We start from the raw sequence: 144,179 nt of genomic DNA, 5'->3' as shown, positions 1-144,179 counted from the left end.
TAAAGCCGAGAACTAGACTTTTCATTTTCATAAATACATAACTACTACATTTTTTTTTTATCAAATGCAACGACTGAAATTGAGCTAATGCAACGGTCTTCTTATAGCTAATTAGCTATAGGTCTAATGCAACTGCGTCATGGACCTCATGGTAAATTTATCTTTTGTACATGTAATACTACATACGTACTAAATAAGTAAATATAACTAAAGTACTAGTATTGATCTATTATATGTGTACGTATCACTTTCAATTAATATCGTTTTTTCTGAAAGTTTTATGAATTGATATGGTTTTTGAACTTGAATGTGATATGTATGCTAAATTACATAGATTGAAGGACAAGGCAATGAAGGTGGAAGAGGAGAAGGTACTTGGGACTCCATGATCGAAGCCAACAAAGGGAGGAAAGCTGTTGATTCCTACAACCTTTATAAGGAAAGGGTATGACATATATTGTACATGCATGTAAAAGTCATTGAGTCATACTTTTTGAAATAGGAGGAGTATGTAAGTCAGGGGTGTTAATGAGCCGAGCCTGCTCATAAACTGTTCGAAACTTGGCTCAAGTTAGCTAGACTCGAGTTGGTTAGGTTTCGACTCAAGATCTTAACGAGCCAAGTCTGAGCTCTCCTTAGCTCGTATCAAAAAGCTCGTGAGCAAGCTTGAGCGTTTTGTATAATATTTTTTGTAATAAATTAATTATGAGCATAAACTTTATTCTTCATTTTAAGGCTTAGGGACTAAAATTAATCTTCAAAACTCTAGTGTTCTCGCTAAGTGTTGGAGTTTTTGTTATTGATTATTGTTTTTTTTTTAATTATTATTTATTTATAAAAGAGCAAATAAACTTAGTCCCACATTGAAAAATCGGAGCAAGTGATTTGAATATAAGAGTTATAAAAATAAACTCTGATTGTCTTAGACATAATGGCTATGGGCACTATTTGGGCTTTGATTAAATGGACTAAATATTGAAGTCTAGTTGTATTATTATAAATAAGTTAAATTTACTTTATTTAGATTTTGTTGGGCTTGACAATCCTTGGTTGAGCTTTGCCTCAAACCAGACCGAGCCAAGTTTCCTTTAGGAGTTTCGAGCTCAAGCCGAGCGCGCCTTACATAGTCGAGCTTGATTATTAAAATCTCTTGATGTGCTTTGAGCTCATAGGCTCGATCTAAGCTTGGCTTGTTAACACCCTTAATGTAAATAATGTAACTGCACTAGTTGCATTGTCGGTCCTGATAATCCAGATTTAACTAATTTATTATATATTTTCTCTGTTTTTGTAATATTGCACTACTTACCTTTTAAGGAAGTATTATAAATATTGTACCATTTCTATTTTAGGAAAAGAAATATTTGTGTTTACACTACAAATACCAAAAATACCCTTAATTTTCAACACCTGATTTTTTTAGTATATGTATACCATCAATGGACAATCTTGTATATTTACCTTTCTTTTTCATCCTTTTTCCACTACTAAAAATCTTGAGCCCAACTCCTATGGTGCAATAATAGAGCGGAGGAAGTATATATATACTACGTTTATAATTTATAAGAGGATATGGACTATCTTAAGTAAAATGTTTAAGAAACAATTTTTTGACATTATTTAAGATGTAGCTTTCTTCAATAATGTTTTCTTAAACAATGATTAATATTAAGTATAAAATAGACCTACGTTACAAAAATTATCGAGTACCATGTCAACAATTGAAATAGATATATACTTCCTTTGTTTTTTTTAGTTGACACCTCTCTATTATCACGCTTGCCAACGTTTATTTTTAACGATTAATATTTTTAATTATCAACATTGTAAAATTATAAAAAGTGGATATTAATAAAATATACATTGAAACGATTCAAATAAGATCCCACATAAATATATTTTATTGTATCTATAAACCACAAAAGCGAGTCAAAGCGAGTTGTGTAAATAGTGTAAAAATCTGTCAACAAAAAAAAAAAAGGAAGAAGTACAATTTTGAATTGCAAATTACACTGCTGATTCAAACTATCCATAATATTTTTAGTTTTTAACCACGAAACAAAATTATGTATTAATAATAAAATTACTAGTTCTTTGCCCGAGCAATGTTCGGATATTCATTAGAAAACATTTATTTTTATAATATAAGAGATATTGTGGGAAAATTTTCTTTTTTGATAATTGAAAAAAGATTAACATAACCACATTATCTCTTATATTGTAACAAACTTTTGTTGAAGACAATAAAAAAAAAAACAAAAAAGAAAAAATTTAAAGAAAATTTTAAAAAAAAAGAAAAAAAAATTAGGCGGGAAAATTGTTACTAAGAGGGTGATATGTGTATCAAGGGATAATGTTGGGGATTACTGTAGTTTATAGGTATTGATTACAATAATTAAATTATTTTTACTGAGCATTTTTACTAATTATAGATGATTTTTTTTAGTGAATTACACTTATTTTACAAACTTGCTACGTACTTTGTATTTGCTACTTTTGATTTTTATTATAGGTGTCACATAACTCTTTTTATCAATGCCTTTATTCTTGAGTAAAGGTAAAATACAGTCCCTAAACTTTCGTATTTGTGCACTTTTAGTCCCTGTCAACTTTTTTGTGCACTTTTGGTCCCTCCTCCACCACTTTAGGTGTTTTCTAGGCAAAAGTTTAGGGACTATGCTGACTAAGTATTAGTTTAGGGATTATGAGTCAGCAAAATAGTTTAGGGATGTTGAGTCATCAATAGTTTAGGGACCATAACTTATATTCTTTTTTGTTTTTTTTTTCTTCAGAATTTATTAAAAAAAGAATCTTTTAATTACTTGTCATTTTTAGTTTTTTTTACAGCATTATTTTTAAAATCAGCTTTAATTATAAATAAAAAGTAATTAAAAATAATACTTTTCTTTATAAAAAAAAAATTGACAGGAAAAAATAAAATTAAGCTTTATCTTTTCATGACTTCTACTCTCTCCCCTTCTTCCCTAACACCCCCTTCCCAATTTTCTCTCTCCTCCCTTCACCCATGGCTTCCAACTCCCTCTCCTCCTTCGAAAATGGCTCCCACCCCTTAAAAAACCCAACCTCAACCACCAACAAAACAATGAACAAACCCTAATTTCCCCCCTCGAAATCTCCGTTGAATCCTCCCTAATCTTCCCACCATGACCCCACAAAAGCTTGCATCAACAATTGCTCGCACTTAAGGGTGTTTAAGAATGGATTGAATTTGGCCGGATTTAAGGATTTATCTAGGTTAATGCAGATGTAATTGTTCTCTAATGGTGGAATTAATGGTGATTCGGGTGGTACGATTACAAGGCTTAAAATTACTTCGGTTGATGAAACATTTTAGGGTTTGGTTTGGATTGCAATGGCGGGCTGGTGTTGGATATGCGGCTGCGTGAATTAGGTTGTTATGGTGGAGATGCGCGAAGGGGGAGATGCGGTTACGGTGACATGAGAGGAGGAGTAGCAGAAGTGGTGGTGTTGTGAATTAATGCAAGTTGCAAGGTTGGTAATGGTGCGGTACGGGAGGTTAGGGGAGGCAGGGGCTGTGTTTGGTGGTAGTTGCGGTGGGGATTGAGTAGCAGCAATGGTGATAGGGGAATTACATGGTTTTTTATTTTTATAATTTTTAAATAAGAATAGAGGTTTTTTTTAATTAAAGAAAAAATAAAGGAATTTTTCTTTTTGTTTTTATTTATTTATTGTTGTTAAATGGGGGTGTTAAATAAAATTTTGACATAAAAAAATTTTAAAAACAAAATAATATAATGAGTCATGGTCCCTAAACTATTGGTGACTAGGCTTAGTCCCTAAACTTTTGCTTAGTCAACATCCCTAAACTTTTTTGCTTAGTCATCAAAGTCCCTCAACTTTTGACAGACAAACACCAACAAAGGTGGTTGAGGGACTAAAAGGGCACAAATAGTTTAAAAGGGACTAAAACGGCACAAATACGATAGTTTAGGGACCGTATTTAGTCTTTACTCCTTTATTCTTACTTTCTAGAAAAAAAAGTACCGGTATTTATTAAAATAAACTAAGCTAACACTTTCAATTTTAAATTGTAATAATATAAATATGGCTTCTTTTCTACATATGTGTTGCATGCTCAACACCGATACTTGAGGTGATACTTGGGAACGCACATGTTAGTAAACTAGATTAGTGTCGAAGTATATCCTACCATATAACACATGTAAGTGTCCCATATTGAGGAAAAAAAGAAAGAATTACACTTTATAAGGCTATGCAGCTACTCCTCCTATTGTCATATGATTTTGGAATGAATTTGCATTTGGACTTGTGAAGTGGACTCTCTCACTTGATTTGCTGGTGCGGCCTAAACTCGTATTTAACATCGTATCAGAGCCAGACCCACGGTATAATACCTCAAATGGCTTGAGTATATTAACATGCCCAAGGTTTGAGACCTTTAATGGCATGAATTATTCTAGGTCAAAATGAATTGTATCAAGTGATCCATGAGTTAAAGGTCCCTTACATGGGAGGGGAAGTGTTGAAGTATATCCTACCAAATAACACATGTAAGTGTCCGACATTGAGAAAAAAAAAAAAAAAGTAAACACTTTATAAGGCTAAGGGTTATGGTTTTAGGATGGAACCTCCTTTGAACTTGTGAAATGGACTCTCTCTCTTAGTTTGCGGGTACAGTCTAGACCCGTATTTAACAATAATTAGTTTCGTGCGATGCACGCTTTTGACAAATTAAATTTGTTATATTGTCACAATTGCGAAATTATTGGATTAAGGTTGAATATTAATTAACATAATAACATTTCAAATTATAAAGGAAAAAAAATGAAAATTACAAATGTATATTTTTTTTTCGGAAAATTGGAGTATTAGTAAAATAGCTAACCAAAATTTTATCAATAATAAACAATAAAAAAAAATTGCTGACATAACATATGTTTTAGGCGAGAAAATTTTCTACCACTACTACATGTATACATTTAGAGGAAGGGATAATGTCAACGCTTGTTATTTTAGTAATAGGTATAAATGTAAAAATTCATCTTCTATAGTCATGATTATTTTAGTTTATTTCTTTCGATACTAGCTCTGTTTTACCATAAGTGCAACATTTTGATTGACTTTTTCGCTTTGTTTAACCACAACCTTGACCAATAGTTTTTGTATATATCAATTAATAAATAATTATATTTTAAAGATATAAATTGAAACTAATTTAACAATATTTTTTTAGTAATAAATTTTTATAAATATGTGAAAAATATAGTCAAAGTTAGTTTATAAATAACGTAAAAGGTCAAAACAATACATGTATTGAGTCTTTTTTATTTTTTTATTTTTTTATTTTTATTTATTTATTTATTTATTTATAATATGGGCTTCTGCTTGGCCCAATGAAAAAAAACTCTTAAAAACATTTTTCCATATATACCCAAAAAGAATGAAAAAAATAAAATAAATCTTAAAAATTACTTCATATTCGATATTTTCCTTGAAATTTCTAAATACTACGAGTATATAAGAGTAACCTCAATCATGCATAAATATGTGAAAAATATAGTCAAAGTTAGTTTATAAATAATGTAAAAGGTCAAAACAATACATGTATTGTGAAACAGATGTAATGTTGATTTCAACTAGTTTCTCGGATGTTCAAAGGCCTTTATGGTACAAGCTTGTAAATAAATCTAAGTAAATCAAGTACGAGCACTAATCTCTTTTGATTTATGTTTCACAAATAATACCTAATGTGAAATAGAGGTAGTAGTAATTTTTCCTTCGTAACATATTTACATGTAGAGGTGTCAAAATCACAACCAACTCGACCCGATCCAAAATTGATAAAAAATCATATTCAGATTTCAACTCGTGTGGACACTATAATTTAACACGACTCAATTTTAAAAATTGACCTGACCTAACCGAACTCACCGTGTCCAATCCAAATACTTAAATTGACACTTCTAATTGCATGTCTTGCTGTTAACTTGGACTAAAGTCCTAAAGACATTTTGAACTTTGAGTTTTTCTATAGAAACTAAAACATTTGGAATTGAAGTTAGTTTATTTTGCATGATAAACATGACTTCAATCTAACGGCTTTGAATTTTGATAGTTATACCAATAAACTTAGTATCCAAGATTAATAAAAACAATATTGTACCCATGAAAAATGCAGGAAGATGTGAAGCTGCTGAAAGAAATGGGCATGAATACGTACAGATTCTCCATTTCTTGGTCAAGGATATTGCCATGTGAGTTCCTTGGCTTGACGCAAATTTAATTAAATCCATATCCCATCTTCTTATATGTAATTAGAACCAATTATATTGTGATCTTCACAAAACACAATTGTTAATTTGTTAATCCCATCTTTTATATGCAGATGGGGTCCGAATCCTCTATCCCACTATTGTGTCCTATTTCATGTCCCATTCAATCTGATTGGGTCATGTCATTTTAAATATCAGTATTCTTTATTTAATTTTTAATAGCAAATTGAATTAAATAACTTTTTACATAATTTATATTCTAGTGCTTATTATTTTTTATTTTTTCTTTTTTACAATTACGTTTAATTCAACCTCATTATTTTTTTTTCTTTATACTACCACCATAACTCTACGAAGAACCCTTGATAGACATGGTAAAACAATCAGAGCATATCAATCATTATTATAAAATTTCATAATAAAGATACAACTTGACTGTAAATTCAAAACTTTTAGGAAAATTGAAAATGCAGAAAACATACACACATAAATTAAAGCAAGCTGGGAACATACACACGAAATTGCTCGTCAATACTTCTCGTGGAGTATCCATTAAAGTGAATTGTAGTGCTTTAATATTTATGAATGCATTTAGAGAAAGAATAAATTGAGGTCACTAAAAAAAAAATTTGGATTCCTAGTAGAGTTATGGAGGTAGTATAAAGAAAAAATAATAATGAGATTGAATTAAACGTAGTTGTATAAAGGAGAAAAAAAAGAGAGATATGGACTAGAATATAAAATATGTAAAAATTTATTTAATTTAGTTTGCTATTAAAAATAAAATATAGAATATTAATGTTTGAAATGACGTAGACAATCAAATTGAATGAGATATGGAATGGAACACATTAGTGGAATAGAGGATTTAGACCCATGCAGATGGTACCATTCCTTGTGGCGTAAATAAAGAGGGCATAAATTTCTACAACAATTTAATTAATGAATTAATTGAAAATGGTAGCTCTTTTTTTTTTTTTTTTAATTTTAATTTTTATTTTTAATGCTTAACTAGTTTGTGGCTCGGGCAATATCGCGGATTTTATTTAAATACAAAATGAAAAAATTACCTTAAATTAGAATAATGATATATAATAAACATTACTTTAAATTAAATAATAAAAAAAAATGAAATTTTTTTGGATGACTATTGAGTGACCACAATAAAATTGTGGCCATTGTATTAAATCAAATCACAACCGTTCATTTGAATTGACTAACATAAACTGTTGATCTGGATTACTTTTTTTATTTTTGAAGATTTTAACCAAAAAAAAAAAAAAAAGGATTACTATGTAAAAAAATGCCACATTTTGCATCATAACAATCAGTTGAATTATTAAAGATCATTCAAAAAGCAATTGAACCGTATTATATACAAGCTTATCAGGTTCAAATTGATCAAATTATGTTTATTAAGGTTCGATTAGATTATTATCCACTCGAGTAAGAAATAAGTATCTATATGATCCAAACCAAGTGGCTACCATTAAATTCTTTGAATAAGACTAGCAACAAATCGACCTCGACGGGGCTTGGCCTATTCTTCGACAATAATCAGAATTTTCCAATTCTCCAGCATTTTCCTTATGTACGGAGTAAATCTTAATCCTCCCGCAACCCAAAAAATAATTATGAGCGCAGTCACAAATGAATATTGAGTAAACAATGATGAAACTGAAAGAGAAATGGGGAACAAAGATCGAAAAAGAAGTAAAGGGAAAAAATATTGAGTAAACAAGGAATTGAAGAAACCGATCGAAAGAAGAACATAAGAACATTTATTTTATTTTATTTTTTTGTCAAATTTTTTTTAATTTAAATGTAAGGCAAATATATACGGTTATGATTTGATGTTATACAATGGCCACAATATTATTGTAGCCATTTGAAAACTGACCCAACCGAAAAACCCAACCTGAAAATAGCGGGTTTGGGTTGAGGTTTTTTACTTGAAAACTTAAATGGGTTGACATGAACCCGACCTGAAAATTAAATGGGTTAGGTTAAGGTCGAAAATTTCAACCCGAAACTGACCCATATAACTCGAAAATATTTTCGGGTCAAAATCAGGTCGGGTCAAACCCGAACCAGACCTGATAACCGGAACATTATAAGTTAAAAAAAAAAAAAAAAACGAAAAAAAATAAGCTGAACAAACCTGATTAAAATTCAGCCCAAGCCCAAATAGGTAACTACTCCGTAGTATCTAAAACCCTAAAATCCTAAACGCCTTCTCCTCACACACACTCAGTCGTTTATGCGCTCTCTCTCTCTATCTCTCTCTCTCTCTTTTCAACTCTCAACTCATCAAACATCCGATCCAAATCAATCATTCTCGGTTTTTCCATCCTTAGATCTTCCTCTCCTTCATAGTTTAAGTGTTTAAAGATTCACCACTTCAACCTTCAAGGTAATTTCTATTTCGAATTTTTCTTTATACTTTTTTTTTGTTGTTCTAATACAAATTTTTATTTTTTATTTTTTTATTTTTTTTAGATTTTTAACATGCTAAAAAATTGATGTTGTTAAATTCAATTGTTGTTTAATTGTTTTGTTGATATAGATTATACGGTTTTGCTAAATTGATGTTGCTAAATTCTATTGTTGTTCTTTTTGTTTTTCTATGCTATTCAAAGCCTAATTTTGATGTTGTTTGCTGTTTTAATTATTATTAAAACCATAATTTATACAATATTGTATTTTTTGTTTTAATTGTTGTTTCTGTTTGTTATATTATTATATTGTAGGGATTGAGTCCTTTATTATTGATGTTTACTTTAATGGTTTTTAGCAGATTTGGATCCTCACACGCTACAAACATCCTCTTGCTTCAACTTGCTTCAAGTCTCTTAACTTTGTACATTATTTGAGAACTATGTTGTATAAAGTCTGTATAAAAAATTAAAAACATTGATTGCTTCTGAATATTGGTTTGTAATTTATTTAGTGTACTATATTTTTGTATCTAATCTTTAATTAGACTTGCTAAATAACTTAATTTAAAAATCAAGTCAAATCCGATTACATTCGGGTTGACCTAAACCCGGCTACTATCAGGTCATTTTCAGGTCAAAATGACCTGATTTAAACCTAGGTAAAAAAATCAGGTCAATTCAGGTTACTTTCAGGTTCACCCGAACCCGAAAATATCAGGTTTAGGTTGGGGTTCTTAACTCGAAAACTTAAATGGATCAAGTTCGGGTTAAGGGGTAGCTGACCTGAAATCAGCTGACCCAAACACGAACCCGACCCAATCTGATCCATTTGCCAGCCCTACCCAAAACCACTCATCTCGTTTCTCCAGCCCCCGAAACCACTCTAGATCCCCATAATCATGTCCGTATAATTGATTTTGTGGATGAGAAAAGGAAATTTAGGGTGGTTTGGAAGGTGGGAAAAAAGAATGTGGGTGGTTTCGGGTGTACGAGAATGTATTTAGGGTGGTTTCGATTCATAATTAACTCTAAGGATTGATAAAATTAACAATCATTAGTTATCAAGGTATATGGTGTATTTTTGTGAAAACTCGGGGGTATATAATGAATTTCAAAAAGTTCAAGGGTATATGGTGAATAAACAAAAAACTCATGGGCATATGGTGAAAAACACATAGAATATATGTATGTTTGACAATTAAGTTGGGATTTGCATAAAATGCTTAGTAACGGTTGGAATTCAAGTTAACGAATAATAATTCATTAATTTTAATTAAGTAACAACTGACATTCATTGTGAAATAAAAAACAACAAATACAATATAGTAAAAAGGAATTTTATTTATGGTGAATCTATGTAAAATAATTGTCCACTTGATAGGACAATAATCAATAGTAATAAAAGTTTGGAAATTTTAAGGGGGTGTAAAGGTTCCAATATGGTTTAAGTTTTTATATGTGCTATCATATCATTATCCATGTGGCACTGTTTATACTAATTTTCGTCAGGTGGGATTGAATAAAAAAATCTAGGCTACGGATCAACTAAATAAAGCCGTGAATGAAAGTAATGCAAAAATAAAGAAATGACACAAAATATTGGTGATGCGGAAAACCCAATGAAGGTAAAAATCGCGGGTAGAATGAGGATCTACCAAACTTTCACTATGGAAAAATATCAAAGGAATTGAGTTACAATGTATACTTAGAGTATATTGGTAGCTAAGTTGTGGTGTGTTCTTCGTTTGATGATGCCCTTCCTTTATATAGATGATGCCTAGGGTTAATCCCTAGCCGTTGCAAGGTGATAAACTTCCTTCCTTGATTCTTGGAGTCAGCTCCTCAATATCTTCACTCTAGTTCAACCCACTAACGGCTGTATCTAGCTGGGTAGAGACTTAGTCTTCCACGCTTATCACTTCCTAGAAAATAGGAGAACAGTTGGTGAGTCCTTCGTCCGTCGAAACTGGCTTCTGTTCGTCAAGGCTTCAGTCTTTGTCGAAGCTTGATCCTGTCATTGACATTGGTCGACTTTCGTTGACTTTGAATTATAGAATTTTACCCATAAAATTTGCCCCTAATTGCTAAATATGGATAACTATATACATTTTTGGCAATCACAGAAAATAAATAAAAACAAAAAGAAAAAATTGTAAATTCAAAAAAGAAGTTACTTAGGGGAAGATTCGTCATTACGCTTAATGAACTATCTCAAGGAGTTATTTCAACTTCCCATTCTCTTTAACCGTCACTTTTCTTCTTTTATTACTGCCACACGCTTCCCGCTTCCCGAAATAACCACACTCTTCTCTTTCTTGATTTCTCTCTCTTCTTTCTCTCTCTTGTGTAGAAAAATTCCGGCGATTCTAAGGCGGTGCTCATTGGTGATCTCGAGCTTCTTTTAGCTTCATTCGACGGGTAATTACTTCAATTTTTACTTTATTAGTTAATTTGGGAGAATATTGAGCAAAACACCCAAAATTAGGTCTAGGTTTTCTCTTCGCGGTGTTGAAAAAAAAGGGACGGTTGTTTCATAGAGGAAAACGATGACCAAGGAGAAATCGTCGATGGCGCCATATATGATGGCTAGCTTCGTTAAAATGGCAGGGTTTCCTGAAACTACCTTTGCTCATATCCCGGGTCCAGAAAAGAAGGTGGAGGATTGCCCCAAGGGCTTTGTTGTGTTCTTTAGATACCCATTCTTGGAGACGGGGGTTAAATTCCCTTTTTTGCCTTTAATTCGATCTTTCTCTGAGGTGTTGGGACTGAGTCCTGAACAGCTAATGCCTTCTAGTTGGAGATTTTTGTCTGTTTTGAAGGGAGTTACTAAAAATTAGGATGATCCTTTCACTTTGGAGGATTTGGTAGTAGCATATGAAATTAAGATGAAGGAGGATGGGTTTGTTAGTTTACATAAGAGGGGGGATCGGTTAGTTTTGAACACTAATGTCAACGATAGGGGTTGGTCAAAGTGGTTCGTTTATGTCAAGAAGTCATCTCTGGGTGTTGAAGGAGACTGATTAACAGAGGGGTGACCGACGGAGGGTAAGTATCTTTTCCCAATGTTTATTTTCTAGGGCTAAAGTTGGCTAAATTGTTTCATCTTGGTTTCAATTGCACAGATTTGAATTTGGAATTTCTTGAATCGTCAGAGGCATCATCGTTGAAGGTGAAGAGAGTTCTTGAGATAAGGCCTTCGGAGAGGACGTTTGCGAGGGTAAGGCAGACAATTGGTGAATCGTCGGGACAGAGACAGAGGGAGGCGACGAATACACCTTAGAGGATCGAAGATTCTGAAGAAACAATGTCGACTCTTAAGTCTTGCGTTAGCATATGTCGATCTTTTCGTCGTTATCATTGTATCTCATGCTTAGTCGTTTATTTAATATACCTGTTTCTTTCAGCAGAATCTTCTGCGCAAGGTATTCATAGGGGACGGAGCGTTTCTCAGGCCGAGTAAGACGCACGGATGAGGAGGAAATGAGGACTTCCTGCGGAGGCTTCGTCCCCGCTGTCGATGGTCGACAGGATGGAGCAGCTTCATGCTTTATCGCTGCAGAAAACAAGTAACATTCCTAAAACCATATTATTGTCGCCTGAGTTGCAGGAGTTGGAAAACGCAGGAGTTGGAAGATGCTTTGGACGAGGTTGCAGAGTTGGATATAAAGCTCAGGCTAAGCCGATGAAGGAATACCTTGAAGGAAAAGCTGCAGAGCAGCGACCTCAAGGGGCGATCAATCGTTTTCTGGCTAATGGCGGGACACTTGCTAAGCTATGAGAGGATGTTGCAATAGCTTCAACTACGGATTCTGAACCATCTCCGTCAGTCATTGTTCCCTCGTCCATTGTCGCTGTTGGGGTGTCGTCTACTGTCGACGAAGGCTCTCTTAAGCCTACCGAGGGTGTTGAGGTGCCGCCTCTGACAAACGAAGGTATCGACAATAATGCTCGAGCTGATGAGGCTGATAAGGATGTTGTCGACAATCTGAATGTCGACGAGGTTGATGCTGATGCTTGAAGGCCATCGCTTGTGATGGTTTATGTTTCCGCTTATGTATTGCTTGAAGGCCATCGCTTGTTTTTTTTCTTTGTTTCTTGTGCTTTTTTCCACTTGAATGTAAGTGGTTCTTTTGAACATCTTTGCGGCTTTGTCGATTATTTCTATTATGGAACTTTGCTTTCTGCTTTTGTTTGCTCGTCACATGTACTTGTTGCATGTTTTGTGTGTAATGTGAACCAAAAGCTTTTTGCAAAAAACGACTAAGTATAAAATTATCATAAAACGACTAAGTTAAAACTATAATAAAATGACTAAGTTAAAATTACAGTTAAGGTAGGCGTAACAAAAAAAATAGACTTTATTAATTTCGAAATACACTTAGACATAGAAAAAGATAGGAAACTTGAACAAAGATTTTTTTTTCTGGCTGTTCACTTTAATTACACAATGCGTTCGTCGAGGACTTTGTGCTTTTGTGTTTTAGGCCTTTCGTTGTTTGCCGATGCCCCTTGCATCCCAGCGTCGACGCTGAACACTGAAGACTAGGTTCATAGTTCAGGTATTGGGTGTTTGGCGTCAGACGCTAAGGTTAGATTTTCCTTGGGGTTCGTTTCGCTCCGATGTTCTCGTTTAAACGGCGACTTTCCTCACCCTTTCAAAGGATGTCAGTGTAGCCGACGTCGATTGTTCTCTTTTGTCGTTTACTTGGATTGTAGGTCATGACCAAAGCTTCTTGTGTTCGTCGCTGTGCGTTTCGTCGATCAGTGTTTTGCAAGACCAACACGGTTAGAGCACCGTTGATCTCTAAATCTCTAAATCTCTAACAAGATAAACTTAACATAAATACAATATTAACATAAATATACCAAACCGACTCTAATACTTCCCCTCAAGTTGGAGCATGAAAATCGCAAATGCCCAACTTGCATAACAGAAAACCAAACTGCTGATGGCCAAGAGCCTTGGTGAGAATATCTGCCAACTGATGACCTGTCGAAACATATGAGGTAGAAACTCATCATGAACAAAATGACAATCTAACTCAATATGCTTCGTACGTTCATGAAACACCGGATTCTTAGCTATATGCAGGGCTGCCTGACTATCACAAAACAACTGCATAGGCTGTGAATGATTAACACCAAGAATAAGCAACAACTTCATCAACCATTTCAACTCATGAGTAGTGAAAGCCATAGACCGGTATTCGGCTTCACCCGATGATGTGGAAGCTGTAGGATGTTTCTTAGTCTTCTGAGAAACAGGGGAACGACCTAAGAAAACAAAATACCCTGATAAGGAACACCGAGCCAACGGACACGCCGCCCAATCACTGTCAATAACCGCCGTCAATAGTTTATCCTTCATAGGTCACAACAAAATGCCTTGTCCCGGACTACCCTTGAGATAGCACAAGAAACGAATGACCGCATCCCAATGAGAAACTCGTGGAACACTTAAAAACTATGCCAACACGTGCATTGAATACCTCAACTCTGGTATGGTGACTGATAAATACACCGTACCAACCAACCAACCAACCGACGATACTGTTCCGGTTGAGCAAACGACTCATCGGAAGTATGTGTAAGACGATGGTTTTGCTCCATCGGAGTGTCAATGGGTTTACAACCCAACATCCCTGCCTCAGTCAAAATATCCAAAGCATACTTTCGTTGAGAAAATAAAGATGCCCTCCAGACTTTGAGCAACCTCATTGCCTAAGAAATACTTAAGCAAACCAAAATCCTTCGTAGAGAAGCATTTGCACAAATAGGCTTTAAACCGAACAACGGCATCATGAAAGGAGCCTTCAATAATAAAGTCATCGACGTATACAAGAACATGTAAAGAAACACTGCCTTGTACATAGCTAAACAAAGAGTAATCAGCATATGAGTTTTTAAACCCAAAACCTCGCAGAGCAGTAGACAACTTCAAAAGCCACTGTTTCGGGGCTTGTTTCAAGCCATATAAAGACTTCTGCAACTTGCAAACTTTGCCAGGTGTCAAAGTACCGTACCCTAGAGGAAACTACATATACACCTCTTCATCCAAATCACCATGAAGAATTACATTATGAACATCCATCTGATGTAACTCCCAATTCAAAGACACAGCAACAACTAATAAATTACGTACCGTACCCATTTTTGCAACGGGAGAGAATGTCTCATTATAATCAACACTTCCAACCTGTCGGTTGCCATGAACAACCAAACGAGCTTTGAGACGTTCCACCTTCAACTTGTCAGTGCACTTGATTTTGTACACCTAACCACTACCAATTGCTCGTTTTCGGGGGGAAGATCCTCAATGGTCCATGTGCCATTACGCTCTAAAGTATCAATCTCATCTTACATCGCCTTACGCCAATCGACGTCTTTAACTGCCTCTTTCAAAGAAGACGGTTCCTTTCCTTTAGTGATTGTCGCAAGAAAACACCTGTGTCTCATAGAAAAACGATTATATTCAACATGACAAGCTATAGGGAAAGGTTTACTTGACGAACGTGATTGAGGAGGCACAATAATTGATGGAGTGGGGTCTATATTTTCAGTGATAATGGTTTGCGTGACATAATTATGATGCCACGACGGAGGACGTTTCTCACATTGACCTTTACCCAAATTGTCCGACGAACTCCCCCTTAAATACAACGGTGATATCACAACATTCTCGTCGTCTAATTCTTGCTTAAGAATAGTACTAGGTTACGCGTCATCACAAAAATCACCATAACAAGGCGAACCACCAAGAACTTCCACCATCGGCTGCCGGGGAATCGTCGACCGTGGCTCGGACTGCCCATAGCGGCGGCTGAACCAGACTAGCTAGCCAGACCAGGCTGGGGTGGGGACTACCCAGAACTGGCCTGGTGCGGCACGCAGCCATGCTGCTATTGCGGGGGGCTGCTGCTGTCCTAGCCTGCGGGCATGAAACCTAGTGGGTTAGGCAGTAGTAGTAGGGGTGCTCCCTGCCAAACCATGCGGGCGCAGGTCATCCCTGCGAGCTTGCAGGAGCTGGGATGGTGGGGAGGCAGCCGCGGGGTCCTGTTGCTGGTGGGGCTGCGGCTGGGCAGTTTTTGCCGTATCTCCTCCCCCTCGTACACCTTGGAACATCAAATCGTCCCCATTGTCGTCCTTCCACACCGGAGTTTGAGAAAAATATTTTTCCCACAACACTCTTCAATCATCCGGAAGAGTGTCAACATACGGAAATTTATCCTCAAAAAATTGTACATCCCGACTAACAAGAAACTCATTAGTATCTAATTCAAATAAATGTCAACCTTTCTTTCCATGAGGATACCCAAAAAAAATACACTTACGGGAACGGGAATCAAACTTATCTTTAATCCGAGGACGATTCGCAGCATAAGCAAAGCAACCAAAGATCTACAGACTATCATACGACGACATCTGACCAAACAAACACTTATGAGGTGTCTTACCCTTGAGAACAGGAGTCGGAGTTCTGTTAATAAAATTAACGACACTCATAACACACTTACCCCAAAAATACTTTGGCAATTTTGCCTAAAATCGAAGAGCACAAGCCACATTCAAAATATGACGATGTATCCGTTCAACTTGACCATTCTGCTTAGCCGTGTCAACACACGACGTCTGATGTAAAATACCTTTCTTAGCAAAGAAAGACCCTAAACAAAGAAACTCTTGGCCGTTGTCGCTACACACCACCTTCACTTTATGGCCAAATTGAGTATTAGCCATAGCACAGAACTCACGAACCAACTTTCGTATCTACCAACCATAAAAAACACCCAAGTAGCACGAGAAAAATCATCAACAATGGTTAGAAAATAACGAGCACCACTACTAGAAACAATCTTATTTGGACCCTAAATATCACAATGGATTGAATCAAAAATATCAGATGCGTTATTCATACTTAATGGAAAAGAGTTTCAGGGTTGCTTCCCCATAAAACAAATGTCACAATTAAAGGAACAAACATAATTACTACTATGAGTACTACGGCTACTCGAAACTCTCGAAAGAGAGCTCACAACTTGCATTGACGGATGCCCGAGACGCCTATACCATAACAAACTTGCATCTAAAATAACCATTTTGTTCGCCTGAAGATTCCGAGCACAAACCAGGCGAAAAATATTGACCCCATCATATTGAACCCCCGCTTCAATCAGGTTCCTCAAACTGCGGTCCTGAATAATGTATAGCTTGTTAGTGAACATAATAAAATAGCATTGTTTTTCTAACAATTGAGACACAGATAAAAAGTTGCATTTTAGAGCAGGAACATATCAAACATTATCAAAAGTTAAATTATCAGACAAAATAACTCTTCCTTCTTTTATTGCTGTCATGCTCTTCCCATTAGGCAAACCAACAGGAGAAGAAATGTCATGTAAATCAGTGAAAAGATCAACATTACCAGACATATGATTTGAAGCTCCAGTGTCAATGAGCCAATCAGTGGAATTATACGTACCAAGTTTATTGCCATCTGACGAAGAGCCAGATTTGGCGCCCTTTACAACAGACACGATACTACTACATTTTTGACCTATTGCAACTCCTAATTCCGTTGCATTAGGCGTCAAAATCTGTGGCATTAGGCCTACTGCAACGGCCATGTACCGTGACATCTGTTGGCGTTACAGTAGGTCTAATGCAACGGTATATGACACCTAATGCCACGGCATCTATGATTCGTTACGTTAGCTCAATACCTGATACAACGGCATAAATTATCCGTGGCAATAGATTACTGACTAATAATTATGATGAAATTGGCACCTAATGCAACGGATGAAGCTAATACAGCGATATATAGAGTACGTATCTACTGCAACGGTATTATTATTATTTATTTTTTTTGGAATGGAACGGTAATATAATATTATTTGAGTTAGTTATATTAGTTGTAAATCACTAATTAGTAACTAAAAATTTAAATATACTAACAATAGATTCAAAAAATCATTAAATTTATATATAATAATTATAATGCTAATAAATACGTACATTACAAAATATTACTGGCTTGTTTTGGTATGACACCCTACTAATAAACTAAAGTTATATAATTAATTTAATCGTCCAAAATACAAATTCCAACGTATATATATATATATATATATATATGCCGAATTTTCCAAATCTTCACAAACTTGAACTTAATAGAATAGGAGTCGCCAACATATTTGCATCATTTGTTAGATGACTAGTCGTCTAGGCACTATACTTCATCTCCATTTTGCTCGCCATCCACCTACACGTAAAATAAAATAAAATAATAGAACTAAATAATAGAAAATAATTTAACTAATAGTACTGAATTAAGGAAACTCATAAAGCACAACAATTGTAGTACGGAGTATTCAATAACTGACCATTGCTTTTGATAGATTATAAGAAAGTGATGTGTGATGAATCAAGACTAGACCGTATAACCACCACTGAAGGTGTACACTATGAAGGAGAAGAATCATGACATGGAAACAGGGGACCCTCAACAAGCAAACAACAGTCATTAATACTCCACTAAGGGGGTGAGCAACATGGTAAGAGGAGGGACTGCTCTGTTGTGACTATGGTAAGCTATTCATAAGTTTTACATAAGTTTCCATCTTCTTCTTTCCTTACAGTAATAAAAAGTAATTTAAAACCATTCCACAAACCTTATTTTCCCACCCAAATTAATCATGAACAACTTTTTAAATAAACAAACAGCAAGCTACTCCTTCCAGAACTATTTATTTTGTACAATTTCTTTTGACAGTTTATATTTCTTCCATGAAACAATTTCACTCGATTTTCCAGGATACCAACAACAATATTATTTTTAAATATCAAGGCTAATAGTAGTAAAATAAATGTGACTATTGATAAAAATTGTACCATACTACCAAAAAGAGGAAAAATAGAATGGAACCACAGATTAGAGAAAAACCATGAGGCGTACAATGATACAAAAAGACAAACAAAGCATACAAGAGAGGAGAAAATCAGTAAAATATATATGGCCATATATTAAGGTCCTCGACTACAGATAAGTTTGTTCAGTGAATAACAAGAAAGCCTAATAGATGTCCATGCTCAGCAATTGAGCACAATCTCCATCTCTAATTATACTTCTTTTAGTAACAAAACAAAATCCCTTCTTTGTTTCTGACTAGTTTCCAAAACATAGACATCATGAAGAGTAAAATTACTTATAATCGATATTGAACATCAGTTTTAACCATTCCACAATTTCCAAGATGACAACTAACTACACTAGTTTAAGACTATGTTTTCTTCACCTAAAATGCTTTCTTAAAGTTTCAATAAATATAGAGATTAAGTATTATCCAAAACAAACCCACATTGATGAATTATTCTATGAAAACCAGACTACGCAACAGACAAATAGACAATCACCAACCATTTGAAAATAACTAGCAAGGAAAAGACTCAGCTAAAACTGAGCAGCATCAGTTGAGAATTATGTATGACTAAAACCAGACAATACTTACAAATACCCTAGTAATAATGACAGAAAAAGCATTGAAGATCCAATTAGCTAAGATAATACCCAGCAAGTAAGCTACTGAAACCTAATATGTACCCACCTTTTTTTAGGGAATGATATATACCTAATGTAGGGAAATGTTGAATTCCAAATAATTTATACCCTTGCTACGATAAACCAAAGACTAGAGATAGTTTCCCACAATTACAACCATTAGCTAAATCGATTCCGCATTCAAGAGCAACAATCCAACCAATTACAATCCAATGATACCACAACACAAACTCCTCCCTAGCATCATATATACTTGAGTAACATACGAGTCAGAAGAAGATCAATATCTGTGTTATTCCAAATCACCCTTACTAATATCAACTAAACCATAGCTCAGCTGAAACAAATGCAGGTCCAAAGGTGTCAGACCATACAACAATACCAAAATCGTAATCGAAAAGGCCAAAGTATGGGGTCAGTTGCACGAACCAAGTCTTTTATCTTGGTTGTCTAAAAATATCCTTTTCCTCCATTCGCATTTATCTAATAATTGCAACCCTTAATCACACTCATAAAAACCATAATCACCAATCAAAAAGTTGATGAAATTTCCAACAAACCCCATTAATTTCTAAGCTTGAATTCTAAGTTCAAATTATCAAATCCATAAAATTATACTAGAGTACAATCACATTAAATTCAACACAAAATATTAAACCTCGTAGCAAATCATTCCAAAAATTGCTTGAAAAAAAAACTATTACACCTCACTGGTATTACTGGCTTAGAGAGTATTTTTTTTTAAAAAAAAAATCATAGGTCATTTGCTTAAAAGGACACACGGTTTACAAAGGCTATGTAAAATCACAACAGCACTAAAAAAACAAGATTCAGAAAAATAATTCGTAAATACAAGGAACTAAAATCATTATACTCTAATATAATATTCAGTACTAGGTTTCAATAATTAAAAAAAAAACTAAAAAAAAAATCAATACTGCTAAAAGAAACCCATTAAATTCGAGCAAAAACACCCTAAATTTCGAGCACAATATACACCAGAAAATTACAACATTTTTTCTCATATAATTCGAGAAAAACAACTAGAAATTAGACCCAACATAAACCAACAATGTTTAGCATTTTCCCAATAAAATTCGAGGAATAAAAACCCTGAAATTCGAACTTAAAGAATCATGTAATTCCATCTTCCATGGCCTCAAATACAAATTCCTAAAGACAGCAGTAAAAAATTCAAATTTAATTTATCAAAATGGAACAACAAAAATTTCAATTAATAAATCTCAGAAACGAAAGTTCATTGTCTACCTTGAACTGAAATTTGAGATATCAGCCACAAGGAAGGGACATGCAAGATGAAAATGGGACTTCTCCACTAAAATTACGCCGCCTGAAGTTCGACCAACCAGCCGTCGCCTGAAGTTCGACCAACTAGCCACCGTTTGAGTGCCGCGCTACTAGAAAACAACTGATTTGCGATGGATCGGTTCCGACGGACGCGTAATTCCGTCGGAAAATTCGATATTTTCGACAGATTTTTATTCCGTCGGATATTTCCGACGGATTTAAAAAATCCGGAAATTTACGATGGAATGTAAATTCGTCGAAATATATATATTTTACGACGAAATATTTCATCGTAAATTAAAATTTTCGATGGATTTTTCATCGGAAAATATATTAAAAAAAACAAAAAAAAAGGAAAATAGCCTTGTAACCCCTAATTACCTAATTCGCCACACCAGCCTTCATTTCACTTTCTCTCTCTTCACTTCTCCTTTTTCTCTCTCCTCTATCCTCTCATCTTCTCTGAATCTCGCCTACTCCCCTCCCTTCTCTGAATTTCGCCTCCCCTCACTTCCCTCTATTCTACTCTTATTTCCTTTTCTCCTCACTTCCCATTAAATTCGAGAAAAAATTCAAATGAAGTATGGTTTTTTTGGTCAAATTCGTCCATGAAAATACTAGATCTAGTGTTTTTAGGGACGAACATGACCTTGTAAACCCAAAGTACATGATGGAAGGAAAGGTATGTTTTTTTTTTCGTTTTTCTAGGTTTATATTGATAAATTTATGTGGCTTTCGCCTTTTTTTTAGGTTTTATTTTCAATTTTTAAGGGTTTTATTTTCGATTTTTGGGGGTTATGTGTTCGATTTTTTGGGGGATTAATTGTTTTCGATTTTCTGGGTTTTTATGAATGATTTTTAAGGGTTTTACTTTTGATTTTTGGGGGTTATGTGTTCGATTTTTTGGGGGTTTAATTGTTTTCAATTTTCTGGGTTTTTATGAATAATTTTTAAGGGTTTTATTTTTGATGTTTTACGAGGTTTTTTTTTTCTATTTTCTGGGTTGTGTAGGTGCTAGATCTAGCTCGTTTGTGTGGGTTTAGGTTGGGTGGGTAGGGGTTCTGGTGGTTTCGGTGGTGATACGGGTTAAGGGGGCTGGTGGTGGGGGTGAGGGGGGCTGGTGGTGGGAGTTAGGGGGGCTTGTAGCTAGGTGTCTGGGCTGATGGTGGGGGGGGGGTGGGGGTGGTAGCTGGTGGTCTGTGTGGTGGTAGGGGGTGGTGGGAGGTTTTTTTTTTGTTTCTTTTTTTATAATTTTCCGACGGAGGTTCCCTCGCAAATTTCCAACGGAATTGGGTCCGTCGGAGATTTCTATGCAGGTGTTTATAGGTACTATAAAGCGGAAAAACATGAATCATATTCATAAAGCACCTAATCCCAAGATCGCATGCATAACACACAAGACACATAATCATACCTTTGAAGCGTGAATTCGACGTAGCTATTCAACATGCAAATCAGGGAGAGAATAGAGCCCCAAGCGTTGCTCCTTTACTTAGTCCATGAGCTTTGAACGAGCCGTCCACTAATATTAGATTGGTCGAGTGAAAGAGGAAAACCGTGATCACCACCTTTTATGGACTAACCGACCACCACGAACCACCACCACCGGCGCTGAGGGGAGGAGAGAGCCGTGTGAGAGAGAAAGTTTGAGAGAAGCTGGTTTCGTGTTTGCTAATTAGGGTTTCAACTTAACAGTAAAACTGTTCAGTAGAATTACCTAGGCACCTAGTCTACTTATAATCATATTATAATTAGACTAGGTTAGGAAACCCGAAACCTCTCTAAACCCTCTACATGGCCGGCTATAATAGGGGATGAGGCCCATCATGGGCCTCGTCCTCTCGTGTTCGATCTGGGCCTTTTGTGTGACCTTATAGGATCTGTCCAAGTGGGCTTTGGCCTATTTTACTAGCCCAAAGATCGTTAGTACCTTTAGCTATGATATAACGACGACCCAAATGTACGAACTTAATTATCTCCATAATTTGATCCATTTATATATCTAGTAATTGCACATGACGAAGACATAAATCCTTCAATATCCCACTTGTTTGAGACAAGTGTGCAATATTCAAATTCCTTAAGTTAATGTGTGTCGATTTGATAATATGATTGCATCACATGTCGAGGTCATATTAATTTACAAATCATTTCTTAAAATCTGAGTTTGAATTACAAAACCAAATGATTACTGAGTAATGTATTTGAACGCGACAACGTATTTTCTAAATTCTCCCTCTTCAAGCGGCCATGAAATATTCCTTAATTTAATAGGTAGACTCAATTCAATCTTGTAGCAACAGAGCTCCCACTCAACTTTTGAAGTTACAAGGAAACATCCTTTATAATCTCTAGTTACGGGTAGAAGTTTGAATGTACCACAGTTAAATCAATCATTGAATAGAATCAATGTTCCACTCATGTCAAAGGAATTAACTAATATATCCGGAAGCTCTATACTTGAACTTCAAAGTAGGTCAGTAGTTCGATCATGCATCATTCATGCATATCCAAGTGATTGACCGAGCATCACTAAGCCCCTATAGCCCATGAAACTACGCTATCCTATCGATATTACATGCTAGTCCATTTATTGAAATCATTTATGCCCACTTTAATGATTTCGAACTAGGAACTTAAATTATATATGAATTTTGTTCACCTGTGGGGTTTCATTCACCAGGTCATCAACTTGATGAGCCCATCATTTCATAACTATTTTGGACAATTTATTTAATTTCCAAAACCATAATTAAATAAGAGAAATGAAATTTCTATTTTAAACATAATTCTGCAAATATATGCATTCCTTATGTAATATGTTTTCTCAAAACATACACAACTTGAATTTTATCATTTGTTACAATCCAAGACTTTAGTATGACTCTCATACTTTAGTCTGTGGAAGGGGTTTAATTAATGATATTCTCACTCATAATAAAACTCTGCAGATCACGATATCCCGCTTGTCATTGATCTCATAAACGAGGAGATATCCCATATCTATTTGTTTGGATTTGTGATGTGACCCTGGCCCCTTTGTTTTGGCAAAGTGTCCTTTTAGTCACAGGACAATTAGATCCAAACTTCTTCCTTAACTACTCTTACTGTAGCTGAAACACATATTCTGACATTGAGTATGCGACAACATTCTGCTTTGAACTCTTCAAGCTTACTGTCCTTCTCCATACAGACATAAAATGCATTTAGATCATCATCTAAAGTCATCTTGCCTATTTGGAAACTTGCATCCGTATAACCTTTTGACAACTTGTTCACTTTTGCCATCATAAACTAGAAATATTCCTTTAGTGCTACTCAAGTACTCAAGGATTCGTTCTTGGTAACTTTCAATATGCTTATCCTGAATTTACTTGAAACCTGCTACACATGCACAAGTCATATGTAACATCTTGCTTTGTACATATCATGGCACATATAATGGACCCTTTTGCAGAAGCATAAGGTACACTATCCATACGATTCAACTCTACTAGCTTTTGAAGGCATTGAGTTTTACTGAGCGTAATACCATGAAACATGGGAAGACATCCTCCCTAGAGTCTTGCTTCATGAACTTGTCAAGAACCTTATCAACATAAGTCTCTCTATGTTGTCCAATCATTCTTCAAGATTCATTTCATGGATCTTGATTCCTAATATGTACTTAACATCTCCTAAGTCTTTTCATATTGAAACAACTCCTTAACCACTTTCACTTATTCAAGCATTCATATGTCATTTCATATGAATTGTATGTCATCTACATACAAGACTAAGAAGACCAATTACTCCCAATAAACTTCTTGTCTCTACAAGATTTCCTTTTCGTTCTTTGAGGAAATCAAACTATTTGATTGCCTAATTGAAACGAATGTTCCAACTGCCTGATGCTTACTTCAATCCATTAAATGAATTTCTGAAGTGTGCAAAACTTTTTATGAATTCTGGATTTCAAAACCCTTAGGTTGTATCATATACATTTCCTCCATTAAGAACATTTCAAGAAGGTGATTTTGATATCCAATGTTAAACTCCGCAATCGAAAATCAGCAACCACTAGAAGAATCCGAATAGGCTTACGCATCTAATAGGTTTGACCCCATTTGTAAGACTATTATGCACTTAACATATCTTTACAGACATGGAGTCCATTCTGGATTTGATGGCCTTAAGCCACTTCCTAAGTTGGCACTTACCCAAAGCTTGCTTGTAAGGTGTGGGTTCCAACTTATTCCATTTTGGAAAATTTTAGAATCCATGTTTTCTCGGAATTTCAACAAAACTATTTGTTTTGATCCTAAGTAACGTAAAATAGGTATAAGAAACAATAGAATTAGTCTCCTGAACACTTTGAAGCCTTTCATTCAAGTGGGACGATAGAAGTCTCGCTACTTGAATTAGCTTGCTTCGACATATGATTTATCAAATTAGCTGATTTCATACGCCCTCGTCTCAGATGTGGTGTTATTCACGTATATCCATTTGTTGCTCGTCTCGAATATCATCGAGATCTAACTTTACTCCCACTTGGCTTTGTAGGAAGAGATTTCTTTCTATAAAGGCACTATCGCGAGCAATAGACACTTTGTTATCTACGTGATTGTAGGAATGATACCTCTTAGTTTCCATGGGAAAACCCATGAAGAACTATTTACTTGATTTAGGGTTTATTATGTCATCTTTGTAAACATTTTACAATGATTTCATAACCCTTAATCCTGTTTAGAAAAGATGATTTTTGGAACATTTCCAATTCATAACTCTTATGACGTCTTTTCAATTGCTTTGGTTGAGTTTATGTTTAGTTTATTTGCAATTGTTGTTCTAATATATATTCTCAAAATGATATTTGTAAATCATTAATGTTAATCTAGGATCGAACCATGGCAAGAAAAGTTTGATTCCTTCTTTTAACACACATTTAAATTGTAGTGTTTCTGGATTGTGAATTAATTTAACAATTCCCTTTAGATGATCATTTATTTTGAGTTAAATATTTATCACAACAATCGTATTGTGGTGTTAATTTTTTTATCTCAAATTGATTTTACATTTCATTTTAGAATTCTTGAACATTTCAATGATTCCAAACTTTACTTTATTATGTAATTATCGACATATTTACTTAAATCATTAGTAAAAGCAATGAAATAGTTAAATCTCTTGCTAATTATTGAACTTATTGGTCCACACACATCATATGTATGAGTTCCAAAAGTTCATTTAGCTACTTCACCCTTTCAACTAAAAGGTGACTTAGTCATTTTACCTTATCAAGCATGACTTCTAATTCTCAAATGATTCATAATCAAATAAGAAAAAGAGTCCATCCATTTGTGATTTTTTGGATGTGCAAATGGTTTATGTGACCTAACCTTACTTTGTTATAAGTAAGTTTATTTTAAATCATCTAATATTGCTTTTGTGATTTACTTATATCAATGTCGTAAAACAAAATTAACTCGTATCTAGCAAAAATGAAAACAATTTATTACCTTGACCATGGATCAACACGTGTCCATGCCAAGTAAACCAAATCCGTATTCAAATAAGAAAACCGAAATATTGTTTCATCAAAAACCGAAATAAGTCTAAAATCATCATAAAATAATCAGAAATTAAAACTATGAAGCTTTCTTGGTCACTTGAACACTTTTAGTGCACCCTTTAGCTCCATTTCCTTGCTAGCCTTACTTCTTTGCAGCTTTTGCACAACATACCTAAGTGAAAGTTAAGATGTTTATAACATAATACCTGAGGTGGATGCTCCATTTTTCTTGAGCAACTCAAGATACTTGTGGAAAATGCGCTTCCAATGCCCCTTCTTCTTGTTAGTAAAAGCATTCACTTTCATCTGCAACATTAGTCTTTGGAGTTGCTTTAGGCTTTTCAAGAGCCTTGACAACTTTCTTACCCTTGCCCTTAGCCTTTTGCCTCTTCTTCTTGAACTCCTTTCCCTTCTGAACCATTAGAACGTCTTTCTTAGGTTCCATAGGGATTTGCTCCTCGACACTAAAAAACATAGCATGCAACTCATTCATAGTCTTTGTAGCATCAGATATGTTAAAGTTCATGATAAATTGGTTAAAAGTTTCTGGAAGTGGGTGGAGAATGATGTTTGTTGCCATCTCATCACTGTATGGGTGACCTAGTTTTTCCATATTTTTAATAAGGCCGATCATTTTGAAAACATAATCATGAACTATGGTACCCTTCTCTATCTTACAATCCAGAATCTCTCGATGGAGCTCGTACCTCTCAACTCTAGCTTGTTTCTTAAACAAAGCTTTGAGTTCTTGCATGATAGTATATGCATCCTGGTCCTCAAAACACTTTTGAAGACTAGGTTCCATAACAGAAATCATCAATCAAGTGATAGGCACAGCCCTATCTAGTGCTTCCTTTCGCTTACGGACCTCTGTCACAGTAGCATCTTTTGCCAAAGGTCCTGGTAATGGGGTGTCTATAACATCCTCTCTTCCTTCAAATTTAAGAACAAGCCTTAGCATCCTTTCCCAAGTGGAAAAGTTTTCTCCTGTCAACCTATCCTTCTGAAGGAATGGTCGTAAATTGTAAATGTTGTTGTCATTGTTACGGCTACCCTTCTATGTAAAAATAAGGCAAAGTTTAATAATTATGTTTAATTTAAAAAATTAAAGCACCATAAACGAATTAAATTGGTAACTTTAACACACTTTATTCAATATTGATTAATCCCAATTGAATTTTAAGTGATTCCAAGACCCTTTATTTATGTAATAGTTGACCGGACTGAGGCCCTACCATCAAGCATTACATTTTCAAGGTGAGTAAACTCTTTAGTGATTACAACTCTTGTAACTCTTGGTTGAATAATTAACCTTCACATGTTTAATTATTATCCTCTGCTTCAAGGTTCTAAACTCTTTAGGTAACCTTGTTGAGCACAACCAATTAAATATGTTGAACGTGATCTACCCCAAATTACCCAAGATAACAAGTGAAACTCTACCGAGGCCGACCCATCACTCACGATCGAAGGATTGTTGGGTATCTAATTGGAAAAACAATCTCAATATTAATGGGACCTAGATTTATTATGTTGTGATTATTTAGTGAACTCTAGCGCATCATCAATTAACATAAATAAAATGTAACATGCATAATCTAGTAATGTAATAAAACATGACATAGTATGGCCCCTTAGTCCTAAGAAAACTAGAAATGAAAAGCTCCCACTTGAATCATCATGGATCTTCATCCACATTACTCCTTTGGGCCTTCACTTCATGGGCTTCTTTCGACTAAAATAACTAATCTATTTACTTAAAAAAAATTACAAAAATATTTAACGGTTCGTAGACCGTATTTAGATTACAAAAATACATCACGATGCGCAGATCGTATTTAGAATCTATAGGCCATACTAGTCTATAAATAGCAACATAATATCATATATTATAAAATGTCATATAATAAATCACTCAACATGCTTGTCTAAACTACAACATCGAATGTTCATAATTAAGTCAATGCATATCCTAAAATATCTCATATTTTAAATCATAATTAGATAATATCGTATATTATTCATGACCAATAATAAAATATCATATATTTTAATTTAGACAAGATATAGAATCAAATCATATTTTAATCTAGAAAGATAAATCATATTTAATCTTCCATGATTACCCTAAAAACTTTAGGAGATTCTATCCTAATTACTAGCCAATCAAATAATTATAGAATCAATTATATCCTAATATAATTATGGGATAATCACATTATTTAAATCAATTATTATCCCTTTGGAATATGCTCAGAATGTCCTAGCAAATATTATCCAATATTAACCACTTTAATTATGGATAATCACCAAAATTAACAAACTAAATATGGATAATATCAAATATAACAACTTTTGAAAGATTTTATTTTATCCCAAATAAAATATTTTATTTCAAAACAATTCTATTTTATCCCAAAATAAATCATATTTATCTTGAAATATTTTTAAAATAAAAGTAAAATAATTAATTTTATTTTTTAAAAACCGAGCCACAACCGTCGGCCACCGTGGTTGGCTAGCCGAAGCTAGCCATGGTGGCTGGCTGCCTGTTTCCAGCAGCCACTGCCACAAAGGCAGCAGCTACTTTTGGGCTGCAGGCCACTGTGAGCGGCCAGCCTTGGCTAGCCACGGTGGCTGGCTACTTTGCAGCAGCCACTACCACGCAAGGCAGCAGCAGCAGGCTTGCTGCAGCCGTTGTAGCAGCTGTGTAACTCTTCCACGCTGTTGTCACGGCCACCCATACCTTAACCCTTCCCTTCCCCTCCCTCTTGGACTACCACCTAGTCGGCAGTTGCGGTGGCTGCGCCACCCAGCCGCGGCTGTCGGCCACTTTAATTTTTTATTTTTATTTTTTTTTTTGTTTTTAATTTAGTTAAATAACACTTATCACAATTAAATTAAATCGGTCCAAAAATTAAAATTAAATCCCATTCAACTTTAAAATTAGGGTTATCATAAAATTAATCTCAATTTAATTAGAACTCTTAAAATTAAATAGATGATCATACACAAATTATTTTTATGCATAAATCAATCCGATTAAAATTATGATACATAATACAAATCGAATTAAATCAAAATCATGCACAAAAATTATATTTTAGGGCTATGAATTTTCGAAAACTTTGAAAATTAAGGTTTAAGGTTTGAAATTTTCGAATGAACTAGGGCATAAATCTGTCCTCTTCATGGCTATTTTGAGCATAATAAAATCATATTCAATCAATTCCAAAAGTTTAATCACATGAAAAATAATAATTGAACCATAATTAAATTAATTCTCCCTCTTAATTGATTATAAAATTAAGAACATGGACTTCAAATAATTGAATTATTACCATCAAGCATGTTCATGCAAGAGGCTAACTGATTCCACTATAGGAGTTTATAGGTATTATAAAGCGCAAAAACATGAATCATATTTGTAAAGCACCTAATCCCAAAATCGCAAGCATAACACACAAGACGAAGACATAAATCCTTCATTCCGACAGATTTTCCCGGTGCCGGAAAATCTCTTCCGACGAATGAATTCCGTTGGAATAGTGTTTCCGACGGAATTTTCCGTCGGAAGGGACCTTTTTCGTAAGAAATCTTTTTCGACAACTCGTTCCGTCGAAAACGGGTTTTCCAACAGATTTCAGGGTGTTTCCAACGGAATTTTTCCGTTGGAAATGGGCTGTTTTTTAGTACATTAGTGGTTCCTCAGATTTCTTTACTTAGTTTTCCTCTCAGAATTTTCAAGAAATTATTAGTAATTTTCCTCTCAGACTTTTTGTGTAATTTATGGCCTCAAAAATGGAGAATTGGGGAAAATTGAGAATTTGAAGTTTTTGAAATTGCTTAGTTGATGTAACAGAAATTGGTAGTAAGAGAATTGGGGAAAATGGAAAATTGGGTAAAATGGTAGTACAAAATGTGAGAAAATGATAGTACAGCTTATAGAGTTCTTTTGCTTTTCTATTTTTTTTCCTTCTTTTTTCCCCTTAGATTAGTAACACGTGTAAGGGTTCAAATTATTTGGGCAAAAAAAGTAAAGGGAAGCTAAAATTTTCCTCACGCTTCCTACTCATAATCACATACCGTTGCATTAGTTTCCCTTTTTGTTGAAATATGTAGGCTAATGCCACGGTTCGTTAGAGCCGTTGTAATAGCTTTACCTCTTAGAACATTAGTGCTGAATCCGTTGCATTAGCCTACTCTATTGCAACGGCAATTAAAATACCGTTGTATTAGCCTTTATTAGACCGTTGCATTTGATAAAAAATGTAGCAGTGCGAGTTCCTTCCATTGAGCATCAGACTTCGTCGGAACACTTCCACGACTAGAATTAGAAACCGGCTCATTATTATCACGAGAGTTACCTGTAGCACCAGCAAACTCACCCTTGCCTTTACTAGACGACTGACCACCCCGACCTCCACGACCTCCATGACCCCCACCCGGAAAGCCGTGAAGCTCAAAACAATGGTCCTTAGCATGAACAAACTTTATACAATAAGTACAGTCCTTCCGTTCGGAAGTTCGACTGGAAGCCGTACCTGTTGCATTAAAACCAATAGTCGCAGAAGAAGAAGAGGTCTTATGTGCCTCAGACACAAACTTTTTACGCTCATCAGCAATAACTTTAGCATAAGCCGCATTCATAGAAGGCAAAGGATCACTCATCAACAAAGTAGAAACAAAAGAACCAAACTTCTTAGGTTCCAAACTAAGACAAAACTAATGCAACAACTCATTCTTATGAAACTTAGCATATTCTTTCGCAGCGGAACAAGTACAAGCAGGCAATTTCACATAACTAGACAACAAATTCTGCAATTTATTCAATTCACCATAATAAACTGCAACAGAACGACCTCTATGCTTACAATCAACAATATCATGTTTAAGTTAAAAAATACGAGGACCGTTACCAAGAGAATAACGATCACGTAAATCATCCTACAATGTTTTAGCATCATCAGGAATAATAACAGTAGAACAGATACTAGCATCAAGAGTATTATAAATCCAAGTAACAATAGTAGAATTAACAATACCCCACTAACGATAATCTGCGTACTTGGGATTGGGTTAAATAATAGAATCATCAACAAACCCGAGCTTGCTTTTGGACCAAAGATTTTTGCTATTCGATCTCGACCACTGTTCTTAGTTGTCGAGGGTTAGCAACACGGGACATATCACCAATTGAGAACCTTCACTCAGATGAAGGTAATAATCGGTAAAAGGCTCATATTTTGGAGGAGGAGGAGGAGAAGTGTTATCGTCGCTAGCCATCACACCAAATTAAGAGCACATTACTACACCACACAAGCAAGGCACGCACAATGCAGCATGCACACGACAAACCAAACCGAGGCTGCCACACACTAGTCAACAACCTCACGCAACAAGCACAATGCAGCACACTGAAGAACACCACACTCGCAGCACACACCACAACACGCACCACACCACACGTGCAGCACACACTCGCAGCACCAGCACCATGCACACACCAACCAAACACAATAGCACACACAGCACAGATGCGCACTACCCGGACTACAACCACACGCACCGCAGAAGCAACACGAACCACAGACCGAATTAGGGTTCGGGAAAACCCAAATTAACAAAATAATTGTGTAAAAATAGTCAAAACTTGAAGCCCTCATCTCACTTGAAACTTGCAAAATTTTAAAAATTTAATGAACAAACCAAGATCGAAAATTTTCTCTAGAAATTAGAGAGGCTGTGATACCATACACGTTAAACTCAAGAATATTGTAGAGAAAACGGCTTAACCTTTGTAGTGCTATTAATCACATATATATACACAATACAAAAACATAACCTAACTTGCCTAAAACTCCTAACAAGATAAACTTAACATAAATACACCAAACCGACTCTAATATTACTGGTAACATTACACCATCACTGTGACAATAAATTCCGGCTCAAAAAAGTATCTTATCTTAAATTTTATAAATGTCACATGCTATGGACAATATATGAGTAACGTTTGTTTTTACATACTGAGAGATGTTTAAAGAGTATGCATATCTATGGTTTAAGAAGTTTGGTGATCGAGTGAAGTATTAGGGGACAATTAACAAGACTCTAATTTATGTTTACCTTGGAAAAAAGATGGGATTTCCTCCTCAACTTCAGATTGATTTTGAAGCTCCTTATATTCCATACCATATAATATTAACTTTGCTCATTCCGAGGCTGCAAAACTCTACAAGCACAAATATCAGGTATGTACCACTTGTTTCGACAATTGGAATCCTATATGTTTCTTCAAACTAAGTCAATTTCGAATATAATTAGTTTCTCATATGATGTTTTGTAGAAAAAACAAGGCGGGAAAATGGGAATTTCATTGCCAATTTAATGGTCTATGCCATTTAATCAACATGACTCTATGGATTTAGCTGCAACGGAAGCGTGTTTGGATCTCTCCGTTGGTTGGTATGTTATAAAAAAAACCTAATATTAATCCCGTGCATTTCAATAATATTATGAGGGTTTAATATGGATAATTAGCTTCAATAGGATTTTTTTACATACAAATCTTTATTTTCTTGTCCTCTGAAATACATACCCTCCAAAGAAGAGTCTAACTATATACAAGTGTAACAAAGTTCTATCGTAAAACCATTTTGTAGTATGTAGCATTGCTTAGTTAGCCAAACAAACCTATACGGCTACACTTATATGCATCCTCTCCATGTTTTTCAATACAATTCAACATAATTAGTTAATATCACTAGTGGCTTGGTTTTTCCAAAGCTAGGGAAGAGAAATATATACGAGTATTGGCTTACATACGCACATTAAAAATTTTGTATAAGTCGTTTGAAATATGACCGCAATAATGTTGAAGATGGTGACTAACATATCATTGTTTTATAAGATACTCCACCAATATATTTTCAATGTGGGTTGTCCCATGTCAGAGATGATCAATAACTGACAGTTATCACGTACCATCACTTACAAGTTGTTTGAGCTGTTGACCACCGTAATTACTCCAGTCCAACCATACTCAATTGAATATTTGGGATGATGAAACTACCATTCTATTGTGCTTCACTCTAACTGTTCCTGTTAAGATCCGATAACCCACATCCGAGATCCAAGAACTTGTACTCGAGATCTATGAAGCTAACCCCAAAGTGAATCCAGGGAAAACCACTACGATGACAAAGTTAGTAAGTGATTAAGAATAAAGAGATGATATGAAGAGAGAGAAGAAGAGAAAGAGAGAGAGAGATTAATAAATGCTGCCCTAAATTAAGGGACATACCTCATATTTATAGCAACTCCAATAGCAAGGTAGCTGCATGGCATGCAAACCACTTTAAGCCAAGTGTCAAGTAGTTGTTGCCACGTGCTGAGTAGTGACAAGCCAACATGTGTACCTTTACATGTAATAGCCGATATCTTCGCTAGGTCTAAAGACCCATACCCGTTTTAACTGTAGTACTTTAGATGTCGGCATTGCATACCATACTGGTATCTCCCCATACAACTAGCCCCCCAAGTGAGGATGTTAGAGTAGCTAATGTGCTCACTTAATTGTCCGACCAAATTACTATCATTCATAGGTTTGCGCAGTAGTTATTCTTGATGATGTGAAATATTTGTTGCGTGTCCGTTTTGTATGTTTCTTGCATTCCGTCTAGCACTGTTGTTTGTTTGTTTTGATGAGTTGGATTGGTTTTATCCATGTAAATACTTAGGATGTTGTTTTTGGAAGAAATTTAGAAAATTGGTGAAGAAGATTTGTGATGATTAAACATCTAGGCAAATCAGTAGTGTATGATATTTGGTGGTAAGCAGTTGGATGATGGCAGGACATTGTCCTGTGCAATTTTCCTATTTGTTTTGTTGTTAGTAGACCATGTTCGTCAATGTTCCGTTGTTTCCGTAATATAACTAGGGCCGAAAAATTGTCGTTGTATTCTGAAAAGTTGTCACTGGGAGCGAAAAAGCTCCATTTCCCCCCCAAGTGACCTTGTTTGCCGACAGCATACAAGGTCATCTTTAAAAGTTATCATTGGGAGCGAAAAAACTCCGTTTTCCCCCCCAAGTGACCTTCTTTGTCGACAGCATAGAAGGTCATCTTTAAGAGTTATCATTTGGAGCGAAAAAACTCCATTTTCTCCCCCAAGTGACCTTGTTTGCCGATAGCATACAAGGTCATCTTTAAAAGTATATTGGAATTTGGCTGGTTCCGATAGCTGGTAGTTGTATAGTTTTTTTTTTTTTTTATTTTTTTATTTTGTTGTTGATTTGATTTTTTTTAAAGGGTTTTAGGCGGGAACTTTATTAGGCTGAAGACACACGTCGTTCATCCATCCAAGATATTTTTAAATTATGTTACACTTTCATCCGTCGGATTTCTGAACCACTCGTCACATCAACCGTCTTTTCAACTGGCCTATTTAAACTAAGCATCGCCTATTCTTTTCTCACTTTCAATCTTCCATAGCTCTTGCTCTCGATTTTATCGGTTCTTCCTACTCTCTTTACAAGTGACTTACAACCCTTCGCGGTTCTTCGGAGATTAAGTAGACCTCAACCCTTCGTGCTGCACCGTGTTATAGGAAGAGCGTCAGCGTTAATCGCGTTTCTTGGGACTTTATCTAAAGGTATTTACAAACCTTAGCTCTAATTTTTCATGCTTTATATTTTTGCAATTTTTAGATTGTTTGCCTTTGTAAACATCTTACAATAGCGTTGAAGAGGAACAACCTAGCCTAAGTACTGCTAGACGTCGCCTTATTAGACAATCTTTGGGTAAAGATATCGGTAAATCTCAGGGGAATTCGTCTTCTTTATCTGATAACATTGACGGCCCATTTTAGCCCCTGACAGTTGAAGAGCAAAGGCGTGCGTATATACGCCACAAGGTAATTGGTGACTGTGAAGAAGCTTTTCGACTTAATAATCCCGACGTACCAGACGATGCTGAGATCCTTGATATCGAGCCTGTTAGTGTTCGTTATCATTTACGTAACTTTGTCGAAAAGCGTCATATTGACGAATACGGTTCTAACGTTGGTAATATAAGTGTTAACACTACTTTGATGTTGAGAACCAAACAAACCAGTTACCAGCCTGAGGTTGCCGCTTTTAAGAAGGCTGAATCTAGCAAGAGACCTGGACAGGGCCAGGTGGTGAGTTCTGATATTTCTAAGTCCCATGGTGCGGAGGCTGCTCTAAATCAAGGGGAACAACATGCTTCTCCTGTCTATAAATAGGCCATTAATTCTGTTCTTGGTGACGAGGATGAAGTTGATCAAGAAAAGAGTGTAAATGTTGAGAGTAGGGATAACATTATTGACCTGATGGCGGAGGTCACTCAGGAGGAAAGCCTGGATGAGGGGTATAATTCTAAAACTGATGATGCTGATCCTTGACAACCTCTTGTATTACCAGTTGACAGCAATGTTACCAAAGCAAAGATTAGCAAAATTTTTCGTAGGACTGCTCTAGAAAAAGACTATTGTTGTCGTGCTAAACGCTTCTATAAGCTGCCTGATGGGTATGAACTAACCCTTCCCCCCTCCAATTCTTCGGTGCTAGATTGCCCTGCTGGTCATTTTGCTATTTATGCCAAACATTTTGATTTCGGCGTATGGTTTCCTCTCCATCCCTTTGTTACAAAGATTCTTAAAGCTTGGAATGTATGTTTAGTGTAATTAACCCCTCCCACTATTCGTGCCGTTATTGCCCTTGTATGGGTCATGTTGTACAGGAATTTTCCATTTACTTTTAATGCTTTTTGGAGGCCAACTATCTTTAAAGAGAGACGGTCGGTCTGAGGGGTGGTGGTCTCTGTATACCGCTGCTCGTAAATATACTGTTCATCCTAAACTATCTAGCTGTAAAGGCTGGCAAGATAAGGTTTTCTTAATGCGCTTCCTTGATGATTTTCCAATCAGGAGAACATTTTTTTGCCCTCACCCCCGATTTGGGACTATTGCTGAGAGAGATCTCGGCAAGTAGGAACATAAGGCTGTTAATTACTTTGATATTGTGGAGTGTGACAATGGTAATGGTAAAGTTCGTCTTGCTCCTAAGGTGTGGGCGCCGAATGTGGGTTACATTCTCGGCAACGCTCCCTTATCTCATGTCGGACTTTGATGGACCAATAGTTATTATATTAATTCATCATTTTCAACAATTTTTGTTTGCATCTCCGTACTAGCATATTTTATATAAAAAATTTTACTTCAAATGATTCATATTTTCTTACTTTTTACTTATTTTTTTTTATTTTTATACATCTATATCAAGCGTCGACAAGTTGGACAACAAGCAACTTGGGTTGTCAGCTGACGGAAAGAGAGTTCTAAGGCGCTACCCAAAGCTCCTAAGCGCAGTTACGACACTCCTGCCACTTACTGCAGCCGTTCTTCACCTCCCAACCCTAAAAGAAAAGCCAAGGAAATTGCCGACGAGAATACCAGAAAGAAAAGACTGGTATCCCTTGCCAATTGGCGTGGAGGTGCTACTAGGGTCAGCAACTTGAGGCAAGCTGACAATAGACCTCCGAAAAAACCTCGGGAAGCCGAGAAGCAGCAAAAGCCACCCTCTCCAAAGCAAACTGAAGCCCAAGACAAGGCAGTTGACCCTTCTACTGTGTCAACGAAGAGGATATTGCCAGCCAATGTCATAGTTGAAGATATCATAGATTCTCCTTCTCCACCTCATCTTGACGTCGCCATTCAGCCTGAAGTTCAAGTCAGGGCTGCTGGCGATTCTGACACAAGTGCTCCCAGTTTCATATACCGGTCTAACAAATGGATTGAGCATCCAGACGGCAAACTTCCCAATGAGGTTATCAAAAAAATTTCTGTTTCTTAAGGCACTTAGGGGATCGATGGCAGCCTGAGTTAGATGTATGTCGAAATGAATCAATGTTCGCCGATGACCCATTGAGAGGAGAAAACCTTGGGTATCGGCTCTTGCATAACTTAGATCCTCATGTGGACAGGCCAGCTGGTCTTGTCGGCCCCATTGCATCTCAGCACATGCATGATCTAATGAAGGTATCCCTCTCTATATTATATGCTTATATACATATTTATTTATTATTTTATATTTATTATTATATTTTTTACCATATTAATATTTTATTGTTATTTTTTTTTGTAAAAAATCTCCAAGTCACATTTTACTCTTCTGTAGGCCGTAATGTCCTGTATTGAGCTCGTTGAAATGTACCGGTATTACCAAGAGCAACATCATCAGGCCTCTGCAACTCAAGGAGCTTTACAAACGGCCCTAGAGAATGCTGAAAAAGCCCTTGATGGAATCAAGGAGGCAAAGAAGAAAGATAATCTGGAATTATCGGCCCTCAAGGAAAAGGCTGGCAAGCTCGAAGCGACTGAAAATGAAATTAAGCTTCTCCAAACTCAGTTAGCCGAGAAGAGCAAGGCTATAGAGCACTTACCCGTCCTTGAGAAAGAGCTTGCCGATGCTAAATCCTCCATCAACCACCTTGAGGAGAAGATCCAAAAGATGGAGGTTAACAAGCCTGGCATTCGACAAAGAGCTGTCAGCCGGTACTTAACTTCTACAGAGCTCATCAACAACCTTCAGAACCACTTTGATGGAGGGTGGACTGCCGCTCATAGGTGCGTTATCCAAGTTGCCGGTTGGAAAAAGGGTGACTGGGCTAAGGTTGAGAAAGCTTTTATGGATGAAGCCCATAAAATTCCCACCGGTTTTGAGCAGCAAGAGTTTGCTTATGAGGATCTCCTCAATGCTGTGCCTATCGGAGATGACGGCCCTTCAGATCCTAACATTTTGAACTCTCTTGAACCTGAAAACCCGTAAGCTTGAAAGGGCGGGCATTCATCACCGACATCATCATGCGGCTCTTGTGTGATAGGGCCTTATCTGCCATGATATTTAATTTAGAACTTTTATTAAAAATTCATATTGAAACAAACACAAAATATCTTAAGTATCCCGTAGTGATTTCTATATTATTGCTTGTAAGTGAAAATGTTCAATTATTTATCTTGTGAACCTCCAACTTATTAAAGATATCTTCTCGGCGGTGTGCTTACTTCCATCTATACGTTTTTAGATGATGATGTCGCTTCCGTTATTTACACGAACCTTAATAGTTTGTTTACACCAGCCTTATTAATAATAGTTCCCCAATCTCTGGCCCCCGTAGTGCATGTATTTCTATTGCTGATATATGCACTAGGGATTTCAGCTGTAATGTTGTGTAAGTGGACGAATTTACTATCTTCAAGTAAAATAGTGTGCAGTTGTTGTTTCAAAGTATAACACTGGTCACTCACTACACCACTTTTTGTAGTCAGTTAAGCACCCTTTTCGGCGATCATTGTCATGGTTGTGCCTCTAGTCGACATATACCACGACTTGATTTTGCCGGCATTATATTTGAACCAGCAACCTCATGAGTTAATGAGCACAATTAATCAGGTTGTAAGTGCATTAACTTCGTGGAAGCGGTTTTTAGCTGTCCGTCCCATTTAACGACGGTTTTCTAAATGGAGGACGCCTTATATACAAGTGCAGCAAGAGTTGTCTTCTTTTTACTATTTATCAACGATGTCCGATTACATAGAAAAAGAAAATACATACTTCATTCATTCATACATAATACTTTTTAAGCACTGCTGCATTCCAGACAATTTTCAGTGGCTTTCCATCCATTGTCTCTAGGTAATATGACCCCTACATAACTGTGTCTCTGATCCGATATGGACCTTCCAAGTTTGCCGATAACTTTCCATCCACATTTCCTTTTTCCTTTTGATGTCGTCCTACGCAATAACAAGTTTCCTGTACTCAGTGGTCGATGGCTTACTCTTTTGTTTTATGCCTGGACATTCTGTCTTTGTAAGCTGCCGATTTAATTGCAGCTTTTTCCCGCAGCTCTGGTAAGAAATCAAGCTGTTGCCTTAGTAGTAGATCATTTTGGTCTTCGCAGTAGTGCTGAAATTTGAATGTTGGCAACCCAACTTCAGTTGGCACCACAGCTTCTATTCCAAACACTAGGTTGAAGGGGGATTCACCTGTTGCTTCTCTGATTGTTGTTCTATTTGCCCATAGTATTTCCGGTATGAGATCTGCCTATAACCCCATTGCATCCTCTATTTTCTTTTTGATTGCCGTTATGATCTGCTTATTTGCTGCTTCTGCCTGGCCGTTCGATTGTGGATGACATACTGCGGCGTATGCAAATTTAACCATGTACAGGGCTAAAAGGTCTTTTACCAATTTGCAATCAAACTGAGATCCATGATAAAAAAAAAACCATTGCCATTGGCAACCCAAACCTTGAGAAGATATTTTTCCAAATGAACTTATTCACCTCAGATGCATATATCTTTGTTATCGGTTCAGCCTCTATCCACTTTGTGAAGTAATCAATGCCGACTAAAGGGAATTTCCTTCTACCTATTGCTGATGGAAACGACCCTACTATATCCATTACCCATTGTGCAAATGGAACTGGATTAAGTATTGGCATCAAGTCATTCGGAGGGAGATTGATTGCCGGGGCAAACTTTTGGCATTTATCGCACCTTTTTACATACTGTGTGGCATCCTCATTCATTGTCGGCCAGTAATACCCCCTTCTCATTGCTTCTTGGGATAGAGCTCGGACACCGAGATGGTTGCCACAAGTTCCTTCATGTATTTCCTTGATAAGTCTTGCAGATTCGTAATCTGTTATACATCTCTGTAGAAGTAGTGAGAATCGTCTTTTGTATAACTGCCCCTGGTGCATAATGAACCATACACTATCTTTTCTCAACTTTCGCGATTCACCTTTATCAAGCGACAATACCCCATAAAGGATGTACCCCAATATCTTATCATACCACTGACTGCCGTTATCAACACAAAGAACCTGTTCTGAAGTTTCATCTATACTTCTTTGCTTCAAGATTTCCACCATTATTGTTCTTTCCAGGTTATTGAAGCTTGAACTTGCCAATCTTGCCAAGGCATCTGGTTGTGAATTCTGCGCTCTCGGGACCAATTGCACCTCAAAATGTTGTAACTGTGCCGTTAACTCATTGATCTTTTCAAGATATTTTATCATTGTTGGCTCTCGTGCTTCATAATCTCCACTAAATTGGTTCGATACTAATTGGGAATCAGTTTTTAGGACCAAACACTTACCTTCTGCTGCTATGGATAACTGAATACCAGCTACGGCTCCTTCATATTCCGCTTCATTATTGGTAGCCTTGAACTTGAACTTCAGGGCATACTAAAAAATACAACCATCTGGCGCTGTTATCACAATACCGACCCCAGAGCCAGTTGACGTTGCCGAACCATCTACTGATACCTGCCATGTTCCCAACGACTCTTTTTCATCGTTGTAGGAGGTTTCCACAATGAAGTCTGATAAAGCCTGCGCCTTAATTGACACCCTGGGCTTGTAATGTAACTCATATTTTGACAACTCAACTACCCATTTTAGCAATCGGCCAGATGTATCCATCTTTTGCAATGATTTTTCAAGTGGGTGGTTGGTAAGTATCTCTATCGGATGAGCATCAAAATAAGGTCGTAGTTTTCTCGCTGCAATTACCACAACAAGTGCCATTTTCTCTATCACCGGATATCTGCGCTCAGCTGCGTTTAAAACATGGCTGACAAAGTATATAAGCAGCTGTTGTTTTTTCCTTTCCACCAGCAGCACTACAGCCACTGTTTTCGGCGAGGCTGATATGTATAACTATAACTGCTCACCGCGTTCTGGCCTCGTAACTGTTGGGAGAGTTCTTAGGTGTTTTCTCACTACTTACAGAGCTTTAATTTGGTCTTTTCCCTATTTAAAAGTTTTATTTTGCCATAGGACTACAAAGAATGGGAGCGCCTTATCCGTGGATTTGCTACTAAACCGAGTCAGTCCTACCATTCTGCCTATAAGCCTCTGTATATCATGGATTTTTTTCGGCTGCTTCATCTCGAGGATTGCATTCACCATGTCAGGATTTGCATCAATACCTCGCTCACTCACCATGAACCCCAAAAACTTTCCTGACCAAACCCCAAATACACACTTTTTTGGGTTCAACTTCATCTGATACTGCCGTAAAGTATCAAATGTTTCCTTCAGGTCAGCTATGTGATCTTCTCTCACCTTGCTCTTCACAATCGTATCATCAACATACACCTCTACATTCCGCCCTTTCTGCTTTTCATAGATCTTATCAACCAACTTCTGATAAGTCACCCCTACATTTTTTAACCCAAACGACATAGCTTTGTAACAATAGACTCCGGTATCCGTTATGAATGTTGTTTTTTCCTTGTCTGACTCATGAAGGCTCACTTAATGATACCCTGAAAATGCATCTAAAAATCTAAGCATTGCATGGCCAGACGTGGAGTCTACCAGCCTATCTATTCTAGGCAAAGGATAACAATCCTTGGGACAGGCCTTGTTCAAATCCGTTAAGTCTACACACATCTTAAACTCAGAGTTATTCAAGCCCTTCATCAACGCCATAACGACTATTTTCTGCTGCAACTTGGAATTGTATTTCCTTCATTATTAAACCTCCTAATGTAGTCCTTTAGAGACTAATTCGCCCTCTGCTCCACTGCCATCAACTCCCCCGAAAGATCTCTGTCGTACACTATTGCTGATATACTGCCCTACAAACATCTCTGTTAGCTTCTCAAAGCTATCTATTATGCCATTTCCCAGATTGTTAAACCAATCTGCCGCAGCCCCACACAAGGTGGTCGGAAAGACCTTGCACCAAACGTCACCCGAGTTGGTTTATAAAAGCATATGCCCCTCATAAGACGTTATGTATCTGTCTGGATCCCTCTTTCCGTCATACCTACATGTTGGCATTTTAATTTTCTCCATGGGCTGATCCAAGATACTCTACAGAACGGTGATGCCCTTAATTGGACCACTGTTCTCACCCCTTCTTGCCCGGCACTTTGTGAACTTCTCTATCGCTAATTTCGGGTATTAACAGCATGACTAGAAGACTGCGCCTCAGTCTCCCGGCTAGTTGTGTGTGTCCTTGGCGGCAACACTTCTCGATGTGGATGCCTCGGTGAAGCTGTTGCCTAATTAAACTAACCTTCCAGATTTACAAACGGCATCCCTTCTCCATCTTGAGCTGTCCCAGCCTCCTTCCTTTTCTTACTCATTGCTCTCATTACCCTGGCTGCTGTCTCCCAAATCTTCCGGTGTAAACTCGACCATTGGGTCTGATGTTATGCCAGCTTGCCCTTCTGGTGTTAACGGCATACCAAACGGATTTTTACCCAAGGTATGAGTTTCATCTACCACTTCAACCTCCGGGCCTGTCATCCTTTGGTTTATCACCCTACTAATTACATTATTGTTTTTTTAGTGTTTATTGATTTCAAGTCATGATTTTTCTGCGTTAGGTCCTTAGGCGATAGAAGTAATCACTTCCCCCATCCTTCTAGCGCCAAATTGTTCCTGTTAAGATCTGATAACCCGCATCCGAGATCCAAGAACTTGTACCCGAGAGCTGTGAAGCTCCTATCGTCCGACTAAGAACCTACACAAGAAATAGAGATTAGCTAACCACTCTGATGAAGAGAGAGAAGAAGAAAAAGAGAGAGAGAGATTAATAAATGCTGCCCTAAATAAGGGACAGACCTCATATTTATAGCAACTCCAATCGCCAGGTGGCTGTATGGCATGCAAACCACTTTAAGCCAAGTGTCAAGTAGTTGATGCCACGTGGTGAGTAGCGCCAAGCTGACATGTGTACTTTTACACGTAATAGCCGATATCTTCGCCAGGTCTAAAGACCCGTATCCGTTTTTATTTGTAGTACTTTAGATGTCGGCATTGCATACCATACCGGTATCTCCCGATACACCAACCATACCTAATTAATTATTTGAGATGATGAAACTTCATTTCTATTGTCCTTATTTGTTATATTCTTATATACGGAGTACTATTGTCCTTTATTTTGTGTTCATTGTGCATGGTCATTTACACCTTTATTATTTTTTTAATTTTTTTTAATGCTTTGTTTTATTTTTCTTGTTTTCATTGAATTTGTCTTATCTTAGAATAATTTGAATGTATAATTTTTCACTATAAAAGAATTTACCTTCACAACTTATATCCTATGAAATGAATCCAAAATCAATCTATCTGTAACTAATACTAAAATATCAACCGCTAATATCATCCCTTCTTTAAAGTGCACACATGTCAAGTTGTGGTAGAAAATTTTCCCACATATATGTGATGTCATCAATTTTTAACTTTTATATTTTTTTAATTGATAAAATTAAGCTATTTCACTAATACTCCAAATATTTTTTTTTTAAAAATTGCATGTGTAACTTTTTTTTTCTTTCTAATTTGAAAATTTAGTATTAATTAATATTTAAACTTAGTCCAATAATTTCACAATTGTGACAATATAACAATTATTATTAGTCACAATCGTGCATCGCACGAGACTAATCTAGTTAATTAATAAAACATGACCAACTTGGATATAACACGGAATTAGATTCTAGAATGGAATAATTGGTATCGCACTGATTATAAATTAGTTATGAGAAGCTATTGCGTGCGGATGACCGTATGCAAATTTTCGTGCAGCTGACTTGGCTAATATGTTTTACTTGTTGGCTAACATGTTTCATGTGTTGGCTGATATATTTCATTTGTTGGCTGATATGGTTTTTTTGTTGGCTAATATATCCCTTTTGTTAGCTGATATTTTTTTTTTTTCCTTTTGTTAGCTGATATCAGACATCATTTGCCTTATATGTTTCTTTAGTTGGCTAATATATTGATTTTGTTAGTTGATATGCATATTTTAAGTTTTGGCTTATATGTTTTATTCTGTTGGCTTATATGTTTACTTTGTTGGCTTACATGTTGCTTTTTTTGTCGATTTCATCTTTTTGTTGGCTGATATGCTCCTTTTGTTGGCTGATATGTTTCTCTTGTTGGCTGATATGTATCTATAGTTGGCTGATATATTCTTATTGTTGGCTGATACGTTTTTACTAATGTCTTATATGTTCCTCATGTTGACTGATATAAGATCCGTTTGCTGATATATTCATTTTAATGGTTGATGTACATCCTTTGTTAGCTAATATGATTAACAACATACATACATACTTTCATTTCCCCTCTCTCCTCTTTCCCATCTTCCTCTATTTCTTCTCTTGTTTCAATGAAATGGATTCCTTCTCTCCTCTTTCCCCATCTTCCTTTTTTTTGTTCTCAAACCAGCCACAAAACCCACCGCACCCACCAATCACTGAAACCACCCACGACCCTAACCTCACGCCACCACCCTAACCTCACGCCACCACCCGACAAGCCACCACCCTAACCCACGACCCTAACCTCACGCCACCACCAACCCATGACCCCTAAACACCAGATCTTTTACAAACTCAGCCACACAAATCGCAGCACCACATCCAAAATTGCAGCACCACCACGACCAGCCACCATCAGCCAGTGAATCGCACCTCCCGTACGACCTACACCATCGTACTTTTCTAGCGAATTGTGACCTTCTCAAAGCTTTCAGATTTCGAAATGCAATTTGGGATTTATCGCAACCAAAAAAGAATCAATTGAAGAAGTTTTGGATCACATCGTCGTCTTTATCGTCTTTGGACGCACAAGCGCTTGGGCGTAGGTGCCCGCACGCAATAGTTTGTGATTAGTTATACGATGAGTAGTGTATCATGTAATATTCTAATCTAACTAATTAAGACTAAAACGAAGATTTTTTCTTTTCTTTTCTTTTTTTTTTTTTTTTTACTTCTTCTATTGTAATAATCTAAAGCTAATTTTGATGAATTAGGTTTGTGAATCCACTAGCGCATGGAGATTACCCAGAATGGATGAAAAATAACATACCGGGACTCCCAAAGTTCACGAACGAGGAAAAGGAGCTAGTGAAAGACGTTTATGATATAATCGGTATAAACTACAATTCTTCAAGATAAATCCAAAAATCTTTCTCTTATGATAGTATAACGGCCGAAGTCACCATATCTTTCAAGACCCAAACTAGTATGAATGATTTCAGTTTTCTTTTTAATACACGCAAGTCGTTACAGTCATGTAAAACTTAATCTGATGGTTAAAGCCCAAAAGAATATATTTGATATTCAATATGAATGTAGCTTGAGTCTTTCGATCCCTTACCTAACACATATTAAATTTCACTTGAATGGAAGGCTGAATCATACTTGAACTCGCAATCTTTGTGCCACATACGCATTAGCTTAGCTCCAATACCGTGTTGATGGACCACCTCAACCATTATTAGCTTAACGTTTTGGATGAAATGGCCCTCAAACAATCTCAAACATTTTAATCCTATCTATAAAAGTCTAGTACAAATTTTGATATTGAATTGTGAAAGAGAAAAAGAATAATAAGTTAAATATAAATAAAGAATTCAAGATGTTCATAGCTGGGTTAAACTTGTCATCATCAAAGAAACCATTTCAAAATATTGTGATTGTTTTATGATATTGTTGTCGAACATTTGCAATTCGTGTACTAATCGACTTCTTCATTTAATTTTTGATGAATACTTAGGGCCTGTTCACATTTACTGAACTGAACTGAACTGAATTGATTGGAGCTAAACTGAAGTGAGCTAAAATAAATATTTTATGAGAGAAGGAAATTAGGAGCTATACTGAGCTGAATTGAACTGATTGAAACTGAACTGAACTGAACTGAATTGAAATTAAGCTGAAATGAACAGGTCCTTAGAAATAATTTAAAGAATGCTATTCAAAAAGAAATAATTTAAAGAATAGGGAAAAAAGTATAAATTACTTTTTTTTTTTTTTTTGAACTGGAAGTATAAATTACTTAATACTCCTAGTGTAACTCTTAATTTTACTTATCTTATAATTCTATCCAAATGCCAAATAGAAAAGAGAGATATAGCTTATTAAACATATGTACGTTCACTAGTAGTTAAATTATTTCTAACTTTATGGTTTCAAATGCACTAAAATTTATAAATTATGATACTTTGAAGCTACGGTTTGAGGGTACATCGACCTTTCTACCATGCTAATAGACATTTGTTTATGAAATTACCCAAGAAAATGTTGAGAGGAAGAATCTTGGGAAGCCAGCCGAAGGGCGAAAGAATTTTTATGATCATCCTAATGGACTTAAACAATTGCTACTTCACATGAAGAAAAAGTATGGTAATCCTGAAGTATATGTGACTGAAAATTGTGAGTTACATGCATTACATGAACTATTTCATTCTTTATTTGTACAGGATCCTTCTCCTTTATCACAAAAAATAAATGTTAATTTTATCGTCTATAGTGTTTAGAATTTAGCGAATTGTCAACAACATTAAAACTATAATATACAATATACAGCTAGAGTACTTCATATGTTTAATTCACTTTTTTATGCTCATATTTTGTGCATTATACAAGTAATCAAGTTCAACATGTTTTGTATGACAGGAATCTCTTCACAATCTAAAATATCAGGTTCATTTAAGGACTCGATTAAACATGGAAAATTCAATGAATTGCAACAAGCATTTTATGATTACGATATAATCTAGTATGCAGCCGGCCATCTTATTGCTGTTCGTGATGCAATCAGGTAAATTTTTAATCCTAGCTATCCCCTTGTTAGTGTCTAATAAATATAAGAGTTTTCATTGTAATCACTCCATTTTAAAGCGCTTTAACTTTTCACGAGCTTAGCATTGGTTAAGACAAGTCATTGGTTTTGCCAGAACAGATTTGTTCAACTTATAAGTTGCTAATAGGTCTGCAATAAGCTAATAGGCACATATATGTGGACAATGTGGTTTTATGCGAGCGTCACATGTAATAAAAGTAGAATTAGTAAATATTATTTTAGGCTAGTGTATATGAATGTTACATCGTCGTGTAAATATATATTATCATTTCTAGTTTGTTTATATATTTTATAATGTGAAAAAATGAAGAAATTATGGTATTTATAATTAAAATAATATGGTAGTTATGTTTTAAAAGACCGCTGTAAAAACATTCAATAAGAAAACGTTTGTAACATTGAATGTTATTTGTTGTAGGGAAGGAGCAAACGTCAATGGCTATGTGGTATGGTCGTTGTTGGACAATATGGAAGTGAAAAGTGGTTATGATGTTCGCTTTGGTCTCAATTTTGTAGATTATTTTGATAATCACAAGAGATATTCAAAGTTAACAGCTATATGGTTCACTAAGTTTCTTAAATCTCATATATTGGGAAACTAGTGGTTCCATAGTAGTGGTGATGCTTTAAAAAAACTGTATGAGTGTTATGAGTAAAATTCTATAAGTCAAAGTCAATAAAAGTCAGCCAATGTCAACGACAAAATCAAACTTCGACGAAGATTAAGACTTGACGAAGAGAAGCCAGTCTCGACGGACAAAAGGTGCTCCAATTGCTTCGCTATTTTCCAGGAAGAGATAGATATGGGAGACTAAGTCCATGCCCAGCTAGATACTGCCGTTAGTGGACTGAACTCGAATAAGGAAGTTGAGAAGCTAACTCCGAAAATCAAGGAAGCAAAGCTTAACACCTTGCAACGGCTAGGGATTAACCCCACGCACCCTCTATATAAAGGGGAGGCATCATCGAACGAAGGACACACTGCAAACTAGCTGCAAAAATACTCTAAGCATACCTTGTAATCCGATTCTTTAAATATTTTCATAGTGAAAGTTTGGTAGATCCTTATTCTACTCGCTGTTTTTACCTTCATTGGGTTTTCCGAGCCGCCAATTCCTCGTTTCATCTTTTCATTTTCCCTTTACTTTTATCCTTTGTTTTATTTAGTTGATCCGTAGCCTAAATTTTGTTACTCAATCCCACTTGACAAAAATTTGCATAAACAATTTGGCACCCACCGAGGGGCTACAACTAGGTAAAACCCAAAATACCCTCATTCATTCTTCAACGTGACCCCCAATGAAATGACCCCCGAACAGCTGAAAGAGGCTTATGAGAAAGCCCAAGCTGATATCCTAGCAGCCTGAGAATCCAATAAGCGTCTGAACAAGGAGAATGAGGCGTCGGAATCTGATGCAGCTAACCTCTGTCAGCAATTGGAATTCGCCCAGAGCAACCGTCGCCGACCAAGGAACTTGGATATCGTGCCACGGATGCAGCCGTTTGAAATTTTGGAGTCTCCGCATGATACAGAAACAGAGTGACAACGATGGAGAGATGGAGACGGATCCCCCGATCAGGAACGTCGCGCAGCAAGAGAACCTCCGGACTCCAAGAGGTAAGCAGCAGTCCAATGATCGTGAGCTAAGCCAGACCGAAATATTGCTCCAGAGGTTGGTCGCCTTAGAGAAGCAGAATTCCAAGGTGTTGTCGATGATGAAGAAGATGTCAGGTGTTTCGATCCCCGTCTAGAGCGAAGCTCCCGAAAGATTCGCAGCGACCCGTTTAGTGATGAATTATCCAGGGCCCGCATTCCTAGAAGACTGTCTCTCTCGACGTTCACCTCGCTTTATGATGGTACAACCTGTGCAGAACAACATGTTGAGTACTACAAGCAGCGGAAGTGGCAAGCTTCGATTCCTTTCGAGTGCTGTGAAGCACGCATGTGCAAATCCTTCGGCGCGACGCTGATTTGTCTCGTACTCAAGTGGCTTGGCAAGCTCGAACCAGGTAGTATCACTAGCTTTGCTATGTTAGTTCACAAGTTTTATTCCCATTTTGAAAGCAGCAGGCAGTTCGACAAGCAAACAAGCGACCTATACCAGATCGTCCAAAGACCAAAGGAAAACAGTGCCAGTCAGAGCGTCAAAAGCTCAACCGATTGCAAGGCTATAAGAAATCTGCGAGGATCGTGGAGACATCAGCCGTATGAAACGACAGGTATATCACGGTTTATTAATAGTGTGCAGGTAGAACAGATCATTGATGCACCACAATATCCAGAGATATCCGATTATGGATTCGACGTGAACATTGTAGCGGCAGTAAAAGAGCTGGAGCCTCTAGGAAACAAAGTTCTTTGGCCTATGAAGAATAATAAGCCGGATTCAGAAAAGAATATGAGCAAGTGGTGCAAGTTCCATAGCGACCATGGTCACTAGACAGAAGGTTGCTATTCCCTGCGGAAAGAAGTCTCCTTCCAGCTAAAGAGAGGCAACCTCAAGCATCTGCCAGGAAAAAAGAAAAGCAATCCAGCCGGTAACGGCAAAGCCGAAACGGCAAGCAGGCCCCCAAAGTCGCCTGTACCTGAGGTAGTAATTAATGTCATTTCTAGTGGTTCAGATATTTGTAGACTAACCTATTCTACAGCCAAAAGAATTGCAAAGTCGACAAGTATCCCTGCCGTCCGAAAAGAAGTAAGGGATCCTTTGGAAAAGAAGTTGGAAGCTATGGCCATCACTTTCGACGATGACGATATCAACAATATCAAAAGAGAGCATGAAGACTCCCTGGTGATTTCTTTGATGGTCGGGAATTGTCTGCTTTGAAGGGAGCTGATCGAGAGAGGAAGCTCCATAAATGTCCTATTCCAAAAGACTATGGAAGATATGGGCTTGAAGGATAGAGACGTCGTCAGAAGGTCGACAACCTTGGTCGGTTTCAGTGGGGAGACTATGTCAACTCTTGGAGACATAACCCTACCTACATATGCTGGTGGCCTAAACCCCCAAACCAAATTCAACGTTGTAGATTGTCCCTCAGTCTATAATGCCATAATGGGCAGACCATGGATCCACAAGCTAAAAGCCATCCCTTCAACTTACCACCAGTCCATCAAATTTCCAACCCTATGGGGAATCTATGAAATTAGAGGAGAACCCCGTGAAGCTAAACACTGCTACAAAATAACCTTGAAACCAACCATGAGATCCGCATAACAATTACAGCAGGGCTCGACACCAGATAATTCCAACAACATAGAAATCGATGAAATACCCCTCGACCCTAATAAGCCAGATCAAACTGTCCGTGTCGGAGCCAACTTAACACCTAAACTCAAAAACACCATCCTAGCCTTTCTTCGAGAGAATAAAGACTGTTTGGCCTGGTCTCATGAAGACATGACTAGTATAGATCCAAGCATCATCTCGCACAAGTTAAATGTCGACCCAATTCATAAGCCCGTGAAGCAGAAGCGTCTAAAGTTCGCCTCGGAACGAAACAAGATCATTAATGACGAAGTGTAGAAGCTAATCGATACAGGAAAGATAAGGGAAGTGCAATACCCGGATTGGCTCGCAAATGTTGTCGTCGTCAGCAAAAAGAATGGCAAGTTAAGAGTCTGCATCGACTTCACCGATCTCAACAAAGCATGCCCTAAAGACCCGTTCCCATTGCCGCACATCGACGCCGTAGTAGACGCAACTGCAGGTCATGAGCTCCTGACATTCATGGACGCCTACTTCGGATATAATCAAATCCTTATGCACCCCGACGATCAGGAGAAGATAGCCTTCATGACCGATAAAGGTATATATTGTTATAAAGTTATGCCTTTTAGACTAAAGAATGTAGGTTCGACGTATTAAAGCCTTGTCAACAACATGTTCAAAGACCAGCTAGGCAATACGATGGAATTATATATCGACTATATGCTGGTGAAATCTAAAAATTCAGAGGATCACGTTGATCACCTCCGATAGACATTCAAGGTTTTGCAAAAGTATGGTATGAAACTCAACCCTACTAAATGTTCTTTTGGAGTTACTGCTGGTAAATTTCTTGGCTATGTATTAACGCAAAGGGAAATTGAAGCCAGCCCCAACCAGGTCTGGGCCCTAACAAACATTCAATCCCCCCGAAACGTTAAAGAAACCCAGAAATTGACAGGACGAGTGGTAGCATTGAATCGCTTTATTTCTCGATCGTCGGACAAATTCCACCTTTTTAAAAATGTTTTACGAAAAAATAAAGGCTTTGAATGGACCGACGATCATGAATGAGCATTGCAGGATTTAAAGAAATACTTAAAGACGCCACCACTCCTGTCGAAACCAAAAAATAATAAACCTTTGTAGCTTTATATTGTCGTTAGTGCTGTCACCGTCAGCGTAGTGCTGACTAGGGAAGATGACGACGTTGGGCAGTTACCAGTTTATTACGTAAGTAGAACCTTGCTCTCAGCCGAGGTAAGATGTTCGTCCCTTGGGAAGTTAGTCCTTGCTTTAATCATTCAGTACGATGGACATTGAATACCAGCCTCGGAAAGCAATCAAGTCACAAGCTCTAGGTGACTTTGTGGCCGACTTCAGCCCCGATCTACAGGTCGTAGTTGAAAAAGAAGTAGAAGAGATAAACAACGTTGACAAAGAGAGAAAATGGATCTTGTTCGTCGATGGTTCATCCAACCAATGAGGAGCAGGCCTAGGAATGGTGCTAAAGTCGCCACAAGGGGACATGATAGTATGGTCCATATCTTGTAATTTCAAGGCGACAAATAACGAAGCAGAATATTAAGCTTTAATTGCAGGAATGATCGTCGCCAAAGACTTGGGTGGAACAGCTCTAGACGTATGCAGCAGTCATGTCGGAGGTAGAGGACTAGCCAAACTCGCAAAAAGACAAGGATATTTCTGGCCAACGCTTCATGAGGACACCATGTAGTACGTCGCCAAATGTGATAGTTGTCAGCGGTTTGCCAACACCGTTCATAAACCTTCGGAATCTCTGCACCAAACCATGTCTCCATGGCCTTTCATGAGATGGGGAATGGACATCGTCGGAAATTTACCTGCAGCTCCTGGACAAAAAAGTCCACATGCTAGCATTGACCGATTAATTCTCCAAATGGATCGAGGCAGTGGCCTTGAAACAGGTGATAGACAAAGAAGTGATTACGTTTTTGTGGACTAACATTATCTGCAAGTTTAGCATTCCGTCGGTGATAGTCTGTGACAATGGGTCACAGTTTATAGCGATAAAACTCGTGATTTTTGCAGGAAATTCCGAATAGAGCTATGGACGTCGACGCCGAGATACCCCCAAGCCAATGGACAAGCTGAATCCAGTAACAAAGTTGTCATGAACGCCATCAAAAAGAGACTGAAGGCAGCAAAAGACAGATGGGCCGATGAGCTCCCAGAAGTCTTGTGGGCCAATCGAACAACGCCAAGGTCTGTAACAGGGGCAGACACCTTTCTCCCTTGTCTATGGCTGCAAAGCCGTCCTTCTAGTAGAAGTTGACTTCCCGATGTCCCGCTTCGGCCTTATGACAGAAGACAGGAACCAAGATGAAATGGAAGATAGCTTGGACGCAATAGAAGAGCTAAGAGAAGCTGCTCTAATCAGGATGGTAGCGCAGCAACGGATCGTCGCAAGAAGCTTCATCAAAAACGTCAAAGCAAAGACATTCAAACTAGGCGACTGGGTATTAAGAAAAGCATTCCAAAATACAAAGAATCCTGCCGACGGAAAGTTAGCCACCCATGGGAGGGCCCATATGAGATCACCTAAGTCGTTGAAAACGGCAATTATCGACTGACTGACCAAAAAGGTAAACCCGTTCCAAGAAGTTGGAGCGTAATTCATCTCAAAAAGTACTACTTCTAGTAAATGCCAAAAGTGTTCGTCGACGAAAAGGTAATACCCTCATCCTCACAACTTAATCTCTTTCATTTAATTATTTATATCTCATTACGAGTACTGACTTAAGCATCGGAGGGCCGTTGGCCGTTGGCCAATGGCCAACGGTGTTCTAACCATGTTGGTCTTGCAAAACATTGATCGACGAAACGCACAGCGACGAACAAAGCTTTGGTCATGACCTACAAGTAAACGATGAAAGAGAACAATTGACGTCGGTTACACTGACATCCTTAAAAAGGTCAGGAAAGCCGCCGTTCAAACGAGAACATCGAAGCAAAATGAAGCCCAGGGAAAATCTGACCTTAGCGTCCGACGCCAAACACCCGATACCTGAACTATGAACTTAGTCTTCAGTGTTTAGCGTCGACGCTGGGATGCAAGTGGCATTGGAAAACAACGAAAGGCCTACAACAACAAAAGCACAAAGTCTTCAACGAACATATTGTATCACTAAAATAAACAGTTAAAAAAAATCTTTGTTCAAATTTTCTGTCTTTGCCTAAGAGCATTTCAAAATAAAAAAAAAGTTTACCATTTTTTTATGCTTACTCATATTTTTAACCTATTCGTTTTGCTATATTTTTAACTTAGTCACTTTGCTATATTTTTAACTTAGTTACTTTGTTACATTTTTAACTTGGTCGTTTTTTGCATATTGTTCACAGTAACACAAAGCATGAAGCACAAGTATGAAAAAGAAAACGATTTAATTCATAGCAAAAGATAAACGACAAAGTCACAAGGATGTTCAAAAGAACCACTTGCCTCCAAGTGGAAGAAAACACAAAAAGCAGAAAAACAAAGAAGAGTCATAAACCAAAAGCAAAGATGTTCAGCATACATAAGCAGAAATATAAACCATCACCAGCGATGGCCTTCAAGCATCAGCATCAACCCCGTCGACATCTAGATTTTCGACGACGTCCTTGATAACCTCATCAGCTCAAACATTGTCGTTTGTGCCTTTGTCTGTCGGAGGTGACATCTCAGCACCCTCGGCAGGCTGAAGAGAGCCCTCATGAACAGTTGATGGCACCCCAACATAGACAGTGGACGAAGGAGAAAACACCGTCGAAGATAGTTCCAAGTCCGCAGTTGAAGCTATTGCAGCATCTTCTCCAAGCTCGGTGTAACACCTCATATTTTTATACGTATTTTATTTAAAATAAGTATTTTGAGAAGTATTTAATTGAATTTAAATGTTTTATTTAAAGTATTTTATTTATTTATTTTAATAAGTTGGAAATATTTTATAAAAGGAAAGTTTATTTAATTAATTATTTTAATTAAGTTGGGGTTTAATTTAGGAAAGTTTATTTTAGTAAAGTTTTATTAGGGATGGGATTAGGAAAATTAAAAAGGGAAATTTTAGGGAGAAGGGTTTAAGAGAAGGGGTATAAATATCCCACATATGAGGCAAATCAAACTTTGCCCAGAGTGGAGAAAACCTAAGGTAAACTTCTCTCTCCTTTTCCTTATTTTTCTTTTTCCTTTCTCCCCTTCCCCTTCTTTTTTTTCGGCCACCCCCACCACCACTGCCAGCCACCAGCAGCAGGTGGCTGCCGCCGCCAGCAGCACCAGCCACCGGCAGCAGGCGGCCACCGTCGCCGGCAGCCGGCGTGGTAGCTGCCATCTTCTTCTTCTCTCTCTCTTTTTTTCGAATAAAAAAAATTACTAATTTTTGTTTTAAAAATCAATTTAATCTTAGATCTAAATATTAATTATGGGTTTTGTGATTTGATTTTGATGTTTGATTAAAAGTATTATATTAATTAATTTTCAGATTATGTTTTTAATTAAAAAGCCCCAATTTTTGAAACCCTAGGTTCTTGATTTATAAATTATTGAAGGATTATGATATATAATGGTGTAAACCTTTGATTAAAGTGTTTTAAGACCAAATTACAGCAAGATTTAATTAAAATAAAGTGCTGGAATTTTTGGTAAAGCATTAGAAATCAAGTTTCTTTAAGGAATTTTAATTACCCATTAATTGAGATTTAATTATAATGTTTTAAATATAATTTCAGCTTATTTTAAGAATTTAATGCACAAATAAAACTATTATTGGCGATCACTTGAATTATAACCATATTAGCCCAAAACAAGATTATTAATTATCTTATTAAGCGTGATTACAAGTACAAATTCCCTTTAAACATGCATAAAAGGCGTGATCAAGCAATAATTATAATATATATCAAGCAACATAATAATCATCATAATTATAATCATAATCATAATCATAATAACAATCATAACAATCATAATTATCATAATCATGTAAAAGCATAATATTAATAGCAAGATCCTAGGCATGATACTAACAAGATTAATAACAAACCCTAGCATGTCACTAAGCAATAAAGATCAAAGCTTTAGCCCTAACATGATACTAACATCATATTAGAAAAGAGTAAAAGGCACCCTAAACATGATACTAGAAAGCAATAATAACATCCTAACATGATACTAGGAATTAAACAAATTTAAACATGCTTTCTACAAGAATAGAGCAATAAGATTACATACTTTGATGCCTCGTACCTCTTTCTAATGACAAAATACACGCGTTAGTAACTTCAAGGAAAATATAAAATCAAACAATTAAATTAAATAATGGAAATAGAGATTTAGGACCAAACCCTCAGAAATTATAACCTTTCATGTCTAGGGCGAAGGTAACTTCGAACTGGGCTAGGTGTGTCTAGATCTCATGTATGCGGAATTTTGTTTGTGAAAAGCTAGAGAGATGAGAGCATAGAGAGAATAGATGATTGTAGATAATTGATGAATGTAGATGATTGTGAATGATTGGAAAAACGGAGGTTCAGGACCCTATTTATAAGAAAACAGTCCGAAAATAGGTAGAATTTGATAAGGAATAAAACTCCATGCTGTCGCTGCAAAACCAACCTTGTCGCCTGGCGACAGGATCTGTCGCGTGGCGACAGCCTGGATTCCTACGCGCTTTCAAACACCGAGTCCACTTATCAATGAAAATCAATTTGTAAAGTTTGTATGAAAATCGAAATCGTATTTTTTATAAAATAATATTTTATTCCAAGTAAAACTCATCAAAATATAATTATTAATTCTAATTCTATTGGGCCCTCCCCTAGATCATTGGGCCCTCCCCTAGATCATTGGGCCGCATGTAAAGATCAAACCGGGCCCAGTTTAGTATTTTGGCCACAACTTCCTCATTACTCATCGGAATTGGGCTTATAATATATCGTGGGAAAGCTCTTTGCAAGCCCCATCCAACTACACTATTATTTGACCCTTGTCGTGGACCAAACTAAACTGGATTGGTTGTTTTCATAAAATAGAGTTGTTTTTTTAAAATAGAAAGAAAGAATTTTTAAATAAAAACCAACCGCAACACCTGACCTTTCACACTTTCACCTTGTTCGATAATCATTCGACGCAAAAGGTATTCATCACCGGGTTTGGTTTTGGGGAGACACAAATGGGTGTCTACAGTTACCATAATTTTGGTTTTGATTTTGGCTATTATAACCTTGGTTGTTATAGTTACCTCGGGAGTTTTGGTTCCCTTGGTTCCTATTACCACCACTTTGGTTATAGTTGTTAAAATTTCCATGGTTGTTGTAATTCCTATTCCATTGACCCCTTTGATTCTCAAACCTTGAATCATTATTATTTGACACATAGTTCACATGCTCATTCACATTCCCATCTTGATCATCACAAACATCCATACATGCATGAGGGCAATTAGAAGCATCATGATCATACGATCCACAAACATCACAAAACAAGAAACCACTAGGCATGTTACTAGAATAGGGAAAGGGTTGAGAGTTAGAAGACATACCTCTCCCCTTAGATTGGAAGGGAAGATTCGAAACTTGGGAGGTAGCACTTTCCAACTTTGCCTTGATAGCGGACATTTCTTTCCCCAAATTTGTCATTTGTAAAGACAAGTTGTTTATGGCATTAAGATGATCAACCGAGTACACCGAAGAACTACTCTTGCTAGTTGACTCCCTTTCACCATCTTGCCAATCTCTATAGTACCTTACTACGTCTTCAATTATGTCTACCACTTTCTCCTCCGTTATATTCATAATGGGACCTCCGGCTCCTCCATCAAGATAGGACTTTCCTTGAGGACTTAGGCCACCATAGAAGATTTGAATAATTTGGTAAGTAGGAATTCCGTGGTGAGGACATTCTCTTTGATACTCCTTGTACCTCTCCCATGCTTCATAGAGTCTAGACTTTTGCTTGAAACCTTAAATCAAAGCTCTAACCTCTGTCGTTTTCTTTTGTGGGTAGAAACGGGATAGAAATTCCTTGGTCACTTCGTCCCATGTCCTTAGAGAATTGGGTTTGACTTCCTTTTCTAACCATTCCAAGGCACGCCTTATAAGAGAAAAAGGAAAAAGCTTAAGGCGGATGAATTCTTGGGAAATTCCATTCACTTTGATAGTGTTGCAATATTTTTCGAACTCTTTGAGATGCTTTAGCGGGCTTTCATGTTTAGCCCCACTAAATTGTCACCTCTCTTCAAAGTGATCATTGCCGGCCTTATTTCGAAGTCATTTGCCGGTGTTGTAGGTGGAGCAATCCCACTTTCAAACCTATATGCACTCGGAATCCCCAATTCCTCCAACGCCACCCTTGGATTTTCTCCCATCCTTGCTTGTTCTTCTTATTGTGGTTCCTCTTCACTAGGAGGCCTAGAACTAAAAGAACGTCTAGCAACTCTTATCCTTGCAATTGTCCTCTCAATTTCCGGATCAAGTGGCACTAGTGAACGACCATGTGCTCTACGCATACAATCTCAAAAGAAACAATTAGTCGCACAGCTACAAATGTAGCCAAAAAGTGAAAAATATTTTTGTATTTTCCAATTAAAAATGAAGTAGACTCAACAATTATAGCAAAGCACCAATATCATTCCCCGGCAACGACGCCATTTTGATTGTGGGATAATCTAGGTCATTGAAATCTGAAGCACCACCAATCAAACAATTAAGAAAGTCAAACTTATTCCTAGTATAGGACAAGTCCGAGTCGAACCACGAGGAATGAGAGGGAGAATGCTATAACATATGGTCAAGCTACTTTGAAGAATGAGAGGTGAATTGAATTGTAACTAAGGTTTCAATCAACTAATCAAGATAAGAAAATCAATATGCTAATCACTAGGGATTAAGGTTCCACATGCAAGCTCAATGGTCATGCTAATCGATGAATAACTCAATTGATTCAAACGTTGCAAAGGACAAACAATAGTTGCAATTAATAGAATTCAAAAGCTATCTCCAATAAGTCAAGCTAGGGTTCACTAAAAATGACTAACAAGGAAAATCACAATCAAATTCAACCAATTAAAGCAATTCTCAAATCAAGGGTTCATGTCATTGAAATTTGCTATGCAATCTAGATTAATCATCTAGGTTGATCACTCCTAATAAAATTAATCACATGCACAACTATATCAACCAATTTAATTGCAACAATTCAATTAACAAATAATCAACAACTAGCAAAATTCATCAATCAAGCATGCTTCCCCTTCCCCCTAGCCACTAATCTACTCACAAATCATAATGGAATTGAAAAACAAAGCAAATAGAATCACAAACATCATCATTTCAAGGTTAATCAAAGAGAAAATCAAATTCAACAAATTCTCAAACCAAAGATCAACGATCAAATCAAACATTCAAGAATTAAAGGAAAGATCAAGGAAAAGTAAATTCAAAGAAAGAAATTCTCACAAATTTTCATTGATTGAAGATGAAATCCAAGCTCAAAAATGGAATTTGAAGTACAGAACAAGTAATCTAAAGTTTCTCTCTCTACTTTCTCTCTCTACTTAATCTGGAAATAAGTCTCCGGTACAAGTGAAATCATCATCCCCCTAAAAAAGGAAAAGTCAAGGGGTATATATAGTAAAACGAGAGTAGGGGCTCGGAGGAGGGCCGTGCGCACGCACCACAGGCCCGTGCGCGCACACGCAAGGATCTACGCGCACGCACAGGGGGGCCTGCGTGCGCGCACCCCTGCTATGGTGTTGCGGCTTGCACGGCTCCTCTTGCTTGTTCGTAGATCCTTGTGCGAAGTTTTGCTCCTAGCGCTCTGTGTATCCCTATCGTCGGTGCTCTCGTGATGATGCCCGCGAGGAGGGAAGCCCTCGATCTTCAAATATTTGCGTGTTCATGACCTAGAATCAATGAGAGCGCAACCGTGAGAGCGCAGCAAATAAAACTTTGAAACTTCACTTACAAAAAATTCAAGTAAAAGTAAAGGAGAAAGCAAAATGAACAGAAACTAAACTAAAATAGCTAAATAAGAACAAAAATCATGAAAAACTCATAAAAGTGAATGAAAAACCAAAATGAGTTATAAAGACAGAAAATAAAAGAAAATTAGAAAGATTATATGAAAATAAAGCAAGAAAATATAGAAAAAGGAATGAAAAGCTACTCTATTGAGCGCCATAAATGACGCTCATCATTTATACCAATGCAGAAGACTTGGAAAATGGAACAACTTGTTAAGTCTTACATTAAGAATGTTGTGAGGCTACATGGAGTTCCTAAGGATATCGTTTCTGGTAGGGATTCGAGGTTTCTTTCGAAATTCTGAAAAAAGCGTCCAGGAAAACTTTGGTACGACATTGAAGATGAGTACAACATTTCACCCTGCAACGGATAGGCAATCTGAGAGAAATATCCAAACCTTAGAGGATATGCTACGATCCTGTTTGTTAGACTACCAAGGTGGATGGGAAGATAGCTTAGACTTTGTAGAATTCTCTTACAATAATAGTTACCATGCAAGCATTGGCATGGCACCATTTGAGGCCTTGTATGGAAGGAAGTGTAGAAGTCCACTGTGTTGGAGTGACATTAGTGAGACAATAATTCTTGGTCCTCAAATGATATAAGAAACAACATAGAAAGTGAGAGAAATACAAGCTAAGATCCAAGCTGCCTAGGATCGACAAAAGAGTTACACGAATTTAAAGCATAGAGAAGAAGAATTCCAAATTGGTGATAAAGTTTTACTTAAGGTTTCACCAATGAAGGGAGTTATGAGATTTGGAAAGAAAGGGAAGTTGAGTCCAAAGTACATTGGACCATATGAGATTTTGCAACGAATAAAAAGGTTGCCTATAGGTTAGCATTATCTATGGACCTTAGCAAAGTGCACGATGTATTCCATGTTTCTCAATTGAGAAGGTATATCCCGGACAAGTCGCGTGTCCTTCAACCTGAGACTATAGAACTAGACCAAATCCTAACCTATGAAGATAGACCTGTAAAGATCCTTAACAGTAAAGTGCGTAGTACACGCAAGAAAGATGTCAAGATAGTAAAGGTTTTGTGGTCAAACCAAGAGACTGAGGAAGCTACTTGGGAAGCCAAGATGAGAAAGAAGTACCCTGAATTGTTTTAGGTTAGTCATAGTAACTCGTTTTCTTTAAGGGGGGTAGAATGCAGTAGAATTTCGCACTTTTTACCTTATTTTCAAGCATTTTTATGCATTTTTAGTATATTTTGCACAATTTTATACAAATTTTAGAAAGAAAAAGATCAAGAAAGGTTACAAAAGTACAACAACTATAAGTATTAAGAAAAGTTTTTATTAAGTGGATAAAAAGTATGATTTTAAATAAGTTTTGAACAAAGTTTTATGGTTTTCGTGCTCAAGTTTCGAGGACGAAACTTCTTTTAAGGGGGATAGACTGTAATACTCCGTATTTTTATTATATTTATATATAAAAATTAATTATTTTATTTATTAAAATGATTTACTTTATTTTAAAAAGAAATTATTTATTTAAATATATTGTAAGTGTGTATAAATAAAACGGATCATGAATAGAGACAACAAAAGTATTTTTAATTGGGTCAATCCTATTTAAATGAGTAGACCAACTTATTGGGAATTTAGGGGCCCAATAAGTTGGCCCAAAGGGAGAATTTGTAAGGGAGTAGGAATTAGTAATGGCAAAGTTATAAATATGAGTTTTATTTTTAAAAGGAGAGTATAAATACTTTAAAACCTCAAGATTTTTCCATACAAGTTCATAATTGTCATATTTCACAAAAATTCAAAGATTTTTTCTTTATTTTCTCTTTATTTTTCTTTTCCTTTATTTTTCTTTTCCTTTTCTACTTTTTCCCCTAAAATCCCACACACTCTGCTATTTCTTTCTCCCTCCTCACGCACGGATAGCACCACCGGCGGTAGCAGCAGCGCCGACAGCATGCCGGGCGGCGCCCTCTCCTCCTCCTTCTCTCTCTCTTTTCGGTTTTTGTGTGAAAATAAAGAAAAATAAATTAATCCTAAAATTAATTCTATTGATTTATTGTTTTAAAGGCATGATTTTTTACTATGTTTTGGCATTGATTTTGGGATTTTGATGTTGGTAATTTATTAACATAAATTTCAGATTTTTATTTAATTAAAAACCCCAAAATATAAACCCTAGAAATTGGGGATTTTGTATAATTGGTTAGGGATTGAGGTTAGGTTGTTATTATTGATTAATTCATGGTCTAATTATGTTTTTAATGAGTTTAAAGCCTTCAATTTAATGCTAGAATTTATTTACACACACTACTTTTAATTATTGAGTTAGGGTTTGATTACCCATAAAAGGGAAAAAGGTTTTAATGATTTATATATGATTTTCTAGTCTAAAAGTGATGTTTTATACTTAATAACTATGCTGGAATTTTATTTAAGTCATGAAAATCAAGTCTTTTTTAAAAGATTTAAAGTACCCACTTAAAGAAAAGGGTTAATGGCTTTTATGTCATTAAAAGGGTTTGGTGTGGTTTAAATTGTATTATAATTGTTGGAAATTTGTGAGAATAGCGGATTAATTATAGATATGAATTTTTAATTGTAGGAAGTTTCGAGCTAGGTGATTTCTAGCAAGTGTGACAGAGTTTAGGCGTTATTCAAGGTACGTATGTGCAAATAAATATTTGTGTATTCATAGTATCATGCAAGGATTGTGAATTGTGATTGAAGTGATGAATTAGTAGCATGTTTGGTTGATTAATGCTTGGAATTGATGTTTGTTGAACATGAATTATTATGCAAGTATGTGAATATGATATTTGAAACATGATACAAGTTGAATATATGTGAATCATGGAAGTATGTTTTATTTTTGAATATCAAGGAAGCATGAAAGTAATAAGCAAGGCTTATGTATGTTTAAAAGAGCTATAATTAGAATTATTGAACATGATTCATGAATTCTATTCTCACCCATTTATTATTGGTGTTGAGTCAAGGAAGTTAGTTTATTTAATTTCTCACTCAAGTAAGTTGAGATCGAGTCAAGGAGTTTATTATGTATTCTATGCACCAAGGTAGTAATCGTGCAATTTTGTGCACAAAACTAGGCAAGGAACCTTAATTAAAATAAATAGTATGTGCTCACTAATTAATTCAATAATTAATTGAAAGAATGTGTTGATTATTGTTATGTTTATTCTTGATTGATTGGTTGGAGTCTTCACATGTTAAATTAATCAATCACGTAAAGTGTAAGAGGATACGTACAAAAACTCTTGGAACGTATATACCTTGAGTATGAACATATGGTGGGAGTTATGTGACTTTATATTTGAAAATAACTTCTACAGGGGTACAGGACACTGTACTTTTTTATTATTATTTAAATTATGCGTTAGAATTCCGTCACCAAGGTGTGACATAGTAGGTGCCAATTGGGGTAGCTCCCTAGTTGGAAGCTCCATTTTTAATGGGCTATATTTTTAAGGAAGGAAACACGTTCGATGCGTAATCCAAAGCTATTAATTAATAATTAATATTGCTAGTTATGAGTCAAAGGTAAGTTGACTATGATTGTGTGACAAGCATGTTTTATTACTTTTCTTATTGATTGGATATTCATGTTAGTGTAGTGCATATGTAGTACTTTTGTGTTTGTATTTGGCTTTCCTTTGGTTGGCCTCACTATGACCTATTTATATGGTGAGTAGAGGGTTGAAATAAAGGGGAAGTGACAGGTACTTGAAGCATAAAGAGCATGATGAGAATGAGTGCCGAGAGTTACTTGTTATGCTTTCCTAGTTTTACGTTTTTAATTATTTATTATGGACTAACCTTAACGTGTTTATTTTAAATTGGATTTTAAAAGGGCCATGTTTGGATTGGTTCAAACTTGTAATTTAATTATTTTTATTTTGTTTTGAGGTTGTGAACTCAAGTTTTATTATGAAAGATTGTTTTTATTTTAGACTTGTGTTGTGTGACTTTGAAAAATAGCCTTAGCCGTTATCACGGTAGCGGTAATATTTTGGATATTTCCTTAAAATAGTTTTAATTAGAGTAAAAAGAGTATTTTAAAATAAGGGAATTTCCGGGGTATTACACCACTATTATGGTGTCTTTGTTGTGTCGAGATCGAATTATTTCAGAATAAGCAACTTGCATACCTAATACTTGAGTATCATGTTTAAAGAAGAATGATTGTACTTTTTGTAAAAGGATTCCCAACCGTTTTCTCTATAATTTTGAATCAAGGGTTTTGTACCAACAACTAAATGCATAGCATTTAAAATGTCTTGTTATTTATGTTGCAAAGCTCGACAATGACCATCTTTATATTCCATAAGATCTTCCATAAGGCGTAAAATAAATACAAAATTAAATGCTACCGACTTTTTTTAGAGCAAATTTAGCATCCCCGCGTTGAGAATATGATATCCGACGATCAATGGCTATTTTTTCAAGGACCGAGCATTGCATTGTACATTTTTAATAGACTATAAATTGACTTATAATGAGAGCTCTATCTATTATCCCTAGGACGTTGCAAGGTGCCAATTTGGTTCAATCCTTTCCCTGTTTCAACCTCTTCAATCTCAATCAAATTCTACAATATAGCTATTTGGCTAGCTTGTAACTCATTATGACGCTTAGAAGAAGAGCTAACAATGTTAACAATAATAAAAATTAAATCTTTACCAAAATCATGTACCTCGACTACTTCCCTTGCTGTAGCAATAAGAGCTAATTGTAATTGATGTGCTAGGCAATGTACATAGTAAGCATAGAGACATTCTTCCATGAACAAAGCCTTTAAGCCATCCATTCTCCTCGCATATTACTAGCACCATCATAACCTTGTCCTCTAAGGTTTTGAATGCTCAACTCATGGTTAGATAAAACCATAGAAGTATCTTCTTTAAGAGTCTTAGAGGTTATATATTTGACATGTACTAGATCAAAAAACCGCTCTCTTAAATAACCATTTTTGTCGACAAACCTTAAAACAATAGCCATTTGTTCTCTTTTAGATATGTCTCGAGATTCATCAGCAATGATACCATGCTTTGAATCACCAATTTCTCACGAATTTCTTTTTGCACTTTGTTAGCAAACACATGTAGAATCTTTTTCTGAATTGTAGGAGATGTATATTTAGCGTTTTGTTGGGTATTGTCCATCACAACATTACATATATCTTTATTATACGATGCTAAGAGTTTTAACATCTCTAGAAAGTTTCCTTGAATTTTTGACTTTGCTCTTTCATCCTGTCCTCTAAATGCATAATTTTGAAATGTAAGCTACCGCACCACTTTAAATGAAGTTTTTATTCTTAAACGATTATCTTCAATCAATTATGGATTAGGTTTTTCGATTGCTTGATAAATGTAACCGTCAGTTTTCTTCAAATTCTCCCAACATAAAGTTGAATATCCATGAGCTGAATTGGTATCTTTCCCTATATGAGATAACAAAGAACAATCTTAACCCCCAACCTTCTTCTAATATCTAAATCCTAGAACTGTAAAAACATTTGATCCGGATTTTCCTAATGAGTCCTTTGGAAAAAGGAAACATGGAAAAATAAGCTGCATTTGTTGTAGGAGAATACTCTAGCCAAAGAAATTTCTTAAACCAATTAGATTGAAATCGATGTGGGTGATCTATTAGACCAAAAGAAGGGTATTCAGATAAGTGAAATTGATAAGGCTCGTAATGTACATATGCATTGACAATATCTTCCTGCTCCTTTGAAGGGTAACTATCAATTGATTTACGTAGAGCCGAATCATGCGCACATCAAAACTATATTTCCAATATTAAATATAGGTTGAACTGTAGATGGATTTGTTGATTGTTCAATATTGGTCTTCGGATTTACATCAACATTCGTTTCGACTGTCACGTTAGGGGATGGGTTTTCAATGTTTAATTCAGAAGGAGGTTTTGCTTTCGAAAAATAAGAGTAAATTGTTTTCCTCTTCACATTTCAACCTAGAAAAATTAATATTATTTTGATCAATTACATACTAAAATAATACATATTATAGTTGAGTTACAATAGTTATTCATATAATCTAATTTTAATTACTTAAATTTGGTTATATAAAACTAATACATGTATGTAAAAAAAAATTATAAAATTTCAACAATAAAAAAAAAAAAAAAAAAAAAAAAAAAAAAAAAAAACAATATGGAAGCCAAAAACGTACCTGAATGAAGGGCAGAAGCCGAAAAATTGAAGTATTAGGGATGTATGTGTATTGTGAAGTATCCAATGGGTAAAAATTTGCTTTAATAATTGTAAAAAGTACATAATCCTATATTCCTATATATATAGAGAGTAATAGAGAAAAGTACTTTTCACTTTATGATGTTAAAATAATACTTATAAAAAGTGGAGTCAAACATTCTTTTCTTTTTTTTTTATTGTGTGATAAGCCTTATATCCGACTGACTGTGGGCTTTTTATTTTACCTTTTGTTTTTTGTTTTTTTTCTTTCTTTTTTCTTTTTTAATTTGGGCTCAGTATTAATTTTTTTTTTGGGCCAAGGGGGTGGCCATGGCCCACCCAGGCTCCCAGGAAAACATGAAGTTAATTCCTTCATTGGGAAGTGATTCAAGAATCGAGAATGTACTCGTTATAATTTTTGTGAGTCATAGCAAAAGGCAAGAAATTACTATGACAGCTTAATTATTTGGGTTAACAAATAATATATATATATATATATATATATATATATATATATATATTATAATATTTAAGGATAAGAATATATTTTCGAATTTGGGATTTATTTATCAACATAAATGTAAAAGTTTGATTTAAAAAAATATATTATAATATATTTTCACAAAAAAAAAGGCCCCATAATCAATAGATTATAATAATATGTTTCCAAAAAAAAAAAAAAAAAAAAAAAAAAAAAAAAAAAAAAAACCTAATCAACGGATTTTTGTAAAGAAAATTTTATAAAAATATTAGTCATGTTCAACCTTGTGCATTTTCAACATTCAACAATGGCACTATATATATCTTCAACATTCAATAAGATTAATCATTAATTACATCAAAATTAATCACAAAATCATTTTAATTAATACTGAAATAAATGTTATTCGAATCTCCAAATAAATTATTGCAACTCGATTGAATTATTTCCCAAAAACTAGAACTTTGAAGTTTATTTTAATCTTACTAATATTCGAATCACATTACTATAATTGATGAATAAATTAATTATTTCTACAATTGATGAATTGAATAATATAAATGATTATATATTGTAGTTAGGTTGATAAATTAATCGAATAATTTTTTGGTTTAAGATGGAATGTTTAGGGATGAAGATGACATAGGTTGAAGATCAAGTCCAATTTTAATGTGAAAGATGATTTAAGGTTGAAGATCATATATTTAAATTAAAATCTACTATATTTTTTATATAATTAAATAATAATAATAATAATAATAATATGTTTGTAAAAAGAACTATCTATTAACCAAACAAGCTCTTAATGACTGTGTAGCATAGGTGTTGGATTGGATGGCTAGGATTAGGTAAATAAATATCAACAATTCAAATTTAATCTCTTAGGTTAGTTGAAGATAATCGTCCGTAGTCGACGACTATACTTGAATTTTTACTACTCTTTATTATCTAAGTAGTGAATATTAGAAATAGTCATCTAATAAAAAGACTGATGGAGTATTAAATAGTACGACCTTTAAATAGAATTTGGCTCTTAATTTTGGGCTCCCCAAATTTCTTAATTAAGGGATGGATAGATTATTAAATTTGTTTCAAAGTGTAATTTTATTGTTTTCTCTTTTTTTTTTTTTTTTTTAAATGTAGTACTGGCTTTAGGGCCTGTTCTGATTATTTGAACTGAACTGTATATTTTATGAGAGAAGGTAATTCAGAATTAAACAGAACTTATTGGAGATAAACTGAATTAAACAGAACTGAAAATAAAATGAAGAGAACATATCCTTACTGGCTTTAAAAATCTCGAACTCTAAGACAAATTTTGAAAATGAGATAGATTGAGGAAAAGGAAAAGGAGCACCCACGTGATAGAAGAAAGAGGAGATTAGAGAATTATAATTAACGGAGTAAATAGGAAAGGGATGCATCCAAATTAGTACTTCCATGTATATGGAAAATGATATTGATTTCTTGAAATAAAGCACTTTACAAGTCAATCAAGAAGTGACTGATATGCGCATTAGACCCAGTTTAGTTTGATGGAACCTCAAGGAAGTCGACACAAACAGTGGCAACATCCAAAAAACGGAGAAATATATAAACTTTTTTTATAATATGAGTTAACCACACAAAATGACCCTCACTTATCACCATTTGAGTACCTTAATTTTTTTTTATTTTTTTTCACCATTTGGGTGTTTAATCCCAAATTTTGGCCAAATCAGTTTAATACATCAAATAAAGAGAGTCCCTTGGATTAAAAAGAGAACCCCTTGGGTTCACTTAACTGATGTCCAGCTAAGCGCGTTGATCAATGCACTTGAATAGCTAATGTACAGTCTAAAGCTAAGGCCTTATTTAATTCAACTTATTTTTTACTTATTTTAAAAAAAATTAAATTCAGATCACATTATATAAAAAAATAAGTCAAGATTAGATTATTGTTTTATGTGCAGTTTTTTATCGCTAAATATATTTAGTTTTATAATGAAAAATTATGAAAATTACATATTAATAAAGTACACATTATTACGAATATAACAAGACCCCACTTGATATATTTGTTTTTAATATATATCATCGTAAACTTAAGGTTAAAATTTGGTCAAATCTTGCAATCAGACCAGACCAAATCAGATCAAATCAGAAAAATTAAGATAAGCAATAATAAGGCGAACTAAACAGGCCCTAACTTTGCTTCTCATTTTGGTTCCTTGGCCCTTTATCATCAATAACAACATAAGTAGTGAGGAAGTCACGTAAGCCACCGAGAAGACTCTTTCGACGTGATTGATGGGTACAGATAGGCAAAGAAATCAATGGTTGTGATGAACGCGTTCCATGGAAGAAGATTGCCTGCTCCTAGGAAGAAATGTAGAATGTATGCTATTTTTTATGTGTCCCATACTGGCTAACTTGTTATTCATCATTTTTCATAGCTTCCATCTTATGTTCCTCTCTTTTCTATTTATGTTACTGTCTTTACTTAGCTTGAAGGTGAAAGTGATGAACTTATGATCAGTTTAAGTACTGTATATATCATGCATAGTAATGGAAAGATATTTATACTATTAGGTTGGATAGGGATTGGACACGTGTATTGGTATAAAGCACAAAATGGAAAATTGACACCAAAATTATTTTGATTAAATTGATGGTAGACAAACATAAGATATAGCTGTGACTTGTGAAGTTGTGAGTTACAAACATGTGTGTTATCTAAGTTTTGCGTCACGTTAGCATCGTAACTAAAATAATTAGAAATTAATTTTTTAATACTTATAATTTTGGTATTGTACATAAGGAGGCAGTCTATATTATCTATAGCTAGAAGCCTAAACACAATAAATTTCTCAACACTTTTAATAGAGAAAATACAAGTTTATCACCTTGATAAAAAAAAATTGTTTATTAAGTGAGCAAATTTGTAAAAAAAAAATGCTTCCTTATTTGTGCTTTTACAAATAAAAATTATTTCCTGTACACTTTTGCAGCTGGCAACCAATGGTAAGAAACCAACTTTAGCTCATCAAAATTAACATCGTTTGGCCACAAATTCATGGTGAAAGTTCAGAAATATTCTAGAAGAAGAAACACCCATTGAGAAAGCTCAGAAACTTCAATGGCAAAAATCAAGAGGGCGAGCTCACCTACCATTTAGAGTCAACCCTACCCTTAATTTCTTCGTTTTTACATAGGGATTTCGTTTAATTTGGCGGCAAAGCCGCCGAATATTGTGGTCTTGGTGATTATATCGACATCAGGGTCGAATAGGATGATAGGACATGGTGGTGTTGGTGATGATGTCGATGTCAGCAGCGTCGAATAAGAGGATATGATATGGTGGTGGTCGTGATGATAAATGTGGATGTTGATAAAAGGAGGAAGAAGAACATGAAAGTGGGTGAGGAAGAAGATGAAAAGGGTTTGTGTATTTAGGTGGTGTTTGGTTCAAGCATATTAGGTATAAGGTATGGGTTTGGAATGACCAAAATCCATACCTTGTGTATGTTTATAGAAATTTTATTTTTCAAACTCATACCTCAAAGTCTCAAGGTATGGGTTTTTGAAACCCAAGGGGGAGGTGGATATGGCTCATACCCATACCTTTAGGCCGTGTTTGGATAGAACTTTTGGAAGGAAAGGGAGGGGAAGGAAGATGAAGGAAGGGGAGGTGAAGGAAGGGGAGGGGTGAAGGAAGGGAAATCCCTCATTTGGATAACAAAGAAAATGAAGGAAGAGAGAGTGAGGGAATTTGCTAAATTAAAACCAAATTTTTCAAAATAAGAAATTCTGGAAAGCAAATTTTCTTCATTGTCGATTTTCCAAAACAAAATTTCTGATAATTGATTTTTGCCAAATTAAAACCAAAATTTCTGAAATTTGATTTTCGAAAATCAAAACAAAATTTTCTGAATGTTGGTATTAGAAAAAGAAATCGTATATTCAGGAAATTGGTTTCTAAGTATCAAAACCTTTTTTTTTTATTTTCAGAAAATCAATTTTTGAAGATCAAAATCAATTTTGTGAAACTTGATTCATGAAATTAAAAATCGGATTTCTTGAAAAATCGATTTTGTGTAAATCAAAACCAGAAATCATGTATCTCAAACCAGAAATTGATTTTTTATAGTTTAAAATCAATTTTGAAAAACAAAAGACGAAGAATGGTTTGGATGTCTGCGGTGGAAGATCACGGCTTGTGTTAGAGGTAACAAACGAACAGAATGTGCTGGAGATTATTAAAGCATGTTTTCCTTCCAAATCTTCTCTAATTTGGAAAGATTAGTTTCTTAATTGTGGAAGGAAATTATTTCCTTCCATTTCTCTTCCTCCCAATTCCCTCACCTCCTATTTTTGCTATCCAAATGGAGGAAAACTCATCTCTTCCTTTCCCTCCCCTTCCCTTCCCTCCATTTCCCTCCATCCAAACAAGCTGTTAGTTTAAAATTAAAAGGAAAACTATCATTATTAGATAAAAACCAAACACATAAAATCAAGTATCAATTTCCAACCCCATACCACCCAGGTTTCATTCCTCATTCCAAACCTATACCATTGTTTGAACCAAACGCCCCTTTACTGTAATGTGAATCTGATGAAGAACATGGAAGAAGAAGGGGGTGGGTTTGCTTTAGACATCCAGTGTTAGTAAGAGGGTTAAGTTACTATTCACTTCTAATTACAAATTTATCCTTCATTTTATTATAAAAATGAACAGTAATAGCATAAAGGTTGCTGTTATTGTAATATATAGACTTCAACAGTTAGTTCGGTTTTTTTTTTTTTTTTTGAAAACTTGGGGCCCAATTTAATGCAATTTGATTTTTGTTTAAAATTAACAAATTTTTAGTTAGTTTGAGTTAGTGGTGAGTAGGTGGATTAGTTGGCTGGAATTTAGGTTAGAGTATTCAATGAGTGAAAAAAAAAATGAGTACCTAAAGAGTATAAAAAGTAAGAAGTGAAAGCCTAATTGTGTAGTTAGCTCTTATAATATACTAGGTTAAAATCCAGTGCAATGTACGGTTGTTAATTATTTTTGATAATTACATTACAAAATACTACATAAAGTATATAAAATATATTCAGAATTTCATTTGAGTAAATATGGAATATGATTTTCAAACTAGAAAGAAAATATCACAAGGTATTAATAGTCACTAGTAGAAAAACATAAATGCGCACCGACAAATGAGCACAAGTTTTCTTAAACCGGTGCGAAAAATGCAAGCTAAACCCACTAAAATTAAAAGGGCACCGGTTAACCGATGTTGTAATACCCCGTATTTTCATATGTATTTTCTAATTAATTAATTAGGAATTATTTTATAAAAAGGGTATTTTAGTAAATTTATTATTTGGAACCAAAATGATATTTGAATTTTGGCGCCAAAAGTATTTTGAAAACTAATCATTATTTTTGGATAAGATTTATTATCCATTTATTTTATTTTAAAAACCGGATTATTTTGTTAATTAATTAATATGGCCGAAAATTCCCAATAATGAGTTAAGGAATTTCGGATTTTCCATGAATGGAAAATCTGATTTTCTTGGTTATTTATTGGTAAATAATTGGTATTTAATTAATTAATTAATTATTGTATATTATTTATACAATTATTTTATTCCTTAAAAACCGAGCAAAATCTTCCTAAATATATCTAGAGGAATCCGAAAATTTGAGCTATGGTAAGCTCAATATTTTCGGCCTTCTTGAATTATTTTGGGGGAATTTATTTGGTAAAATTGTAATTTTAATTATCTCCCAAAACCTCTTATTTTCCTTAATTCTATTTCTCCATCTTTTTAATATCTAATCATCATATTTTCTTGTCATTCATTCTTCTTGATTATTCCCCAAGTAATCTTCCTTGCCATATTATTTTTCATGACATACATACTTTCCATATTTAATTATACACAATCACCTTAATATCAAAACCTTCGTTAATTCTTTTACTCACTTCTCTAAGTAATCCCTTAAACCCTACTTGCCATAATTCTTCCCACATTCTCTTGCTATAATTCTTGCATGAGCTAGCCTAAAAATACCCCTCCATACCTCTCACATTCTTCACACCAATTCTCTTCTTTTCTTCTCCTCTTAGTACACAAATCATCCCCTTTATCTTTGAAACCAATTTTCGGGCACTTCTGGTCAGTTTTTGGGGTATTGACGTCTCACAGAAAATTGTTTCTCTCGAAAAAATCCTTGAGGTTAGGCTCAAAAATCACCCAATTCGGAGTTATATCAAAGGAGTTACAGCCTCTGCAAGTTTTGCCTATTCTTTCAACGCAAATCCAATTCTTCTCTTTTCTTTGGTTCCTTATCTTTTCTTCTTCTCTTCTATTATTCAATTATTATTATTATTATTATTATTATTATTATTATTATGGGGGATTTATAAAAATTATTATAATTAGTTTTAATTATATAAAATCAGATTTTTAATGGTCTTTACGATAAATTAATTTAAAAGTTTCATGTACATATAGTTGGGAGGTTTTTAGTTTAATTATTGTGATTATTTGTTAACCTTATATTAATTAAGGTTATATTTATTTGTAGGGTGTGTTCGAACAAGAATCTTGAGGTTCCGTTTGTGTGTTTTGATAAGCGAGGATCAAGGTACGTTAGGTGGTTAGATACCTTGAAAAAGATGGATTTGAATGAGCATGTTTGAATGATTTTAAGATGATTGAATTAAATTGACTATTGATATTAATTGATTATTGAAATTGGTTTTGGAATTTTGAGTTGGAATTATTGGTCAAATCATTGGAAAGGATGGAATTGATTTCAAAAGCATGTTTGCTAATAAATTGAGTTTACTTGCACTTATCGTACTTAGCATATTTTGCTAATCCGTATTTCTTATTTTGTTTTGGTTCGCCTTGTTTACCTTAATGGTAATTTCAGGTGGAGTCAATAATTGAGCATATGGAGTCCCGGGAATGGTTTCACTTAGATTAGGAAGTGTTGGTCTTGTGTTTTATTTTGAGTACTCATGACAATGGTTACTATTTATAGTCTATTATTAATAAAAGAAGAGTATTGAAGTTTTCCGCTGCAAAGTATTGGTTTTGTTTAGTAAGTTTGAGTAGCCTTGCGTAATCACGCGGCGGTAATACGCCTAAATCTATCTCTACGGTATAATTATACGTATTACACTAGTATTTCCGTAGAGGGAGATTTAGGGGTATTACTGATACCCTTAGTAATTCAAAAAGGAAAAACCAAGCATACTAAATTAGGGCAGCGGTTAATCGATTCCCTTAATAATTAAAAGAAAAAAAAAAGTACTAAACCCTCATTCACTATTCTTTTTTCATCTTGTTCTCGCGTCCCCCCCCCCACCCCTTCCACCGCAAGACCACTCTATACCTCTATTTCTTTTCTTTAGCTTCTCATTCTTCACGGCGCCAAGGCGATGATGTTGACGGTGGTCGCAATTGTGGTTTGATTTTTGGAGTTTTCTTCTCGAATCCTCCTAATGGGATAGAATTTGATGCTTCAGATCTTAGGATTCGTAAGAATTGGGTCCATGGCATTCGGGATCTCCCTCAAAAGCAACCGCGGGGAAGAAATTATTTTTCAGGGTTTTGTAATTTTTTTTTTAGTTCACTACAAGAAAAAAACCTTTTCGTAGAAATTATTTTAACATTTCGTATTGATTGTAATTGCTTCAAAAAAAATTCCCAACGAATTGTCATTCGATACAATATCCGCCGTTGTATAACCTTTAATTTAGTAGCGTTTTCCGCTTTCGCTGGGATTGTCCTCATTACTCGATATGGAAAACTACATTCAATCTTTAGGTCCCTTAAGAGTCAAGAATGGTGGCCGGAAAACTCACTAAAGGTGTGCTATGCACCCAAGTTATTAGTTTGTGGTGTTTTAACTACTAAGCAAAGTATAGGGTGTTGGGTGCACCTCAACCATAATGAAGAGTGTTGAGGTCAATTTTGCCTTAAATTTATAGATTTGTTTCTTTTTAGGGTTTAATTGAGGATGTTTTTAGTTGGGATCTAATAATTGTTCTCGAGTTTTTTAATTTGTTAATTGTCTCTGAGACTTTATTCTTTTGCATAATTACTTGTGTCGTCTTGGGATTCATATAGAGTTTGACGCTCGACTTCCGTCCTTGCTGACCCACCGTAGCCTGAGCTCCTCCTCGCTGCATGTTGTTGATGCTGCCTTTGCTTTGTAATTGCTGCTGCAAAATGTTGCTCGTAGTTCAATTGTGAGGTTTACTCTCCCTTTCCTCCTGCCTTTCTCTATTATCTCTAGAGTTAGATTGTTATTGATTTTGTGAATTCCTTGTGTTGATTGTGTGAATGGTTGTGAGGGTGTGTATTGGACATCGATGTGTAGAAAAAAGTATATGGCAAATGATTTTTTTCGGTCAATACTCATTATTTAGCACGATAAATATAATTAGATTATTTGAAGATGTTAAATGAATAAATTTGAGGTTATGGCTGTTGGTTTATTTGAATTGCTAATAGTTAGATGGTAAAGTTTTGCTCTTTATGCTTGAAATTGATGAACATAACTAGCGACAATTGCAATGATTGCAGTGATAAAGTTAAAATTTTCTATAAGTGGTGGTTTTTGATGAGAATCATATTGCTTATCCCCTGAGCTACAAATTATGGAAGAAATAACTATATATTTTTAGTTGTTGGTTTAGTTTGTTTAGTTCAATTAGTCTTCTTGTTTAGTTTGTTACTAGTTTCGATTGATCTGCTTTGCCTACTCAAGTGTTATTGATTTGTACGTTTCTACTTTGAATGCGCTAAAATTTGTTGTTGTGGCTGAATTGAAAAAGTAGATTGGTTGTTGTCTAGTTGATGGATAGTATATATGAGTGTGGACTGGTGTGAAGCTGCTACTAATTAGCCATAACTTAGTAAAACTTTGTGGATTGATCGGTATGAATTGGTGGATTGATTGGTATAGAGTTGGTGGATTTATTGGTATGATAATTGATTGCTCTTTGTTCTTGGTTTGTTAATAAGGTCCTGTCTATTTAGGGTGAATTTTTTTAGTAGCTCTTTGTTTTCTCTGCTTTAGTTCCTATATTGGTTTTGGACTTGATTTTCTGTGCTGTGTTTTGGCTTTATTGAATGACTTGAATATGCTGCCATGCTGCTTCCCTCCTATTGCCGACTCTCAACCTTTACTGCCTCACTATCTGCTTTGCTAGAGCTATTGCTACTTCTGCTCTGCCTTGAAGAGGCTGTTGCTACATGTGGTTTGGTAAGGATGCCACTACTGCTACCCTGCTGAGGCTGCTGCTGTAATAGTTGGCTTGGCAAGGTTGTAGCTACTGCTGCCTGCCGAGGCTGCTGCTGCTGCAGCTGGCCTTGAAAGGTTGCAACTGCTGTAGCGTTATCAAGGCTGGTGTTGCAGCTGCCCAAGCAAGGCTGCATCTGCTACTAGTATAACTGGGAATGTTTTTGCGTCTCTGTATTCTAAGTTTCTACACTTGCCGCCATTTTTAACTTCTTCTTGCTCTTTTATCATGGACCAGAAGCTTTGCTACTACTTCTAAAGATGTTAGTTTTGTTTTCTCTCTCCTCTTCTGTTGAATTAATTTTGAGTTGTTGATTATAATCTTGGTTTGGGTATTGTTTTGGGGATTATTTGCAATGCTGATTTATGTAAAGTGAATTTATGTTGAATTATTCATCAATTTTTGATTGAATTAGTTTTGTCTTGTGTTTCCTTAAACTGGGTTAACCCTACTTATGATATATACACTGAGGTTTATCATTTGTTTGATACTCTTATTATTATTGGTAAAAAAACGGGAATTTAACATTTAGTAGAGTTGATATGTACTTTTCCTATAATTGAAGAATATACTATGAAATGACTGTAAATACATTTAATCATTTTCCTATATTGTAAAATGTTTATTCCAAATAATGGTTTGCTTTGTTTATCTAATTTATGTTTTGTTTACTATGATTTGTGTAGGTTCTTGTTCAAATTGTTACGTTGTCACAAAAGAAGAAATGGAGGGTGATTAGTGCTGTCAAATTTCAAACCGAAACCGTTTAACCGCCCGAAACCGACCGACCCAAATGAGAACCGAACCGATTAAAAACCGATTTTTTTGAAACCGAAAACCGACCCGAACCGTATTTTAGTAAACCCGAAACCGAATCGACCCGAATAATGTTAAACCGTATAAGAACCGAACCCGTTAACAAACCGAACCAAATATAAACCGAAATGAAAGAAAACCGAACAAAAAAAGAACCGAACCGTATCTAACCCGAAACCGGTTCCAACCCGAAACCGTTTAAACTGGCGAAAAAACCGTTTACACCGAACCGTTAGCAAACTGCTACCCGTTTGCACCGAACCATTTAAAAACCAAACTGATTGTAAACCGAACTGGTTATAAACCGAACCGTTTATGAACCAAACCGCTTCTAAATCGAACCGTTTACAAACTTTTTAATATAATTAAATGGATTTTTTTTTTATGGGAATATAATTAAATGGATTAAATATTAGAAATCTTAGAATTTTTTTTTAAAATAGCAAGGCAAATCATTCATTAAGGTCTTAAGGATAATCAGTGTTCACAAACAAGAGCAAAACAAGCCTCAGGCCCTGCCTGAAACTATTAGCAACACTACTGCCTCTAGTCATGTATACATTTGAGGTGATGAAACCAAATGAACAACCTAAAACTCATAAAAAAAATAGCAATATTTAGGGCCTGTTCTCTTACGTTGAAATTCAGTTCAGTTCAGTTCAGCTCAATTCAGTTCAGTTCAGTTCAGTTCAGCTCCTAATTTCCTTCTCTTATAAAATATTCATTTCAGTTCAGTTCAGTTCAGCTGAGTTCAGTTCAGTTCAGTTCAGTTCAGCTGAGTTCAGTCAATGAGAACAGGCCCTTAATAGATATGGACAATAGATCAATTTGACAAAAAGGAGTAGTACATACGCTGAACAAGGCCAACCTTGAAACCAAGAAATCGAGCAACTTGACAAACCCACTCACAATCACAACGACTAAAATAATCATTAACAGTAATAACATGAACCCTTTACCCATTAAATTAAAGCATTGAGATAGGCTGATAACATGGCAAAATGAGAATCAACTCTCCCTTGACCCATAAATCTGCAATTTTTACTTCATTTTAGCGAGATCTAAAATAAAAAAATAAATTAAAATTAAGGGTATGAAAAAAAGATTGAGGTAATAAAATTAAACGATTGTTTTTGAAAAAAAAACTTGTTCTTAGTGGTAAACAATGATATACATCAAAATTGCGTTCGTGAAGCCACTAAATGGCAGATTATCTTCCTTGACGGTCCATTCTTTCTTGAAGATGACTCAGAAAATCGAGAAAAGAAGCTCGAACGCCATTAAAGGTACTTCAGAAGCTCCATTGGTTTCTAATGCGAACACCGTGAATGAATGTATGTGAGAATGAGAGGCGCCGTGAGACGGAGAGGCGATGAGACGGAGAGGCAATGAAACCGTGAGGATGAGAGGTGCCGTGAGAATGAGAGGCGCCATGAGTGGTACAATGAGAGTGGCAAAGTGAGATGAGAGTGAAAGGGTTTCAAAAGGGTTTCATGTAAATCTAACCATTGATTTTTTAATCTATGGTTCAGATTAGTGATATGTGTGTGTTGTGGGAAAAAGAATCTAACCATTGATTTTTTTAATCTATGGTTGAGAGTGGTGATCCGTGTGTGTTGTGGGAGAAAGAATCTAACCATTGATTTTTTAATCTATGGTTGAGAGTGGTGGTCCGTGTGTGTTTGTGTGTTGTACATTCATCTACAAAAATATTACCCCCTCAATTCTTTAGAATTTTTTTGCCTCATTTGATCGGGATCAGTGCCCAAGACACGTATTAAAACATCTACTAGTATATCTTTATTTTCATACACGTAAAAATTATAAAAACGTTATATTAATAAAATATATAACTAGATAAATTTAAAAAGATCACTAATGAGTCTATAACTTTGTACTAATACATACGAATAACGATGATACGAATATTTAACTATGAGATGGTTAGATGCCATGTGTTAATAATGTGTACATATGATCGATTGAACTAATCAATATTACCTTGTTAATTAGTCATTAGTGTTTTCTTTCATTACAAATCAAAGCAATTTGTAATATCTTCATAATTTCATGAAAATATATAATGATAAACGAGTCATAATTAGCAGTCTTGTTGACTAATCAAGTATGGAATTACCAAATTGCAAATTTCCATTTCACAAGAACTCATCAAATCATGATTATGATACTATGCGTAGACGCGTAGTATATAAATGATTAAATAAGAAGCATATAATAACCTAATTGTAAAACAATAATACATTAATACACTAACTCTTATAATCTACTTCGTAATAAACTAGTAAGATCAGTATGACTAAACTTGAAACTGAACATAATATGTATTTATAAAATCAATGAGAATTTGTTTATAATATGATGCCTAAATATGAAATGATTCGCGACTTGCCGACTTTATGTAAAACTTGTGAACGCAAAAGGTTAGCAAGTACTATCAAATTTCAAATCAAAACCATTTAACTGCTTGAATCCAAACAACTCGATAAACTATTTATTTTTTGAAACCGAAAACCGACCCGAACCATAATTTAGTAAACTTGAAATGGAACCGATATGAATAACGTTAAAGTGGTTAAACCATCGAAGAACCGAACCAGTTATAAACTGAACCGAAAAACAAGCGAACCAGTTAAAAACTGAACCGAAAAAGAACCGAACCAGCTATAAACTGAACCAAAAAAGAACCGAACTGTTTCTAACCCGAAATCGTTTCCAACCCGAAACTGTTTGAAGCGGGATAAAAACCGTTTACACCGCACCGTTAACAAACCGCAACCCGTCTGCACCGAACCGTTTACTACCCGGACTGTTTACAACCCGAACCGAATTAAAACCGCTTAAGAATATACCGAAACCGAATCGAACCGATAACTATTTAAACCGAACCAAAACTGACCCGTGAGACAATTAAACCGATTCCAAACCGACCCGATTAAATACCGAACCGATTTCAAACCGAACCAAAACCGAACTGTCAAACCGTTTTGACAGTACTAAGGGTGATAATGCTGTTGTTCTCCTACTGTGCAATTCCTTGCTGTTGTTTAGCTGCTTTTGTACAGCTGCATATGTTATTCTTTATGTGTAACCTTGTACTTTTTTTTTGGACGAAAATTGTAATATTACAGCTTATTTTATTTTATTTTATAATTAGTATTATTTTATTTTATGGAAATATGTAAGTAATATATATGTTAGTGTTTATATATCAATTGAAAATTGAAAATTTATTGGCTATTAAGGGCATCGGTTCTGAACAGGAACCTGTGCCAATAACCCCTTATGAGCACTGGTTAACCGGTGCCAAAAACTGTAATTACCAACGGTTTTGAACCGGTGCCAGTAACCCCTTATGAGCACTGGTTAACCGGTACTAAAAACTGTAGTTACCAACGATTCTGAACCCGTGCGATAAATCTCACTGTTTCGCATCCCTCAAATCTAAACCGATTCAAAATCGGTGCAAAAAGTTGGTTTTGAACCGATGCGCATTTCCCTTTTTCTACTAGTGAGTTTATTTAAAGATTTTGCAATATAAAAAAAAAATTAAAAAAAAAAAACCCAACCAGGTGATAAAATTTTTCACAAGGTAATGATAAATGTCATGAAAAGAATTTGCTTTTTAATATAGGTTAATAGATTATTATATTACTTTGGATAATTAATGATATTGAAAATTAAATGTACGTAATAAAAATTACTCCATACACAAGTTTGAATTTTATACCGTATTATGGACAGAAAGTTAGTTTTTTTTTTATTATTTTAAAAATCACAGTTATTATTACTCCTTTTGTTCCTAATTTTTTGCCTCATTTGACTTTTCGCGGTCTCCAACAAGCCTTTCAAAACAGTTATATATATCTCTATTTTCACACGTGTAAAAATTATAAAAACTAAATATTAAAAAAATGTACAATGAGACGCATTGCATTTTATAAGATCTCATGACTATATTATCAATTATAGATTAAGAGTATTTAATGGTCAAAGTTCATAAAAGTTGACACAAATTTTTACAATGGGGAAAAAATTTAAGAAAAGAGGGAGTACTTGATACGTGTAGTCAACGATACGGTAGGATGCTGATTTTCAGCGAATTCTAGACATCGTGTTCCTCGAGGGCAACAAGCCATGGGGCCTGGATCGTCTTTAATTGCTTCTCAGCACGATAAGATATCAAAATACTCTGTATTAAATTCGATAAACAATTAATTCAACGCAACTATATCACGTTTTATTTTTTTGACCACTACATAAATGGCACGTAATTCATGATATTATTACTATAAATTAAACCACTCTTGTAGTAAAGAAAGGCAACTAGCACATACACAAGAAAGTTATAATTTGTTCATCCTTCAATTCTCTTCATTTCTTGGTCAAAAAACCATGGCCCTCCTTTACACAGCTCCATCTCACACTCTTCATTCTTCCATCACTAAGCTTAACCTGAAAAACCCGAGCCCCTTTGTGTTGAAAACTAGCTTCACTAGTAGGAATTTGCACTTTAGAGAGCCAAGTTTTGGTGCTACAAAGATATCATGTAGACTTATTCCTAAAATTGTTAAGGATGGAGTGAACACTGTTGTGAACCCGGTTATTTCCATCGTTGATGGCCTCCAACCTGCGACTTACACGCCGCCCAAAGACGATTTGAAAAAGGAGGATTTCCCTGCTGATTTTATCTTTGGTGCCTCTACTTCCGCTCTTCAGGTTACACTACTCTCTCGTGTTATTCGTCTATTAATATGTTACAAAAATCTTTTCTTTTAGGTGACTTGTTTATCTTGTTATATTGTTTATATAAAAAAAAAAGTGACACATTTAACAAAATTGAATAATTGAACTTCAACTTGCGTACATCAATTAATTTGATTATGTAAATGATGATTACAGTAACTTCTCAAGAAACTAGAGCATATGCATATCATCTAAGTTGTTTAATTTGCTAGATCAGATGATAAATGCTGTGCTACAGTAATATTTGTGCTTTTATTTTGTCCTGTAGTATAAGTTCGACATACAATGGTATGTATGTTTAATTGGTTAATGGTAATTGATTGTGACAGACTGAAGGAAGAGGGGATGAAGGTGGTAGAGGAAAAAGTACCTGGGACTTCATGATTGAAGCCGAAAAGGGTCGTAAAGCAGTTGACTCCTACAACCTTTATAAGGTAAAACACCCTAACTTCGAATTTTAAACGTTGTATTGATGATATGGCCATTAAATTCGACATAACACACTACTACAAAAAAGGCTTTATAGAACGGTTAAAATAGGCTTTACAGAACGCCTCAGGACCGTTCTTCTGCTAAGCAATGTATAAAGTATATAGAACGGTTCATGCAAGCGTTCTATATACTCGACTAAAGAGAACTGTCATCAAACATAACCGTTCTATATTCCCTTACTGAAATCTGAAAATAAAGAAGGAATAAAGAACGGTTAGTATGCTTGACCGTTCTATATTGTATTACAAAAGAGAACGGTTAAGACAGGTAACCGATCTCTAATCCTCTCCTTTTTTAAATAAAAAAATGCTAGTATACGTTATTTTCTTTACAAAAAATTGTATTTTAATTTCTTATTTACCCGAGTATCAATTAAAAGCTAATACAGTTGTTATTAAAAAAAAGCTAATACAATTGAATTGAACTTTAAAACTTACAAATTAATATACTTAGTATAAAAAAAAAAAAATTTAAACCAATATTTACAACAAATGTAGTAAGAAAGCAACAACGACATTAAAATTAAAGAGGAATCATACAAAAAAACATAAGAAAAGGAACAAATTAAACAAAAAAAATTGTCAATCTTCTTTCACAATTGTCTGGTTTCTTATCTTCAATTCCCTCCTTATTTGATAGTTGCAAATCTACAAAACAAACATAATTATATGAGTGATTGAGTGACACATTCTGATTTGAATAAAAAAAAAATCCAATATAAAAAAAAAAAACCGCTACGAAATTCAAGTTCTGAAATTTGAGGAAAAAAATACAATTATAAATGAAGAGATTACCTTAGTCAGATGATATAGAGTAATATAGATCCATATCATGAAAGCTTATTTATCAAATTCCTCATAATCCCAATTCATATACAGCTTGAACAAGATCTCGCTTGAAGTATCGCTGCACGCCTACATATGTAACACAAACATCAATTTAAATTCAATATATATGTAATACAGATACGAAATCGGAATACAAAACTCAAGATCTAAACAAAAATCACAACAAACATGCAAATCCGCACAATTAATTCCATATAGGAGTATAGGACCCCCAATAAATCAAAGATTTAAACAAAAAAAAAATACATAAACAAAGGGGAAAACACACACCTTGGCCAGATCGGAAGCACGGAAAGGGGGGAAAAATAAGAACAAAAAATTAAGATGATATTAAGGGGAAAACGAAGAAACTGATGATCAAAAACTATGAAATTTGGTAGAAATTTTTATGATTTCTAAGAAATTAATATAGAAGAGGAAAGCAAAAAATTAGTGATAAGAATAACAACGGGGGAAATAAGATAGAGAGTTAAGGGTTTTTTTAGCTTAGAATATGGGAGTAAATGATAAGAATGATAATATTTGATATAAAAAGGGCGATTGGCGACCATTAAGGTAGCTAGAACTCATAAATAGGTATCATATAGTCTATATACAACGGTTGTAAGTAACACCGTTTTCTAACTTATTAATGTTATAAATTTAATTATTTTTTTTTTTTTGGTAAAAATGATAAAGAACGGTTAGGGTAGTGAACCGTTCTATATTCTTTCACATATAAAACGGTTGTAATAGAAAACCGTTTTATATTGTTCTAGAGAATGGTTATCTAAGCTAACCGTTTTGTATATTGCGTTTCTTATTCCACTTTTTGGTGTAGTGACAGGAGAAGTATTGGCGCATAGTCCCTTATTAGGGCCTATGCGTTTCACATGCAAATAGAATGACATATTTGTAAATAATAAGAATGAAAAAAAGCAGGTGAAAAATATGATGGCAAATGAATAATAATACATAAAAGTACTACTGTACTATTAAGAGAGAGAAAATGTACCATCGAACCTCAAATTGCCCTCCAAATATGCATGTCAAATACATAGGCTCTATGCGCCTAGATGCACTCCCATAAGTTATTTTTGTGTACCATTCAAATCAAATGTTGGGATGATCTAATTATTTGTTGGCAACAATTGCAGGAAGATGTTAAAATTTTGAAGGAAACAGGGCTAAATTCTTACAGATTTTCCATTGCTTGGCCAAGGATTTTGCCTAGTAAGTTTCTTTAATGTCCAAAAATAAACTAAAGTGAGTTTGTTTTTTATTTATTTTTGACGAGAATAGTGAGTTCATTTTATTTACACCAACTCTTCTCAAAAATATTGCAGATGGAACTGTGGAATCAGGTATCAACCAAGAGGGCATTGATTTCTATAATAACTTCATTGATGAATTAATTGCAAATGGTAATTTACTCTTCTATCCTATTGAAAATTTTTAATAATTCAATCAGGATTTAATTATTGTCATGTTACGAATTCAAATTACACTATTGACTTGACAAATACGTGCTTAGTACATGTTTATGATATGTTACATTTATCTCACAATTTAATTTGCTCCAATGCTATCAGGGATCACTCCTATCGTTACTTTGTTCCATTTCGATCTACCAGTGCCACTACAAAAACAATACTATGGCTTCATGCGACCCAACGTAGTGTATAAATCTACCACATTCTTTAGTTATTCATATATAGCGTACGTATAAATTTATATAACGTGTGATATTTAACATTGGCTTTCAAAAAAAAATGTGACTACAGAGAACAGTTCACGGAATTTGCTGATCTTTGCTTTGAGAAATTTGGTGACCGTGTTAAGTACTGGGGGACGATCAACGAGCCTTATGTTTTCGGGGCGTATGGTTACAAGATGGGATTGCCTAGCGATCTTCAGAAAGATCCAAAAGGTTCATTCATTGCCACCCACCATATCATCTTAGCTCATGCTTCTGCTGCGAAACTCTACAAAGATAAATATCAGGTGAAAATCATCCTTACGACTATATATAATACGTACTATAATGTAACTCTATCGAATTTAATTTTTTAATTTTTTATTTTTTTATCTAACATAGCTTGATTATAACCAACTATTGTACATTTTTTTTTTTTTAGAAATCTCAAAAGGGGAAAATCGGAATTTCGCTCCCGTGTAAATGGTTTATGCCACATTCAACTGATCCTAAAGACTTTGCTGCTTCAAAAATGCAGTTGGATTTCACCTTAGGATGGTAACCAATTATCCTTTGTGTAGTTTATTTTTTTTTTAAAGAGAAATAATCTATTGCAAACTGACCTCTATCTACATTTATTGCACATGTGTAGAATAATAATTTAACTCAATAATTTTAAAAAGAATATAGTTTCTCAATAATATATTATCTTTAGTGGTTATTGAGTGGAATCATTAATTATATGTAGCATTATCTACGGAGTAGTTAAATTTTTTATTTTTGATTCAGATATTTAATTAAATTATTTTTTTAATATACTCCCTCCGTTTTTAAATACTTACTCCACTTTATTTTTTCGGCTATTTTTAAATACATGCTCTATTTCCATATTTGGAAATCTTTTACAATATTTAATTAATTTCTCTTACCTAGTAGACTCACCATAATCATATTTAATTAATTTCATATTCTCTCTCCTCCAATTTTCCACACTACTTTTGCTTGTTATAATTTTTTATTCTTTTACATACCCCACCACCTCTACATTTTATTACTTTTTCCAATTTCTCCTAAAACTTCTTACTTGGAGAAATGGAGCAACTATTTAAAAACGGAGGGAGTAGTACTCGTATTTCTAGTTGGTAGACACAATCTATTTAATAAGAGCAACTCCAATGGTTGCACCTACAGACTTGTTTGCAATTTTCAAAAGTCTCTAGCTACTAGTTTGACAATTGAAACTAAAAAATACTATTAGCTAGGCCAAGCAACTTAGCTTGTGTAAGCTAATTTGCTTGACAAAAAAAATTTCAAAATTATTAGAGATTAATATATTAAAATAATTAAATTTTTAGGGCTAATTGAGAAAGTCAAACTTCTTTAATTAGCAAGCTAGTAGCTAACCATTGGGGCACAAAACAGGTATGAAGAAAGTTAGCTTGAACTCAAATGCGGTATATGAATAATGCAAAAATCAAAGTGATGCATTTAAAAAAAATAGAGGGAGTGTGATTTATATTAGGTTCACTAATTGAGAGAAATGAATTAAATAATGTCAAAGTTTTCTAAATAATAAAATGGAGCAAGTATTAAAAACGATCGAAAAAAAATATGAACCGAGTATTTTAAAACAGGGAGAGTACTTTATAACTCATGTATCAATTTCTTGCAATTTTAGTGTTTTAAGTTTCTTGTTACTTATTAGTTGATTTTTAACCTATGCTTAATTTCATTTAAATTACGTATTTTATAGGTACATGGACCCACTTATTCGTGGGGACTACCCAGAAACAATGAAAAAGAATGTGAAGGGGCTACCAGAATTCACAAAATCAGAAAAGGCACTAATTAAAGGCGCCTATGATTATATTGGTATAAATTATTACACTTCCAGATTCGTCGAACACACTTGTACTGTTGATCCAATGGCTGGCACTATCACTATCAATTTCAACGAACAAATTGGTAATTTTTATTTATTTATTTTAATAATTTTTATTTAATGTTTCATTAATTTTTTTTTAATTTAATAAACAATACACATAAGACAAGGGGAAAAAATTATAATCTTCGCAAACATATCCTATTCGTATGTCACATTGATCAATAATATTGTGCAGTAATTCGAGTTTAAGTACCTTTATATGTTGATTGGGACGAAATTATTTGTCATAGTCTCATAGAGATTATTAGTAATGTAATTGGACTATTGGACTTTAATACCTCTACATGTTGATCGGGAAAAATTTGTATGTCATCAAATAGACCAATAGTGATTGGACTTTTAAGGACCTCTAGTCCGTATATCAATCGGCATAATAGTAAGAAATGGAATGAGAATGTTACATGTAAAACCGTATAAGCAAATAAGGGCTAATGAATAATTTTTTTTTAGGTGTTTAGAGAAGACTCCGTAATTAATAATGTTACTTATTACTCTTTAATACAGTAGTGATAAAGATGACAAAAATGACGATCCATTTTGTCAATTTGCAAACTATTGACAAGTAACGTGTCTAATTCCCACACAATCACGCACAGAGTAACAAATTTTTTAATACTACTCTTTTCCACACAAGTAATAAGTCATATCTTTTTTTTTTTTTTTTTTTTTTTTTTTTTTATCGAACAATGTACTTTTCTTGTATACTCGTACGTATATTACAATCTTCACTTATTTATAAAAGCATTCAATTCTTCTTACTATAAAAAAATACTAAGTATATAAAAAATTACTTCCTATATAATAGCTACAAATTGCTATTAATTTAAATAATAACATATCTTATATTGATTGCAGCTGATGATGAGGGAAACCCCGTTGGAGAGCAAGCCAAAGGACAAGCTGACATTTATATCCGTCCTGATGGACTCAAGAATTTGCTTCTCTACATTAAGGAAGAATATGGCAACCCTGAAGTTTATGTCACTGAGAATGGTAAGTACATTTTTAATTAGGACGAATTCTTAGCTAAAGCGGACAAACTTTGTTTCTTTAAACTTATTTTTAATTCATTTTAATCTAGTACAGTTTGGTTTGAAGGCCTTAATTTAACATATTACAAGGCTTTAAAGTCATCCTTTAATTTAAAATAAGTTTACTTATATCCTCCCTACACTAAATTATTATTTAAACTTCGCTTTATAAAAGTTTTATATTGCCATTATCATTCTATTTTGACGAAAATTTATTTATAAATATTTTTTTCAAATAAATACTGTACGGAGTATAAGATTTGGGATTCAATTTTTGTTATTTTCAAATATAAGATTCAGCATTCAATTATCATAGTCAACCTTATGATTATTACTATACCAAGCAAACACCTAACATAATATGGACTGTTATGGTTAAAACAACAGGTGTTCCTGATAAGCCAACTGTCACAAGTTCAATTCAGGATCTAATTGCACAAGGGAAAAATGAAGAACTTGCGGCTGCTCTTGATGATGATTACAGAATTCAACATACTCAAGATCATCTTATCGCTGTTCGTGAAGCACGCAGGTAACTATACATATACATATACATATCTACGCCGTCTTTGGATAGACTAATTAACTCCATTTTTGGTATACTCATAAATCCCAAAAACAAGTCAAATTGTAGCCTGTGAATATTGCAAAAGTCAAAATGTGTCAACTAAAAAAAAAACACGATGGAAGTAATAAGTAAGGCGTGAGAATAGCTCAGTGGGTAGAGCATTTTCGTTCCCCAGTCCCCAGGATCACTCAAAATTATATACTTCGTAACTATTATTTCTGTTTGTGCACATTCTAATTAGTAATAACTTGGGTTTATACAATGCAGAGAGGGAGCAAATGTAAAAGGCTATATAGTATGGTCATTGATGGACAATATGGAAGTAGGAGCTGGTTATGATGTTCGCTTCGGTCTCAACTTCACGGATTATTTTGACAATCACAAAAGATACCCTAAGAAATCTGCTAGATGGTATGCTAAATTCCTTAATGCTGATAGCACTAACGATTCCTTGAACTAAACCAACACTAATTGTATAAGTTGATATTCATCAAGAATTTATGTGAAATTTTAATTGTACGGCTTTGTAGTCGTTGCGCATCATAGAAAATACAAATAAAGTTCATTATGAACTATATAGAGTTCCACAAGTGTTTTGTGTTCCATCATATGATGTATGTGTTTATTTTCATTTGAATTGTACTTTATGTAAGAGTTTTGTGTATTGTTTCGGTTTCAATCAATAAAATAAACTTTGATTTGTCAGTCTCAACTGTTTACACGAAACTTGGCATTTTGTCGTACTCCTTATGTCCCATATAGAATTTTGTTTCCTCTATTCTCTATTAACTATAGATAACTTTTGGAGATTCACGTTTGCCAATGTATATCTTTTACGGTTAATAATAAAAGTTATAAATAGTTACATTTTAAAAGTGGACTAACTATTTACCCGAGTGATGCCACCCATAATGAGTGAATATATATATATATATATATATATATATATATATATATATATATATAAGATCACATCCCTTATGTGAAAACCCTATTATATATGAGGACATATTACAACTGTTGGATCAATAACATCCAATGGCTACAATTTATCTCAATCAAACATAATATCAAAAACAATTTTTCAGCGTTTTCTCTCTCCTCCTTCAATTTCTCAGCTCCCTTTCTTACCGCTATTTGCTTTGATTCTTCATCGATTCTTCTTCAAACTTCATTGATTTTGTCAAGGTGATTTTCGTTAATTTTAGGTTGATTTTCATTGATTAAAGTTTTATTTTCGTTGATTTTAGTTTAATTAATTAAGGTTTTATCAATTTAGTTCTTCATTAATTAAGGTTTTTGTCAATCTTTTTGCGATTTTTGGCGATTTTCTATTCAATTTCCGTTCTAAATGTTTACTCACTTGACAAATGAGCAACTAAGTTTGCTCATTTGTTAAATTAGCAACTAAGTATTTGCTCATTTGACAAATGAGCAACGAAGTATTTGCTCATTTGACAAATGAGCAACTAACTATTTGCTCATTTGCTAAATGAGCAAAAAATTGATTGCTCATTTTCCAAAACATCAAAGAAATGTTGGCTTCTTTTACAAATGAGTAACTAATTATTTGCTTATTTGACAAATGAGTAAATTTCACAAATGAGCAAATAAATGCTTTGATTTAATGAATTATTAAAGAAATCTTTGCTCATTTGACAAATAAGCAACTAAGTTTTTGCTCATTTTTGATATTAGCAACTAAGTATTTGCTCATTGGACAAATGAGCAAATAGTTGCTCATTTGCTAAATGATAAAAAAAATTGATTGTTCATTTCCCAAATTAAATGATCAAAGAAATGTTTGCTTATTTTACAAATGAGTAACTAATTATTTGATTATTTGACAAATGAACAAACTAATGGTTGCTCATTTTACAAATGCTCAAAGAAATGCTTGTTGATTAAAGAAATGTTTGCTCATTTGACCAATGAGCAACTAAGTTTTTGCTCATTTGTTAAATTAGTAGTAAAGAAGAGGAGAGAGAAATAGTCGATCTTCAATTTTTAGTATCCATTAATACCACCTTCAAGCTTTGAAGAGAGAGAAAAAGGAGTATACAAATTGTACTTAATTTGGGTTTTGGGGGCTGATGTGTATGTTTTAAGAATTACATTATTGCCATTATTAGTTGAACAATCTCAGCTGTTGGATTTAATACAATTTGATGGCTGATATTTGTCCTCACATAAGGGATGAGTTCCCACATAGAGGGTAGTTCTCACTAGATCCTGACCCTATATATATAGATTTGTCCTAACCTCTAATCAATTTGTCGTAGATGTATCTCACATGTACGGTTAATGTATTTATATTGTATTCTTTATGTACTTGTAAGATATTTTATCGCAGGTTCAATTTCATTTTTTTTTTTTACAGATCTCGTTTTTCAACTGTAATTGAAGTCGATCGACTTTTTGATTTTATTTGTCTTTAATTTTCTGTAGTTTACTCTTAACATCACTCGTTTTGATTTGTTTTATGGTATTAATAATTAATTTTTGTAATTTTATAGCTTCCATTGCAGTTCTTGAGGTTGGGGTATAATGTATTTGTGGCTGCTCAAGTAAAAACTGCTATAGAGGAGGGTAAAACAATATTCGTTCCTTGTTTAATCTACTGCAGTTAATTAGGTTGATATAGAATTTGATATGCATCATAGTTTGTCAATTTCCCTATTTTTTTAATTCCCTACCTCGCATTTTTCGGAATCAGGGATTTAATTTTTTTTGCAAATTAGTGTTAATATTTGGGAAAAACATGAAACACTAATATTTAAGAATTTTGTCATGACTTTTTAAATTTGAGTTTGTCCTTTCCTCAGATCTTTTTGGTGCTTCTGACTGTTCTTCCATGTTTTTGTTATGGTGTAAGTGAATGAATCTGATTAGGATTTGTTGTTTGATTGAGCGTGGAAATTGTAATTTTTTTTTAATTTGATAGTATCCTATCTCTTTAGATGATTAGGATTCTCTTCTCATATTTCTTTTCAGGCACTAGTATAATTGCTAAGTAAATATGTGAACTTTACTTAAAATGTTGAGTGCTTAGAATCTGCAAGTTATATTCTGCAATTTTATTGACAAGATTGTATATATTGATTCTAAGTGCTTATAGAATCTGCAAGCTATATTCTTCGTCTCATATGAATTGGAATCTCTTTAAACTATAATATACTAGTGAAGAAGAACTCCATGGTTAATTTTTTTTTTCTATGCGAATTCCGATTCCTCTTTTCTACTAATAATGTTCTTATAGTCAAATGGCTATCCTAATCATAATGCGTACAACAAACTTATTTTGATAATATTGGTTGTAATAGAATAAACTCATATTCCAACTATATATACTATCAATTAGCTTAAGTTATTCTTAAGTTATTGTATTCATCTTTGCTTATTAATCGAACGAATAAGTTGTCTTCTAGTCTGTTACTCTATTTGAAAGTTTGGTCAGGTTTGCAGTTTTTGATTTGGCTGTTTTTCATTATTTAATATTTACTAGCCAATAGTATGTATTGGCGGTTGCTGCTCTTTAAAAGGGAGCAATCACCATGAAATTTCAAGTATATCTTTCTGCACCATACGAAATTTAATGTATGGTTGGTGCACCCGGGTGTACCATGCGCATGGTGCACCCGGTTATAAAAAAAAGCGGAAAGAACATTAGGTGTATGAAAAAGAACATTTACTTTCTTGAAAAAGAACATGTTTGTTTTTAACAAAAAATATGCATTACTAAAGAACATAAAGACATTACGCAAAGAACATGATAAAAGCTTTATAAATTTCATGAAAAATAACAAATTAACGTAAAAATTCTCTGCCAAGATTTCAGTTTTCCAAAAATAGTTTTTTCTCTCTCCAAAAATTTAACTTTCCATAATTATTTTATTTTTCTCTCTCTAAATTATTTTCAACTAAAAATAATTCAAGATTTCATTTTAAAATTAAATTTCAAATTTCAAAATTTAAAATAACATAAAAGAACATAAGATAAAGAACATGCGTTAAAGAACATAAATTAAAGAATATACGTTAAAGAACATACGTTAAAGAATTCATTACTTAAAGAGCATACGAGCCATTTTTCAAAAAAATAAAAATAAAATAAAATAAAATAAAATAAAAATAAAAAATACGAGCCAAATTCAAAGAACATACGAACCAAAAAGAAAATATTTTGTATTATTGAAAAACATGTTATCAAACATATATATATTTGTTAAACACAAACATGTTATTTTGCCAAACACAAGATGTTCTTTTTCAAACACTAGTATGCATGTTCTTTTTCCAACGCTAGTATGTTCTTTTTCCAACGCTAGTATGTTCTTTTTTTTTTTCCCATGTTCTTTAAAATATACCTAATGTTCTTTCCGGGTGCACCATGCACATGGTGCACCCGGGTGCACTATACTATTTTCATACGAAATTACTTTCAGCTTCTCTCTATTATCTTTCTTTTTTCTACCAATCATCCTCTCTTTTAATATGATCTGCATTGCAAAAAAATAAAACCCACCTGTTTTGATTCAGCTGCAAATATTTGTACAACACCCTTGCCTTAATCTCTGTACTTTCCCTTGAAACTTCTCACTTATATCATTATGTTTCTTAATTCAAAATCCACTGTGACAACAGTTGCAATCCTTGGACCAAATCACAAAACAGATAGTTAACTTAAAAACTATGCAGGGCAAACAGGCATACATACTGTTTGTTAGGTAACTTTCTTTTTAATGTAATAGAAAGAAAGAAGGCTTTTGATAATGTTGAATATGGATCTGCAACGGAGGTGCTAAAGGTTTTAAAAAGTGATTACTATGCTACTCTTTTTCCTCAAACTAGCCTTGGATTTATGGAGTCCTTAACTATGCTGGATGTTAGTCATTGAAAAACTTTTAACAAATCTTCTATAATGCTTTCAAAATATGTGCTTAATGTTCATTTTGTTAAATGTTTACAGGTGTAGGAAGTTATTATATCAGAAGATGTAAGGAGCTCGGACTGTCAGAAGAGGATTCTTGCATTGACATAATCTCTCATTTTGATGGTGTGTTTTTCTTTTAATTCGATTTCTGTGTGGTTGTAGACTTGTAGTTGTCGTAATAATTATTCTTGCATTGACATGTAAATACACGCGTACTTGTTTTCGTAACAGTAAAAGAATGCGGTAGTGAATTTGTGATATGTAATTGTTTATTAATAGTAGGGTTGATTTGTATTGCCGAGGGGCTGTTTTGCAGGTAGCCAAATCAGGCTCAACAAATTGGGATTGAAAACCTGAATCTATATATGGGTGATTTATCCTTTACCTCTTGGATTGCTTGTTAGTGTGAATGAATAGAAATAAGAGGCCACTCAACATAGCTAAGCTCAAGGATTGGGTTCATGAAAAATGTAATTTTAGCAAGACCTATCACATGGTAAACTATTATATTTGCTGCTTAATAAAATAGCCAATATTGTTTCCCATGAAACTTTAGAATTATTTTGTCTTCTACCATTACACTTATCTTTTGATATCATAATTTTCCTTGTAGAAATAGTCAGAGATCAATGCCTACCAACATAGAAAAAGGGTTCGAAGTATCAACTAAGGTGCTGCTCATGGTCTAGCAGAAGCATGTTAAATCCTGAGTATCATAACAGCAAACAAGTATCTAGTCTAGTATCGTACTAGCAAACACACTTATCTAGTCATATGTTGAGTCGTGAAGGGAGGCTGCCTTAATATCTATACAAGTAGTATCTGCCTAAGCATTATTACAGTTGTAAGTTATCCCATCACGTGTATCCTATCAGCTCACTTGCATTGGAAAGAAGCTACAAAATATATAAAAGATAGTTGTTTTTTTCCTTCTCTTTTTCTGTTTGTAATTTACATAGGACATGTTATTGTAAATGAGTATAGTATTTGTAATCGTGATTTTTTTTATTAGTATGTATATGGTTAATACATAAATGATGTAACATTTTATTTTAGCGATGTAAGTTAATGGTACTAGTACATCTTAATAAATAACGTGATTTAGCATCTTTTATCCTTAGTATATTTACCTAGCTATTATAATCTAATTATCTTAGTATATTTTCCTTAAAAAAAAAATCTTAGTATTTGTTTTTTTTAGAGGGGAAATAATCTCAACGCTTTTCAATGTCAATTATGCATTCCCGAAAATGTAAATATTATATCGCGGAAAGTATATACCGACGCTATTAAGTGTCGATATTCTCTTAAACGACGTAATAAAGTGTCGAGATACTCGACTATTTTAAGCGTCGAAGTTTTTTAAAGGACGGTATAAAGCGTCGAGATTCTCGACGCTTTAAGTGTCGAGAAATCTCGACGGCCAAATTCTCGACGCTTTACAAAAGCGTCTGAGAAATTATTTTTTGACGTTTTTAACCGTCGAAAATACAGCAAAAAAGTATCGAGAAACAATGGTTTTTGTAGTAGTGATCGATAATTGTAGCTTCCAAATCAATGTGTCGTATCAATGAAAACTACAATGTAATCTAGCTTGATAATCAAGGTTAGCTACTCTTCAACAAATCAAACACATGCACAAATTCCATCAACCAATTTAATCACAATATCCAATCAATCAAAATCCCAAACTAGCAATAGTTTATCATTCATACATTATTTATCACATCCCTAGCAAAGGAACTATTCACTACACATTGTAAAACTGAAAAGCAAAACTAAACTAATCATCAATTTCATCATCAACATTGCAATCCAAATAACAACAATCAATCAAACAATCTATAGAAATTCAAAAATATATCAAAGATCAAACACTAAAATTGCATTAAAGAGAAAGGAAATCTTACAAAACATTGATCAATATCAAAAACAATGAAGATCAAAATGTAGCAATCATCATTTACCAATTTTCTCTCTCTAAAACCGAAGAACAAAGTTTCCCAAAATCTTGAGCTTCTCTCTCAAAAAATCTAAGAACAAATTCTAGTCTAATTCTCATACAATTCTCCTCCTCCCTAAAAAGAAAAAAAATTCTATATATAATTAAATTAACAAAGGAGAAGTTAGTTAGACGTCTACAAAGAACCCCAATAGGCGCACCCTCTCCTCAATATGCGTGGCCGCGAAGAAATGAGTATGGAACAGGAAAGCAAAATTGCGCGGCCGCACTTCGCACATGCGCGGCTGCGCCCCTGCTCTGCGCGGCCGCGCCACCGTCGTGTGTGCCCGCGCCTGGGAGTAGGGCAGCTCCTCTCGTGCGTCCGTTGATGCTTCCGTGCGCTCCACTTGATGAACATTGGGGGCAACAGTTTCCAAAGGTCTCCACGGTGGGTTTAACACCATTTTTTATGCCCACGCAGCTTGAGAGCGCGGCCTAGAAGACTTGGAATTTGCAACCCTTAACACTTGAGCTTCAAAGGGAAAGACCGACTTGCATCTTGAGCCTTATAAATCCCGAGAAAAAGCCATTGAGCTCCTTGAACATCACTAATCTCCTTAAATCAAAGAAAAGCAAACAAATAAAAGAGAAAAGGCAAAATAAACTAAGAAAAGCAAGAAATCAGGAAAACAACTAAGGAAAACACAAACTAGAGAAATAACAAGTAAAACTAAGGAAAAAGAGATAAAAGAGCTATAAAAGTGATTAAAATTCATCCTAAAAAAGGCTAAATGAGTGCCATAAATGACACTCATCAAATTCCCCCAAGCTAGACTTTTGCTCGTCCTCGAGCAAAACAAAAGCAAGTAGAAATAGGATGAAAAATTTATTTAAACAAGAAAAAGGAAAGAAAAAGATAAGAATGTACACTAAAACTCAAACTCACTTTTGTAGGAATCACAGTTGTTTTTAGATACAACAAGCCCTTTAAACCCCAAAGTCGCTAACGAGGACGAGTGAGGTCTCATAAGGGTATCCAAAGAGTTTGACCCATAACTCTTGAAGGTAAAATGAGGCAAATCATTAAAAATAAAGTAAAATCAAAAAAGGAAAAAACTAAAACCAATAGTCTTTGAAATGGACTTTTACAAGTGATCAAATACAAATGAATAAACAACTTTCTATACAATAAGGGTATGCATGTTCTAAGATATCCAAGCTTGATTGAAACATAAAATATTATAAGCATAGAGAACTAATGAAACACAATTCACCTTTATCTTCAAACAATCTTACCATGTTCTCCCAACTAGTTTCAAATCCATCTCTAGTGAGCATCTCAATGATTCCTCGAAAGAACTCGAAAAGAAGAGATTTTAGGGCTACTCGACATCTTGACTATGCACACCGCTCCATAGGCTTGACTCACATTCCCTCTACCGACATGTGACTCAACCAAAAAGGTCAAAAGGTTTTGAAAAGGGTTGTAATGTAAGGGCGAAAAGGGTGAAGGTAAGCTAAAATTTGAAATTTGGTGTTATACCTAAATTATGAAGCAAAGGGTGATCAATCCTCAACACCATAATCAAGCAATCACCAAACAAAAATAGCAACACCCCCAAGCTTATTCAAAGCCAAAATCACAAATATATATACAAAAAGCTAGCGTAAGAACTCTTCCCCCCAAGCTAAAATGAAGCATTGTCCTCAATGCTCAAAATAGGGAGTAATACACTTACATCAAAATATTTTTGGACTTTTCATTTTTCATATTTTGTCATTTTTGCCAAAGCATATGAATTTGCTTTCCTTTTTTTTTTTTTTTTTTTTTCATTTTTTCAAATTTTCACTTTATTACAATGTCCTCGCCTCTTTTAACTATGGACGGCTTTTTCAACTTGGCATTTGCCTTTATTCACAAGATATACACAAAACAAACTTGCTTACATTATAAGAACCAATATTCAAACTCATCCACCATAATCTCCAACAATAATGATCAATTGCTTTACAAAAACCAAGAATGGAAACAAGAATGAAACAAAAAGGCTCAAAATCTAAAGATATGACTTGAAAAGAAAGTTTATGGCTCAAATGGTTAGCAAGTAGGCAAATGAAAACCCAAAATAAAGAAATAGAAACTATCCTAGAAAAGTAAAATCACCCCCTCGAAGAGATGCCTTTGTCCTTCCTAAATGGCTCGGTCGCGATCTCGGGAGACAAGAGTCAAGTTCTAGATAAAGCATACAATAGTCAAGGATCCATGTGTCGCTCATGCAAAATATGTAGAAGGCTAGAAAAGAATGAAACCTCACATGGTTGTAGCAATAACTCACTTTTAGTTTCAAATTCACCAAAGGGAGCAACTCCTTCTTACCACAAACAATTAGAATCCGATTTCAAGGTCCCAAAAGTTCTAAAGACATTACCTTAACATACTTTATCCTAGAATCAACCAAACATACTCTCAAATCGTGCACACCGATACCACATAGGAAACCATTCATTCAAAAGTAAGTAAAAGGTCGGATGGTATTATGTCCAAAACATAAGCAAAACATTAAAAGAAACAAAAAAAAAAGCCTCAAAATCATATTTTTGTACTTTTGCATTTTGAAAAGAGGAAAAGGAAAAGAAAAGGAAAAGATGAAGAAAAGGTGCAAAGATGCATGCATGTCATATAAATCCCAATCGTCATACAGGCGGTTATTCGACAACATTGCCAATGACCCCAAGCACCTATGGTGTTATAAAGCAAACATCCTTGAACCGTTCAACTCTTCCTAAACTAATCCGAATCTATGCAAACAATGAAAGAAAAAAAAGAAAAGAGGGAAATAAGAAATATCTCACCGAGTTATCCAAGCTAAGCTAATAAAAGCGGGGTAAAAAAAAATATCACCTCCATGAAGCTCCAATCAAGTATTAGCATGAATCGTCAAAACTAAGTGAGAATAAAAGAGAAAATGGAACTATATACAAAGAAAAAGGTTAATAACTTCAAAACAAAATAATAAGAAAACAAAATCAAAATAAAAAGACAAATTAGCAAAATCAAACTAATCTACAAAATAGCAAGGTCAAAACAAAATAACAAAATAGCAAAATCAACTATACACTAAACTACAAGCATTTGGATTAGAGGAATTTGGATTTAAGGGTTTTGGATTTAGGGATTTGGATTAAAGGAGCAAAATCATCCTCAACTCATCATCATAAAGCAAACATCCCAACATCATCATCAAAAGATACTCAACAAAATATGCATGAGACACTCATAGAAAACAACAACACTCAACAACATCAATCATTAATCAAGACAAGCAATCACAAAGCATCAAGGCACTAAAGATCAAGGATATTCAACAACAACAAAATTGACCACCGAGTCCCTTCCATAAGAATAATGTTCCCCCAAGCTAAACAAAAATACATCTCAACATCCCACCAATACAAAACAAAAAATCACATAATAAAGGGGATAGAGGAAAAAGCACAAAGAGGGGGAACTAGTTACCACTAGGCCCGGCATCATCATTGTTGTCATCCTTATCATAGGAGAACCCGCATGGGGGACCTTAAGGATCCTATCCCCCGGTGTAGCCGGGTGGCCAACCATAGTGGCCCCTAAAGTTGTCTTGTTGCCAAGGGACCAAGGGAGTGAACTTCTCGGGTAATACTAGTGACAAAGGATGGGTGGGATCGACATAGAGGTAGTTAGGATCACCCCTATAGTCGCTCCCACCGGGCACACGGTAATCATAGTTACCGTGCTCATCCGGGAAGGTACGAATCTCGCTGTTGGACCCTTAAGGTCCTTGCAAATATGGTTAGGTAGGCCTCCCATCACCCCCTCTAGACGACACGGGACCAAGTTAAGGAGGGAAGTAGGGGTAGTTAACCGCGGGGTAATCTCCCCACGGTTAACACCAGCATCATAGAGTTGTTGTTGTTGAATGAACATACCTTGTTGCATTTCAAAGATGCTTCTCATTTGGTTGTAGATTTCCTCGAAATCTTGATCATACATCCCTTCCATGCGAATTTGCATGCCCTTCATTTGGGCACTCAAAGCTTCCATGTCGGGGTTGGAGAATTAATTTTGTTGTTGTTGAGGTTGAGGTTGTTGTTGTTCTTGTTGTTGTTGGCGTTGTTGTTGATGTTGTTGGTATTGTTGCTCTTCATTGAGGACGTCTTCCATATCATCATCATAACCGGAGAGACAATTTCTTTGGGACATAAACCATACATTGGGAACATGTCGGTGATGGGAGGTCAAGGAGGGATTAGGGAGATAGCAAAGATGCTCACTCCTCCTCAACCAATCAAAAACTTCATCATCATTGTTCTTTCTTAAGAATTGAACTTGCTTGAGCTAAGCGATGTCGAGGTAAAGAGAGTTAGCTTCCTCCACCGGAGTACAAGAAGCGAGGTACTGACCAAAACCGAGCTTGGTAGCCAATCTAGTTACCATGCTACCACATTGAATATCCCCCGACTTCCTCCTATGCATGTCCATGTAATTCTTCAATAATATGTGCCCAACGTTTACCCTTCCTCGCAACTCCTCTCTAGTAGCTGTCCAAAGAACCACCAACTCGGCCTTTGACTTGCTTTGGGAAGATCGAGTATCCCAAGAGCCGATGAAGAACACGAAGGCACAAATAGCATATATCACTTACTAGAGAGTAGCGAGCGGTGAACTCATTCAATCCCGAGATGTCATGCCACCATGCATTTTGAGCAAACCCATCATAGAACTCATGCTCGAGAAAGAGAACATCCGCACACGGATTGAAGTCAAGAGCCGCATTGAATTCGGCTAAAGAAAGAGTCTTCATCACATTAGAGAGTTGAAAAGAAATTTGGAAATCCTTGTCACCAACCAAAGTAAAAGATAATGAAGCAAGAAACTCCCTCGTAGGCTCAAGGTAAGTTCGGTAACATGTGTTAACAAAGTTACCTATCCAGAGGTTATCAAACAAAACCCAAAGGTCCTCATCGATCCCCAGTTTGATCATGCTCTCTTGATGATAATGTCGAGAGGTCTTTATGGTTCGATTTTTGAAGTCAGCAAAAAGTGGTTGATGGTTTGGATTAGCAAATCGTGTTTTTGGTAATGGTAAAAGATCATTGTCTGATTGTGTTTGAGATGAGGGTGAATTTGTGGGTGGGGGTTCCTCAATTGTTACTTGTGTTTTTCTCTTTTGGAGTTGAGGGCTTTCAAAATTTTTGACATATTTGCTCCATAAAGATAATAACCAAAATTCAATCAAAAAATCCTCTATCCACCACAATCACAAAACCAATCACAACACTACCACACCACTTTCAAGAAAACCACCACACAATCACCAATCTTACTACCAAGAATTCCAAATTTCAACTTCTTCAAAGAGCCACCAAAATTTATCAATTATGCTATACAATCAACAACAACACAATGTGAGGCAATTTCAATAAAAAAACAACAAATATGAGCTTCCAAATTATCCAAACAATTACCATATTCAACAAAATCAATACTACTGCTATTCACAAGTATGAATAATCAAATTCTCACAATAAATTGATGTAATAATGAAAAATAAAGGTAGAGAAGATGATTATGCCATACAAGAAGCAAGTTTGATCAACTTTCGAGCCCCAAATTCCTCCAAAATGAAAAACCCCAATTTGCTCTTCAATAGAGGAAAGAGAATAGAGAAGATGAAATGGAGGAAAGTAGTATGTATTCTTGTGAAATTGAAGAAATTGGAGTGGAACTTTGGTGATTTTGTGAGGAAATATGAAGATTTGAGTGAAGAATTGGAAGTATGGAAGTTAGGGTTTCGTGGGTAGAGAGATAAGGGGTGCAGACAATGGTGAGGTTATGAGGGAAATAAGGGAAAGAAAGAAGAAAGAAGGAAATAATGCCTCGTCTAGGCACCTGCGCGGCCGCGCAGCAAGGGTGTGCGGTCGTGTTGCTTGGCTGCGCCCTCGCGCCCCTGCTGCTTTGCCTTGCTTTTTTCTCTTAATGCGTTCGACTTTGGGCTCTATGCATCTTTATTATCCCGGGATTGTTGAACCCACTAAACATATCAGTTTCAAAGCACATTGACAGTGGGTTCAACATTCCAAATTAATGAGAGCACTATAATGAACCCACCAAGCACAAATTTCCTTCAAATTAAAGCATAATTTTTCCTAACTTCCCCCTAGATTACCTTGCCCATATGACTCGAATTTCAAGAAAATTGAGCAGACTCTCGTCATCAAACACGAAACTTCTTCTCATCATGCTTATGCTCGCTTAAAGGATCCGATTCCCGTGTAAACAACCTATAAACCAAACAAAAAACAAGTGAAAGAAAGAAAAGAAATTAAAAGAAAAATAAGTAAGATAAAATCAAAAGAAAAAGGTTAGAAAATCGGGTTGCCTTCCGAGAAGCGCTTGCTTAAGGTCCTAAGCTCGACCCTTCCTCCAAATCACGGAGGGTCAAAGAAATCCACTTTGTCCAAAGTGGTAGAGGGGTCAAACTTCATGCCATTCTTTGGCAACTCCACTTCCTTTTTAGATGCATTCTCTTGTTTTGAAAAGTCCGACTCAAGCTTGCATTGTTTCAATTTCATTTTCTTCTTCATGAAAGCTCTCTTTTTCTTCTTTATCTTCTTACTCCTTATAGTGGACGGCTTCGCACTGCACCATCAACACATTTAGAGGCATCTTCAACCTCTCTTGGGTAGAGCTCAAACCATGAAGGTATATCAATCACATCCTCATCCACAAGTTTTAAGGGCTCCATGTTATCTTCACTAACCATCTTGCTCTCAAAACTTAAAAGAACATCATCACAAGCTTCAAGAACATCGTTAGTGGAAGACACAAACATGCATACATTGTCATTAAAACGAAGTAAATTGATACACATAATTCCTTTCACAAAAGACAAAGACTCGTGCATTGACTTTAGCTCAAAACTTGCCTTGTTATTACCAACACGTAATGTAATTAGGCCACCTTTCACATCAATCAAAGCACCCGAAGTAGCTAAGAATGATCTCCCTAAAATAATAGGTATATTGTCATTTTCCGCAATTTCAAGCACAATGAAGTCAACGGGAATTGTACAATCACCAATCTTGAAGGGGACATCCTCTTTCCGTGGGAAACTTAATAGAACGGTCGGCCAATTGTAAGGTCATGTTGGTTGGGAGAAGCTCACCTAGCTTAAGCTTCTTAAAAACGTAATCAGGCATTATTCTAACACTAACACCAAGATCACAAAGAGCATTTTGAAACATTTTTCCATTAATCTTGCAAGGGATTGAAAAATTACCTGGATCTTTCATCTTTTCGGGTAAATCATTATGAATAAAAGCACTACAACACTCCCTAACTTTCACTGAATCAACCTCATTACACACTCTCTTGCCACTCAAAATTTCCTTAAGGAACTTAGAATATCATGGCATTTGTGTTAAAGCTTCGGTGAAAGGAATAGAAAGATGAACTTCCTTAAGCATATAAAGAAATCTCTTAAATTGCTCATCAATCTTGTTTCTCAAAAACTTTTGGGGATATGGAAGTTTGGGTTTGATCACACCCTCATGCAATTTTTCTTCAATTTTCTCTTCCTCTTTGGCATCTTGACTTACTTTCCTTGACATATCAAGCTCTTTTTTCTCACATGAATCACCTGCCTTCTCACCCTCCTTACTCTTCCTAGAAACACTCTATTCAAGCACTTTACACTCCTAGTGGTGATAGAATACACCGGTTTCTTAGTATCAACTCCTTGAGATGGTAAAGAAGTAGGGTTAGCACTCTCCTTCAAGGTGTTTGCTAATTGGATGATTTGTGTTTCAAGCATTTTGTTGTGTGTCATCATCTCATTGAACTTCTTGCCACTCACCGATATGTAAGTGTTTAAAATCTTGGTTTGGTTCACAATGATTTCTTCCAAAGTAGTCCTATAAGATGAAGGTTGGGCATAGGAATTGTCACCATTGCCTTGAGTTCTTGGAGCAAATCCGGGTGGGGGTCCCTGTAGGGAATATTTCAAGCATTACGATAACCCCAAACTTGAACCCCACTGTGATCATACACTAAAGTACGGTGGCGTTCCAAAGGGAAAGAAAAAGAGCAAAAAGAGTCGCCAACAAGTTTTAGGAACTTGTAAACCCAAAAGACAATCCAAAAGGACCATCAACTACATAAGGTCTTGAACCAAACAGGGCTCGGGGATGAGGGTACGAATCCAATCTACAAAAGAAAGGACCCGCCCTATAAAATAGGCCTCTACTTTGTTCTGCTCGTATTCATGTGCGCTTTTCGAATAACACACAAACATTATATTAAACCTACCCTGTTTAATCTATGTTGGTTGAATATAAATGCACAAATAATACTATTATTGGCGATCACTTGAATTAAAATCACATTAGCCTAAACCAAATTATTAATTATCTTATTAAGCGTGATTTCAAGTACAAATTCCCTTTAACAATCATAAAAGGTGTGATCAAGCAATAACGATAAAATATATCAAGCAACATAATAATAAACCATAAACAATAATGATGATAATAGCATGATATGATAAAGCTTAAATATAATAGCAAGATCCTAGGCATGATACTAACAAGATTAATAACAAATCCTAGCATGTCACTAAACAATAAAGATCGAAGCTTTAAACCTAACATGGTACTAACATGCTATCATGATATTAGAAATAAGTAAAGGCACCCTAAACATGATACTAGAAAGCATAAAATAACATCCTAACATGATACTAGAGAGCATTAAAAGCATCCTAACATGATACTAGGAATTAAACATTAATAAACATGCTTTCTACATTGAAAGAGAGTAATAAGATTACATACTTTGAAGCCTCGTACCTCTTTCTAATAACAAAATACACAAGTTAGTAAACTTCAATGAAAATAATAAAGAATAATTAAAGAATTAAATTGAAATCAAATTAAATAAAGTTTAGACTAGTTTTGGACCAAACCCTCAGAAATTATCAAACCTTGCACGTCTAGGGCGAAGGCAACTTCGAACTTGGCTAAGAGACTCTAAGTCTTGTGAATGCGGAATATTGTATTAAAAAAGCTAGTTTAGAAAGAGAGGGAGAAAGAAAGCATATATTGCTTAGAGAGAGAATAGAGAGAATTAAGGAAGAATTGATGAGAATTGATGAGAGTTGATGATAGATCAAAGTTGAAAACAGAGATTCGGACCCTATTTATAATGAAAATAGTCCGGAAAAACATAGAATTTGATAAGGAATAAAACTACACGCTGTCGCCAGGAATCGACTCTGTCGCGACGCGAAAGGGTCTGTCGCGCGGCGACAGGGTCTGTCTGTCGTTTGGCGACAACCTGTATTAGCGCGTTTTCTTCACGCGGAATCCGATCTTTAATCAACTTGAGCTACGGAATCCGTACAGAAGATAAAATACGTATTTTTAAGATAACAAAATAATATTTTACTCTAAATAAAAGTCTATTTTATAATAATTAATTATTAAATCTAACAATATTAGAATTAAAAAGAATCTTCTAGAAACTTCTAGGAAATTATAATTAATCTTAATAATTTTAGGAATAATAATTAACATTGGGCCCTCCTCTAGATCATTGGGCCGTATTTAAATAATTAACCGGACCCAGTTTAGTATTTTGGCCATAACTTCCTCAATATTCATCGGAATTGGGCTTATAATATATCGTTGGAAAGGTCTTTTCGAGCCCCATCCAACTACATTATTATTGGACCTTAATTATGGACCAAACTAAACTGGTTTGGCTATTTTCAAATAAGTAGAGTTATTTTCAAAACAGAGAGAAGAGAATTTTAATTAAAACTAAACCGCAACACTTGACTTTCAACCACTTTCACCTAATTCGATAATGGTTCGACGTGAAAGGCATTCATCACCGGGTTTGGTTTTGGGGAGACACAAATGGGTGTCTACAGAAGCCCCCACTTTGACTGAGTTTGAAGAAACTTATGTTTCGAAAAACAAAAGTCAAAGTATCGATAGGGACGGAGAATGATTCAGAACGTTCTGCGATTCCAAATCATTCTTATAACGCCGATACCTGCAAACTAATCATTAGTTAAACAGATAAAAGAGTTAAGAAACGCGTATCTTGCACCGTCGAGTACACGTCTCTGAGCGTAACCATTTTGCTGCTTCATTTGTTATTGTTTGCGACAACTTCCACAGTCCCTCGTGAACGCCATCGTTGAAGATAACCATATGTCGTCGCCTTCAATATTCTTGGTGACAATCCTCCACAGTATTTCGGGAACATCGTCGTAAATAACTGTATGTCGTCATCTTCAGGGTTGTGGCCGTACGTCGCCACGGCAGTGTATCGCCGCTGTAGACAATCTTTTCTTTACCTTGAGGGACCGTCGAAGTTGACCATATCTCCCCATCTTCAGAATTTGTGACAGCTCTCCACATCCTAGGGAACACCGTCTATCATTGCTGCTACATCTCGAGCTTTTCCTTGAATCATGGTGACAACTTCCACAATCATAGTGAATGTCGTCGAAGACCGCCTCATCACGAACCGCTCTTCTCAAATATAGGTGACAACTTCCACAATCTTAGCGGGCATTGTCGAAGACCGCCTCATCACGAACCGCTCTTCTCAAATCTAGGTGACAACCTCCACAATCTTAGCGAATGTTGTCGAAGATCGCCCATCTCGTGCTATCTTCTCAAATCTTGTAATAACTCCCTCAATCTTAGCGAAAGCTATCAATGACCGCTTCATCTTGAATCGTTCTTCTCAAATCTAATAGTAACCTCCCCAATCATAGTGAAAGCTATTGAAGGTCGCTTCATCTCAAACCGCCCTTCTCAAATCCAAGTAATAGACTCTTTTTAATCTTAAAGCCCCTTGTTGAAGGCTTCGTCATCTCGAATCTTCAAATCATCTTCCATCCTAGGAAATCGTTGTGAACCGTTACTTTGGTGCTTGCGATGAGCCAGTGCTTAGGCGCTTTAAGCTAAGTGAGACGATCTTTTGTTAGGTCGATCACTCATTGTGATTGTAATCGAGCCAATTACTAAATCATGTCAGATTGCTTAGAGGGGCTAACTGGCGTACCAAGGAACCCAAAATTGCTGAGCCAGGTCTATATGACCACATCATGAAGCCACGTGACCTGTCGCCGCACCAGCGCAAGCCAAAACCTTCTGTCGCCGCGATATTGTTCTATCGCCAGGCGACAAACCTTGTCGTTTGGCGACAGATTTCTTTTTCATTTTTACCGCTGCTGCTGCTGTTCATTGCTCGGTTTCGCTCCGAACTTTCAATTTGGTCGTTTCCTTACGACCAAATCTGCTCAAATCTTTTGGAAATTAAAGCTCTTCATAATTTTGTTCAAACTTCTCTCATCTTGGAAGAATCTCATATATCTATATTCGCGTTTTTTTTCGAAAAAATCCGGGAATATTCTTGCTCGCTGGAATGTACCTGCATCTATATTTATGACTATAGGACTTTGCTCATCTTTATTTTATTATCTTAGGGTTGACCTAAGGCTTAGTGTTTCTTGACTCATTGATTTGACATGACTTAACTCAAATCGTTTGACACATGTGTTAGACTCCACTCGATGTGATATGACACAACATGACTCAATGTACATGACTCGTGTGTCTCGAAAATGCAAAAAAAAGCAAAAAATTTCCGTCATTTTCGTGGAGGGTACCGACTTTCTCCCGAAAAAAGAAGGACGCGAAAAAGAATCGAAGTGTTTAATGGTTCATGATGAATGAGCTTGATCAAGTATATGCATTTGATACTATCCCTCAAGGTGCAAGGATTAATTCCTCCTAAACTATCTTAGTTGACTTGATTATGAAAGTATTTAGGTAACTTAGGCACGGAGGCTAAGCACTTCATACTTTAATACAATGATGATTATAAGTGATGAGTGATGTTGATATGACAAAGCATGCTTCAACGTTATGTTAAGAATTCATGACAAAGGGTTCCTAATTGGAAGTCTATTTGGTCATGTATCCGTGATGTGTGTGAAAGTGACACTAAGGTTAGGCTGCAAAGGCTAACGGTGTGGAAAAGTATTATTTGATAAGAGTCAAATAATGATGACTCTTAGGCTAGGTAGGCTAATGATGTAAGGATCAAGCCCCCAAGTCTAGCTCTAAGTGAATAGGGATGAGCATTGGAGATCCCTTGACATGATCATGGTGTAAGTGTGTGAATGTGAAAATGAACGCATTTTTATTATGGTCGCACCTCAATATGAGGTTGCCTACGTATCCGTTAGGAATCAGGCCAAACGTAGCTCTAGCCGAACCTCGCACAAGTGTGTATATACCTCAAAAAGGTCTTTTTAAGGGTGGTAACGTGGTTAGGCTAAAGGTTGAAGAAGAAGGGGATAAAGGCTCAAGACCCTAGATAAGCCCCCAAGGTGTGCAACCTTGCTTTTGAATCTTTGTATTTTTTTATGCTTGAAGTTTCTCATTTTTGAGCTCTTTCTTTTTTTTTTTTTTTTTTTTTTTTTTTTTTTTTTTTTCTCTTCTATTTATTTTTCTTTTGCATTTTTCATATTCGCATTTTTTTTATAAGTGTGGGCAATCTCGATCATGCGGTCTATCACTCACTTGGCATTCATTTTTCTCAGGCACGGTACCGAGCACTCGATAAGAAACGCAATCTGAGACATGTTCTTATCAAAGACATTTTCATATCAAAGACATTGGAACACTTGCCCTTTTGTACAATTTTTTTCATTTACTTATTTTTATTTTACTCTTTTGAGATCACTCAAGCTTTCATATTTAAAACTTGCATAAGTTACACACCATCCCATCCCAAGGTTAAGTAGATGTGGGTTGAAGAAAAAAGAAGTCTATCGTTAGACGAGGCTCAAAGTGGTTTATCAAGAAAAGGATTATATATTTGAAGGGTGAAGATGATATGACATGGCTACAAGGGGTGCCTCAAATCATAGGTATACCTTGTGCTTAATTCGGCGATTTTTTTTTTCAATGCAATGATCATATGCGAGGAAAGAAACGCTCATTTTATTAAAAGGAAAAAAGAAAAACCTACAAAGTAAATCTAAGGAAAATGCAAGGTGCCTATGCTAGACTTATGGGGGAATGGTTTGAAAAAAGAAGAAGAAAGCATGAAATCTTAGTGAGAAGCTTGCCTTGTGTTTTGTCTCATCATTACTCTTTTTTTTTATTATTATTGTCAATCACATGACTCAAACTCGATTCAACATACATAGATGGGAAGAGATCATGAAAGAATGAAGGGAATGATATGTGTGGAGAAAGTATGTAGTGAGTGGGAAGATGATGGAGATGGAGAAATATGGAAGAATTAGGAATAGAATGGCCCCAACTTAAATGACGGAAAAACGACTCATGCATGAACCTAAGACATGGTCATAGTGTGACAAACATGTTATGTGTGTGCTAAGACTAATGAGTGTAGGTGACATGTTAAGACTTGTGTCATGACCATGTGGCTAGACTATGTGACTAGACTTAAGCACAAACTAAATTAAGACTTCACGTATATGCATTAAACTGGACAGGCTGTGGTATTTTAGTCATAACTTTTAATTTGTGATTCTGATTGGGACGAAACCAACGCCATATTAAGATAAAACTGGGGGCTACAGATCCATAGGTTGTACGACTCGTGGTTATTCCTAGAACTCCTTCTATGACCAAAACAAGTTGACGCATGTGCAGTATACGGGAATAAAAATCCGGGTTGACTTAATGGAACTATGACTCGATTTTAGGCTTGTTCATTAGTTCAAATTAATTAATTAATTAAACAAAGAACTTTAGTCATTAGTCAATTTATTTATTCTTTAACACAAGTCAAACAAACAGTTAACACACATATAATATATACAAGCAAGGGTGCACAAGTAGTTCACATAGTCACAATATGATGAGTTTGCAACCTAACCATGGCTCTAGTTCTCTAAAGTTCGAGGATATGGGTTAAGTCAAAAAGGTCCATGGTTATGAATCCATATGCATTGCACACAAGCCTACTGGGAGGGTTGGAGCGAATGGACAGGATTCCGCGAGTTCGTGATGAAATCGAACTCGACTCCATGGTTTGGTGGATTCACAAACTTTGCACGTACCCAAATCTGAACTTTGCACATGATAGTGGGATATTCCATTGGGCAGGTGAAGCAGGAACCCCCAGAGGGTTATTTCCATATGTAGAACACATATGGGTTCAGAAAAGTGAGAAAAGGACTCAATCAATAAGCAAAATCAAGCCAACAATGCTAGAAATGGTCAAAGCAAGAAGGCAGACCCCTGGCTCGGTATTGGAAGAACTTGGCGCCAGACTACAGGGACTGTTGCCGCAAAAAAGCTCCTGTCGCCAGGCGACAGAAACTTTTTACGGGCGACAAGCCCTGTTTTCTAGACGCTAGTTCCTACATGCCTTGGCAAGTTTCTGTGTTCTTCGAATTTTCCAGATTTCGCATCATCTTTTCGATTCTAGTCATGAAAGATATTTCTCAAATTTCCTACGTGTAAAATTCCTATGGATTGACTCATGGGGTGCTCCCATGAGGACCTTTTAATGCATATGACAATAATGTTAATCAAATCACGCACATGAAATACTTAGAATTTTTCGAGTCTCATCCGCTCATTCTAAATAATTGCCAAAATTAAATAAATTTCAGGAATATAAATAGAAATCCTCCCCAGTGGAGTCGCCAAAAACTAGAGGGAATATTTCAAGCATTACGATAACCCCAAACTTGAACCCCACTGTGATCATACACTAAAGTACGGTGGCGTTCCAAAGGGAAAGAAAAAGAGCAAAAAGAGTCGCCAACAAGTTTTAGGAACTTGTAAACCCAAAAGACAATCCAAAAGGACCATCAACTACATAAGGTCTTGAACCAAACAGGGCTTGGGGATGAGGGTACGAATCCAATCTACAAAAGAAAGGACCCGCCCTATAAAATAGGCCTCTACTTTGTTCTGCTCGTATTCATGTGCGCTTTTCGAATAACATACAAACATTATATTAAACCTACCCTGTTTAATCTATGTTGGTTGAATATAAATGAACAAATAATACTATTATTGGTGATCACTTGAATTAAAATCACATTAGCCTAAACCAAATTATTAATTATCTTATTAAGCGTGATTTCAAGTACAAATTCCCTTAACAATCATAAAAGGTATGATCAAGTAATAACGATAAAATATATCAAGCAACATAATAATAAACCATAAACAATAATGATGATAATAGCATGATATGATAAAGCTTAAATATAATAGCAAGATCCTAGGCATGATACTAACAAGATTAATAACAAATCCTAGCATGTCACTAAACAATAAAGATCGAAGCTTTAAACCTAACATGGTACTAACATGCTATCATGATATTAGAAATAAGTAAAGGCACCCTAAACATGATACTAGAAAGCATAAAATAACATCCTAACATGATACTAGAGAGCATTAAAAGCATCCTAACATGATACTAGGAATTAAACATTAATAAACATGCTTTCTACATTGAAAGAGAGTAATAAGATTACATACTTTGAAGCCTCGTACCTCTTTCTAATAACAAAATACACAAGTTAGTAAACTTCAATGAAAATAATAAAGAATAATTAAAGAATTAAATTGAAATCAAATTAAATAAAGTTTAGACTAGTTTTGGACCAAACCCTCAGAAATTATCAAACCTTGCACGTCTAGGGCGAAGGCAACTTCGAACTTGGCTAAGAGACTCTAAGTCTTGTGAATGCGGAATATTGTATTAAAAAAGCTAGTTTAGAAAGAGAGGGAGAAAGAAAGCATATATTGCTTAGAGAGAGAATAGAGAGAATTAAGGAAGAATTGATGAGAATTGATGAGAGTTGATGATAGATCAAAGTTGAAAACAGAGATTCGGACCCTATTTATAATGAAAATAGTCCGGAAAAACATAGAATTTGATAAGGAATAAAACTACACGCTGTCGCCAGGAATCGACTCTGTCGCGACGCGAAAGGGTCTGTCGCGCGGCGACAGGGTCTGTCTGTCGTTTGGCGACAACCTGTATTAGCGCGTTTTCTTCACGCGGAATCCGATCTTTAATCAACTTGAGCTACAGAATCCGTACAGAAGATAAAATACGTATTTTTAAGATAACAAAATAATATTTTACTCCAAATAAAAGTCTATTTTATAATAATTAATTATTAAATCTAATAATATTAGAATTAAAAAGAATCTTCTAGAAACTTCTAGGAAATTATAATTAATCTTAATAATTTTAGGAATAATAATTAACATTGAGCCTTCCTCTAGATCATTGGGCCGTATTTAAATAATTAACCGGGCCCAGTTTAGTATTTTGGCCATAACTTCCTCAATATTCATCGGAATTGGGCTTATAATATATCGTTGGAAAGGTCTTTTCGAGCCCCATCCAACTACACTATTATTGGACCTTAATTATGGACCAAACTAAACTGGTTTGGCTATTTTCAAATAAATAGAGTTATTTTCAAAAGAGAGAAAAGAGAATTTTAATTAAAACTAAACCGCAACACTTGACTTTCAACCACTTTCACCTAATTCGATAATGGTTCGACGTGAAAGGCATTCATCACCGGGTTTGGTTTTGGGGAGACACAAATGGGTGTCTACAGTCCCCTTTTATTGTTGTTTTGAAAATTACCTTGATTTTGGTTGCTCCAATTACCCCGGTTTTTATTTTAGCCATTGTTTTGGTGATGGTTACCATAGCCTTGGTTTTGGCTTTGGTTTCCATACCCTTGACCTTGACTTTGATTATTATAGCCTTGATTGTCATAATTCCCTCGAAAATTTTTATTTCCTTGGTTTTTATAACCTCCATTTTGGTTATAATTATCAAAGTTCCCTTGGTGAGAATTTCTATTCCCAAAGCTCATTTGTGCATCAAATCTTTGCCCATTGTCATTGTTTGGGATAAAGTTCACTTGTTCACATTCATTGTTATTAACATCATCACAATTATCAAAAGCATGTGGACAATTAGATGTATCATGTTCATATGATCCATATACATCACAAAACAAACAACTATTTGACATATTGTTTGAAGTAGGAGGAGTTGAGTTAGAAGATGTACCTCTCCCCTTATCGTGGGAGGGAAGAATTAGTGCTTGTGATGAAGCACTCTCAAGCTTTGCTTTGATTAAGGTCATCTTCTTTCCCAAGTTTAAAATTTGTGAGGACAAATTGTTGATGGAATTGAGATGGTCGATTGAATACACCGTAGAACCACTCTTACTTGTCAACTCTCTCTCACCCTCTTGCCAATCCATGTAGTGTCTCACAACATCCTCAATTATGTCCACCACCTCCTCTTCCGTCTTGTTCATGTTAGGGCCTCCGGCACCGGCATCTAAGCAAGATTTTCCTTGAGGGCTTAGACCTCCATATAAGATTTGGATGATTTAATAGGTGGGAATCCTATGATGTGGGCACTCTCTTTTATACTTCTTGTACCTTTCCCATGCCTCATATAAGCTCTCGTTCCCCTTTTGCTTGAAGCTTTGAATGAGCGTCCTAGCTTCGGCCGTCTTCTTTTGTGGATAGATACGAGATAGAAATTCATTAGTCACTTCATCCCATGTCCTCAAAGAGTTCGGTTTCACCTCTTTGTCCAACCACTTTAGAGCACATCCAATAAGATAAAAAGGGAAAAGTTTAAGTCAAATGAACTCTTGAGTAACCCCATTCACCTTGATGGTATTGCAATACTTCTCAAACTCCTTAAGATGGTGAGGGGACTCTCATGCTTGGCTCCACTAAATTAACGCCGCTCTATCAATGTAATCATCGTTGGTCTTATCTCAAAGTCATTTGCCAATGTCGGGTGGTGGGGGGGGGGGGGGCGGGAATAATTCCGCTTTCAAACCTATAGGCTCCTGGAGTTCCCAACTCCTTCAATGCTACACTCAGATTAGCACCCATACTTTCTCGTTCTTCTTCTTCTTCTTGATGGTCTTTCTCTCTTGAGGGACTTGAGCTTAAGGAACGATTAGCAACCCTTATCTTTGGTATGGTCCTCTCAATTTTCGGATCAAATGGCACTAAATTTCGATCTCATGCCCTACGCATACAAATCTCAAAGGAAAATGTTAATAGCACGGCTACAGATGTAGCGTAAAAGAAGTAAAATCTTTTTGTATATTTCAAATAAAATGGAATAGACTCAATCAACAATAACAAATAACCATGCCATTCCACGACAATGGCGCCATTTTGACGGGAGAGGAAAATCCTAGTTCGTTGAGTTCTAAGACTCCCCCAATCAAATCAAATTTATAACCAAACCCAACCCTAGTATAGGGGTAAGTCTGGGTCGAACTCAAGGGAATGGGGTATAAGCTATGGTCTCTAGTTAAGCTATTCCGAAGTCTTAAGCAAACGGTTTGGTCTAAACAATCAAATCAACACAATCAAAGCTAACAATAGAAATCAAAATCAAGGTACTAGGGATTTAGGATCCACATGCATTCACGATAATCATACTAATTTGTCGGGAATTTAATCAATCAAATAATGCGAGGGAAAATGGTATTTGCAATCAAAATCACTTGAAGAGCTATTTCCTAGGGTCAAGCTAGTGGTCTCTACGAATGACAATCAAAGGAAAATCGTAAAACAAGATCAATCGATAATAGTAGCTTCCAAATCAATGTGTCGTATCAATGAAAACTACAATGTAGTCTAGCTTGATAATCAAGGTTAGCTACTCTTTAACAAATCAAACACATGCACAAATTCCATCAACCAATTTAATCACAATATCCAATCAATCAAAATCCCCAAACTGGCAATAGTTTATCATTTATACATTATTTATCACATCCCTAGCAAAGGAAATACTCACTACACATTATAAAATTGAAAAGCATAACTAAACTGATCATCAATTTCATCATCAACATTGCAATCCAAATATCAACAATTAATTAAGCAATCTATAGAAATTCAACAATATACCTAATATCAAAGACTAAAATTGCATTAAAGAGAAAGGAATTCTTACAAAACCTTGATCAATATCAAAGAGAATGAAGATCAAAATGTAGCAATCATCATTTACCAAGTTTCTCTCTCTAAAATCAAAGAACAAAGTTTCCCAAAATCTTGAGCTTCTCTCTTTAAAAATCTAAGAATAAATTCTAGTCTAATTCTCATACAATTCTCCTCCTCCCTAAAAAGAAGAAAAATCCATATATAGTAAAACTAACAAAGGAGAAGTTAGTTAGACGTCTAAAAAGAACCCAAATAGGCGCGCCCTCTCCTCAATATGCGCGGCCGCGAAGAAATGGGTACGGAACGGGGAAACAGAACCGCGCGACCGCGCCCCTGCTCTGCGCCCCCGCGCCACTGTCCTGCGCGCCCACGCCTGGGAGCAAGGCAACTCCACTCGTGCGTCCATCGATGCTTTCGTGCGCTCCACTTGATGAACATTGGGGGTGACAGTTTACAAAGGCCTCCACGGTGGGTGCAATACCATTTTTGATGCCCACGCAGCTTGAGAGCGCGACCTAGAAGACTTGGACTTTGCAACCCTTAACACTTGAGCTTCAATAGGAGAGATCGGCTTGCATATTAAGCCTTGTAAATCCCGAGAAAAAGCCATTGAGTTCCTTGAACATCACTAATCTCCTGAAATCAAAGAAAAGAAAACAAATAAAAGAGAAAAGGCAAAATAAACTAAGGAAAGCAAGAAATCGGGAAAACAACTAATGAAAACACAAACTAGAGAAATAACAAATAAAACTAAGGAAAAAGAGATGAAAGAGCTATAAAAGCGATTAAAATTCATCCTAAAAGAGGCTAAATGAGTGCCATAAATGACACTCATAAGCAAGCAACTTGATGTTGCTTAAGGGAGTTCTCGAGTTCGAGCCTCATCGAATGCAGAAAACTCTTGTTGGGAGACTCACCCACCATAAGCCTAGGTGTGCAATATTGGTCGGATCCGGATATAGTCGGAGCTAAGCTCTGGTGAACTGGGTGGGGCAAACTGGAAAAAAAAAACATTATATGAGCAGAAAAAGTTAACTCATTTCAATTCATACCAATTAAGAGGACTTGAAGGCGTTGAAAAATGTTAGGAACAAGGTCGTTACCATTGCAGTAGATGACAATGATGATGTGTCCCAACAATAGGAATAAGGTTGTACATGTGGATGGTAAGTTGGGATTAAGGGAAGGTTTGTTAATAAATAAACTAAACTTACCAAATACTAATTCAAGGGGATTTGTTTTAGGAAAAGATATGATGCATCTTATATTCATTTCTATCTTCTGTGCTTTATTGATTAGATGAGGTTTGCAATTAGGAATTTAGATAGATTTTAGGTATATAATCAATCTAGAATTGTTTAGGCTTGGGGAGCAAGTAAAATATCCTTATTGATATGGGATTCTAGTTTAGCCTATAGAGGGTTTAGGCTTACTAGAAAATTAATGTTGGTTTGATGATGATTTATTGAGGAGGAAAATCATCCAGAGGGTGAAAAATATTGATGGTTCATTGACGAGAAAATCCGTCCAAAGGGTTATTGTCTTATTTTGTATGAACTTAATAAAACAATATTTTGTTTGAGGGGAGGAATCTAAATTTCTTAATAAACATTGTCTATTTTATTATTAAATTTTGGTATTTGTTTTACATTGTATAAGCGGGTGACTTCCCACATCGTTCCAATGCACACATTCGTTATAACATATACAAATATATATAAAATATATCCTAAATCTACGATAAATATTATCTAATATATAATATTTATCATACTTCCGCAGTCATAGTGAGAGGATGACGTACGTTAAAACCAGATCTAAAATCCAAAAACAAGTCTCGTGGAAGGCCTTTAGTTAAAATGTTGCAAACTGATATCTAGTAGAAACATGCAGAACTCTAACATTGCCCAAAGCTACATTTTCTCGAACGAAATAAATGAATATCCATCTCCATATGCTTTGTGCGTTGTTGTTATTGGACCGGGTTTCTAGCTAGGTAGATAATGTTAACATTATCACAGTATACAAGAGTAGCCTAACAAAGAGGTCAATGTAGCTCAAGTAAGAGATTACGAAGCAAACAAGCCTAGAGACAACATTCGCGACGCCTCGATATTCTGCTTCTGCACTCAAATAGGAAAAAGTAGGCTAACGGTTAGATGACCAAGAAGCGAGGTTGTCCCCAAGAAAACTACAATAGCCTGAAATAGATCGACGGATGTCGGGACAACCTCCCAAATCAACATCAATATAAGTAACCAATCGAGTAGGAGGAAACAGATATAAATGTAATCCATGATCAATGGTATCCTGAGCACAGATACTTTAATGCATCATAATGAAATTCCCGGGCACCACTAGAAAACAGGCGATTTTTGACAGAAAAATTCCGTCGAAAACACCCTGTTTTCCGTCGGAAAATGTGTTTCCGACGGAGTTCCGTCAGAAAATTTCGTTGACAGCGTGTTTGTAGGAAAACGATCTTCTTCGACATCGAAAGAGGTTCCTTCAGCCCAGAAAAGTCCGTCGAAAATTTTCCAACAGACACAATTTCGCCGGAAATTTCCGACAGAAATTCCGTCGGAAACCCCTGCTAAAAAAATAAAATAAAAAGTTCGCCCCACTACCAGTATCGCCACCAGACGCCACCACCACAATTAAAATAAACCACAAGTTATTCCCCACAACCCCCACCGCTACCAGCCCCCACCACCGCCTTAACCCGGCCACCACCGTCTTAACCTACGACTTGACCCCAGTCCCTAGATCTACAATCCTAACCCTAAACCCACCACCACCTTAACCAACCCAACCAAACCCATTTTTTCATTCCTAACCCTAAACCTATATCTAAAACCTTGACCAAACAATCCGGCCGAACAACCACCTGGACCTACCCACCTAAAACCCCCCAAAAACCACAACCACAACCATTTGAAAATCACAACGACAACAACTAACTTAACAAAAAAATTCAGAAAAAAGAAAGAAAATTAAAAACAAGAAAACATACCTTTTAAGCTAAAAAATTGCCTTGATTTTCACCTCGAATTTGGTGTAAAATGACCAAATTCGACCATGAAACCTTCGTTTTGACTATAGAAACCTTTGTTTTGGCCAAATTTTGCGAATATTATGATGAAAAACACCAATTTGACCATGAAAATCGCGAGAAAGAAAGAAAGAAAAAAGACAACAGGAGATAGAGAGAGGTGTGACTATGTGAGAAAGAATAAAGAAAGACGAAGGAGAAGGAGGAAAGAGAAAGAAGATAGGAGAATAGAATGAGGAAAGAGAAAGATGAGAGGAAAAAGAAAGAGGAGAGAGGGAGAAGCGGAGAACAACATGAGAAAGAGGAAAGAGAAAGGTGGAAAGAGAAAGAAAGGAGGAAATAGGCGCCTCATCTCCAAACTAGGGTTAAGGTTTGTCTATTTTTTTTAATACTATTTTAATAGTTCCGACGGAAAAATCCATCGAAAAGCACTAATTTTTCTACAGATTTCCATTCCGCTGGAAATTAATTAATTTTCGACAGAACTTGGATTCGTTGGAAATTACTATTTTCCAACGAGTTAAAATTCCATTGGAAATTTCCGACGGATTTAACAACGGGTTTAGTGAATTTGTCGGAAATATCCGACATAATGTGAATCAGTCGAAAAATTTAGTTTTTTCGACAAAATTACGTGTCGTCGGAAGCTATCCGTCGAAAATCAGTTAATTTCTTGTAGTGGGGGATCATGTATAAAAAAGACGCACCTATTGTATCGCATAGGAAATATCAAGCCTAGTGAAATGGAAAAAAAAATGTAATCCATGATCAATGGTACCCTGAATATAGTGAAAAATTCACTTCAATGCATCACAATGAAATTCTAAGGGATCATGCATAAAGAGACACACTTGTTGTATCGCACAGGCAATATCAGGCCTAGTGAAAGTGAGGTACTGAAGAGCACATGTGAAGCTTCAATACAAAGTTTGATCCTAAAAAGGTGGTCCATTATCTACACTACGTCTGGACTTAGTGTCAATTGGAGTGGCTCCAGGTTTACAAAAGCCCATACCTGCACGCTTTAAAATCTCTTGGGCATATTTCTGCTGTGAAAGAAGCATGTAAGAAGGAGTTGATAGGAATGATGTCCTTCAAACAAGAGTATTATTCTGATAGAGGGTTTAGAATTATTAGAAAGCTAATTATTCAGTGAGGTCAAGTGATCGGAATGTGTAGTAGGAGGCCGCTTTCGATCAGTAATATTAATGTATAATTAATATTACAGCTTAATCTTGACTAAACCCTTCAGGTCACACCCAAGCAACTAATGATCCATCATGACGAATTAATCCAAAAGGATTTAATGAGTCGCTCGAGTATTATGAATATTGACGTTGGATATCGAGTTAGGAGTATCAAGACCGAGCGTCGTAAATCGAGTCGAATGAATAAAACAACGAGACGGTAAAAATCAATTAATCAACAAATTACCAAAATACCCCTAGCATCGGAATGCCTTGAGCAAATCGAATGCTAGGGGCATGGCATGATGGCAAGCTAGTAGTGTTAGCAGCACCAGCCGCACATAGGCGCACCAGTAGCCCGCACCATGTGCGTGGCTTGCTGCGCGCATGTGCGGGCTGGTGCACGGGCTAGCAGGCTGTGGCGCGTAATAGCCCGCACAATAGCACCTAGTAGCCCGCATCAAGGCGTGGCTTGCTGGGGCAGGCTGGCAAGCCTTGCGGCCAGTAGCCCACACAGACACACATGCACACGGGCAGGCTCAGCTGAGCACAAGGCCGTCAGCTGGGCGCACCTTGTTACCCAAGGCTGGGCGCCACGTGGCGCCGTGTGATATGCTCCGAGTGATGGGAGTGTGAGGTTGTTTGGGTTGCTTGGGGGGAATGGCTTTGGTCCCCCCCCCCTTGTGGTCCTCACCTACCCTCTTCCTCCTTGTTGCCACTTGTTGATTAATTATTGCTTTGCTATTTTTCTTTTGTTTTTTTGAATTAAAAATAAAATGAAAAAATATTTTTTACCAACTCTCCCACATTGATGGGAAAGTGGAATGTTTTTGGGAATTCTCTATAAATACCCATGTATTGTGATTTGAGAATTCCACTTGAGTTGAACACAATAAGGCATCTCTAAAGAGTGAAAACTTTTAAGTTCATTAAAACTCGAGTTAGTTTGTTTTTGGTCTAGCTCGGTTAAACTCCGAGTAGAGAGCGGACGGGTCGAGTTGCGGGTGAATTTCCGTCGGAGGTTTACGCACGTGCGAGACTCGAAGCTTTCCAAGTAGGAGCTCGTCGAACGAGCGAAACACTCATCAAGGGTAATATTGTCTTTTCTCTTTATGTTGTTAATTATTTTTTTAGTTATTGTAGTACCTGGTTTTTAGTGGACAAAGATTAGTCTATAAAGGTTCCACTTAAGTGTCTGATAATGACTTATAAGAAAAACTTAGAGTCGCCACCTTATTTTTATCCGAATAAGGACGGATTTTAAAACAGTCAATTTTAAGAAATAAAACTAAAAAAAAAATTAACTGTTAACTCCATAAAGATAATTAAGGCACAGGGTTCGGGGTTTAGGTTAAGAGAATCAAACGTCTGGAACTTGTCTTCCCTTCCGTTCTAAGAAACGGGCTCTTACTATTGCGTTGTTAAAAATCAAGTTTTAAGACATGTTAATCACAAAAAAATGATATAATAATTAACTCACGAATCAAAACCTTCGTACTTCGGATAGATGCCATGTTTTAAATAACCAATTCCATTGGGTTTTTAATTTGGGTACTTGACGTAAATGTCATTTTTGTAAGTGGGATTTTAGTGATCTTTGACGGATTCACTCATAAAAGTAAAATGAACCACCTTGGTTGAGGAAAATCACCCCGATAAGTGATTTCCAAAAATGTCTTTTGAACAAGACAATTCAACAAATGCGTCCCAATTGACGACTTTTTTGTGGGTCAAGGTATATTTTTTTTTTTTTTTGAGTGAAGCTGTAAGGGTTCACTGTATAATCTCACTTTGGGTTTAAAAACACTCAAGGGTAATTTTTGTAAGGTTTTAAAGGTTATGTGCTTAGGCTTAATGGAATTGACCAAATAAAACACGACACCTGTCAAGGCCTTACTTCCAAATAAAAGGGAATAATAAACTATTTAATCATATCCGATTATCAATTAATCCATCGGGTAATTATAATGGGATATAAGCTTATTTTTATGGAGATGGACAATTGTTACAACCTTATACAACTAAATAATTAATCTTAACCTCATGTTTGGAAATGAGGCCATAACCTTATATTAACTATCATTAATTATTAAAACAAACAAGCAAAGTTACGATTCATTCTTGTGTCGCGAAAGGGTTTGAAATAAGAAGATTCACAAAATTATAAGAAACTTTAAAGTTTGTTAAAACTCTTATTTCTGAAGTCGTCTTAAAATTATAAGACATCACTTATTTCAAAAGTCGTTTTTTAAATAATATCAAAGATTTTTTTTAAAAACAACAACATTTTGAATTAAAGTTTGTTAATAACTCTTATTTCTAAAGTCATCTTTAAAATAAGATTAAAGATTTTAAAACGTTTTTTTAGAATTAAAGATTGTGAAAAAGTCTTATTTCTAAATTCATCTCTAGATAAAATTAAAGTTACTTAAAACTCTTAATAATTAAAGTTCTATAAATATAAATACATGATATAGTATAATATAGGTTCCATGACACCATTAGTTTCTTGAAAATAAATTAATACAATTTTTTTTCAAAAAAAATAAGAGAAAAACGTGCCTATTACATCTCTTTGATAGTTTAAACTAAAAAAATCATTAAAAATCATAGAAAAATTGAAAAAATTATTGTGAGATAGGTTGGAAAGCTCTTGAAAAGTTCTATCACTTGAGCTAAAGAAATAGAACTGCTTCTGGACGTAAGGGTTGTTTCATAGGCTATCTTTGGGACGTGGTAATTAACTCTTCACTCTTGAACATCCTTTACATAAACTCTTAATTCCTTAGGTCTTTAAGCTCACTCTAAGAAGGAAATTATTTTTAAAAAATATATCTTAGACAAACACATGAATGTATTAACCTTTCATATTTAAAATGCATTAGAAAGAGATGCAATGCAAAATGCAATCAACCCCCCTCTTTGTAACCTATCACCTCACCAATAGGCTTGGATTTCTAATGTGGAGTAGTGAAAGATTTAGGGCTAATTTAGCACCTAATATCGTCATTACCCCTATTGGTATCATCACATGGAAACAAACACATTAGTTAGCATAATAATAACAATTAAGGAAATTAAGAAAAGAATAAAGATAATACCTTGAGCTAGATGTAGCAATTTTTTGGATAACCTCTTTTGTTTATCAAGGATGAAAAGGTGATAACTCCTTAATTCAAATGCAATAAAAGAGACTAAGTGATATTTTTTTGAAATTTTGAGATATTAAAAGAAATTAGTGCAAAATAAAGCTAATGAACTTTTTTTTTTTTTTTTAATTTTTGATTGTAGAAAATAAACTTGAAAAATAAAACTATTATTAAGAAATAAACTTAATTTTTTTTTTTTTGTTTTAGTATAGAATAGGAATACTTAAATAATTAACTAATTTTTTTAACAAAGATGAAAATAACAACAATACTTGAACTTGAGATATTTTTGTGTTTTTTTTTAATAGGAATTGAAGATAATAACAATACTTAAATAAAAATAAAAAATAAAAAAACAACTTAATTATATGATGCTTTTTATAAGCTAATAACTTAAAAATAAAGCTAAATTAGAGAGATTTTAAGTAAAGCAAAATGTTAGAGGAAAATTTTTTAGAGAGAATTTTTAGAGAGAGAATTTGTAGGAAATTTTTGGTGTGATAAAATTAGAAAAATAGGGGGGTATTTATAGGAAAATAAAGGGGTTAATTTGTAAATAAGAAAAAGTAAACAAAATATAATTTAAGGATTATAAAGGTAAATATCAAGATTTTGGTAATAATGAGAATCTTGATATTAAATTCTTTCGTTTTATATGTAACAAACTACATAATCTGTTTTGCAACACTTAAACTGATAACATAAAGAAAACCATCAGACTCTAATATTCATATAATAAAAATGTTCTAAAATGCCATGGTATTACAAAAAAGAAAATATATAACCAAGTCATGTCACAACTCAAAAAATACTCACGTATGGAAGAGTGCTTAAATTTATTTAGTAACTATTATACTCACCAAGGTATTAAAACAATACTTATAAAATAAATATCTCCTAAGATGTCAGCTCTGAAAGTTACACAAAGACATTAGGTTACAATACTAGTAGGGTTGGACAAAATATTTTCAGAGCTTAAAAAAATAAAAAAAACCTTTGCCCTTATTAGACAGTACATATAAATTTACCCAAGAACTTTTGACAAAATCTTATACTTACGAGCATTACAAACAATGACCCTTACTAAAAAAAAGAGGTAATGTAGATCATATAAAGTCATATAAAAATTGACGTGGTCAGAGTAAAAAAAAAACATATTATGTAAAACCATATAACAAAAAGTTGACATGGTTAAGAGTAATAATTATTAAGTTATTAAGTCATACGACATAAAGTTAACATGGTCAAGAGTAATATATATCCCTCAACCATGTCAGAATGCAATGCCATGGATTTTCAAGGATGTATCAATAAAATGCATAGTACAAATAAAATTTGCCGACCTCGCAACTCATTCTATCAGTAATAAAAAGTTTGTTATCACTGACAAACGTAACAAACTGAAAGATAAGCAATGCTACAGCCCACCATGGACTGCAAAAAGAAGAAACAACTAAAACATGATCCTAAATTTTAGCTGACATTGAATAAATAAAGCACTTGAAGTAGTGCAAGGAAGAAATTAAATGTATGGTACACGTACCATACTTCATCAATATTCTTACTCACTTCGCTGTTCCACTACTACTCCATGCGTACATATATCTTACAATCCGCATTATATTCCAAGAGCTAACACAAAAAAAAAAAGAAAAAAAAAAACTGTGTTTCCTTATAAATTTCGGCTATTATCAACCTGTTTTATTCCTATCCACATATACACTTCTTATCGATAGATGATTATTGATTCAATTGATCCGGATTGATATTTATCGGATCCAATATTAATAGTGGGGGATAAAAAAAAACAAGTAGCATTATTTCAGTCTGCGGTAAAAAAAAATAAAAATAAAAATAAAAGGAGGACCCTTGTGTACTGTGACATGTAGTACCTCTTTAGGTGTGGGAATGTTCATCATTCTCCTACATTGGTTGGGCATGAGTCTTTAGAGTAGTGGACTTTATAGGTAAGCTGGCAAAATAATAGAGTATTGCACAAATTGTAAAAATCACTAGATAAAATAAAAAAGTACTCTAACAGTCTAAGTGAACATACCAATATACTTACTATATTATAAAGGGTTAAACAATGACATATTCCCCTGGCGAGACAAAAAAATATTGTACTTTATATTATACGATTATTATACATACATGTACAAAAATACAGTATAAAATGCCTACAATTTACTATAAAAAGAAAATTACCTTTATCCAAAATCTCCACTCACCACTTAATTCTTATCTTCTTCCATCTCCCTCCTTACCCGAAAAAACCAAACATAAACCACCATTAATTTCGGCCACAATGTTTCAAGATAACCAAGAAGATTAACCTGTCTTTACTTTTGAGGAAGACATGAGGATGATACGGGTGTACTTCATGTACATTGTGGGGCTAGTGGTCCTCCTAATGGCTGCATTAATTTACTTGCTAATTCACAAGTAAAGCCCAAAAATTACTTCGGTGGAGCAGGGTAAAAATGCATGTGGTGTTAGCTGTACTTCAATATTTTGTAATTTAGTAGCTTAGAAGTACAAATTGTAACATGTATTTTAGAAATTATGAATAAAAATCATTATTATTGCTCGTTGTCTTTGTTTTAAATAAAAAAAAACATCATTAAGTTTATAAAAATATTTAGAAAAAAAATAATAATTATTTACAAAAATAATAAAGATAATAATAGTAATAATTACAAAAGTAGGATAAAAATTTAGTATCTACAGATTGCCCCACATTGATTGAGTTTAAATAAAACGATAATCAATGTTTGAAAAAAGACACAAAATTTTGATGTATGTTTCTGAAAAAAAAAAAGAAGGATAATCCTAATTGATTTTCATTTAAACATTGGCTTGGATGTAGTAAGAAAAAAACTGGCTGAAAAATAGAGTGAAATTCTCACTCAATTGCAATACAAATGTTGGCTTGGGTGTAGTTGAAAAACTGGCTGAAAAATAGAGTGAAATTCTCACTCAATTGAAACACAAATGTTGGCTTGGGTGTAATTAAAGAACTGGCTGAAAAATAGAGTGAAATTCTCACTCAATTGTAACACAAATGTTGGCTTGGGTGTAGTTGAAAAACTGGCTGAAAAATAGAGTGAAATTCTCACTCAATTGCAACACAAATGTTGGCTTGGGTGTAGTTAAAGAACTGGCTGAAAAATAGAGTGAAATTCTCACTCAATTGCAACACAAATGTTGGCTTGGGTGCAGTCAAAGAACTTGCTGAAAAATAGAGTGAAATTCTTACTCAATTGCAACACAAATGTTGGCTTGGGTGCAGTTAAAGAACTGACTGAAAAATAGAGTGAAATTCTTACTCAATTGCAACACAAATGTTGGCTTGGGTGCAGTTAAAGAACTGGCTGAAAAATAGAGTGAAATTCTTACTCAATTGCAACACAAATGTTGGCTTGGGTGCAGTTAAAGAACTGGCTTAACCTTGCACTAGTCTAATTTAGACGGATGTTTATTGGATCCTCAAGGAAAAGATTAAAATTCCAATTTGAATAAGTTTAAGGGAAAATAACGATCATTCTTGAAAGAACATAACATAGTCCATGAATTTCGGATGCAAAAACATCAGGTGGTTTGTATAGAGTTTTCGGAAAAGCAAATTCTCTCAGCCTTTTCTTCCTAGCACCATTATCACCACCACCCGTATATAAAGGGAGGTGATGTTCATTCATTCTAGACCAAACCATTTCCCTCCTTCTTCTTTCAAGCTTCTTAAGTCTTATTTCTTCTCTCCTCCTTTTTTAAGAAAAATGAATGCAATGTATCAGGAAATCAATGAAATCAGTGGAGCTAGAAAGCTCCAACTAAAAGGGGTGGTAGAAAATATTTCTCCACCTCGCCTTTCCTCTTATACTAGTGTCTTTACCAGAACCATTACCCCTCTCCTAGCTATTTAACCTCGGTATGACATGATTCATGCTACAGTTGAATTTTGGGATGAAGAACGCCATGTTTTTCGCTTTGGAGAGATGGAAATGACTCATCTTATGGAAGAAGTGGAGGGTTTATTAGGTCTTCATAAACGAGGCTGCGTGATTACACCTGCTGACACAAGGGCAACTAATGCGGTCATGAGGGATTTGCTAGGTATACCATTAAATATGGAAAGCAATTATCGCCTGCTTGACATTTTAATGTTAGAGAACTTCCTTGAGGCTTTCTCTTTATCTCATTGGGAATTTCTCAACAATGAAAATTTTCAAAAGTGCCAAGAAAGAGCTTGCATTCTTTTATTGCTTGGCCTTGTTTTACTCAAAGAATCATTATTTTCCTGTCATGTTTTCCGCCTTTCTTTGTTGTCACAGATTGAGTCAGGGAACTGTTTAGGGTCTCTTATCCTAGGGGAACTTATGATGGGGCTTGACCATCTGAAACAAAATCTAGGGGGTTTAATTAAAGGATGTCCAATTGTGCTTCAACTCTGGTTATGTAAGAAATTCAAGCTGTCTAGACCACCTATTCGAATTCCTTACCAAACCCGACATATTCGGGAGAGAGGTTTTTTCCCTATATTCCGTCAATGTTGTAACCATGGTGCATGGATAGACCTCTTTGTCGAAGCTGATGTGGAATGGATCATTTCGTTTCTCAACATAGATTCCATAACAATTAGCACTAGCAGGCGCAGAGGTGTTCAACTTCTAAGACCGTGTTGCGTCACCTTCTATCTTCCTTGGAGATGCTTGAGACAAGCGGGCCAACTCCAACGACTCCTAGAACTCCATGAGCTCCTAGTGGTACCTTGTACAACCTAAGAAATTGGTAATGTAGAAGCTCTTAGGGCATCATCTCGTGTATGGCAATTTGCATGAATGCTCCCAGCATTTCCAGTTCTTGAAGATGATGTTCCTACCGCGTCCTACACAACATGGTTGTTGGAGGATTTCGAGGACGATGCTTGAACAAATCCTTAGAAGGAATTCCTTATTGTACTTTAATACTTGTACTTGTGTTTCCCTTGTTTGTGTATTTTTAATTCCAAAATAAGAAATCATATCCGAAGGCAATGGTTTTTCGGGCATGGTGTACATGGTTGTTATTTTCATGTTTTTTTTAAAAAAATAAGAGAAAAAAAAATGGTTGTAATCTCGCCAAAAAGCGAGGGAGTTTGTGTTATGTTTGAATAAAAGAAAAACTGTTTGTTTGTTGTAGTCATATTTTGTTAAGTATCGACTTGATCATGATCTTTTAATAATAATGAATATTTCTACACGACCCTTAAGCATGCAATGCAAACATGAATGAAATCTAAACTTTAACATGATACACATATACCTATCTAAAGCTAGTAGGAGATTCACTTTTTTTTTTGTGAATCTCACAAATACAACACTGTACCAATCAAGCATAATACTTTTTTAACTGGTCAAGGTTGGTGAAATGAACAAACTCATTTCCATCCAGATCCATCAATTTTACCGCTCCTGTCGGTTTAAGATGTTTGACTAGAAATGGACCAGACCAGTTTGGTTTGAACTTTCCACGTGGATCATGAATCGGTGCTCGATTTTCCTTAAGTACCAAATCTCCTTCTTATATGTTCCTTTCCCTAACCTTTTTATTAAAAGCCCGGGAAATGCGTCTTTGATAAATTTGAATGTTGTGGAGGGCTTGTAACCTTCGTTCACTTGCTAAAGAAAGTTCATCGTATCGTTCTTTAAACCATTGTTCTTCAGATATCTCACTTTCATTCATTACGCAAAGCGATTGAATCTCTGTTTCGATTGGAAGAAGTGGATCCATTCCATATACCAAAGAATATGGAGTAGTCCCAGTTGGCGTTCGAATAGAAATTCTATATCCCCACAGTGCATAGGGCAGTTTATCAGGCCATTCTCGAGCCTTATCCGTCATCTTGGGGATTATCGTCTTGATGGTTTTGTTAGCTGCTTCAACAGCTCCATTGGTTTGAGGACGATATGGCGATGATTGGTGATGCCTGATTTTGTACTTCTCAAGGGTTTCTTTAAGATGGCCTTCAAATTGTGAACCATTGTGGGAGATAATTTCAAAAGGTACCCCATACTGACATATAATGTTATTGATCACAAATTTTGAAACTTTTTTTACCCCTAGTTTTGAATATGATGATGCCTCCACCCATTTTGAAAAATAATCAACAGCAACCAATATATATTGATGCCCGTTCAAAGCTTTCGGATTTATTTTCCCAATGATATCTATGCCCCAACTAGAAAAGGGCCACGGCGAAGTAAAATTATTCAGGCTAACAGGCGACATATGATTAAGGTTTGCAAATAGCTGACATTTTTTGCATCTTCGTACAAAATGGATGCAATCACTTTCCAAGGTAGTCCAATAATACCCTGCTTGAAGAATCTTCCGAGCTAGCATTCGTCCATTCATATGAGGCCCACATTCTCCCCCATGTACTTCCTCCATGATCCTTTGTGTTTGTTCCCCATCGATGCATAATTGCAAGTTTCCATCAAAACTTTTATGATACAACAAACCTTTTAATATTGTGAAATGAGAAGCTAGCCTTCAAATAGCCAATTGATCCTTCTTGTGACTCCCTTTAGGATATTCTTCATCGATTAGATACTTCTTAACATCAGTATACCAAGCGTCCTCATTATCCTCTTGGGTTAATAGAGCAATTTTTGGTTCAAAATTAACCACTGGAATTTCTTTTTCTACAATCGTTACCGACTGTACCTTCACATCATCGTCCCAAGTCAAATTTACCGTAAGATTTGCTAAAGCATCGGTGAAGCTGTTTTCCTCGCGAGGGAGATGTTTGAACTCTATTTCTCAAAGAATGGGATAAATTGTTGAAGATAATCCGTGTATATTTTCAACCTTTCATCCCGAACTTTCCAAGCTCCAATAGTCTGGGAAATTATAAGATAAGAATCACCGTATACCATGAGATTTTTTGCACCAGCCGCTAATGCTGCTTTGACTCCATAGATGCAAGCTTCGTATTTAGCCGTGTTATTCGTCGCTGGGAAACTAGGATTCACAGCGAAGGGAATATGTACTCCGTAAGGATCAATTAATAATACCCCTGCACCATTGCCCCTCCTGTTAGAGGCTCTGTCGAAATACATCTTCCATTGTGACGTACTAAGACAGAAAATATGTTCATATGGAAAATCATCATCAAATTCATCACTTGATATAGGTCCATCAGCCAAAGCTTCAGATATAACCTTCCCTTTAACAGACTTTTGATTCACACACTGAATGTCAAATTCTAACAATATCGCATGCCATCTTGCTATTCTTTCACTCAAGATTGGCTTCTCTAAAATGTACTTGATTGGATCTAACCTCAAAACTAGATAAGTAGTATGTGCTTGCAAATAATGTCAAGCTTCTTCGTTGCGTAAATGAGGGCAATGCAAGCTCTTTCCAAAGGAGTGTACCTAGTTTCATACTCAAGGAACTTTTTGCTGAGGTAGTAGATATCTATTTCCTTCCTTGTACCCTCTTGGTATTGTGCCAAAAGAGCTCTCATAGCTGTTTCCGTGATAGTAAGATATAATATCAAGGGCTGCCCCGGCTTTGGTGGCATTAAAACTGGAGGATTGGAGAGGTATTCTTTCGTTGAATCGAATGAAGCCTGACATTCGTCATTCCATTTTGTAAGAACATTTTTCTTAAGTAACTTGAATATCAGTTCACACCGGGTTGTCAATTGTGATATGAACCTACTAAGATATTGGATTCTACCAAGAAATCCCCGAATTTCCTTTTCCGTTCTTGGTGGAGGAAGCTCTTGTATGGCCTTTACTTTGTCAGAATCGACTTTGATTCCGTCTTGACTCACAACGAAGCCTAGAATTTTTCCTGAAGTTACTCCAAATACACATTTTTGAGGATTCGGTCTCAGATTGTATTTCCTAATTCTGTCAAAGAATGATTTTAAGGCGTTAATGTGCGTCTCACGATCATGACTTTTGACAATCATGTCGTCAACATAGACCTCTACAATATCATGGATGAGATCATGCAAAATCATCGTTGCAGCCCGTTGATAGGTGGCCCCAGCATTCTTTAATCTGAAAGGCATTGCTCTATAACAAAAGGTTCCCCAAGGGGTAATAAAAGAAGTTTTTGACATGTCCTCTTCTGACATGAGTATCTGATTGTATCTTGAGAATTCGTCCATGAATGAGAACATGGCATGTCCAGCAGTGTTATCAACAAGAACATCAATGTGGGGCAGTGGAAAATAGTCTTTTGGTGATGCTAAATTTAAATCCCTAAAATCATTGCATACTCTCACCCTTCCATCTTTTTTGGGAACTACCACCACATTCGCCAGCCACTCCGGGTGCTTGATTGGTTTGATGAAGTTGGCATCAAGCTGCTTTTGAATTTCTTCTTTAACTTTGAGACTAACTTCTAGTTTCATTCTACGAAGCTTTTGTTGCTTTGGCTTGCTATCGGGATAGAGTGGTATACGATGTTCAGCAATATCACGATCGACACCAGGCATATCAGCATAGGACCATGCAAACACATCCACATACTCTTTAAGTAAAATAATGAATGCATTTTGTTCATCAAGGGAAAGGGACGATCCTATGTTGACCTCTTTTACATCATTATCCATACCTATGTTTACAGTTATAGACTCTTCCATGGGTGTCACGCATGATTTAGGTTCATTGAAAATTTCATTATTAGAAAATGCATCATGATCAAGATCGATTTCTTGTACGCAAATATGTTTACAGGCAATTCCTTTGATATCTTCGTGATAGGAGATATCATGCAATGTATGGATAGATGATTGGCTAGATGATGAGCTACCGGTTTCATAACCGTCTGAGGTAGAGGATTGAAAAGGATATAGTTTGGGGAAATTAAGGAAGGAATTGTTCTTGAGTTTTGGGTCGGATATTGTTTTCAACTTTTGTTCTTATTGGAGTGATGAGAGTAATAGGATCAAAATGGACTTCATAATCAGAAATTGGTGAAAACAAGCCTCTTAGAACTCCTTGCTTTTGATGATCAGCCCAATCAATATCTTTCCTAAATACCGGTTTCTTATCGAACCATTTCTTAATAGATTCTTCATTCCTTGCTTCTGCAAAGAAAATTTCTAACCCAGGGAGAATTCTCTCTTTATCCAAGTCACACCAAGGTTCAGGAAACTCATAAAACAGCTCAGTGACGTTTTCTAACACAAATTGCCCATTCAAAGTGAGGGACTTCCTTTTCATAACACTAGAATCCATTTTTTCATCGAAACCCAAGCCATGACGATTTCGCTTATCAATTATTGGGATTGGGTGCCTCATGCCTTCGCCATTCCGTCCTAAACCAGTTCCTGGAACATAACCCATTTTCAACATCAATTGAAGTCCTTTGGTAAGTGTTTGTGGTATTGGATCCTGGATTTCTTGAATGGAATCCGGGGGTAGAGTAGACTTTCGAGTTTGGTTAGTCATTGGTTGCCAAAGGATACCTAAACATGACATACTCGAGATTAGGATTTCCTCCCTTTTTTGGAAATAAAAAGTAAATGATAAATGTAAAAATGCATGCAAAAAAAAAAAAAAAATAATGGTAAACATTTAAAAGAAATATGTTAAGTTAGATAAGTTAGCGGGGTGTTCATTCCAAAAATATTTTAATTATTTCGGGTCGTGCCATAAGGTTACCTACGTATCTCAGAATAGATTTTGTATTTTCTCTTTTTTTGGAGAATCAAACCCGTCGTATTTCATAATTGAAGAAAAAAAGATTTTTTTTTTTATACAGCTGCACTCGATCAGAGTTGCCTACGTACCCCAATAACAATGTGCATGCAAGTACAATTTTTGTGTATGATCATGAAATAGTGTTTTGGGGGATCAAGCTGTACGTAGTTCTATGTACCAAAAGAAAATATAAAGAGAAAGAAAAAAAATGCTTGGTTTAAAAAGTTCATACTACCCCTCTCATTCATCCTTCTTGATGGAGGGTAAGATAGAGATCACCGTGTTGTTGAGGATGCTTCCTTCCCCATGTAGAGATTCCTTAGGCTTCAGGATTTTCAACATTATTTCTCGTAGTCTTGTTGAGATATCTTTTCCGAATAGTGACGAGCAATCAAAAGAGTGGGATTGTCTTCGCGTGTCAAAATGGAAAGGGCATTTATGGACATTTTCTGATTCGGGTAGGAAATTCCAGTTGTGCGCTTTACACACTAACGGAGGGCATGACATTCGTTAGTATCATGGCCATGTAACTGATGATAGTGACAATATTTGTTGAGATTTGGCCCAACAGGATCAGCTCCTGCTCGACAAGGTCGTAGCTTGATACGACCTTCTTCGAGCAGTTAAAGGAACAAATCAGCTTGAGAGGCCTGTGGCTGTGTCGGGTTTATCTCTGTGCGCTAGACTTAGGATGGGCTGGAGTGATGATCCCACGATCAATGAGGTCCTGGATTGCACACATAAGGTCATAACAAGTATTTGTTCTATGCCCATATTGATGACAATAACTGCAATACTGTCTCATATTGGTTCCATGTGGTGGTAATGAATACACATAGCTTTTTTTCCCGAAGAATACCTTTGTTGCTTAAACGATTGTACACCACACTCAATGGTTCGTCGATTCGAGTGAATATCCTCCTGTTAGCTCTTTCACCTTGAGGGTGCACCTTAGGCCTTCTTTCCTGTAGTCGATAGGCATCAATTTTGTAACCATGTCTCTCCATGTGCGAGAGGTCGGCGTATTTTATGGAGACCATATGACGATAATAAAAATCATTTAACTTCCTTAGTAATATCAACATGAACTCCCGATCAGTAATGGGAAAACGAAGTTGAGCCCGAATGGAAGAACATCTTGAAAAGCGATGTGAAAATGATTCGCGGTCACTTTGCTCCATATTCACTAGCTTTAGTTTTTCGGTGTCAGTCTGTCGAAATTCAAATTCCCAATCACTGAATGCTCGAGCTATTTCTCCCTAAGAACCTTTACTGGTTGCCCCTGAGGTATAATACCAAGATAACGTGGGTCCACCTAGACTTTTGTTGAACAACATAGGAAAATGTTCTTCTGGAAAATTTAAAGGATATAAGGTGTTCACAAAGTTGTATAAATGGAGGATGGGATCTCCCAACCCATTGAATTTCTCGAATTGGGGGAGATTAAGATAATGATCTACATGCCTGTAGTTAGGGAAAAGAATCAACTCCTCCGGGTATACAACCTTCTATAACATAGGACATCGAAATCCAAATCAAAATCCTTGGCCCTAGACCTTTTCCGAGATCCCTCATCATGACCTTGTCTAAAAGAATTACCTGTCCTAGATTCTCCTCTAAAACATAGGTCGTTGTCTTTTAGAGTTTTAGGCTCTTCTTCTGCTTCGTCTTCATTGGACCAATTTGTTCCACCCCTAACTGCTTGAGGATTAACCTTAGAGTTATTGTCATCCTCTTGAAGCCTTTCTTCTAGATCTTCCTCAGTTTCTTCTTCTTCCGGATCTTCCTCAGTTTCTTCATCTTCCTCTAAGTCCTCTTCTGGATCTTCCTCGGTTTCTTCTTCTTCCTTCCATGATCCAATTGAATCAAATGCAATATTATGAATAGTGAATCTGTCTAATCGACTACCCTCTTTTTCATCTAAATGGAGCACCGATTTTCCAACACTAGAAACATTCATAACTGCTGGATTACCCACAAGTGTCACTGTACCATGATCCGTGAGCAACTTCACCTTTTGGTGTAAGGTAGAGGTTACCGCCCTGTTCTCATGAAGCCAAGGTCTTCCAAGCAAAAGGTTAAATCTCGCTTCAATGTCAATTATCACAAATTTAACATTTCTAGCCACTGGCCCATATTCCAAAAGTAACTCAATTGACCCCAAAACATCTCTTTTGGCATTGTCATAAGCCCTAACAACCTGGCTTGAAGGTGTCAAATCTTCTTTTAGATAAACAAGCTTTGTCATAACTCGATACGGGCATACATTGATGGCAGAACCATTGTCAATAAGTACCCGAGATATTGTCCACCCATGGCATTTCACAGTTATGTGCAAAGAGTTATTATGGTTGACACTTTCTGGGAGATCATTAAAGTGTGGTCGGTTCCATGAATAAGTCCTACCATTTGATCTGGTGTTATGGATAGATCAATTGAAACTTCATTGAGATGTCTCAGAACAGCAGCCCGATGGGGTTGTGAATGAGTCAATAACTTCCATATAGAAACATTTGCATTAAACTCCTTCATGCACCTAATTGCATCATCTTCCTCATTCTCCTCTGTTAATTCCTTGTCTTTTTCTTTCCTTCTCAAGGCTTCCACGGGGTTCTCATCTTCAAGATATGAAGGTTTAAAGTGACGAACTACGCGAGTTAAATGAGCCACATGTAGATCTTCGTCATCTCTAAGATCGTCAAGGTAGATCGGACATTGAAAATTACTAGAGGTATTAAGGTGTGCCCCAACATTTTTCTCAGCAATTGACAACAACGAGAAAGCATCCTCTTCGTCATCTATTAGGCAAAATTCCCCATTATAACCCATAGTGGCGCAGACATCAGAGAACGGATCTTTATTGCAGATAACATCGAAATCCTTGCATGGCACAAGCTTGACCTTTTGCTGAGTAGAGTGATCATACACAACACACACACAATTCTTGGATAATGGCATCTCATACATTCGAGGGGCATTTCAAACCATTAATAATGTTGGATCAATCTGGTTACTAGAAGTGGAGATGGTGTTTATAGAGATAGGAGGCTTATGATTGGGAAGAAGATTATTAGTGATGCTTGGTTGTGTATTTTTAAATTTATCACAGGATGCCCCAACTGAAAGCCTTCCTCCATGTACTAGATCTTGAATATGGTGCTTGAATGCTGTGCAATTTTCAATTTCATGCCCAGGCCCTTGATGGAATTCACAGTGTTGGTTTGGGTTGTAACTGGGAGGAGGGTTTCTTGGGGGTGGCCTTAGGTTTAAAGGTTGAAAGAGGTTGGCCTTTTTTAGTTTGAAGAAAGCTTGAGCGTAGGTCATGTTCAAAGAAGAAAAATTTCTCTGTGGCCTGAGTTGGAATGCTGGTGCGACTCCAATATTATGTATCAATTTTGTTGGTTTTGAAGGTATTGAGACATTGTTATTGGTTTTCCTGTTGCCCCCAAACTTAGGATTGTATGAGGTGTTACTACTGCTCCCTTCATCCTTCTTGATATCTCCCTTTTTAATGGCATCCTCCACCAAGTTTCCGGTTGATATGAGAGCCTTGAATGACGGAAAATACTGGAAAGCCATTCGTCCTTGATAGACGGGGAGAAGATTCTTCACAATCATCTGTAATTGTTCTTCTTCGTTTAGCCTATTTACCATCTTTGCAGCCTTATTTCTCCACCTAGTGATGAAGGCAGAAAACGTTTTATTATGATTTTGGGCAGTTGTCTCCAAATCCCTCCTTGTTACATCGATCTCTTCATTATATCTGTATTGGCTAGAAAATTCTCGCACAATATCAGCCCACGAAGTTTTCTTTGAATTTTCCAGATTAAGAAACCAATGAGCGACAGCCCCATCTAAATATTGTTGAAAAAATTGTGCCATTAAAGGTTCATCAACACCCCAAGGACTCAAAGCCCCTACGTATAGCTTCAAGAAATTAGTGGGACTTCCTGCACCATCGAATTTCGTGAGATTCGACATCTTAAACCCAGATGGCAGTCGTGCTTTCGAAAATAAGGTGAAACCATGAATATCCAACCAAGGTTCCGCTTTGGTCATACCCTTTAGTACTTCCTTGAGCTTGAGAATATCTTCTTTGATCTTGGTAGGAGCTTCTCTATCATCGTTTCCATCATCTAAATGTAATGGAGAAGCTACCTTTGAATCATGTTGAGGAGGAGGAGCACTAGCACTCTTTCTTAACAAACTCTGTATTGTTTGTTCCATGGTATCTTGACGATCAAGGATAGCTCGCATCATTCCTCGAAGATCATTAGATGGATCAGGGTTTAGCGAACTTTCATGACCAGGAATCTCAGACATTTCGCTTGGTGGCGGAGAATGAATTTCCTTTGGCGTCGAACAACCCGGTGAGAAGGCTACTGAATCAGATTGTAAACTGTGAGAAGAGGTTTGACGGACAAGCCTAGACCCTGTGCGGGTCTAGGTAGATTTCTTGGGGTAAAAAAAGGGAACATTACAAAAAAAACTTCTTCGACAAGCTAAAAAAAGTAAATAAAAGATTTTTACAAGAAATGAACACCCCTTTTTTTTAAAAAAAAAAGAAAAAATTTTCAAAAATGACTTGGACCCTACTACGAAGATTCCTTGTGTGTTGAACACACCATTGGTTCTCGGCTTATAAAAAACTAAAACTTGAATAAGGATTATTCACCCAAACTTCTTCTCTATCTAAAATCTCAAGTGTTTTCTTTTGAGATTTTTCTCACTTTGCTCAAATTTGAGTTATGGATCCTAATGCCTCACGCGTTAGAGATTTAATTCACTTCTTCTCTGACACTTCGTGCTCTTCCCTCCAAGAATTACGAGAGAGAGAACGCAACGAGATTCTTAGTTCAATACGGCCAGAAGATCATCCATCTCAATTTTGTAGGGAGAACCTCTCTCTCCCTTATGATCAAAATTCTACAGCTATCCCACCTTTAGTTCCTCTAGTGAAACTTGCACTAGTGACTAGTCCACCCCAGGTATTCGAGATAAATAGCTCTCCAGAGTCAATCTTCTTATTTATGGCAGATACAATGGTGTTATTCCTGTCTCTGTTCCTACGTTTCTCTGGAGACTCGGTTTACCCTATAATAGCTACTATAAGTCAACAAAACCTCCCTTTTGCTAGCCAACACGTAGAGAGTCCGAACCTACCATCACATATCCCTTTTAATCTTCATATGTACTCGTCTCTCAGGTTATTGTTTTGGGATGCTCGTGGGTACTGCACGAGTCAAATATTACATAATATATCCATATTACACAAAACCTATCTCCCTACTTGTTTGGTTCTATTCATCTCTAATTTGTCAATCAGCAAGGAGGTCTCTGAAAACATAGACGTAACAAAGTCTTGTATTCTTATAGGGCATAATTCTCTCCCATCAACTCTATTCCTATAGAGTGACACATGTTTCTTTTCACTCACTCGATTGTCTGAAGGATCAATAGCCATATCGGCTCATAATACCCCTCGCAGTATTTATTCTAGGACTTCCTCACGCCAAGGGAGAGGCCTGGCTCAAAGCTCAGTTAATCATCCTTGGTTGGGTATATCAGATTTCATAACCTATAATCATTTAACAATAATGATGGGTGGTCCTTCAAACTATCGAGAATCTAAGGAGAATTTTCTTCAGAAACTACCTCCGCGTCATAGGCGTTACGTATCTCATCTCCCTGAGACTTTATGGTCAATAGGTCAAAGGAGTCTCTTCATAATAATAGATAGATTAACTAGGGCATTGTCAACTACTTCTTGGTCACAGGGAGATCCCTATACTCTATCTCTAGCCGCTTTATCAGATATGATGGCTCAGATGGATGTAGAGGTGGGTATACATTGCGAGAGCCTGGACATGTTTGGAAGCTTGGTTTTGGTTCAAGACTCAGAGGGCCCAGTTTTTCCTTTTTCTCGCTTTGCTTACTGCAAAATAGGTTGCAAAAGGCTCGCTCTCTAGAGTTGAAACAATTAGAAGTAATGATGGATGTTAATCGCTTCATCTCATCTCTGACTAGGCTTGATGTCTACCCAGCAAATGCTGAGCAAAAATTTTGTGACATACTACTCCTAATGCGCACTCGTGGTTAGGAAGTTAGTATCCGACATCCCCCTCAAGACATGCTTCGAGGGGTCTGCTTTATGGTTGATCATTGCCAAGGGTTTACTTGGGGTCAAACAGAGGTGTTTGAAGCTCCACCATCTCCTAAGATTCAGTTAGGGCCTTTTTGACCTTTGTATTATGTATTTTTTTTTAATTCACTGTTATGGTTGTATCACTATATAAATATGAATTAATGTTCTTTTTCGTCTATTTTCCACCTCATGATGAAGGAAAGCAATAAATAAATAAATAAATAAATAAATAAATAAGTGATAAGACAATCAACTAATATTTTATCCAATAATTACTTATACTCTGCTGGAGTTTTGACTATAATCTTGATACATGTTAATCTTGTTGGACATTTCATACTCTTTAGAGTCTATTATATAATCATTGAACATATAAATTTAATTAAAAATGATTTCTTCTAGAACTTAATTATACTTAGAACCTATTGATCTATCACGCTTCAAGCGTAGGTTCATTAGCAATTGATATTGTCCTTATGGGACATCAATTTTAATTGGAGAATTTAGAATTAGTATATGATCAATGACATTTATTTATATCCATTTTCAGCTGGATGATATTAACATGTGGCCACTTCTATTAAACAAATAATTGATATTTAAGTTAATGTATGTACCAAACTGACCAATATAATGGAATAAATACAATCTCCCCCTAATCCTTGCATATGAGGCATGAAGTAAATCCAACAATCTTTAAATTTTACCCACCTTTTAAGGCATAAATTCTTTTAAAAGAATGCATGTATCAAGCATAATAAAATTATTCTTATAAACTCTTACTCGTAACTCTTGTCCAATTATATTAGTTTCTTATAAGTATGGGCATAATAAATACATTTTTACAAGTAAGTTCCCATAATGTCATCTATCTCTTGCTCAAATAAATATTGTGCAATCATGTTTAGTTTACTTTCAATAATCTAACTTCAAATAGGTACATTTGTACATAATACTATTATTGAATTTAATCACACATCAATCAACATATTCATACTAAAATCGTGATAGTTGTACAAATCATATGATCATTTTAATAAAGTCAATTAAGATACATATGTACATGAATAATATCTAGAACTTACCGTCCTTATATGAAAAGGAGTATGAATTAGTGTATTAGTATTTTAGTAGTACACTACCTGTCTTAATATTTCATAAAAATCATTAGTATTTCATGTAAAGGACATAATCATGACAAAGTAATATTCATCAATGAAACTCCTTTCACATATAATTAGCACAAAAATGATTGTTGTCAAATTCATCCTCAAACAAGTGCTAGCTAGCATGAATTAAGGTCCAACAAATTTTCATGTGGCCAATAAAAACATGACATCATATATATAAAAATCATCATAATCATAAAACTATATGAGTTTCAAAGAATTATAATTAGATCATTCTTCCTATATATTAGGCCCCAAACTTTAATCCTTTTATAACCACGTACACATCAAGTTCTTGAGTTTTGACCACTAACTCGTAGGAATCATTAGAAATAAGTTTAACTATGGCAAAATACTTAAATGAGCTAAATAATATAAAAGTATATGGAATTTCAACTCAGGTAGACGCTAGCTTAGAGGATCATGCTATATATATGCTACACCTATTTGTATACAATGGAAAAGTATCGTATACTAAAAGATATGTTCAAATAATAGAAATGCCTAGAATCAAGGGATCGATTTAACAAACTTCATGCAGGCAAATAATGTCATATTATCAAATTCAATCATATGTATTTCAACAAGTACTACAAGTGTAACGTGGTATCAAAATATTATTTGCGCATTACTTTAACCAAATCAATAACATGATCACTAATAATTCAACTGCCAAGAAGCAACTAAATGACCAATTTATTTCACTAATAAAGTATGCAACAGTCATTTTATCGGCAGCGGCAATACCACATCAAAGAGCAAACCCCTGACTTTACTTTGCATCAATGAAATAATACGTATATCTTACTTGATCTACTCAACTATACTTGCCAAAATAATCACATGAGCACATAAGATTAACATGTCATATGTTTGTGGAAAAATCTGTCATACTTGAGATATCAAGGTCACACATAAAAAATTGTAGCACATAATTCAACATCACCAATAATAAGGTATGACAACTAACTCTAACGTAATATACAAACAACAAGAATGATTTATTTGCTACCCCATATTACAATAGTTCACGCACAAAACATTCATAAACATTTAAGGTTTAATACCAATAATAATTCTAAATTTATGTAAGAGACAAACTAGTAGGGATAATCACATACTACGCTTCATGCTCAATAACCATTGTCCAAGAAGACTATCAAGAGATAACAAAACATCTGAATCAATTAGAAAAATTATAGAGTTCATGATCATACAAGATAACAAGATTTAAGAAAGGATACAACAAGTATTATTGTATTAGAAAAGCAAATAACCTACCAAGTATACAAATCAACAAGTCAACTATATACTTGCCACGTACGTATATCATAGAAGAATTCCTCCTAACACACCCACCAAGATGAGTTCATTTCAAAATCTATCAATTGTCTGCATATTCACTAGCATAGCACTATATAACTTCTTGCAAATAAAGTAACAGTTCTTTTACTCCTTTGTGAAAGTATATCTAGCGAGGTTGTAGAATAAGAAGAAAGACTGGGTTGGGATGATATTGTTTAATCATCAATAATTCAAGATGCCAATAAAGCAGCTTTGATATTATAGACATAGAATATGTTAGAGCTTTCAAAAGATTAGATGATGATGACGATAATAATAATAATAATAATAATAATAATAGAGGCCTTGATGTGTTGCTTTATTTTTGGAATAGAGGCCTTGATGTATGTGTTGACTTGACGGGGTCTTCACCTTTGACACAATCGGGGTTGTCTGACTTCGTTCTCAAGTCGTGTTGTGTCTGTGGCGGCTCAACGGAAGCGGGACAAGTATAGGGCGCGTTGTAGGGCTATTGGCTATGATTTTCTTCCTTTCTCCTTTTCTTTGTTGGGGGAATTAGAGAATGATGCTGTTGCATTGCTGAAGCGGGTTCAGGCGTTCGCTAAGACTCAGGATATTGGTGCTCGTGCAGCTGCTCACATCTTTAGTAGAATCCGGTTCGCTATAGCTAGAGCGATGGGAGCCCAGATTGTATCTCGGCTCCCCACCAATTTCTTGTAAATTGATTAGGTTTTTAATAATAATAATAATAATAATAATAATAATAATAAATCGTAATAAATCATTGAAGCTGATATGATATTATAGAGAAACATACTAATGTTTACCTCTGGATTTGAAGGCCATGAGGAACAAGCCTTTGAAGACCTAACCCAAAACGCTTTCCCTAAATCCAACGCAACCACCAAGTAATTAAGCTGCATCTGCGAGATTCCGAGTATCACCTTCATCTTCAACGAATACGCTGAGAAATCGGAGCTTGTTCTGTTGAATGCCTGCAACCATATCGTTGCTAATAGGATCGCCCATTTTCGAGTGCCCTGCCATTGATAGACACACTATTAATTTTACCAAAAACAAAAGGGCGTTGTTTTCGGGTTTGAAATCAGGATTGCTTCAACTTCGATGATGGTGATGGTGATGGTGTTGCCGCGGTGTTGGATAACGGAACATGAAGAAATTTGGGGATTTTAATATGGTCTTCTTGGCTTAATTTTAAGCGTAATTTTGATGCTAAATTGATTGTTTTTCAAGGTCATCATTTTTTTTTCCGCTCGCAAATGATTCAACAGTATGATAATTGTAATTGAAATATAATCTTAATTGATGGTTTAGAGCTTTGGTGCTGATAACGTGTTATAAAATAGAAAGAAACCTGAGAGATGTAGAGAGAATTAATCTGTGTGTGTTATTCCATATAATAGGGGTATATATACATAGAATATAATAAGTAGGGTTTGTTTAGATAACAATAAACCCTAAATCTAGAGTATTCCGGAAACATACAAAAAGGATAATGGATATCCATATAATATTTTCATAACAGAAATAGGATAAATGAGTAAGACAAGGATAAATTTTGAAATACAAAAAAAATAAAAAAAAAATAAAAAAAATATATATATATAAGGAAAGGGATTGATCCCGTGACTCATAGACCAATAATAAAAAACTTAACCACTCTTTTTCATTAATACTTTTTTCATATCAATCATCAATCAATTACATAATACTAAAAGTGAATAAAAAAGAGACTTGTCAATATTGCATTGAAAATTTTACCTCCAAAAGTACCTTCCTAAAATAAAAAATAAATAAAAAAATTGTATCTAAATTATGATATTTGTTTATATAAAATATAATTCCTTTCCAAAAATATTAAACTATCCATTGTAAATGTTACATGTAATTTAAATATTTTCTCTTACAGGTTTTTGTTAATAATATACACCATATTTTTAATACATGAGTCATTCTATTTATATAATTTTTATAATATTATTTTTGAAAGTAATTAACAAATATGTATTGCACGAGATTTAAACTAGTTTAATTAGATGCATCAATTTTTAAATTGCGGAATTCTAGGCAATTTTTTGAATCGAGAGGGATGGATATGAATTACAAAGAGGGCCCGTGTGATAAGATTAATAGAGAGAATTAATTGGTTAAAAGGGAAAGTGATGCATAAATTGAAACTTCCATATATAAAAAGTGATGCATCTAATAAAAAACAAAGGAAGTCCTATGTTGCACACAACTTGCTTATAAATATTTATATTTCCTTAACCCCCTTGTCCTCACTAGGCTTCGAAATTGCAATTAGACAATTACCTAAGACTAGGGGATTCATTTTTTTTTTTTTTTTTTTGACAGGAACCTAAGATTAGTTGAACTTAGGGAGCATTAGCATTTTAGTGAGAAAATTTCAAGTGAATATGCAAACTTTTTGGTTATCATATATAATTCACAGCACCACAATGGAAGGTTTTTAGTTACATTGTACTCCCTTTTTTTTTTTAATAACTTTTGCACTATTTACATGTACCATTTTGATCTACAAGTATATTTTTTTTTATCCGTAAAGTTTAATAAGGTCACGTGGGTACTTTTTTAGAAATGCTTTAACGTATGATACTTTGTGTTTTGGGTGTTTTTGTCCCTCGGGAGAGTTACAGCTCGAAGACTGGTCCGGTGCGGCCTGTACCTGCAAGACAAATGGAGACACCAGTTGGTAGGTGCTCCGCCTCCGACGATCAAGTTAGTAACTTGAAAGGAGAGAAAAAGGTGCGGAAATTTAGGTGGGGATCTGCTCGTGTTCCAAGCTCAGTTGTCTCTATCAAAGGGACAGTTTGTAATAAATGGTAGAACGTGCCCTCCAAAAGAGGGGAATCTCCCTATTTATAGGGTCCTTGGGAATTGTGCCCCTGATTAGGTCACAGAACCCTAATCAGTGGTGAGCTGCGTCGTTTTACGACTTTCTCGGGATTTTGGCCTAAAGGCCGTCATCCTCCAAATATCTGGGATGACATGTGTCAAGCAGGGATAGGTCCACTTTGGACCACCCTGGGGCTGACACGTGTCACCCTCTGGTTGGTCCACATGGCGAGGTAAAATTACCCTAAACATTTTCCCCTCACAGATGTGACGTGGCATGCCACGTGGCATCTGTGACACGCGTCACTCTCTGATTGGTGGTAATTTTACCGCCAAAATTTTACTGTTCACCATATGAGTAAATTACAGGAATACCCCTTAATTTACCCTCCTTATATAGTCGTTTACCCTCATTATTTTTGTACGTTTCACAAAAATTTTCAGAGAGAACTTTGAGAGAATCTTGAAAGAGAGAGCAGAAGTCATCCGTCCGAGTCAAGCGCAAGTTTTAAGAAAACTCATTCTTCTCAACACAGGCGGACCCGTCTACCTTCAGATCTCAAATCTAAAGGTACCGTCTCTAACACTCTCAGCTCTTTTTCATTTTACCGCTTGTACATATTTCTTGCAATAAATGGATTCATCACCAACACACACGGCACAACCTAGGTTAGAATCCAGCCGTTCACCAGGAACGGCTGAGTTTAGGACTGGTAGTGCCGTCTCAGGGTGTTGGGACCACCCTCATGCTTGGATTCAGACCATTTGCGCGTCTGTGCAGGACACAATGGCTCGGACTATGCAGACGACACATGATCCGAATTATAGGAACGAAGGGTCAGGCGGCCAAACGCCTGAGGGAGAGACGTCTGGCTCAAAACACCAGACGGCTCCGGAGAGATCCCCTCCGTGTGGCCCCCCAACTCCTCCAGACTTGTTTTTGGACGAGTGCGACCAAGGCGGTGAGGAGGCCGCCTCAGCTTCTGTCTCCCAATCTGGGGAGGAGACGGGGAGCGGATTTACCGTCTCCTCTTCTGAGAGCAGTGATGATCTTCCCCCGCTTGAGGATAGCGAGGAAGAAGAGAGGAAGAAGTGGAATGAGAAGGACGATCCCTATAAGATCCACGTCTCCAACAAAGACAGGGACCTCATGGAAAGAGGCCTTGAAATTTTTTTGAAAGTGCACCCGTTAGGAGACGGGTACAAAATAAGGGTGCCTCCTGCAGACGACACCATTTCTTGGGAAGACATTGAACGAAACGCCAACGGCTACTTCGGCTGTTACGAGGCGGCGTTCAAGGCTGGTCTGCGCTTCCCCCTTCACCAGGCGGTGAAGGCAATCTTGAGAGGCTACGGCCTCGGAGTCTGGCAACTTACCCCCAATTCTTGGGCAAACATTCTGGGGTATGTTGCCGCTTGTGAGTTCCAAGGAATTCACCCCGGCTGGGAAGATTTTGCTAAGATGCACTATCTTAGCCGCAGCCCAGGCGGGTACAGAGCGTGGTATACTCTAACCACGTTCCCTCAATACATGATGACCTTGGATAAGGTCTCCAAATTTGATGGCTGGAAGCACAGGTTTTACCTGCTGACGGCCCCAACCAGGCGGGAGAATTGCGAGCTCCGCCAATACAATAAAAAGCCCAACCTTCTGGGTCGGAAATGCTGTCTGCCCCGGATCCCGGATGAGGACTTCGATAAAATAATTGAGGCTGACTTCTTCGGCCTCAGAGACGCCACACTGTCAACCGGGGAGACAATAAAAGTCCCCAGAAACTGGATCCCTAAGAGCGCCTGGCTCAAGGACGAATGCTTCCTAGCCGCCTGCGGGCTAGGGCACATGTTCACCAGACGTATGCGCCTGAATCAATATCCGTCTGTAGTACTTTTGTATCGGAATCGTTTTTTATGATGTACTAACCAATTCCTTTTTGTTTTTTGCAGAAGAAGCGTTGAACATGTTGCCAGACGAGAAGACTCCCAGGCGGTCCTTTGCTCAAATCCGCAGAGACCTGGCCGAGGCTCAGGCGAGGGAACTCAGGGCCAAGGTAAACGTCTGACTCTTTTCTTGAGTTTGCTTTCAAAGTTTGCTTTCTTCGACTGCTAACATTAACTTGTTTATTTTCTTAGGGGGGAGAGGTGGATAAGATGTTTGAGAAAAAACTCAAACGGGTAAGGGAGGAGACCACCGCCTCTAACCCTAGCAAGTCCTCGAAAAAGGAAGCCTCCACCGCAACTCCCAACGCCCCAGGCGGGAAGACTCAGATGCGGATAGGGGGGAGAACGGAGAAGGTGAGTGGCTCCCTAGGCCTCGACTTGGCCAACCCCCTATCTACAACCGGGGGGGTTCACCGCACCTGCCAGCGGCTCTCGTCTGGCCGGCTCTGCCGGTAAGAACCCTTTTGAATCCCCGCCTA

At 35.6% G+C, this 144,179-nt stretch overlaps 5 protein-coding genes, 1 long non-coding RNA gene, 1 other non-coding gene and 1 pseudogene across 7 annotated transcripts; 5 read left to right on the top strand and 3 right to left on the bottom strand.

The window, feature by feature from the left end:
* Positions 1-14,203: 14,203 nt before the first annotated feature.
* Positions 14,204-17,337, bottom strand: LOC145566388 (uncharacterized). The gene is made up of 7 exons (XM_081625824.1): positions 17,011-17,337; positions 16,693-16,905; positions 16,307-16,480; positions 15,080-15,409; positions 14,856-14,972; positions 14,553-14,747; positions 14,204-14,434 (listed from the first exon to the last, which is right to left on the bottom strand). The coding sequence occupies exons 1-7, from the start codon at positions 17,335-17,337 to the stop codon at positions 14,204-14,206; spliced, it is 1,587 nt and encodes a 528-aa protein (XP_081481950.1).
* A 21,921-nt stretch (positions 17,338-39,258) lies between these two features.
* Positions 39,259-40,750, bottom strand: LOC145566387 (uncharacterized). Its single transcript, XM_081625823.1, has 3 exons — positions 40,490-40,750; positions 39,500-40,408; positions 39,259-39,417 (listed from the first exon to the last, which is right to left on the bottom strand). Exons 1-3 carry the CDS (start codon positions 40,748-40,750, stop codon positions 39,259-39,261), a joined length of 1,329 nt encoding a protein of 442 aa, XP_081481949.1.
* Positions 40,751-45,042: 4,292 nt separating this feature from the next.
* Positions 45,043-47,439, top strand: LOC145566386 (beta-glucosidase 10-like). The gene is made up of 4 exons (XM_081625822.1): positions 45,043-45,121; positions 46,270-46,407; positions 46,762-46,795; positions 47,256-47,439. Exons 1-4 carry the CDS (start codon positions 45,043-45,045, stop codon positions 47,437-47,439), a joined length of 435 nt encoding a protein of 144 aa, XP_081481948.1.
* A 4,417-nt stretch (positions 47,440-51,856) lies between these two features.
* On the top strand, positions 51,857-52,360 carry LOC145566385 (uncharacterized). Its single transcript, XM_081625821.1, has 2 exons — positions 51,857-51,992; positions 52,086-52,360. Exons 1-2 carry the CDS (start codon positions 51,857-51,859, stop codon positions 52,358-52,360), a joined length of 411 nt encoding a protein of 136 aa, XP_081481947.1.
* Positions 52,361-56,944: 4,584 nt separating this feature from the next.
* LOC145569611 (small nucleolar RNA R71) lies at positions 56,945-57,045 on the top strand (annotated as a pseudogene).
* A 23,259-nt stretch (positions 57,046-80,304) lies between these two features.
* LOC145568672 (beta-glucosidase 12-like) lies at positions 80,305-87,870 on the top strand. The gene is made up of 11 exons (XM_081628096.1): positions 80,305-80,630; positions 80,987-81,091; positions 83,134-83,209; positions 83,323-83,400; positions 83,569-83,656; positions 83,761-83,980; positions 84,115-84,230; positions 85,426-85,637; positions 86,473-86,610; positions 87,036-87,180; positions 87,484-87,870. Exons 1-11 carry the CDS (start codon positions 80,307-80,309, stop codon positions 87,674-87,676), a joined length of 1,695 nt encoding a protein of 564 aa, XP_081484222.1. The 5' UTR covers positions 80,305-80,306; the 3' UTR covers positions 87,677-87,870.
* LOC145568671 (uncharacterized) lies at positions 81,458-82,443 on the bottom strand. Its single transcript, XR_014095884.1, has 3 exons — positions 82,268-82,443; positions 81,944-82,063; positions 81,458-81,796 (listed from the first exon to the last, which is right to left on the bottom strand). It is a non-coding gene; the product is annotated as an uncharacterized LOC145568671 (long non-coding RNA).
* Positions 87,871-111,596: 23,726 nt separating the features above from the next.
* Positions 111,597-111,702, top strand: LOC145569670 (small nucleolar RNA R71). Its single transcript, XR_014096233.1, has one exon. It is a non-coding gene; the product is annotated as a small nucleolar RNA R71 (small nucleolar RNA).
* Positions 111,703-144,179: the final 32,477 nt, after the last annotated feature.

Source organism: Chenopodium album, chromosome 11 (assembly GCF_948465745.1).
Source record: "Chenopodium album chromosome 11, dcCheAlbu1.1, whole genome shotgun sequence".
Taxonomy (NCBI): Eukaryota; Viridiplantae; Streptophyta; class Magnoliopsida; order Caryophyllales; family Amaranthaceae; genus Chenopodium; species Chenopodium album.
The sequence above is the reverse complement of the archived record's forward strand: the minus strand, read 5'-3'. Positions and strand labels throughout refer to the sequence as shown.

Bases quoted from the DNA above. Each gene is read 5' to 3' on its own strand.
- LOC145566388 (XM_081625824.1), bottom strand. From the start codon at position 17,337: ATGGCCGTTGCAGTAGGCCTAATGCCACAGATTTTGACGCCTAATGCA. The intron at 16,481-16,692 runs GTTTGTTCCTTT...TATGGTTGGTAG, and splicing joins GTACTCATAGTAGTAATTAT to ATACGAAAGTTGGTTCGTGA. The intron at 15,410-16,306 runs GTTGAACGGATA...ACTATTCTTAAG, and splicing joins CGGCTAAGCAGAATGGTCAA to CAAGAATTAGACGACGAGAA.
- LOC145566387 (XM_081625823.1), bottom strand. From the start codon at position 40,750: ATGGCACTTGTTGTGGTAATTGCAGCGAGAAAACTACGACCTTATTTT. The intron at 40,409-40,489 runs GTATCAGTAGAT...TGTATTTTTTAG, and splicing joins AGTCGTTGGGAACATGGCAG to TATGCCCTGAAGTTCAAGTT. The intron at 39,418-39,499 runs GTGAATAAGTTC...CATGGATCTCAG, and splicing joins CAAAGATATATGCATCTGAG to TTTGATTGCAAATTGGTAAA.
- LOC145566386 (XM_081625822.1), top strand. From the start codon at position 45,043: ATGAAAAATAACATACCGGGACTCCCAAAGTTCACGAACGAGGAAAAG. The intron at 45,122-46,269 runs GTATAAACTACA...AAATTACCCAAG, and splicing joins AGACGTTTATGATATAATCG to AAAATGTTGAGAGGAAGAAT. The intron at 46,796-47,255 runs GTAAATTTTTAA...TATTTGTTGTAG, and splicing joins GCTGTTCGTGATGCAATCAG to GGAAGGAGCAAACGTCAATG.
- LOC145566385 (XM_081625821.1), top strand. From the start codon at position 51,857: ATGTCTCCATGGCCTTTCATGAGATGGGGAATGGACATCGTCGGAAAT. The intron at 51,993-52,085 runs GTGATAGACAAA...AATGGGTCACAG, and splicing joins AGGCAGTGGCCTTGAAACAG to TTTATAGCGATAAAACTCGT.
- LOC145568672 (XM_081628096.1), top strand. From the start codon at position 80,307: ATGGCCCTCCTTTACACAGCTCCATCTCACACTCTTCATTCTTCCATC. The intron at 80,631-80,986 runs GTTACACTACTC...TGATTGTGACAG, and splicing joins CCTCTACTTCCGCTCTTCAG to ACTGAAGGAAGAGGGGATGA. The intron at 81,092-83,133 runs GTAAAACACCCT...CAACAATTGCAG, and splicing joins ACTCCTACAACCTTTATAAG to GAAGATGTTAAAATTTTGAA.